Below are 116,558 nucleotides of genomic sequence, written 5' to 3' on the forward strand. Positions count from 1 at the left end.
AAGAAATGCTAACTAAATTAATATCCTTTTTAACTAATGTTTATGAACATGAATTATTTTCATATCATTAAATTAACACAGATTATTGATCATGGTAGGCTCAGGATAGAGTGAGTTGGAGAATGCTGGTCGGTGGCCTATGTTCCATTGGGAGTAACAGGTGTAAGTAAGTAAAATTGATCATGGTAGTTAAAATGATTTTAGACCATTGAAACTAAAGTTGTAGACCAGTGGATTCTAATACACTTTAGTTCTTGAAGTTTATCCAGCTGATATTAGTTCATGTTGTAAATCAATCTCAAATTGATTACAAATTTCTTATTAACCATTATGCAAAATTGATTTGATCAATAAGAAATAATGTACACTTGAACACTGAGTGTTATCCTGTGATTGGTTAATTTACTTTATCTATTTATACTAGTTAACCAAAGCACAAACCAATCAGTAGGTAGCATTTCTGATTAGCCTATTGAATTAAGTGGGAGTAAATCTCTATGCCTGTGGTCCTACTTGGGTTAATGCCGGTCTGAAGCCCGGATAAACGAGGAAGGTTGGGCTGAGGAAATAAGAAGACACAACTTTCCAGTGCTCGGAATAAGTGAGACGCATTGGATTCAGACTGGAGAGAAAACGTTATCTCCGGTAGAGGTGAAGTTGCACTTTGGTCATGAAAAAGCAAATGCCTCCCACACACAAGGAGTTCCACTGAAGCTGTTCAAAGAAACACTAAAAACACTAATAGGATGGGAATCTCATGGGTCTAGGATCATCAAAGCATTATTCGAAACAGAGAAAGAGGGAATTACAATGAATGTTGTCCAGTGTTATGCATCCACCAATGATAGAAATGAAGACGGTAAGGACCACTTTTAGAGAGGCTGCAATAGATCGTAGAGAGGTTCCTGGAAAAAGACTCGACTATCATCATCACAGGGGACCTAAACGCCAAAGTCGGAAATGGACAACACCGGATATGAAAATATCATGGGATGGCATGGACTGACTGAGAGAAAGTAACGAGAATGGTGAGAGGTTTTCAAATCTATGTGCATTTAAAAATTGGTTATAGGTGGCACAATATTTTCACACAAACGCATACACAAAGCTACATGACTCTCACTGGATCACACCATAAAGAACTGGATAGATCATATTTGCATCTATAGAAAATCCACAAGGTCAATGGAAGGCCCGAAAACCTGAAGATGAGCTGACATAGCTTCAAATCACCGTTTGAATGTTGCCAAGATGAAACTGAAGCTAAAAAACACTGGACATCTGGGGAAACAGCAATACAAAGGTTCAATACAGCCTTCCTTCGAGACACTGACAAACCTAACGAATTGAAAATAATTCTCAACAACAGGTTCCAAACCTTACAGGACCTACTGAAAGAAGAAACTACTATCTAGGACAATACGAAAGGAATGAAAAAAGCACTGACTTCATCATTCCAAGAAGCACTGGGTTGCAAGAAGCGTCATCATAAGGACTGGATCTCTATCGAAACCCTGGACAAGATTCAAGAAAAGAAAAACGGGAAGACAACAATTAACAAGACTCAAACAAGAGCAGAGAAAGTCAGGGTACAGGATACACAGAAGGAAACAAGCAAGTGAAGAAGAGCATTAGAGCCGATAGGCAGAACTATGCGGAAGACCTAGCAGTGGCAACGGAAAAGCCTCATGAGAAGGAAATATCAGACAACTATATGATTCAACGAAGATACTAGCAGGGAAATATAGTAAACCAGAGAGACTGATCAAGGACAAAGAAGTTAAGCCAACCACTGAAATTCAAGAACAGAGGAACAGATGGGCAGGACATTTTGAGGAACTCTTGAATAGACCAGCTCCATTGAATCTCCTGAACACCGAAGCAGCACCTACAGACCTTCCTGTAGATGTCACTTCACCAATGATCGATGAAATCAGGATGGCCATGTGACAAATCAGGAGTGGGGAAGCATAAGTAACTGACAATATACCAGCCGAAGCACTAGAGTCAGACACGGAAGCAACTGCAAACATGCTCCACGTAATGTTCAGGAAGATTTGGGAGGAGGAACTTTGTAGATGACCTAGCTCTCCTATTTTATGCACCGCAACACATCCAGTTGAAGGTAGCCTGTTCAGAAGTAGGCCTCAATCTACAAAACGGAAAAAGCGAGATCCTCAAATACAACACAGAGAAAACTAACCCAATCACACTTGATGGAGAAGATCTGGAAGATGTAGAACCTTTCACGTATCTGGGCAACATCGTTAATGATTAAGGAGGATCTGTTGTAGATGTGAAAGCAAGGATTGGCAAAGCAATGTCTGCATTTTTACAATTGAAGAACATATGGAACTCAAAACAACTATCAGCCAACACCAAAGTCAGCATCTTCGATGTGAACGTTAATGTATGGAGCTGAAACATGGAGAAGTGGCTGATCACCTCTAACTAAATTAAGATAAATATAAAAAATTGAATAAAATGTATATAAATTCACATGAATAAGTCACTTGTCTTTTTATAATTAGCCAGTTGCTAGCTGACATAAATAATAACGTAGCTTTCCTATTTGTTTTCAAATTATATCATGATCATCGGTTAAGTATTAAGGAGTCTAAAAAACACTATCTGTACTACTTATTTTGAAACTCTTCATCTTTATTTATGAAAAGCCACCTAAAATATACGTATCTGAGTCTATTGCTAACAAGATATATTGATTTTGAGTTCAATCTAAACATTAACGTTTTTATTCATTTATCCCTACAAATTAACCGTAAATAATTTGGACCATAATAGATTTCGATTAAGCGCTAACCAATAATAATCATCGCAGTAATAATAATAATAATAATAATAATAATAATAATAACCGATAATCAGCCTAAGTTGTGTTAAATCACTTTCCTCTGGTGGATAAAATCTATGAACGAAGTAAATGACCTATTTTCAGATTTCGTTTTCAGCATAATAATCTTGGAGTATCATCTTTTGCTTAATAAATTCGGGATTCTCATTGAGATTTCTTCACAGATTACAATGTTGGATAGGTATAGTAAAAATGGATACCTTAAGGAAATGTCAATAGTGTTCGTCATTTCAAATGATAACTCATTATAGGTATCCAAATGACCATATGAGTTCGAGTGAAGACACCTTATCAACATGGTATACTTTTCCTGTTTTCTTGTAATCTGGAAACGTTAATTAATGTAGCTTAAAATTTCTTGAATCAAGCTTTCAAGACCTATTGCTTGAGGTTGCGTAAAATTTACACCAGCTTTGGTTACCATTTTGAGGATCTTTTAACAGTGTTTGTGACGAGCGAATGATGTTTAAGAGAAACGCGGTTGAACTGCTCAATGGATTATTCACTTCCTCATCTTAACTATGACTTCAGAGTTAATCAGTTATCACATGATTTCTGAGAGGTAATATTAATAGTATTGTAAATCCCACTGAAAAGTATTCGTAAGTCCTTACCGAACATGAAATATCACTTTTAAACGATAAAACAAGCATAAATGTTCATGTTAAAGCGAATAAACAACATTTAGTTTAATATAGTATAGATGTTTCCGCAGTGTGGCTTAAACTGCCGATGAGAATCGCTTTTTGTAGAATTAGGAAATTTATACCGATTCTGTGTATTTAACAATTTCTGCATAAATAAAAGCTTTTTAATACGGAGTATAATTTAGTGAAAACCGTTCGGTTATATCAGGACCTTGATTTAGTTTTTAGTCCAACTGGTAGCCAAAATGTAATTAATCATAATTACTGAATTTTGAAATAATACGTAGCCGAAATGTATCTATCAACCACAATTATTTGTCAGATTATTGATTTTTATTGCACACATATAACTATCCACATAAGCACCAATATTGATCAACTTTTATGTGAGTGATTATCATATGATGCTGTATGATCATAGCATGCATCCAAGGAAATATGCATAAGGCTCTATTTTTAGTAAATAAAATGGAAACCAATCTTTGAAGTTATTAGTTCAAAGATCAATTCAAAATATGAAGATAGTTTTGGTTTTTGATTGGAATTAATTAGCTTGAAATTAGTTGACGAACAAGGTGCAGTTGGGGAATATTTTTCACTTGTTTGAAGTGTCACATCAATGCTTACTTATAACCTATAAAGAAACTTTCAAGTTTCTCAAATAGACTGACGTTAATCGACCATTTATTTTTAAATTCAATGTTTTTTTATTTCAATTGACTCACGATATATTAGTGATATTGTGGTGTATCCCAGCAAAAGAGCTTACTCAAGATATATCAATACGCAAGGTTATTAATAATATACCAAAAGAGTTAACAGTAAAATCCTAGGTGTCTGTCTATGAGTAAAACCAAAAGTTAATAAATTATAGTTAGAATACAAATGGTATATTAAACAACAAGGTAATAACAGCTGTTATGAAAGGAATGTTACTTGTAAACCGCTCTCTGAGATAACAACCACAAATGAGTTCACTTGATTAACGAAGATTCCTCTGCGCAAAATTGCACCAACGGCGTAATGAGAGAGACTGAATCCAATAGTATTATTTAATAATAATCCGGGCCAAAAATCCAACGTAGTGTAGGAAAGCCTAAAAGGACGTTATAACACTATTATAGTCTTCAAGCAAAGGCCGTGGCCAATAAAGCAGAAGAACAGACGGCGGAGATAGTATTTTATATTTCAACCAACGCGGTAGGATATTCGTATATAAGTATCCAAACAATTATAATCGTTTCCAAAAGATTCTAAGACTGGGCTCTGCGGGTTAAAGAGAGGTTAAGTGGGGTCGTTTTGTGCCAAATATGGACACTAAAAAGTCAGGGTATATACACGGTATTAAGTTTATAATAGTTTTAACACAAGTTATGGGATTTCATCAGGCTATCTAGGTATAGGATATTTGTGTCCGCGAAACATCTTGGTAGAATGCTTTCCTATCCAGGTAGGTAGATATCATGCTAGAACAATTTTAGCTGCTGTATTGTGGCCATAAATTAATTATATGGAATCTATGCCTGAGTCACACTTTGGTTTCTATAAAATGATCACATGTGCGCTTATTAATCTTCATCTTGACTAGAGAGCCTAATTTTTGTCACTTACTGGTTTTCCTTACGACTCTAGGTGAATGGATTTTCAAAATAATTTTCTAAGTCGTTTGATTAGTGTTTAATGATACATTTCCTGAAGTTACTTCAAAACAATACTTAGTAAATCGAAGTCACAGAGTTAGTGTGGTCCTATGTAGTGACCAAGGTTAAACGAAGTTTATATAAATATTTTCTTCATACTATATAACATACTAGCAATGTAGTAAATGGCTAGATACTGATCAAAAAGTCAGTAATGTAGAAGTAGAATACTTGTCATTATTATTATTAATCAAGATAAATGTTTTGCCATATACAATGAAGCGCTCACGATAATCTCATTATGATGATATCTATGAGATTAGTTTGTAAGTCTAAAGATCTGATATCTTATTCAACTAAATAGAATAAAATGAAAGTTTCCCTTATCTATTAATTTCTATTCGATGCAGGTTATATGTTATCTGTAGATAGCCAGTGATTGGATTAATAAAAGAATCATTCTTATTCTATTTAAACATTTTTGTTGATTATAACAATATCATGAGGATTGGATAAGTCTACTTATGCATAAGATATTGATGTTAGGTGTTTGTTTTTTTTTGAAAATGAAACGAATGAAATAATGGTTTTGATTCATTCAAATGCATGAAGGAAGACGGGAAAGAATGAAAATATGGGTACGAACGTCACTAGGACGAATTATTTTTAATGATTGGATATTGAATGCTTGATGTATATAGATTATGTAATAAGTTTGTGGTTTACCAAAGTATAATTAAAGAAACAAATAATATGTACTCGTTTAATTAGTATCTTAGTGAAATTGTAAAATTATTCCGGTTGTGTTTTAAATGAAATCAGTTCCAAACATCTACGAGCCTAACTGGAAGAAAAATTGGTTACTTCAAAGTCTTGCCTGCTCAATTTGTTTTTGAAATTATACCTATTTTTAATAAGATTACCCCCCCGCTTAGACTTTTTATACTGAAAGTTAAATGTATTGTTAAAAAATTGTTTTATGTTAACGTGAAATTTACAAATCAGGGTTTACAACAACAATGTTAAGCATCAGTTCAAGAGTATGTAAACATAATTTCATGTTAAATTCTAATCGAATAACTAATGCGTTCAGTAAATAAATTTAATTCTCGTATTATTATTAGTGGCTTTATTCAATGTTATACATTTTGGTACAATATAGAATTCTCAGCACAAAGTATTTCAACAAGTTTTCTTTTTCTTATTTCTTGATCGACCCTTGCGATAAATATTGACTGATCTCCAGTTAGATGTTATCAGTTCAGGAATAGACATCTGATTAATGTATACTCTTTTCGATGCATATTGCCAGCAACCATGATGTTATTCAACGAAATGTTGTACACTTTTGACAAACGCACCTGAATAGGTTACGCTAATAATAGGCAAAATGATATATTAAAACAAACAAGAAAACGGATGACATGTTGAAATATTCAGATGGCAGGAACAGGTAGCCGCCTTGGTTATATATATGTATATATTTAAATTAAAAATGAGCATCAAATAATTTAACATTAGCCATTAACCTGGATTTTTAAGCCTTAATTAAAATTTTAAAAAAAGAAAGTAAGAGTTTCATGGAAGATTTTCTTTTCTAGTAAAGGATGATAAATTATGCTATAAATGCAAATGGATAACAGCTGTTAAAATGCAGAATTGGTACTCCGAGTTCTTTTTAAATAGTCAATTCTCTTGCATTATTACCTAAGTGTAGTTTTTAAATTTTCTATTCATTACTACTATATATTTTAAGATCAATTATCTTAAAGTCTAATTCACTACACATTTCTTTAGACTGAAGTAGATATCTGTAGCTAATATTTTGTTGTAGTGTAGTTGAAAATTATATACAATTTAACTCAAATTACGTTGTTTATTAAAAACACTTAAATTGCAATTGACCTTTGATCATCATGTTTATTCCTTGTTCATATTTCTTCACGGAATTAATATTTTACATAAAGATCTCATCGCTGAACTTCGTGTTTTTGATTGATTTACATTTTAAAGAGACGAACATAGTACATTAACTCACTGATCTAATTAAAGTGAACATAGTTCACCAAATGAAATGTGTGTAACCCAAGTCCAGAATGCGCGTTCCTTCCTGTTTGGAACTTATAATCTAGATGTACTTGCATCCTAAAGTTCATATTCACTCCGTGACTTGAACGCAGTACTGTTCGCTTATCCACTTAGTTACTGAGTCCAGACATAAATATGAATGTTTGTTACTCTTTATATAGTAAACGTAAACCATCTGTATATTTTTACAAAATCAAATATTTATAAAATTCCGATCCCAAAGAACATTTAAGCCACAGAAAAGATCTCGAAATAATCCTGTAGAACTGTAAAATCTATTAATCAAACCAGCAATGGATGTACGTGTTATTTTCAACAAACATCATATCGATTTATTCGAATTTATCAAGTCAAGTCTTGATGCTGATAATTGTAACAATAATAGTTTTTCTACAGAGATTTAAAACCTGTCTTGGGATTCATTCACACAGTTACACTACAGATTTATCTATCACCAGTTTTCTATAAGTCGATTATAGTCTGCTTTAATTCTCAGAATAAGGTTTTTATGATAGTACCTAATTGAATAATTTCATGGTCTTATTTAAGGTGTGCGATAATATGTTATTCATTACTGTTAGTCAGTATTGAATACTAACTCTGCTTTCCTTCACTAATGTACGAAATTCAAAGAATTTAACATTTATTTAAATAATAAATATACACTCATGAGAATATGGATGATTTATTCTCATATTCCGAAGAACGTATTCAATTATGATAAACTAAAGTGTAAAGCACATGTAAAAAGTACTTCAGAAATGACCTGATTTTGCTAATACTTTATGGATAGAATATGAAACCAATGAACTATTCATCTAAAAATATTAGTAGTTTTTATAGTTATAATAGTGATATAAACATTTGTTGATTATTAATAATGGTTTTCTTGCAGGTGTAAACTGTTTATTGAAAATAAGTGCATATTAAGCAAGTGTTTGATAGCTCCAGGAGTTACAATACTCAAGAAATGAATAGTCAAATCGGAAACTTAATCAGTGACCACTTAAAACTCGACAACATAACTTATTCAGCTTCACAGTTTTCAAGTATGGTAGACGAATATTTGATTTAGACTTAGAATTAATAAACACAACATTTAGGCTTAATCTTATCATTAAGGACAAACTGTTTTCAATGAGTATCATGCATTTTTATGAAATTTAAACAAACCGTAAATACGTAATTATATTAATCACTATACTCTATTTGTTAGGAAAGTTTACAAAAGTTATTTAAGAATATTCCACCAAATGATGATTTACAATCACTTTCAAGGCATCTGACTGAGTCGATGAAACAAATAAGGTTAGTCTGTTTACTGCACTTATTTTTTTTTTAGAAATTCAGTATTAGAAGGGGTTTTGTGGAGATTGTAATAATTTCAGTAGTCGAGATTATGAGTTAATTGAAGCTAGACCACAATGGAAAACCTGGAAGCACTGGACGACCGTTTCGTCCTATTGTGGGACTCGCTGATGACAGTGGTGGATGTGTCGCCCAATCTCGTGGATTAGTTGAAATTCGACATTGACACTGTTGGATGCCGGCCAGCACATTGGTTTAGTGGTTAGGCGCTCGCGCGCGAAACTGATAGGTCCTGGATTCAAGTCCCGCGAGGTGCGGTCGTGGATGCGCACTTCCGAGGAGTCCCATAGTAGGACAAAGCGGCCGTTCGGTGCTTCCAAGTTTTCCATGGTGGTCTAGCTTCAATTGACTCATGATCTCAATCACTGGAATTCAGTATCCCAAAGATTTAGAGGATGTAATCTATTTTTATTTTGTTTAGTCACTTGAGATAACTTTACACATATATCCTTAAAAATGAGAACAATTAGTTCCAAATTATTTTTTCTGGTTAGTGTTTTTTAGTGAGTTAGTTTCTTACGTGATGAGGTCGCTAACCCCATGCCCAACCCTCCTCTTTTATCTGGGCTTTGGACCGGCAGTAGCCCCAGAAGGGATCCAGGCAGAGTTGAGAACAAATAGTGTTATTACCAATTTGTTTAAAATCAAGAAGAGTGGTTATTCTCACTCAAACATATGAGATGAAATTTTGGTGACTTAATTGGATTCAGTGGCAATCAGATACTGAGAGGTTATTCTTTATAATGAGGAGCTAATAAAGTTTCAAAAATCAGGTCTTGTCAGATGTTACGCTGTCAGCTGTAATCCATTTCATTATAACTTTTCATAGGCTTTCTTCTGTAGTGTTATGTTCCCTGAAGTGAATGATTTAATAGCTAACCTCTTATAGTTATTCAGGACAACAATGCCATCTAATTCATTACTAATCACTCTCTCTCACGATTAAGCTAACACTGTGTTTTAACTGCAGCACTTTAATACTGAGTAAAAATGACTAGTACAATTTATTTTATTTGTCTGACCAGAACCAAAGTGTAACTAAAAATCATTATAAGATTTGCCAGGATATCTAGATATTGATTAAGGTATCTATTATCAGAAAGGGGTTTTGTGGATATTATAGTAGTTTAATGGTTGAGTTCATGAGTCAATGGAAGCTAGCCCACCATGGAAAATTGGGAAGCACTAGACGACCGTCTCATCCTAGTGTGAGACCGATAGGTTTTGGGTTCGAATCCTGCGTGGAGAGATCGTGGATATGCACTACTGAGGGGTCCCACACTAGGACGAACCGGCCGTCCAGTGCTTCCAGGTTTTCCATGATGGTCTAGCTTCAATTGACTCGTGAAATCAACTATTAAATCAAAGTATCTATGTTTAGTCCCATTCTGAATACATGAATAAATGTACGTATGCACATGTGTTTATGTATTTTTCTTGTAAACTTCAAATTTTGTGATTCCTTAAATCACTTGACAAGTATATCTATATATTGCTATAGTGTCCTAATGCTTTTATATTCAGTATTTCGTTAATAAAATTGAATTGTTACAGGATACTTTTACTGATATACAAATATTACAAACAAAAATTAGATAACAATGTTCAATGAGAGCAAGAGTTTACAGAGAGTATACCTTGAATAGTTTAGTTCACAAAATGTACTTGTTCAAACTAGCTCCAACTAACTACGTCATCAATGTATTTCTAAATTCTACAAACTATGAAGTTAGGAATGATAGTAATTGCATAGGAGTAATATATCCTTATATTTAATAACTATAAATTTACCAGTTTAATCCTTCTATTTATTCACAGATTTCTTTGTAACCAATGGCTGGAAATAATGCGTCACTGCCTAGGTCTTCAGAGACAACGTATTTCATCACCACAAAATGCACACCAGTTAATTCGATACAGAGTATGTTTAAGATAAACATATCACTCATTTGACAAATCATTATATTTCTTGTATTGAAGCGAAGTGGACTTCATGGTAGTAGTAAATAAAAATAATATATTTGTAATATCCCAATGAGTAGAAAATTGGATTTTCTGACGTTTCGTGACTTAGTGTAAGTCACTTCTTCAGAGAATAAATAACCAAATTAAAATTAATCCAAGTTTAAATAGTACAACGGAACAATGCAAGAATAATATTTGATCAATCAAAAAACAGGTCTGAACAAGTTGATGTCATGCCATTTCTGTCATGGTGATTCACAAGTGGTATGTATGTAAATTTGTGTGTATGTATATGTGCATTGTTTAAGAATGAAAACTTGTGTGACCTTTATGGTAAGAAAGGATAGAGTTTAAATTTGTAATATGATAGTGTGAAATTGTAAATACGATCAGACTGAATGGCTAGGATAGATGGTCCAAGTAGGATGTATATTAAGACCTTCCTTTCTACTGAGAGAAGTAGGATTAAGCATTATATGGAACGCCTCAGCTACCCTCTTTTCTTTGTAGTTGGAAAAGCCTTTTTGCAATATTTTGATATTTTTAAAATCGGCAATAGCAGTTCATGCCATTTTCAACAACCACCAAATCGATTTTAAAAATATCAAAATATTGCAAAAAGGCTTTTCCAACTACAAAGAAAAGAGGGTAGCTGAGGCGTTCCATATAATGCTTAATCCTACTTCTCTCAGTAGAAAGGAAGGTCTTAATATACATCCTACTTGGACCATCTATCCTAGCCATTCAGTCTGATCGTATTTACAATTTCACACTATCATATTACAAATTTAAACTCTATCCTTTCTTACCATAAAGGTCACACAAGTTTTCATTCTTAAACAATGCACATATACATACACACAAATTTACATACATACCACTTGTGAATCACCATGACAGAAATGGCATGACATCAACTTGTTCAGACCTGTTTTTTGATTGATCAAATATTATTCTTGCATTGTTCCGTTGTACTATTTAAACTTGGATTAATTTTAATTTGGTTATTTATTCTCTGAAGAAGTGACTTACACTAAGTCACGAAACGTCAGAAAATCCAATTTTCTACTCATTGGGATATTACAAATATATTATTTTTATTTATAACAATCAACCCAATGCTCAATTTATTCGAAATTATCAAATCAAACCTTCATGGTAGTAGCTTGATTCATATTTGATAACTTAGTTATAAAAATTACACTAATTAATTCAGTAGTTTGATATTTCCAAGTTTAAACAGAATGTTTGTAATGAAGTATTAAGACAGATGAATATACCAAGTACCTTTTAGTATTGAACGATATCCAGTAGAAATTCATTTAAAAGAATCAAAATGTATTAAATGTTCATTGTATATTATAATGTGATAAAAGGAGACCAGATAACATAACTAGAAGACACGTAAACTAAACTCATTTTACACAACTTTTCACTAGTTACATTCAATCACTAAATTTACTTCATAAAATCTGTTGACTCATTTAAGTTATTGACCAGATCAGAAAGTTGATTGACAAAATCTGTTCAGCTTTCAAGACTAGATAACACTGACTTTTCACTAGATTATTCCAAAAGAACTACCGTATTTACCCCCATAAAAACTCACTGGAAACTAAACGATCTCCACGAATCTCTTACTTTGATGATAATTAAGTTCTGATTGGTGACTAGCTTCAAGGATTTTTAGTGTAAAACTGTAACTGAAATAGTTCATCTATGTTAGAAATGATCTCATTGTATCACGAAATCAATAAAGTTAGAAATGTTGACCCTTGTTTGTCAATTCAGAGGTATGTGGCTGCAATTTTCACCACAACGTCTAAAGTTACTGGGTTTGATCCACAGAGCAACTAGCCATTCCCACTATCACGAAGTCCTAAACTAAAAAGGAGCAACTTACCAATGTACTTTAGTCCTCATGCTCCTTCAACTAAAGTTATCTCGCGATGAAAACAAACTTCTATTGGTTATTCTTAAACTTAGATGTTTAAAGTTCCAAAAATTTGATAATCTCATAAAAATTGTTCATTGCTGTAAAATATGTTTTTCAGAGTCTGGACTATATGACAAAACGATATGGAACATTTACAAGTGTATCATCTACTAATCGAGCAAGTGATTATAACTCATTGGTTCACTCTGATAAACTTATTTTTAACTCATTCGGACAAAAATCGATAAGATTATCGAAGTTCAATTCAGCAAGGAATATCAACAAAATACCTTTTAAAAAAGAATATCCGGATACATTCCTTACAAATGACAAGAATAAAGAGTAAGTGTCAATGAAATAAATTTGGGCTTAAATGATATGTTTGTAAGTAGAAAAAGAAATCAGTAGGAATTTGTTAAATAATTGACTGATTTTCTGTACTGTAAATACTTCTCAAGTATTTTACTCATTACATTTAAACTATAAAAAATAGAGGGCAGAATTTATTGTTAAAAGACGGTGACAACTGCATTTTATCAGTTGATTAACTAATCGTTAAGCTGGCCTTTAATTAGAAGAAGTAGCTAACGCTTGGGATTCTGTTTGTACTTAACATTTTTTTTCAGCTGGATTACTTTATCACTACCAAAACGTTAGCATTAATTGGCCGATATCAATTGAACTGAACCTTTCTGCAATTTCAGAACTAACTGTAAATCAAATGGTGTATACTTGGACTAGTGAAAACAATTGTTTGAAGTTACAAGTTGGCAAAATATAGATGTGAAAGAACAGTGACATTAAGATGAACTATAGAGTAGTGAAGATTTTCAGCTCAAAATAATTTTCGTGGTGCTACGTCCTCTGTGCTGGATGGTTTGATAGTAAAGCTTTCATTGTATTTCTGAACAACATCAGCACAAACTTCAGGTAGAAGTGGGGTAATCTTGGTAATGATAACCTTAGTAAATACACATACGCATACGTTTTCAAATTCTACTTTTCAGTAGTACAAAATTATTACACTGTTGTTGCAAACAAAATATTCCTTTCACAGTTATGCTAAGTGTTTATTCGGTAGTTAAAGCGCCATTAATTGACAATTCACGGGTTAGAACCCTGATTCATTTACCCTGGTTTTTGGCAACCGGATAACTATCATTTACACCAAATGAATTTGCTACTAGACTATCATAATTAGCCATTATCGAGCACTTTTCATAGAATTATGCCCTTAAAATTTTTAATATAAGCATGAATGCTCACCGTGATAAGAAGTAACTTGACAGTTGATTCTTTTCCGTAGAATTTCTAGGATTCTGCTATAAAGTATTAAAATCGATTAAAAAATTAAGTGTAAGCTTTCTGGAGGACAACAAGTCATATTTATTCGGTGAGTACTGGAGGTAATATCTGACAGTTAAAAACGAAGTAGATGAAATATAGCTGTAAATTAATATTTTACACCAAAATCATGGTTAAGACATTTTTGAGCAAATTACATGATTATTATTTGTAATTTTTCGCACTTGACGAAAATAATAACGATGCATATAATTCATTTATAGACCATTTATTATAAGAAATGACAAATCTTCGGAAGCAATACTTATGAATGAAAACTTTACAGGATCATTAGGTACTAAAAACAATCAAAAAATGATGATGGAAAAACATTATTCAATTGTTAATGCAACAGATATTTTTCCAGTTGCATGTCCATTGTTACTTCGATCATGGTTGAATGAGATAAAACACTACAAATATTTTAAACATCTAAACAAACTTAGACAACTAGATGAGACTACATTGGAACACAGTGCTGAACTGAACTATGATGAAAATAAATCATTAGAAAAAGCTTTTATGAATGTTTTGATTAATCCATCAAAATTCGACAATCAGTTTTTGTCAACTTTAAGTATGATATCAAATAAAGGCTGTCGATGCAGTCGTCATATACCACCGACTATCACTGACTTAGAATTTGATATATTCTTGAGTAAATTGATACAATCATATCAGGCTGCAGTGATAATCGTTTACGATTCCAGGTAAGACATATTTTCTTAAAAAAGTATTTCAATGAAACTGATTCAATTTGTACCCGGTATTTACGTTATATATTTATAAAAATCAATGAAAAGTTATCAGATTGAATTAACCTTTAATTGTATTATTATCGTTAAAGCTTGACTTGTAAGCCGGCTCCCTAACTCCATGATGAACGAATGAGCCATGAACATAAATTACTCGTTTATTTTCGTATACTCCACTTAGACTAATGCCATTTGAGCGACAGCGGTAATGAAAAGCCAAACATTAATTTATTTTATGTATTCGTTTACTCAGAAACACATTAAGATGAGAGCTAGAGAGGATCGATGCGTCAATTCAATTTAACTAAGACGTGATCTAACATTTACAATTACCAAAGATATAAGCAAGTATATAGACACATCATACTATCAAACGTACATGCTCAAGATCATATACAAGAATGATAAAATGACTGAGAAGGTTAATATAACTCATTAGCCTAAAGGTAAGGGTAAATGATGTAGTCAACAATCTGATTAAATAAAATATTGAGATTACTAAGGTAACTAAATTGATTGAATCAATACCTAGAAGCTTAATCAGATAGAATTACTATTCAATTAATCGAAGATGAATATTTTACGAGAAATTTATAGTATTGTTTATGTGTAAAATATTCAACCTGACTAGTAGCTGCAGAATATGTTCTTGTCAATGAAGTTTTTAGCCTCATATTGACTGACCCAGTGATATCATCACCTTTGAATTTAAGCTGAATAAAAAACCTATTTTTATTTGTTGTAGTTTCTCTGGTTTTTTAATCTTCACATTCCTCATATTTCTCAATAAAGTCTTGTGAGTATCCGTTATTCTTTAATTATTCATTACTTCCTCTTCTAGTGTATTGATAGTACATATTCTTTCTGTTCTGTGAAATATTTAATTTGTTACAATAATAGACAAGATGAAAATAATTGATTTAGTATTTTAATATAATAAAACAGATTACTGGCTTTATTTACGTCTAGAGATGAAATTTATTGACAGACGATTTATTATTTGAGTAAATATTAATAAATTTGCATTTATAAAAATGAAATTTAACACATACAAGAATCCGTTTATTTATTTATTTTAACACATAGATATTGGTACAAAGAGGCACCAAATACATATGCGCCATACAGATCTCATTTGATATGTGTGAGGGCTGTGATACTGCCCGGGTGCCAAAACCGAAGCAGGTGGTTTTCTTAGGGGGCCACACCCAGAGCCTTCGACCTGAAGGTCTGATCCACAAGGCAGTGGGGCAACGTAAGGAGATGCAGTCCCATGGTAGCCGGTGACCAGCAGCTGGTTCATACGCCATTTGTTCCTTCAGGATACTGGAGCCCATGTGCGCTATTGGTTTGGGATCAGGGTTTCCTGAATCCCCTATGTGGACTCTCCATGTCCACCAACCCGGTTAAAGCGCCGGACAATAATCCGTGAAATAATAAAATAAATTTTGCTTTGATAAACCACAACAAAATAAATGAAAAGAGTTAGTATATTTAAAGTTATATTTTTCTTTGAATTGTTATGATACTATAAATATTACTATTTGTAATTATAATGATTTATTTACATTTAGGTTGCCAGATGGGATTCATATTGGTATATGTGATCTTCTTTGCCAGTTATATATAAAACAACAAAATACATTACCAACAAGTAGTCGTACTGTGAATGATAAGATTCATATTGTGACTGCAAGTGATCATTTCTCAGAAAAATTACACGATAAATGCAAAATTGCAGGAACTGGAGCATGTGCATCAATATCTACGAGAATGGCAGACTATCGATTCTTGATTTATGATATAGCGCAAAATATAAATAATAATGAAAATAATTCTCAGGAATGCCCATTATTACTAAAAAGATATAATGGACGACCGAAACCGGGTGACTGTTTAATTTTTATTCAGGGGAAACTATGTTTTATCGGGTCATCATTCACAGGCTATGAAGAGTTACCATGGTCAAAAGAACAGTTGGATAAAAAGGTGGCCCAGTGCAGAAACCAATTGACTAAACAAGGGTTTTCAATACCCACTGATTTTCAATTTGTTTAATAAGGAATTTTCTTGATAGTTTTGATTTCAATTAAATGATAATAAGACTTCTGAAAAATAGGTTTAATTGTAGTTTCATTCAATTTATAGACCATTAGAATTGTGAGACAGACATATCATCATGGAATAAGAGCACTACTACTAAAACAAATAGTACTGAATTTATATGAAGATAATCAGTGAAAAAAAGTCAATAATATGTACCTTCACTATTTTGGTGGAGTTTTGTTCTCTGAGCTGGATGGTTTGGACCAAACCATCCAGCTCAGAGAAACTACCAAAATCATCCACCTGAGCTACAAATCTTCTCCACCATCTCAACTTTCACTATACTGTAGTATTTCAACATCACGAGAAAAAGCTTGATAGGTAAGATCTAACATGTTGTGTACACAACATATTATTGGGAATCAGGTGTATTAATAATTTATTATGTAGGCTATATTCAATTAACTTGGAATATCATGTCAAGTAAACAATTTGTACTTTCCAATTTAATAATAACGCGGTATGCTTAAACAAACTATAAAAGCTACATGTTACACTGTTAAATTAAACTAGCATACCAATTCTTTGCAAATCTTCTGAAAAAGGAATAGATAATCTGAACATGACAACTTTTACAGTTTTAATGCAACCAGACAGGTTGATATTACCCCCTAATAGCATAATTATAAGTTGAATAATAACTGAAATAGGATAGTTAATAGTTTTGTATATATGGTGTTCAGTATTCAAAGAAGAAAAAATATGAATATTTCCAAATCACTGATGCTTTTTTCCGATAATATGTAATATATAACAGATACCAACAAACGGTTCAAGTACAGTATTTGTGGCACGTTAATGTTTGACCACTAGACACTGTACTACCCAAGATTTCAATCATCATCCTCATCATTACAATTATGTCAAATTGTCTTTTGCTACCAGCCCACTTTTGAGGATGATGTAAATTGTTATTGATTAATGTATTAATCTTGAAGTGTTATCTGAAATTTGACAAATTCAAAGCATGTATTAAATATTTTTAATTGTCCTAATCAATATGTTCATAAAACAAACACTTAGTATCATTTCGGTCTAAATGAGATACATCACATTTGTATACTTGAAATAAATTGGTTGATTAACACAAAAACAAGACGGGAAACGAATAGCATCGTCCAGTACTCATATGATGAAGTTGAATAGGAATACTGAAGGTAAGCATTTCCAAAAAACACCATAATTTGTACGTTAACTAAGAAAACAGCTCTTCTTTAGCTTTTCTATTCTTTTTCTTTAAATATTACAAAAAAAGGGAGTAACCATATGCATTAAATGAAAAGAATTATCAAAATTAAAATCGTATTTATAAAAAATAACGGTTAACTCGGGAAGTATGAAAGTGGGAATAAATAAAATTGAAAATCAAAAAATAATAAAACACTGGTGATAAAAAAAACCTTAAGTAGATGTTTTATCGTTTGGCCATGTTTTATAGTTTATTGATACAACATCACGTATATATGTTGGGTAAGTAGTTGCAAAAAAGTCAATAAGTGTGATGTTAATACCATCTGGTCCAGCTAACTGATCTGCTTTATTTAACCATTGTTGATAATACTTTCCAGCTATTTTAGCTAAACGATGAACTGAACTAAATGGATGCAGTAAAATGAATGATAAAGTTGGAGTAAGAATACCTTGGTGTACAGAGAAAATATTATCAGGTCTATGAAGATGTGGTCTGAAATGAAACAATCAGAAACGATAAAGGTAGCAGTTAGACATTTCCGTCGAAATTGAGTAAGGTATTTTAGAGCCGAAAAAACTAGCGAACAATATCTCCAACGTATAGCTGATAAACAGATTCATAGCTCTCATTGAATTTTATTTCTATTTTTTTATAGTCAATCTGATGATTCGCTTAACAGCTGTTTATGAATTTCGTGCACTGTACGCTCGGATACTAAATACAACATCAAGTCTGTTTGACAAGTGAAGTGAAACATTCAGTTTAGTATATTCAGATTCGCTTGAAAATGTCTGAAAAGATCCACAGAACCATTCGATATCAGTGGTAATTAGAGTATCCCGTTAATTAGAGTATTCATTAGTAAAAGTTAAATAACCAATCGTAGTATATTTTGGTTTAAGTTGTAGAATCTCAGAAACTTTTGACTAAAAACCACATATCTTCTTAATCTGTAGTAGACGAGAACACAGGCTGTGACTACTAAATGTATTTTAATGCAACATTACAGAATATCTTGGTAAAATCTGAGAACCATACAGTAAATACTTCATTTGAAAAATGTCAATCAGTTGTCACAGATTTCATAGTTCCTTCGTTTCCGTACCAACCACTCTGTGTTCTCGTTCTCTTCTCTTCGATCTTCTTAACCTTCTGCCGCCAGGCATTTCACTCTCGATTAGTGATACTTACTACTTATATATGTTGATATCAGTAGCAAACACCACAGATCTACTTTGATTTAAATGAACAGGTAGTGTAGTTCCTCCGATGCACATAACAGGCTTATTTTATAGACTGGTACTTGATGATCCTCTATGCTGATGTTTTTTTAACAAGCAACATTGCCAACTTTAACATTGATAGCTTAATATAGCATCTTAGTATCCCACATATGTGTTAATCCTAAGATATTTACGTTATCTTGTGTGACGGTATGTTCTCAAAATTTACCAACTTGCATAAAAAACAAAAACAAACTGCAAAAAATAAAGACAGTAATGTTTCTTATTGTCAGGTCGGGAAAACTACATAGTTTAGGATACATATAAAAAAGCCGATCTTAGTTCTAATTTTTTCGCGGTAGGAAACAAGAAAACAATGGATCTTCAATAGTTATTATTCATAGTAATCTCTCAAATAAGAGTAACAAAGAAAAATAAACCAATAAATCTGAACCTTATACAGACATCAGGACAAACAAGATATTTGTAAATAAAATAGAAAATTACAACAGCAGTAAAAGATGAATAAACCTTACTTAATATGGTTATTTAGGAATGAAATCATAGCTCGTGGACCAACAGTTTCCGGCCAAAATGATTTTATGCTACTAGAAGGCCAAAATTTTGGATGGATCTTCTCGGGGGATTCTCGATGACAGGATATAAATATGATTTGTTGCTTAGCACTCCAAAGTTCTTCTAATGTTGGAATATTTTTTTGATAAGGGAACATAACATTATCTAAAATCTGGAATAAATGAGTGGAAGAAAACACATTAAGGCAATAAGAAAATGAATGGTGGTAATGCAGTTTACTAAAGGATTACATATTTACACAGTGAGGCTTCAACCAAACCGTGTGAAAACCGAAGATTTCCACGTTCAAGTTAGTAAACCAGTGAGGCAAATTTCCAATATAAGACCGTAATCCTTGGCAATACCTTTAGTATATAAAGCCTGAAATTGTTGATTGCCAGAAGATTGCCCGTAATAAAAGTGTTTGACCTCTCAACATATGCCTGTTGCAAAGGTAACTATGACTCCAAATTATAGACTGACAATAGCAGTTAATTAAAGCTGATTTACGTTTGAGCACGAGAGTACTCAATATTTACATATTGTGCCAAAAAGAGAAACATGTTTACACAAATTGAACTCGACTATCCCCAATTTTATTTATCTCTCGGAAACACTTATACAAGACTCACACAAACAATATGACAAAAGTTAAATCATCAAGAAATCAATGCCCAACACAGTCAAAATTATCCCTGTGAGTTACAAATCTGACACTATTTCCTATAGATTTTTTGAAAGAAAGCGATTCAAAGTAAAATAACAAACTATAGACAGATAAATTCAATAAATTTAGAATTAAGTCATTGTTTAAATGGGAAGTTAACTACATGGAATAGAAACGGCAATGACTGAAATGAGAAATCAATTAAGTCGGTGGTGCACTACTATAAGTTTTCAAGTTCTTTTTCAGATTTATTATCCACATTGGCTGAGGTAGTAGTTATGTAAGTTATATTTACGATTATCTTGGTCGATTATTGTTCCATCAAAAAAGCAGTGAACTACCCATTTTTACAACAAAGTAAGTTTATAATCGATATCACATGCTTAGGATTCATAAACGCTGAAATCATAATCAGTAATTCATAAAGGGTTATGAGATTGGGTATGTGTTTGATAGATTATTGGACCGATATTCAACCTCCACCCAGACGCTGATAACGACACTTAACCTTACTCTGGAAGAGAGCTTAGCTTTCTGTTGAGCACCAAATAAGTATATCATTTTGTTGAATACTCGATATATAAAATTTTATGAGGATGAGAGGTTTTGTGGAAAGGTGATTAGTTAGTGCAACATACGTTATGAATGTGCTATCGGAAAAGGCTTTTGTTTTTATTTTTAATGTACAAACTGTTTAGTCAACTTTATACGGAAATAAATATGGTCCTACGACAAAAAGACGCAGTAATTATGACATTGTAAACAATCACTATTAAATCTACAAAATATGATGACCGGCAAAAATCAACTGGGTAGCTTTTATCTTACAACCAGATTTAATCTGTTTCATAAACTTTAGTACATAGTAGTGTGATATAATACGTGTACAACTGAATCGTTTTGGAAAAACAAGCATGTATTGCACGAAATTGTTATCCGATTCATGTTCAATATTTCGTAGTTTCATTGACAGTTGTATCGATGGGTGATCTGCTGGAAGTTTTGGCCAGTTGAAATTAATTTGCAACATAAAATAGTTGTGCGTACACGGTTTGATCGTGTAAGTTTATTTACTGATTAGTTCAAATTTATTTAACAACTTAGTAGAAGGGTTCGTGTTTGACCAATATGTTGTATATTACTCTGTTATACTACCAAACTACCTGTTCCTACCTTTAAAACAGTTGATTCAAAACAATATTCCTGTTCATCAGTTTCAAAATTATAAAAATGATTACAATCCACAATAAGAACTTCTCTCGGATTGGCTTTGAGGAAACCAAGAATGCTCTGAAGTTCTGTAGATAACAGGTTTGCGTACAGTCCGTGTGCTAAATAAAATTCAGATTCATCATTTTTACATTTATTCAAACATTTTTGTCGTGCACAAATACGAAAGTCAAAATATCGAATCCCAGCTTCCAGTTGATCGAATAAACTTAGTGACTGTGTCACACTCCAAGGATACAATATTCGGCTTAAAAATGGACGAGGTAAACATGTATCCAAACGGAAAATAGGACCATCAGGAGAAGGAGGACTACGTTGAGTAATCGAATACGTAAATGAATTATGACTACCTAAGAACACAAGATAACCGAGGCAATTTAAATTAAATAAACAGGAATCAATATGGGTGCTGGTACCAAAGAATACCAAAAAACACAATAAACCTCCATAAGGAAATGAAGTGTATTAAATCAAACTATAAACAATATGTTACTTTTAAAAAGCAATTTACTCTGAATTTTAATAGGATATTCTGTCCCTAGTCAGTTTTAATTAATTGTTTCAGCTAAACGGCAACTTCAAAATTATTCTAGAGTGCATGGTCCGTTACTCAAGTGCTGCTATGTTGTTGCCAAATGTTTCAATAATCTCCTTTCCATTTAACAAAATTGAAAAATATCCAACATTCAGGAATAAGTTATGTAAAGAAATTAATGGTACGGATATTGATTAATATCCGGGCAAAATAACATATAAACACGGCTGATTTCATTTGATGCAAAAATCTCAGTCAAAACAGTTAAATTTTGATACCTTGTGTAGACTAATTTATCTTTCACCTATTAATTCGGTCATTAACTTTTAACTGACCAGAAGAAATGGCATTTAAAGATAGTGTTTAGAAGGTAACTTTGTCACCCAGATCGAATGCTTTGTGAAGAAGTAGGTTATAATACTCTAGTCATACCCCTGTTTACACTAATCCTAACTTGCGTCTCAGTGGCCAACAAATTCATCATCCTAAACAGATCGATGTCACCAAATTGGTTGCAGCTTCTGTTGCAACTGAGTATCAAATCGAGCTAGGTTCGAGGCTAGCTACCGTCCCACTGAAAATTATAGATAAGCATCGGCCGCAATTGTATGACGCCATGAAAATGGCGAGTGAAGTCCCTTGCGGATTCGCAACACGTTCCACTTATTAGCACTGGGTTTTTTTAGGCTCTTTACAACTTATTGGAGCCCTACGGTCTACTCCGGTTGACCGAGTGTTTGACCACAAACGAAGACTGTTGCGTAATGAAATTGTGCAAAGCTTGTGTAAGGACCGAGAAGCCGGGTGGTCTAAGCATGCTAACAGGTTGGAGGTAGCCGCTGCATCTGGTAACTGCCGGAAGCTCTTTCAACTCATCCGACTCATTGACAGAAAGAAGTCTGGTGTGCGTGAAACAATCTGTGAAGATGACGGGATTCCAATCACTAACATCTACCGACGTTTTGGACGATGGGAAGAGCTTTTGAGGGACAGTTCAACTGGTCTGCTGCCAAAGTGACAGCGATCAGACTGTCCTGTACTCCTTGGCCTTGACGACTGATCCACCAAATGAGGCGTAAGTCCGCAAGGAACTCCAACTCTTGAAGCGCAACAATTGCCAGGCTCAGATGACTTACCTCCGGAGGTTTTTAAAGATCGTCCCACAAAATTCCTCGTCGTGCATTATTTGCCGACGCTGGGTCTGGTTGGAAAAAGCGGAGAGGTGGTCAGTGTATGGCATGGTGTCGTGGTATGAAAGAAAGCTGCAAAGGGCTGGCTTGTGTTGGTCCTTCACGACTCTCTGGTTGGGTTCTCAGAGATGGTGCAACACAGTGGCTAGAGACGTTATCAGATATGTACATAATAGAAGCCAGTGGCGATCCTGCCGTAAATTCGTTTTACTTTTTTCATAAAAGAGAGAATAAATTCTTTAACAGAAAGAAAGAACTGGGCATTCAAGCATCTAGCTAGTATCATAATATCTGTCAAACGCACATACTATAAAAGAACAGTTAACTGGTCGTAAAACCCATCCTCGACCGCATCTAGGCTGCAATCCGTCGAAACGTATGCGGAGATGATGAAGAGACATCGTCTCTTACACCGATTTCTTCTAACTGTAATGGAACTTTCTGATCTAACAGCACGTGTCCCACTGTTATTGGTAATCCAATCGATCAGTGCTGCCTCAGCTCTGACGCCTAGTGGACCACGAACGCCAGTAAAACCAGATGAAGATGCTATAGGGTCCCCGGACAAACGCACGTGAAACAAGCCTTTTAAAGCAACAGAAGGAGATTAGAATCGTAGTACTTCACTAGAGTCTTGAATACGTGTCTCAGATAGACAACAGACATAGATATTAAGACTTTCTGAAGACATAGCCAACACTATCTGTTGTCGGATCTGCATTAGTGTGCGAACATTTAAGGGAACCAGTTTGAATGGTATACATGGTTTCAGAAAGACGTTTTAGTGTTCGTATTCGGTGGTAGCATTCAACTTTCGGCCAGTCAGTGACTTGAGATCGTTTAGATAAGAAAGAGTTTCTATCATAGACAAATAAAATACGCGAAATGAGAATAAAGAGGAACAAATAAGTGACGCAGTATAAAAAAATAAAAGCGGATGTTGTCATATGATTGTGAATAAGATTTGTCTGAGTGAGCGTTGAAGCAAGAGAAATTTTTTTCAGTAGTAGTTATCACGTTTTTGTGACGGCCGTGATACTTTTCGGGCGCCCAAACCGAAATAGGTGATTTTCTCGGGGGAGCCACACCCCGAGACTTTGACCTAGAGGTCCAATCCACAAGGCAATGTGGCAACGTTAGAAGATTCAGTCCCATGGTATTCAGTGATCAACAATAGGTTCATACCCCACTTGTCGCCTTAGGATCTTGAAGCCCATGTGCACCACTGGTTTGGAACCAGTGTTTTCCAACTTCCCTAGGTGGATCTTCTGTATCCACCATCCCGGTCAAAGCGCTGGATATTCGCTTTTCGTCCTTTCGATGTCGTGAACAACACCCCCACCGCTAGAAGGCAGTGAGTAGGACTTCCCATGGTAGTAGTTGTATACATGTGGCCATTTGAGAGCGTTTCGAGGAGAGTGGACTCTCCTCACCCTCGTGCGTACCAGGGCTTTTGGGGGCAAAAACAGGATTGAAAGTGAACGTACATTAAATACAAAGGATCTAAAACGAACTTCTGTTAAGAAACTGATGGTAATGAGGTTGAGAGCGAATATCAAATCAGTTGCTTCGGATTTACGTTGTCCTTTACAAATTAAATGTTAAAACTGCTTTCAATAATTTTGTTTTTTTATAAGATTTTCTTTTACCTTGAGTTGGACAAGCCTTGATCCTCAGTTATTTGTACTAATTAACTTAGTACAGTTTGTAGAATTCATATATTAAAGATCAGTTTTATAATACTCTTAATTCTATGGCTGACCGTAATGTACACCGTGAGCTTACAATGAAAGGTAACTAAAACAACTAATTGAAAGTAGTTTATGACAATAATATCTTAGGGAACCTCCAGAATGTGTTAAAAAGTCATTTTCAAAACACACTGAACTACAGATAAATTAGTAAACTATTAAAATAAAAACCACACGCAAATTTACAAAATTGAGACCTAACTAAATGAAGATGAAATCTATGTACTCAATTGAGTGAAACTATAATTTGATAGTTTAGCGCATTTAATTTGAACCACTAAACCATAGGTTTGATCCCCATTACAACTTTGCATAAAAAGTCTAATACGAGAACCTCTACTTGATAATTAAGACTATATCATGAGAGAAGTGGAGGTTCATTTAGGTCACCTAACAGATCGCTATAATCCACTGATCAAGGTTGCTTTAAAGCATACTAGTAGTTCATATCACTTAAACAAATTTGGAAAATTTACTTGAAACACTGGGCTATGAGCCAATTATTATTTTTCGATTTTCACCCTGTTTCCATAAGACTAGTGTTTTTGGTACCTTATAAGAGAACAACTGAAAAGCCGGATTTCGAACCCGAAAAATCCATAATATTAGAAGCACTTTAAATACAAGTGACAATAATGCAGAACAATACAACAAAAGTTTAAAGCACTAATTAGCGTGGTAAGATACATCAACTTATAGATAGTCACTTGGACTTTTCTGTAAGTTATTAGAATAGGGTTCAATGACATGAGAAATCAATGTAAAATGTACAGATTGACAAACCTGGAATGCTTATCAGATTAAGGGCCTTCTGTGATATATGAGAGGGAAGGTCAGACATCCACGAACGTGGGTTAATCATCATTCACCTACATATGTGCAAATCACTATTAGTAACTAGTGATATCTTACCGTTTGTTGGTTGGTATTATATCAACATATATGTGCTCTGAAACGTGAAAATAATTACATTAAGAGAAGACAATAAGTTTTAGTTGGATAATCCAGTAGTGATCCTGAGGCATGAAAACTCAACATACTTGAAATCCTAGTGAATACTATCTTTTAGAGAAACATATTACACAAACAGGGATATAGTGCTTGCATAGTTTTAACTTCAAACCTTAGACATTGTGAGGAACATTTCCCTCAAACTGCCTCAGAAAGCCATATAAAAATGTTAAGCTAATAAAAACAGTCAAAAATAGTCACCGGCTTTACTGAGAACACTCACTAAAGAACATATCTCAACAAAACTTACACTGATCAAGCCAATAGAAGCAGTGCAACAATAGTAGAAAGATTTAGATTTTGCATTTAAAAGCACCATAACATAAGACAAACAACAAAGATAATACAAAAAGGCCAAAAACAACCAGGAGAGAGTTATTTGTGAGAAAAACAAGTCAACATTTAGATAGGAACAGTAGCAAAGTTTATTAAGCCACGGAAGACGGCATATGACACTTAGTATCTTTTGACCAGACACGAACTGCTACAATTTATCCAAGCCAATTAGCTCGTTTCAATTGCCGGATCATCTTATATTCATAAATTCTTGACAGTTCACCTTTCCAGTTGCTAACTCTTAAGTGTAAGTATATCTTGTGAGCTAAGTGAATCGTTGGTTGTTTTGTATATACTCTTTTCTAATTATCATTCATATTACTCTGTGCTCTCTCTCGCTGTATACAATGTAACTTCACGCTAGATTGAAGTCTACATAAATATATCACAGCCTCAATGTATAGTTTTATTTGAATGCTTCAGAACAAATGTGTGACGTCGCACTAAAATAACTTATGATTGGTCGGTTGTGTCTACTTGTTATATATTTCGTCTAAGGATAAAAATAAATAAACACCCATCTCCAGCTTTGTTCAATTAATTTTTGAAGAAAAAAAGATATTTTTTGTCTTTTTTCTGCTCTTAAAAGTATATAAGAACAAAATCTTTTATGTACATATAACATGACATTTATTAGTATACACTGACGTAGTCATGTCACTGTCGAACTCGGAGTTCGTATTTTAGGGTTAGCGATATCTGAGTATCGAGGAAATTCTGAAGAATTTTTTCCAAAGTAACACGATAATTAGTAGTCTTCCACAAAGTCTGGGGGAATATTACGAAAAACCCAAATATTCTCCAAACGTTATAGGGATTTTCGCAAATGGCTTGGAATTTCGCGGATAAACCTCAGACCAGCGAAAACTCTGGAGTATTTGTCGCACTTCCTAATAATTTTATATTGTAGCTTCCTCAAAATAGTGAAATCAAGTATTTAGACTCTTTAAATTATATATGATCGTATCATGCCCAGTCCAATTCGATTTTTAAGGCACGAGTGTAGGTTTCTTTATTATTTATGACAGAAGCATTTTGGTATAAAATGCCATAAAAAAAACCAATATCTCACCATACCTATTAAGCTTGTTCCAACGTTTCAAAAGAGTACCTGTTTATCATGTGCTTATTGGCTAACATGTGAAGCATTAAGGTCATTCAAAGTTCAACAAAAATAGCGAAACGCTTGGTACGTAGGATCGACGTCTAGGTAGTTGGACTGTAATTCTCGATACCTGGAGGTGTGGTTCTTGTTTTATTTCTCTCAGAAACTGAAGGACAGAATAAAAGTATTGATTGGTGGGTAGCTCTCACCGAAATACTCCGGCAGGAGTTTGCATATCTTACAGTCAAGACGCTCGTTAACCCCCCTCCGATAGAGAATTACCTGGCCAAATAGTAGAGTAACAGCATTGTCAGTTAGATGTCCTCTTGATGATTCTCAAATGAGATCTTGCTTTTGTGTGGATATGTTTTTACTTTCGATGTCCTGTTACAGGTCGGGGTTGAAGTGTATAAATTGTAGTAATCAAACTAAACATCAATCTGCGAGGAGAGAAAGATCCTCGCTGTTGACTCGATACTCAGAATAGACATAGATGACATAGACTCTAAGATGAAGATTACCGCATTTTTTCTATCTCTTATAGCGTTAAATATACCACCCACAAGCTAACGGATTGGTAGAACGCTTCCCATCAGCGACAAAAGTTTCACAGTTGACCGGCACCCTTCCACTCGTTTTGCTCGCAATTCGCACTGCAGCGAAAGTTGGCGTAGCTCAACCCGTCCTTGTACGTCGAAACTCACATGGATGACCACTCGAATGGGCATTCAAAAGACCCTTTAAAGTTCTTCAGCGCGAATCTAAGCACTATATAATCTGTAAGAACAGAGCTAACGATGGGATCAGCATCGATCGCATCAAATCAGCGTGCTTAGAAGGAATACTTAATCGGGTCAATTGTCCTTCGGTACAGTTGAAAGACACGACTCCTACACTTATGATACCTCATCCGATAGCCAACACTCACGATTATACTTCGGAAGTATCTAAAAATAGACCCGAAACAACGCGTTCTGGAGAAAGTAAGGGTTCTAGAACATTCAAACAATTATTGAACGTGAGACACTAATTAACATTTTGTTTCGTCTCGATTTTTCTTTGTATTATGTATGATGATCAGATCAATTTTAATATGCTTATATTTATGTACTCGTTCCGAAAAAACAAATTTCTTACTAATATGCTCCATGATATGTGTATATTTAGTTTTTTCTGCAAAATACCTACAAAAAACATTCTGTGGAAATCTATCTTAAGCTATAGCATTGGTATGAGTTTATTTTCCCTTTTTTGCCCGCATTGTGATTTTGCGCACGTGCGAATGTGATTCAACATGCATTTACATATTCTTTTTTTCTTTTCCAGGACGGCTGGGAAAGAAGAAAAAAGTACGATGAAGTTCACGACGAACCGAACTTTTCACTGTACATTTTTCTCTACTATTATATTGTACCACATGTCCTCTTATAGTGAGGAAAGACGACCAGACGCTGCTGAATAGTACAAGCTATCAGAAGAGTGTTTACCGACGACAAACTTGTTGGGTTTAAACTTCTGGCTGGTCACGTCTTAGGGTCATCATTACCCCACTAAGAGGGGAGTGATCTGTAGCGGTAAATAAATCCCCAAAGTCTATTGCCTATCAGATCTATCTTCGAACGTCCCCGCTTCTGGCTTTTAATTTCACTAGGTGGGCTCTACTCATAGTAGAAGGTGTAACGATCGAAGGGCCAGTATTCGGTTTGAACGCAGGACTGACGAACCAACATTTATTCGAACAGGCCGGGCTGCGTCCTTTTTTATAGCTTATAAAGCGCTTTTGAGACACTCGTATTAAATTATATCAAATTACAAATCCTGTGCACAATTTAAACGGTTGTGATTTAGAGAATATAACAAATTATATCAAAAATAAAAAATACTTCAAACGGTACAGCCTGTGCCATGCAGTCGAAATTTTGTCTAGCGCAAAGTAGCGCGCTAAACAATAAAAGAAACAGGTAATACCAAAGGGTTCGATACCTGAGAATCAATAAAAATATTCCCAACAAGATGGCATCAAATGTCCATCTGCAGGGATTCCAGTAATCCACCCAAGCAGACAGTGTATAGGTTAACAGTCACACATTGAATCACGCCGTGACCTTGAGCATAGTGAAACACGACATTACTGTCAATAGTCCAGCAACATGCAATGGAAACTTAGGTAACAAAATATATGTCCTTAATCAAAACCACATAGTAAAAGCTCGGCCGAGAAGAGCTGAAGAACATAAAGTGTGATCACAAGAGATCTGAACAAATGTTAAAATACACGACCGAGGGAACAAACGAGTAAATGATAGTACTGTCCAACAAAAATGCTGTGGAGGTATTTTTAACGTTCTCTTTCCGTTACAGAAGGTGTTACTGACAAACTCGAAATGCCTGTGGCATCTTCAGTGAGATTAATTATTAGAATAAATATGGTGAACATGGGGTGTGAAAGAGCGTGTAACTTTCTCACAGAACGTGATTAGACATGCAACATTGTGAACTGATATCCGTCAATTTGTAATAGGGACTCTAATCTGGGGTTAGTGCAAGTGAACGAATTTTTCTAGAACTCAAATATCCCTCCAGATAGGATTATGTATTTCCGTCTAGCGGAGGCGTTAATAAACCGAGTTATCATTGGTAGCAACGACCTAGGTGTTAAGCAGATGGGCTGATGTACTGCGCGTAAGTCCTCGGGGCAGTACGCTATCCAAACACTGTTAGCTTTGCCTATTAGCAATGTCAATCTACTTACTCATACTGCGGAGGTTTAGGGATTATTGGATGATTTACTAAGACACTTTTAGTACGAAACGTATATTCGATTGTACGTCATCCTGAAATGTGTACGTATAATTCAGCTTCCCATATGTTTTTCTGAGTATCTGTAAAAGTAAGGGAGTCATACATTTTACTTGTAACAGCACTAACCCGTACAACTATGTTGTCTTAGAGTCGTCAGCTGCAGGACATTGTTACAGAAGTAGATAGAAAAAAAAAGCTTAATTTGTGCGTAGACGTCCTAAGTACATATTATCTACAATTAACCGAATTATTACTTTCTTACACACCAGAGAACTTTTTTAATTCATCCAATGATAAGAACATTGTCTTCCGAAAGAAGTCGAATAGGTCGTCGAAATACTTTTCGAAGCATGTAACACAGTGTAATAACAAAACGACTAGAGAAAAATTATGCTAATGAAATATATTAACGTACATACTGCAAGCCATAGGTCAACAAGTCCGAAGTTCGATACAGAAAATTCCTTCAGCCGCATGACGGACAAAGACGCATGATACACGTAGTTATGTCATTCGTCGTTTAGTGAAACCTATAGATATCCTAAAGGTACACACACTAAGAAGTTGAGATAGCTTATAAATAAACTGCCGACCTGAAGTACTTTAAGAAGCGGCAATTTCAAATCCGAGCCAGATTTTATACCGTGCCAATCTGTGTCGATGATCGGGAGCTTACTGGACTTGTATAAAAGTGGTGTGACTTCCTAGTATCAAAGCAACTTAAATCCACGGGAGCACGAAAGTTTCAATCTTAAAACAATGCCCAGAGGACGTCAGTATACCTGTAGGTTACCTGTTCAGTCACCCTATAGAATCTCAGAAACGTATAGAAGAATGTAAACTTACCACTCTCTCCTCAAACTTATGATTATTTTATAAAGAAGACTAAATCTGCTTCAGGTAAGTCCCACTACCCCAATACTGTCGAACGTAATGGAAAGCCTGGCCAATGGCTAAATGAAAGAGATGATGAACAAAGGCATCCTATTTTAAGCTCAAAATAGGATTAGAAATTACAGGCAATCAAAATCCGTTATTCTCGTAGTGCAAATGGCTGAACGGCCTTCTGATACCAAAGGATATCGGCTAATGCAATTTTCCTCAAATTTTGAAAGTAGTTTAATACAGTACTGCAAGTATTACTTATAATAAGGGATCGGAAAATACATCATTCAGCCAATGTCTACCATGAATCCAGAATCACCTGGAAAACCTGATGTCATGCGCTGAAGTAGATACAATTCTTGACATTTGTAAGGTCTTGATATCAGGAGTTTTACAAAGCGCCATTTCAATACACTCCTCTTGCAGATTCTTAATAAGAATCTTCTACATGAAACTAGCTCATTCACCTGTATTTCGGCTAAAATTTAACTTGTCGCAATGCCATGTTATGAGCACCCAGCTCCTGTGGGAATAATGAACTTTTGTAGTTTGCGAATATTTGCTCAGAAATACCAACCACGGAAGGATTAAAAATAATTTCAAAACGCTTGAGGGGTGAAGCTAAAGCGAATTCTGCCCTTTACTTTATACAGAGACAGCTTGGTGCAGTTATCAGAGTTATTTTTGATACTCCTTAGAATGGACTTACAAAATCAACATGAAATGCATCATTGTAATCTAAAAGACAGTGAGATTTACCGTTAATATTGGTGCTGAAAACTAGACTGTGCATTTTCATTGCAACCATATTATTTAAAGTTTCAGAATATTTTTGCTTGTTCTAGTACTTCAAAACCAACAACACGACCTTGAATGTTTTTAAAAGTATATTTACCTACGCAACACGGCTGTGGTATTTCTTATGGGTTTGGAATGTTACACAGTGTTGGAATGTATAGGAGAAGGCTCTTTCGGACGTGTTTTCCGTGGAAGAAGAAAGGAGACTGGACAGGTTGGATTAAAACTCTAACAGTGAATGTGTGTATTCTTAAAGATTGTAGCTATGAAGTTTATACCGAAAGTTGGGAAGAGCGAAAACGCTCTTAAAAATCTCAAACTTGAGATTGAGATTATGCGATCAATGCATCACACCAACATAATAGAAATGCAAGACTCGTTTGAGACAGAAAGAGAGGTTAATTCCTAATATCATTCCCATTAATATACACTTTAGGTTGTTGCAATTACTGATTATGCCGAAGGAGATCTCTTTCAAATAATTGAAGATGATGGCCGACTTTCCGAAGAAACGGTAGTTTTATTGACACTTTCATATATACTTCTCAGGTTAGATCCGTGGCTTGTCAGTTGGTATCTGCACTTTATTACCTTCATGCCAACCGTATTTTGCATAGAGATATGAAGCCACAAAATATTTTACTGGGTCAAGATGGTGTTGTCAAGCTTTGTGACTTCGGGTTTGCGCGGGTCATGGGCTGGAATACTTTAGTCCTGACATCTATAAAGGTTCTTATATTTTTTTCGTTCGCTAATACTCATCTTTTGTAGGGAACTCCTCTATATATGGCGCCGGAGATTATTGAAGAAAAACCTTATGATCATACAGCTGACCTATGGTTAGTAGTTGAGTTTCTGAATTACACATATTAAGGGCATTGGGTTGCATATTATACGAACTGTTCGTTGGTACTCCTCCGTTTTACACGAACAGTATCTTTCAACTCGTCAAGATGATTACAAAAACTTCTATTCAATGGCCTACAGATATGTCTTCTGTTTTCAAGGATTTTTTGGCCAGGTTGTTGCAAAAAGATGTACGACAACGTTTGCAGTGGCCAGACCTTTTGGATCATCCATTTGTCTGCGATAAGATTGAAAGTAACGTAATGCAGGCTCATTTTTGTTGAACATGCATTTTTATTTTTATGAGAGTTTATCAACGAAACTCACTAGTTTGGGGTGTATAACTAATCTGTTCACATACGGTTGTAAAATCCACTTCTTAATCATACCGATAGTTTTCATATCCTAAATGGTTTTCTTTCTGGAGCCACTTACTCATTGAGACACATCTCAACCTGATTATTTGCGTCTTGTCAGCAAATACTTTGCAACATGGAGTCGTGGGTTTTAGGCATTATACAATCGTTTTCAAAAGGATCTAGCAGCTATAAAGTTTGTTGGGTTCTGCAATCACATTAATCGACATTTGTAAAATGTCGAAAGGAAAATCAACTAGATGCCTTTCTAGTCATTTTAAATGAAACATAGTTTCCTAATATGTATAAAATTTTATTCGCCGAATTGAAATCATCAAATAAAAACAATAAACAAACAGCATTCGTTCCAGTGTGTTGCAGTTTATCACCAGTGTACAACATATTCAGTTTATAAGTAAGCTCTCTTAATTCGGACATTTTTAACAATTTTATATTCACTATGGACGAATATGCACACGGTAAGAGAAGTATGTTGGTGAAATGCGTGTTTTGTGGATTGCTTTAGTGCATTCATAGGTTTATCCAAAGTTTTGAACTGATCATTCTTGTCGTTTTACAAATCCTCAAGCATATGATGTTGGTGCCTGTAATGTTCAAGTTTGAGTAGACATTTCCCAACCGTCTCAGTCAGTGATGATTTTTAGTCTTATTGACAGATTTATCTTATTAACCAAGCATTTTTCACTGAGGGTCTCCAACGTACCTAATTTGTATTTTGACGAAAACTATGATCAGTTGCTCACAAATTGCACTATGCTCTGGATTTTCAAAGTAATATTGGGCTTACTGCTACTCAATATACTCGTCATCTGATAGATAGGTGGATATGATATCTACTCTGTTATTAGATAAAGCTAATTCAAGTTGAATAAGAGTCTAATATTTGTACATTATATCGATGTAAGTTGATCACTTGACTCTTTCTTCAGCAATAACTTACATGTTTAATATTTATCCAGTCATTGCGTAGTTTATTATCCTTCAAAGTAATCACGCAAATTTTTGTGTCAGTTAGTCGTAAAAATGGTATCTTGGTCGTGTTTCTGAAAATAACACTTGATTAATGAATAATATCAAACTGGCATAGGTAGCCCACCTAATAAATCTAATGATTGTATCAAGTATTAAAATATTTACTTTTAAAATTTACATTTTTTATTTTTCTTGCAGTTTCTCCGGGTGTTCGTCTTCTTTCTAGTCCATTAACTCAGCCATTAACTCCAAGTCAGTTAGCAGAAAAAGAAAGACAAAGATTACTAATGCTGAGATCAAATAGTTCAAGAGTATTAAGACGAGCTGGTGGTGACCATTTTATCAAACTCAAGCAAGTAAAAGAAGAAGATAAAACTGACGACTCCCTAGACCGACGCCGTGGGAAGTCTGTTGTCAGAGAAGTACCAGAATCAGATAAAAAAGGGAACGTGTTTGATAAAAGACATTCAAAACATATTTCAGATAAACCCCCGTCTTCGAAATATGGTGATAAGGAAAAAGTGAAAAGACCCAGAACCCACACAAAGGCTGTTGAGGAGCAGGAGGAACTTGTTAAAAGACCTAATTCAGCAGACACTAACCTGGTAAGGGACATAAAAAATTGACTGTCTGCATTGTTTAATTTAATACAAAACACTAGGAAAATTTTTATGTAAACTCATGTTCCTTAATCCGAATGGCTTACCTATCAATATTTTGTCATTCTGGAATCTATTTCATCGATCAAGATACCAGACTTTTGACTCACTGAGGCTTTAGACTTTACGGTTCGCTCAGACCGTGGAGGCCTAGAAAACCACGTGGTGTTGTTATTGGTTTAACAATATTTATAGCCCATTGGAAAGTACATAAACTTGCACGTGTTAGTTTTGTTGCATTTCAGTTTCGTATTTTGTGAGGTGTAAAATATTAATTTTCATTTTTTCCGTACAAACAAAATACCTGTGTCTGATTAACGTGAAGTGAGATGATTTCCACTAAAACTTTGTTTTTGTGTCTCTATCAGTTTGTTTCTTCATTTCGAAACTTAATTGATCACCAAAATACTAACCAGCCGTCAATTGTTTTATGACCATTTGTACGATAAGATATTGATGAAGACAGTTATTATGGTTACAACACATGCAAAATAATAAACTGGTTAGTTCGATGCTTAAAAAATAGTTTAATAACCGGATAATGTAGGTAAAGTTAACAAGAAACAACTGCAAATACGTTTTTACACTTGGTAAGGAATTCGTTGTTTTCCTGAGGAAAAATCTGACTAAATTTATCAGTCAGTCAGTCAGCTACAACGTAGGACCAAGCACATATGTGCATCGGTCCAGGTTGCCATACCGCATCAGCACAACAAGATGAACACCGGATTCATAGCAGTGGTTAGGTCAAAGGTGATAATATATAAGAGAAAGATTGCATATAGAAATATAGTACAAGAAGAAAGAATTGGTTCGTAGAAAGAAAGATATGAAGTGATTTTATTCTCTTAGTTTAAGGGAAGACAAAGAGTGTATACACCGACGCCATTGTGATCGATTCTGAGCCATGTCACCAAGAGTCTCCAACCATTGGTTACGATAGTCACGCGGACCCCAACCAAGTAGTCTGCATCTACCAACATGGCTCAGACTAGAAGTTAGTGTCTTCAAGCACTGATGCCACGTTTTGGTTTGGCCGCCCCTAACTTTCTTCTAACCATCTCCAATACCGAATAGCATTGCACGTCGTGGTAATCGGTGTTCAGGCATACGTAACACGTGGCCCAACCATCTCAGTCGATGAAGATTCACAACCTCATCAACTGATTTACCATCATTTCCTAATACCCTGCGTCTAACCTCACTATTACTTACCCGGTGATACCAGCAGACGCCAGCAATATTTCTAAGGCATCTGTGGTCAAATACTAATAGCTTACGAGTGTCTCCTACTATCAATGGCCATGTTTCGCTGCCGTAAAGTGAAACAGAACGGACTGCCGCGCAGTATACTCGTCCTTTTATTGATAGACGGATATCTCGCCTTCGCCACAGGTGACGCAAGTTGGCAAAAGCCAAGCGAGCTTTTCGAATCCGTGCTGAGATTTCGTCAGACACCAACCCATTAGGGCTGATCAGACTTCCAAGATAAGTGAAGTTGTCGACTACTTCACTCCCTATCCTTAGTTCAGGTGTTGACGCAGACCAGTCCTGAAGCAACAACTTGCATTTAGAGGGAGAGAAGCGCATTCCAAACATTCTGGCATTGTTGCTTAGTGCTACCAAAAGACTCTGCATTTTGTCAGCGTCTTCACCAAACAGGACTATGTCATCTGCGTATTCTTAGTCGATAAGTGGACCTCCTGGATGGAGATCAATACCCGAGAACTCAGTCGATGAGAAAGTTATTTCCATCAGTAGATCTATGATGAAGTTAAACAAAAATGGAGAAAGTGGACAGCGTTGACGGACACCACTTGAGGTTGCAAAAGTGGATGACAGTTCGCCATAAGTTCTGACTCGACTAGTAGTGTTCGAGTAAAGAGCCTTTACAAGGTTTATGTACTTCTGGGGTACGCCTTTCAATGACAGACACTGCCACAGAATCTCGTGGTCTACCGAGTCAAATGCTGCTTTTAAGTCGAGAAAGACCAACATTGTCGGACGCCGATAAGTATGCCTGTGTTCTAGAATCTGACGAATGGTGAATATGTGGTAGATGCAGCCACGACCAGGTCTGAAGCCAGTTTGGTTCTCTCGTGTTTGCAGTTCACGAGTCTTAGTTAGGCGTTCGATAATTATCGAAGCTAGTATTTTAGATATAATATTAGTTAAACTAATCCCTCTGTGGTTGTCACAGGATGATTTTGACCCTTTCTTATATATTGGGACGATAAGTGATTGTGACCAGTTAGATGGGATAACGTCTAACTCCCAGATCTTAGCTAAAATATTAGTCAACCTAATCGCTAAAATTGGACCACCATCCTTAAAGACCTCTGGAGCCAGTCCATCTGGACCAGCTGCCCTTCCTCACTTCAGATTAACCATAGCCTTTTGAACTTCGGCAAGAGTTGGGGGACCTACTTCAATGTTCCATTCACACTGTCTGGGAATGGAGGGTAGTTGTAGAGTAGCTGAAGGCCAGTTGAACTGTTCTCTGAAATGTTCCGCCCATCGTTCTAAACGTCTGGACTGAGAGCAGATGAGAGTATCGTCTTTTTCCGAAATAATCTCACTTACACTTGACTTATTAATTCCAGTTTCTTTTTTTAGTCTGTAAAGCTGTCTTGTGTTCCCTATAGTCGCCGCCTTTTCCATCTCTTTTGCTTTCATTGCCCACCACTGCTCATGGTCGTTTCTTAAACTTTTTCTTAACCTAGATCTGATTTGTTGTCGCTCTTCGTCATGTTCGGAACCTGATGGGACGAGTTTGCGAGAATCCATCAGTGTGATAGACTTTGAAGAAATCCACTGGTTCTTTGTAACTCTGTGGTTTAAGTCGCTAATAGATGTCACTGCTGTTTCCACAGCCGCTTTTATGTCTTTCCAAGCAACATCTGGGTCAGCCTCGTTTTCAGAACTACCTAATTGTGAACTCAATTGTTCTTGGAACCTACTTTTGGTTTTCTCGTTACTCAACTCAGTTCTAATGGGTCTTTTAATGTGGCTTTTTGCGTCCAGTGAGGCGCAAGCAGATGCGTGCCCGTATTAGGGCGTGGTCGGAGTCCAAGCAGGTACTCCAGAATGAGCGAAAATCTTCTACAGACCTTCTCCAACGATGACTGATGGCAATATGGTCTATTTGAGTCCATCGTTGGTTTGGTGTAGGGGGTCGCCATGTTAGACGATGTCTATCCTTATGCTTAAAATTTGTGTTTGCTAAAAATAAGCGATTGTCTGAGCACATTGCAGCAGACGGTCACCATTATCTGTTCGCTGTGCCGGAATGCTAAAATATCCACCTAAATGCCTTTCTGTTTGGTTTAAGCTACCTATCTGAGCATTAAAGTCACCCTCTATAAGTACTATGTCTGAGCGTTTAGCTTTCTGAAGAAGTTCAGAAAGCTTTCTGTAAAATTCATCTTTCACATCATCTGAGCTGCAGTCAGTGGGAGCGCAGGCAGAAACGACGAAAAGGCAACGACGTGTGTCCCTATCCCTCCGAGTTCTTACGGAGGCGTTTAGCCGAACAGCACATAGACGACTGTTGACAGGGATCCACTCTAGCAGTGCTTGTTCCGCCCTCATGTTTAGTGCTATGCCTACACCTGCCAGTCCACGAGAACTGGCCATCGGGTCACCAGATACACGGAGGGTGTATCTCGTTGGCTCTCCGTTTTGCCGAGGTGAGGTCAAGTGAATGACCACACTGGAATCCTGTATGCGTGTTTCAGACACACAGCATACATCAATGGAAAGAGACTCTAGGGTTTTAGCCAAGGAAGCCTGCTGATCGATTTGACATAGGGTGTACGTTGAAGGTTCCAATGTGTAGTTTGGAGCGAGGTTTCAGTAGACCTGGGACAGAGTTTTGAGCACTAGAATCGTTGGCTATGGTGACACTTGAGGAGGAAGCCGAAAGAGGAAGTTTAGAGTTGAAAGTCGATGTAGGAGGAATAATAGGAATTGAAGAGGAAGGTTGATTATGAATACAGTGGTCTTGGGTGCTGTTAGAGGTATGAGGGCAGTTATCACTTCCCGGTTGCCCACACCGAGGAAGGGTTGTTCTGAAGGTACCTGAAAAGGAAATTGGATTAGAGGTGGTCTCAGTGACCTGAGAGCGTGACCGCAGTGCCCAAGGGACAACTGCTTGAGGCCGGTCGCGCACGGCTTTTTCGTGGAAGGTTTTTAGTGTGTTAGCTCGGTTCTTCAAAGGGCCTTACCGCCGGAGACGGAAATCCGTGGGATAAGGCGAGGTGTTCATTTTTAGGGTCGACCTTTTCTAACCCCACCCTTCCTCGTGGGAAGGCAGCATCGCTGCCATGCTGGTTGTCTGAAGGAAACACCTTACTGCTGTCACACCTCTGTACAGTCAGCAGTACGACTTCGCCTTCGGACCTTGGGTTTGTTGCTTTTAGTCTTACCACTCTTCAACCGACCTGTCTGACATGGTAGGACCTTGAGGAACGGTTGTTCCAGCCAGTATAGCTCGGTTGCTTCATCACGATAGGCAAGCCCGACCACCACGTCAAGGTAGCAACAACTTTATGCAAAATGTGCATCGAGTTTCTATTACCATACTAAGTTTGGTGTGAGCAAGTCAATATTGAGGTAGAAAATATTTTATGCACATTATGAAAATAGTCGAAGCTTAGCATAAAGATCTTCAGATTTCGAAGGTTTTGAGTAGACATTGATTTCGAGGACTGAGCATTTCGGTTGGGAATTAAAACATTTGATACCCGGAATTCAAACCCAAAAAATAGTTGAGTGTGGTTATGTAGTGTAAAATTCTGATGAACATTACTTGCAATAATCATGGTGGATTCTTTGATATTATTTATAAAGCGGAAAATTGTCATTAATCCCTCTCGATAAGTGTTGATGAAAGTAATAATCTACTACTGATTTTCAATAAGCTTGAAGTATTCCCCTTATATTTTTTTGATGAGTTCCAATTTTTATTAAAACCTAAGAATTTATAAGCTGATAAAAAATTTTACGTATCAGTTAGCACATATATTTCTGGTCAGGTAAGACATTTCCAATATATATTTAATTTTCGGTTTACAAGAATGCCTTTATCATTTATGGTCTATGGGTAATCCGAATAATTCAGAAATACTGCGTTGTTATTCAACAGATTTTAAACTGCTTCTCTATTAATTCCAGGAGTTTGCTCAACATATGCTAAAGAATTTTAAATCATTTTGTTAGCTATCTATCTATCCACTCGACTTCATAGAAATCAACAGATACATATTCACGTCAATCTTTTAAATCATATTGAACCAAGATTGCCATAAGTTATTTGCTGGTCAAGCATGGTAGCTTGGTATACATGGTCCTAACAGGCCATTAAACCATTTAGAATAATCATCTTAATTACTGATGAGCCATTTTAATATGGAATCATTTGCTCATTACCTTCATTTTTTCCGAATTCGGTTTTCACTTGGCTGTGTACCGGTGCATTGAGAGAATAACTAAGTCAATTAAATACGTTAATAATTTTTGTATTTTTATATATAATTATAATGCGTCAAGACTTCACTTACCAATCTTATGTAGCTTACTGCTTTTTCCAAATTGTTTCGTATTCAAAGGGCGGGAACGAATTGTCTACCCAAAGTTGTCCTGCCAGACGACCTCAAAGTTGTGATGCCTTAGAATCCAAAAAGGTATATTATATCTTCTCTTTGATATTTAATTATTCTTAAATTAGTGAATATATATAAATTTGTAAAATCTTGTAACTGCAGAACGTTAATGAGAAGTAACTCAAATATTGATTTGTCACTAAATTACAGTAAAATAACCATTCTGTGTACGGAAATATCTCAGTGCTTTAGGTGCTCAAATCGATCTGGTTTTTTGAATTATTTGAGCGATAATTCTACCTGATAATTATAGTCATTGTTTTTAGTTGATTGTTAACATCTGCGAATTCCTTTATATGTCGACTTTCTGATTATGAAATAATGACATGAAAATTAAGATACCCTATTGACCAATCAGTCTTCAATTATTTTGACAAATTATTTAAATACCAGTCATACAGAACGGACTAAAAATGTTTCTATACAATCGGCATTTGGTATGCAGCTGATTGACCCTTCTCTCTGTTAACAGTGCATAAATTAATGTATATATTCTGAGTAACTGATAAAGAAACTAGATTATTGGTACTACATGGCTATAAACGAAAAGGAACGTCTGCTGAAGGTCATTCGTACTCTTTTGTTTGAAATATTAGGTTTTGTGGAATGTCAGCCATACTCTTAGAACCTAAATATAAAGTAAATCAGTCACAATAATACCCTTAACTAATTTGTATTTGATTGAAAAAAATCGACTAAACTATTTTCGTCAGATAAAGAACAACTATGCATCCATAATGTTTGAAGTGATGTTATAATTCACTTTACAATTGTATCCCATCTTATTCACAAAAAATTACCAGAATAGTTCCTTATTTAAATCATATAACAGTGTAGACCTTTTTCAACTTAATTCATCATCATAAACTTGTGTTCATCAAGGAAATTTACTGGTAATCTTCGTTTTACTTACGAAGTATTAGAAAAATATGAAATATTTTGATTCCTTATAGTTGTCAGTGATGTTGTACTTGCAGATATATGAAGCTATGAGTCAGTATAACAATTTCAGCTATTTCACGGATTAGAATGTATTTGTAGTGATAATTGTTTTATTATTTGAGTATAGCAACGCTAACTTTTTATCATATATCGTGAACAAATCTAGAAATGACTAGTGAACATCCCATATGGGGTTCTAAGCGCATTAACTTATTTGGGTTTGACACTATAATAGACGTTTTAACGATCTTCATCCACCGATCAGTAGATTCTCGGTGTTTATTTGCGTGGAGTTTGCGGTAACATATATAACACGTACTCACTATTATTTTGTATAAATATTTAGAAAACCTCAGAATGGTCTCATCTTGAAGATATTCCTGTTGAGCCTCCAACTCCAAGAGAAAATCGAATATCTGCCGATTACGATCGCGAAAATGCAGTTCGAGAGTATCTGCAACTAAGTAGTCAGGCACTTTGTAACACAAATCCCAAACAACATTCTGCAGAAAAAGACGATCCATTGGTAAGTAGAAAATAAAGATTAAAAACCTATTTCGGTTACTATGACTACAAAGTATTCTGATATGCAGTATCGAATAATATTCTGCTCTCATATATTTGTTCAGACATAACACCGTAAGCAAGTCAGGGTTAGTACAGATTCTTGACTAGTCAGACTAAGGTAGGTAGGGCACTTTTCAACTTTGATTAACTGGTCAGACCATTACAAATAGTTGGATTAATGCATAGTTTCTGTTTTCAATCCATACTTTTTGTCATTCTACTTGATCTCCGACGGTCGCCTTATATTATATTTCTGTTAAAACTGATGATTGTTAGATTTCACCCAATAGATAAATGGTTTACACTTCAGAATTTTGTTAGACTAGTTTAGTGCGTAATTGACGATCAATCTAATTGAGAATAATCAAGATTCAAAATCTTCAGGTTCTCGCGGCATGTTGGACTGCTATGAATTTCACACAAATTTATCAACTGATAAACTCAAACGAAAGAACAATAAAATGTTCAGAATGACATGAATTTAGCTAGAGATAGCCTAAAGTTACAAATGGTAATGTGACTAGAAACAAAGGTTTATTATATCTCAGTCGGTGAATTTGATGTAGGATCCGAATATCGTAATACACATAAATGCGATACAAGATACGCTATCGAACTATTTTAAAATTGATTTTTATTTCTATGTTGAAAAAAAAACGCGTAAACAACTAATCATGTAAAGTATGTCAAAATTTTGTTTCTAATCAAATAACTCTACCTAACTTTAGGATGCGAAGCTGATGAGTGGCATCAAAATATAATGAAATCATTTTGTACCGGAAATCTTAGCATCGTGAAATTGATGATAGTACCAACACATTCTGTTATAGGTCGAGATTTTACGATCCAGTAATGACCTTCGGAATGTTGGAATAAACAAACAAAAAATCGGTTGTTAGATGAGATACACTGTACCCGAGTGTCGGCTGGTTACAAAAAAATATTATTAATTCAAATGCCTGAATAAACTGATATCAAATATAAATATTCTATCCAGAAGAATACTTTTTCTTTAGTGAAATTACGTACTTATAAATTGTTATGACTGGATGGGTGGCTGTTGGATTACATGTACTTCACTACGATCAGAACCACCACGCTGGACAATCGTAGTGTCGCGCTGCAGATCCATTAAACGTTGATATTCATTTGCAATATCATTGAAAGTCGGCATGGAGTCTTGGTTCAGTCTGCTAAGCAACCGTGTTCTGATGTCACTGAGCCTCTGCGATTGGAGACTGCAGATGAGCATAAGGGCTTTGAATTGATTTTAAATCAGCGACTTCAATCGGAAGCGTTCGCATTGGCGGTTGACGATACCCACATGCGTGAGAAAATCAGCATCTTCGTTCATAGTCAGCTTCAAACATCGATAGCGTGCGCTGAACAGTGAGTCTCCGAACCGCTGACTCAATGACTGAACTGCGTCCGAGAATGGGCGGTCATGTGAGTTTAGAGGCAGAAATAAGTTACAATATCTATCTAGTTCACTAGGACCCAGCTTCCGAAGCAGCAAGCGGACTTTCCAAGGGTTATCCTGTTTAGCGAAATCAAATTTGAATAGGTCTTCATAACCCCAAAACCATATATGAAATGTGATATTGTATTCAGGATCGTAATGAAACTAAGAGATATTGTAACTTATTTCTGCCTCTAAACTCACATGACCGCCCATTCTCGGACGCAGTTCAGTCATTGAGTCAGCGGTTCGGAGATAATTTCTCACTGTTCAGCGCACGCTATCGATGTTTGAAGCTGACTATGAACGAAGATGCTGATTTTCTCACGCATGTGGGTATCGTCAACCGCCAATGCGAACGCTTCCGATTGAAGTCGCTGATTTAAAATCAATTCAAAGCCCTTATGCTCATCTGCAGTCTCCAATCGCAGAGGTTCAGTGACATCAGAACACGGTTGCTTAGCAGACTGAACCAAGACCCCATGCCGACTTTCAATGATATTGCAAATGAATATCAACGTTTAATGGATCTGCAGCGCGACACTACGATTGTCCAGCGTGGTGGTTCTGATCGTAGTGAAGTGTATGTAATCCAACAACCACCCATTGTGGTTATTAAGAAGGCTAATGGCGCAACTCGAATATGTGCATATTTTTCAACAGGCCTTAAGAGAGCTCTCGAATAGCATCATCACCCACTATCAGTCCCTGTAGATTTGTTCACAATCCTAAATAGTGGAAAGTTCTTTGCAAAGCTGCATCTAGCTGATGCATATTTACAAGTGGAAGTGGCTGAAGAATCCAGAGGGCTACTTACTATCAATACTCATCGTGAATTGTTTTAGCGTAGTCGCCTACCGTCTGGAGTTAAGACTGCCCCATCTATTTTTCAGCAACTAATGGATACCATCCTATCGGGTATCCCGGGGGTTGCAACTGATCTCGATGACATCCTAATTCTTACCGCATCGTTAGAACAGCTACAAGAACTCACGACAGCTGTACTACAACGCGCCAATGATAACGGATTCCGGTTACACCCAAAAGAATGCCAGCTTTTCTTGAAGTCAGTAAAATATTTGGGATTCATCTTTGATGCTGCAGGTTGCAGATCAGACCCTAAAAACATTCGAGCCATAAAAGAAATCCCCACTCCTACAAATGTCTCCGCTCTCCGATCATTCCTGGGATTGGTCAGTTACTATTCGGCTTTCGTTCCTTCGATGCATACGCGCCCCGCTAAATTATTTTCTGAATAAGAATACTAGCTCGAACTGGACGAAAGAGTGTGAAGCTGCCTTTTGCAAGCTGAAAACAATCATTAGCTCTGGAGTATTATTGACACACTACAATCCATCCATGCCAATCATTGTAGCTGCAGACGCTTCAGCTTTTGGACTCGGTCCTGTCATCTCACACCAGTTCCCGGACGCAACAGGGAAAGCTATCATGCATGCATCTCGCACGTTAACTCCAGCAGAAAGGAAGTACAGCCAAATAGAGAAAGAGGCTCTCGCCTTTATGTTTGCAGTACGCCGTTTTCACAAATTCTTGTACGGTCGAAGATTTACTCTTCTCACTGATCACAGGCTTCTTCTCACAAGTTTCGGTTCGAAATCGGGTGTTCCAGCCCACTCTGCAAACCGTCTCCAGCGATGGGCTTTTATAATTTTGGCTTATGATTTTGACATTCGGTATCGGCGCACTCAACAGTTTGGTCAGGTAGACGCCTTGTCATGACTTATCAGAGATGCCGTTATTGCCTCCCTTATGACAGAAGACCACGCGCATTGTTACCTGACAACTAATCTTCGTGCCTTGTCAGTCTTAGCATCTGAGATACAAAATGACTCCAGGAACGACTCTATCATTAAGAGAACGATGAACTACGTCACCAATGTCTGGCCGTCAACTGGACTTGATGGTAACATCAGCAGCTTTACCACCGTCGGGATTCATTATGTGTCGTGAATGAATGCTTGATGCTTAGAGATAGAGTGGTGATTCCAGAGTCCCTGCAATCAAGGGTGCTAAAGTAGTTCCACACTGGCCATTCTGGTATAAAATGAATGAAATCCATTTCATTATTTTGTGACATCAACCACAATTTTTTCTGTTATAATACTTTATTTGTGTGCAAGTTAATTGCACCATAACCTTATTAAATTAGATTTTATGAATTCACTAATCATTTGTATTCACATTCTAAGAACAATAAAGAGATATCTCATTATCCGTTATCATAGTCCAACGAATTCCTATCGGACTATCTAAACGATTACTGATCAACCATGGTAGCTAAATAATGTTTGTTTTTCTCAATTAGAAATTTTCCAAGATGAATGTAATTTTTAGATTTATGGCAAAACATGGTAAGTACTTAATGTTTTGATTGCCATTGGATCATTTTTAAAATGATCAGAAAAAATGCAATTTTTCTTCAAAATTTCCAAAACGACTACAATGCTTATTCAATGAATCCCGATTTACTGTTTTAATTTAAAGTTTTAATCGTTTTTCAATTGTTTCCGGTAATGATATTCAATTTTTAAGTCACAGAATTTCATATTAATTTAACTTTTTCAGGTTGATAATACACCAAAAGATCAATCCGTAGAAAAAAATTATACAGAACATCTTCATTCAACGGTTAGAAAACAAAATTCGCTTGATACATTTGATTCAGTGTCAAAATCAGATCATTCAGTAAAATATACTGGTTGGTGGTTAAGAGCTAGTGCAGAAGCCTGGGAACGTTTAGCTGATGCGACAGATATTGAGTTTCCCCATCCACCTGGTTGTGAAACAGAAAATCCTCGATATTCTATAGAAATCAGACAACCGAAACGAAGAACAGCATTAAGTTTACTTTGTGACAGTGAATTTGGTCAACGGCTGTCATTGAGATTGGCATCGGCCTCAGTTATTGATGAAAGGGCTGCATGGGAGTCTATTAATTCATGGGCATCAGCTCTAGCTGAAAATCCTTCTCCGAAAGATTATATCCGTCCAGTTTCTGCTGGAACAGCTGTATCGAAAGAGTCATCAGGTGATGCAGTATCCGGACTCGAAGCAGCTGCTTATTTAAGGACTTTACTTCGCCTAGTCACAAATCTAATTACTGTCAAATGGTGAGTACAACGAAGCTTTTACTCTGTTTTCTTGAATCAAACTGTAAATATGATATCTATTATATTGATTCAAACTTCTCACCTTGCATTATGCTATGCCTTACTTTTTGTTGTGTAGAAGCTCTCATTTCGTCTTTTGACCATCCTATAAGCACGCATATAGTTTAAATACTTAAAGTTAAAACACAGAGAGATCTTATGAAACATTTTAGAGGTTTGGCCTTTAAATTATTCTTCAGTTTGTAACCATAATGATATAACCCTCCCCTGGAGACTAATCACACAGTGAATACAATTTAGGGCCCAGATTGTTGCAGAAAACAACCTTCAAGATTTTTAATCGAAGTGTCAAGTTATTTAAGAAGGAGTTTACGGAAGCCATTTCTTTTTTCAATTCTTTTCAATAAACATATGTTCTCTGTTTATATTTACCACAGACTTTTCAATTGGCTAAGTATAAACAATTCGTTTTGCATTGACATCGAATTCCCTTATGTGAAAATATCTTAGTTTGCTCTATGAAAACATCTCAAGAATAACTATGCTACATTAGAGGACTTTAGAAGATTCAATAGCCTCTCATGTCTAAGCTTTCACAGTAAATGTTTAGTACTTAATTATAATTGTCAAATTGTTGTTTGTAGTAAACTTAATTACCATGACTGTGCGACTCATTAGTCTGACTTTGTTATTGATCCGATAAGATTTGATGATCACAGTGACCCCGAAAAATAATTCCATGAATAAAATCTCTCAATATATTTACCTACTAGTAAATTGTCTATAATCTCAGATTGTCACTTCATTATTTATAATGTCCGAAGGTATGTTTGTCAACTTTCCCACATCACCCAATAAAAAATGAATTGATGTGTAATAATGATGCAACACTTGGTGATTTTTAAGTAAATCAAAAGGATAGTTTAATAGTTGTATTATAGTGTGATGAGAAGATGAAGATTATCAGAACTATGTGATATATTAACACAATACATTTCGAACAATCTGATTACACATATACTAGAAATGGAAGGTAAGAGGAGACTAGTCTAGTTGACCTTTTATTTTGATATATCAATGTTCTGAACAAGTATATGTGTGATCAAATTATTAGAAATGTATTACTTGAATATATCACATAATTCTGATAATCCTTATCTTATTATATTATCGAAATTTATCAAAGAGACTATTTGCTTTAAATTATATCATAACAACATATATACGTTCAACACAACATACTTACTATTTTGTAAGCAATGATGGATAGTAGCTAGCAGTGGAATCCAGGACGCGCGTTTCGTCCTATTTGGGACTCGTCAGCTGGATGTACCTGCACCTCAGAGTTGATATTCACTCTGGGATTCGAACCTAGTACCATTCGCTTCAAACGCCATCGCGTTATCCACTCAGCTACTGAGCCCTGATAGCCACTTGCTTGTGCAATGGGGTGAATTTGAATAGGACGAAACGCGCGTCCTGGATTCCACTGCTAGCCACATATGCCAATAAGAGACTGATCAATTGCAATCTTAAAAGCTTCAATGGGAAGATACAAGCCAAACAATACCAAGTGAATACTTACTATTTAACTATTTTCTATTTTTATGCTTTATTACGCATATAATATAAAACTTATAAAGAAACGAATTCATGACTATGAAGTTTACACATACATTTGTGTTAGTATATAGGTAGATGTATGAATAAATAAATCAGTATGATATAAAATGGTTATATCATGAGTTTAAAAATCAATAAATTTTTTTATCGATTTTTATATTCAATAAAAAATTATTAATAATCAATATACACTAAATAAATCATTTAAAATGTAACGCAAAAATAAAACAAAAAAATTCATTTATTCATACCATATTGAACACAAGATTTTGTTGTTTGTTTTGTTTAAAATGAGATATTTTATTTAAATATGCTAATACATCGGTATAATGTAAATTAACTCATATGTAGTACTTTAAAAAATGAACAGTAAGTAATGAACTTAAGTAACACATTGTTGGTATCAACAATAATATATAAGTATATTCTAGTGAAGATTAAATTACGGGTAACTTCTGAGAGCTATTAATGGACTTGTAAATATATTCTTATTCAGTAACTAGATTATGTATATCTCTATTCCTCTTATTATAAGCTTCATTTTGACCTATAGATTATTAATATACAACTTACTATTCTTGTATTATATTCAGTTTATTAGTTACAGTCTCTCACGTTCACAGTCACTTTTTGGCTTGATCTTGTATAAATGTTATTTCCCTATTTTATGGTGTGATGCGGTCTGTTTGGTTGGTATATAAAAAAGTATGTTTGAAATAAATGATTCGTATAGTGGAAGCTGTTATTGGCGTTCTGGACTCAGCTGGAAGGGCTAGGAGGATAAAGGACCAATAAAAACGCTAGGTTGCTCATACCGGTCGAACGTCATTGGTTTAGCACAATACCAAGATTGAATACGTCGTATTTCGATTGTCGAGTAGATCACGTGATAATTAGCCAGGCTTAAAGATACAAGATATTCAACTACCAATTTCTTAATCAGACAAGGTGTTCGTTTTGAATTCCACTGCTAACTACTACTCAAAATGTAATCATAATGCAAATACGAAACATTCATTCAGGTAGTCCATATATTAATGGAGACTAGTCTTAAGTTTAAAAACTGATAACTACGAAATGTTGGAGTTAAGAATAGGAAGCAAAACTCATTTGAATAATAAACGGGAGATTATCAGTTTTATCTCGAAGTATAAATGATAGAGTATCACTATAAGATATTGATTGGTTTTTGGATAGTTGTGTTTCTTACATAATCCTTGTAAACTGGCATTTTTTAGTTATCCTATCATTCTTTCCATTCTAGCACATTATTCAAAGTTTCTTGAAAACTTTTAGCCGTCTTCATATGTATGTAGTTATTTGAAACAGGTATTTTTGTTTTTCTAATGGTAGTATGAAAATTATTTATCGTTGTATTTCCTCTTTTTACGACCTAGCTACCCCTATTGCTTAGTATTCTTAGACGCCACTTCACTTGACAAGTCCCCATATCAGAACACAGTTGAACGTGAGCGTAATTATATTCCAAATAAAAATGTTTGGTGAAAGTAGGAATCACAATAAGAGAAACGTTAGTATATTTATAGTTTTTACATAAGTAAATTCTAAAGCCTTCTTCAAGTATTCACTAGCGCTGATTAGATAGGAAATAGCCAATCAGCGTGCCTTAACATAATCCTACACGGAACGTACTTTAATGCAATATGTATTCCGCTAATACTTATATTATTCGTGTCATTTTCATAGTTTATTAATGAAGTGTTCATCAGCTGCGGTGCATAAGTTTGATGTACATGATATACATTTTTAACATTTATGCAATTTGCTATTGAACGATGAAAGTGTTTAATTTTAAATCATTCATATTTAATACTGAATAGGTTTGCTTATTGAGATGGTGGATAAGATTTGTAGTTCAGGTGGATGATTTTGATGGAGTTTTGTTCTCTGAGCTGAATGGTTTGGTCGTGGAGCTTTCATCGTCCTTCTGAACGACATCATCAGCACAAACTTCTATCTGAAGTTTAGCTTGTTATTCTCATAAGTTGTATGTTTATCAACTTGTTCATAGTATCTAATTATTTTTTTGTAGAAAAAGAAATAATTCATCTAATCTGTTTTCTGTATTATATACCTTTTCATTTCAGCGATGTTTCGATTATTGTACGGTTTTGTGAAGTAACCGAGTTACCGGTGCAATTGATTAAATTAATGCAATCATTTCTAAATTTTACGAAATTACATGAGGTAAAACATTAATAACATATATTTTGTAGGATGAACTATGTATTACTGTTATTGTTATCATGACTATTATTATTATGAAGTGGAATTTTTATCAGGTGGTTTTGACTGAAAGAATAATTGAAGTGTAATAGACACGTGATTTGTATGAGTTGCATGCACTAAATAGTATGGTGTTATGCTGGTTATTCAGTGTCCATCAGCTTGAATTTTCAATGTGATATATTTTTTCTGTTTTAACTTGTTAGTTGAATGGGGACAGTCATTCACCAACTAGTTTCAATGTTGATTTCTCTGTGTTTTAACCACAGAACAGTGATTACGATCCAATCAGTCACTTATGATTTATTGCATAGACCAGTCCACGTGTTTTTATATGGTTACTTAGTAGGATCATTTACGGCTCTCACTGTTAATATTACCTACTGTAAGACACAACCTAATTAGTCTAGATTATTTATTTCATCATTCTATCCTTCCTTTCATTACTGGTTTCCACTGTTCAAACACATTCTTCCCGTAACCCGAATGATTTCATGGAGTGATGCCATATCTATATGCGAATATTTTCGTACTTGTTTCTCGTCACACATCTAGTGTGTTTGTGTGACAAGTAACTCAGACTATATAAAATCTTGCAGTTACAGTCCAGAATTTCTATCTATCTTATTCAACCATCCTTTAAATAAAAAAATACAGGTGGGAAAAATGACTATAACACATATTTCTTACATAGTCATCGGTTCCAGACAATACCTTATCCCGTATTCATCTGACTCGTTTAACTTTCATGTCTGTGTAGGTTAGATTCTTACCAATAAATATCTACTATGAAATAAAACTAGTTTCATAAATTGAAAAGACTGATGGCTTATTTTAAACCAGTAGTCATCCACCATCTTGAGCTGTAGACATTTGCATAGGAACTTTATACCCACTAATGTTAGTTAATCCATTTCGACAAATCACTGGAAGTTATTAAAAATTATGTTGTTCACTAGCAGTACTCTGCTCATTGTTAGTGTTTACTAGGGTTTCAACAGTCTTGCTCGCGTCACTCAAATCTATTTATTATGTTATTATCTATTGATAAACAAGGTTGTTTATCTGCTAAGTATTTATCAAGATGAGATAGAAGTTTGGATTTTCCAATAGAACCCTGTCCATCACTGAAACTGTCTCCAACCTCATATTTCTCATAATGCACTGGGATTCCATCGTTCTGACATTGATTGATTGATAATATTTTACTTTGTGAAATATTTTATGCATATTTATCGATCAACCGTTCACTTATTCTGTTTCTGTCGATTTTGTGAACGTGACACATGAACATGATTCATCGCCAAATAAAGGAAGCCGGGGATCTATTAAATCCTGTTATTTGTCTATCCGTTTCAATTTTATAAAGTCCACACCCTACAGTCGTATATAAGATATTATTGTTGATGTGTTAAACATTATTTTAAAGATCCAGGATAAATAGTGATGATGTTTTACATTTTTTCACTACAAAATTGTTCATCTTTCTTTTATCTCGTCTTTAAAATACAGTTAGTTTAAAACAAAAGTTCCTCAGTGATTGCTGAACTAGAATTTATTTGATTTTTTTCAAGATATATTGAACTAAATTAGGCAATAACTAGTATTAAAGAAGATTCGTAGGTCAAGCGGATGCTTTTGGTTGTATTGTTTTCTTCCAGATGTATGGTTTAATTGCAAAATTTTCGTTTTCATTCTGGACAACATTATCAGAGCCCACTTTACATGAAGTATGACACACGACAAACGATAGATGTAACTAGTAACACATTTGTTGGATTTATAGATAATCTTATATTGTCTGAATTTTCTTGCTTTATTTTAAATTAGAAAGTGTGGTATGAACAAATTCTCCTAGATATAATTATTGCAATGAACGCCTATTTTGTGAGTGAAATTGGTCAAAGACAAAATATTCCACATACGGTGTAAGTTGAAGTAAAAATGTGTTCTTTAAAAAAAGCTAAACTTGGTGATTTAGATCTTTTATTTAAGTCATTTTTTACTAGACTTTATCATAAACTGGGAAATCAGTGCAAATTAAAGTGCAATGGATAATTATTTTATTCTAGTCTTAAGGATTTCTCTGTACTATACACCTATCACTCCAGAGATCGAGTCCAGAACCTTTATATTTCTGAGTCTAGCTTCAGTCTGTTTACGATGTGCCTTGATTATCCCGCCCCACGCTATTCAAACCCAGGACTTATCGGTCTCGCGCACGAACGCTTAACCTCTAGACCACTGAGCTGGTCGGCATCAAATGGTGTTAATGTCTAACTTCAACTAATTCACGAAATTGCGCCACCATCCATCATTGTCTTTAGTGAGTTACTATCTCACAACAGATTCTGTTGAACTTCATTAGTCACGGCTTCTCACTGGAACCCCAGAAAATACCTCTTGAAGCCAGTCACTATTGAGCACATGATGATTATTATCAGAAAGGAGTTTTGTCGAGATGGCAGTGATTTAATAGTTGAATTCATGAGTCGTTTCAAGCTAGACCGACATGGAAAACCTTGGTGGGAATCCCGTATGCAGGATCGTGGATGCACATTGCAGAGGAGTCCTATACTAAGACGAAACGGTCGTCCAGTGCTTCCAGGTGTTCCTTGATGTTCTAGCTTCAATTGACTCATGAATTCAACTATTAAATTACTAAAATCTCCACAATAACCTCTTCTTAATTTATTCCTTTACAGGTGTTAGTAGTTCAGATTGTTTGCATACATCGAATATAATTCTGAAATCCACAACATTTCGCTTTGGATACAGCTTCTCTATTATATTTCTAAAATGTAAACGGCTTTAAGTCGCCTCAACAGCGGTATTTTTTTTAGAAAAATCATATGGTCCTTACATTAATCGATCCAAAACACACTGATCTAGAGTAGATAGTTAATTTTGTGAAATAAATAAGAAACTAGTCAAAAATTGTAAACAAAGTATTTTGTTCATGAAGAAGTGTATTTGATTTTGTAAATTTCTTTAAAAAAGGATACACGCACTAGTACATACACACATATGTACATTACTAGACTTTCATTATAAGTACGTTAACATAGTATTTAAATCTTATGTCTAAAATTTTATTGATCCGTCTTAACCGCGCTATACATTAAGATAATCACACTAACAGTTTAACAAGGTTTATTATTGATTGATTTACCGTCCTAGTCAAAAACTTATCGCAAATCTTTATGTTGACAACATTCTCATTATCAGTGTTATAAGAATTTATGCTGAATAATTTCATGATGGTTAATCCTGAAGTTGAGTGCAACATAGTGATTGATCAACTAGTAGTAACCAGATCTATGTATCATATCTCAGTCCTGAATTATGCCATACGCGTCATGAGTAATTCAATTGTATTGACTTTACTTATGTTCGAATCTTGTCTTGTGAGGTCTCAAATATGCCTTGATAACGAGTGCCAGCAGGCCTAAAGACTGGACCCAGTGTTTCTTTCCAATGGTTTTCAAAAAGCGTTTTCGTAAAAGATCATTTTTATAAGTATTACCTTGCACATTGTTTACCACAATAATAAAATTTCTCTTTACTGATTTGTATTAATTGATCTAAGACGTTGGTCTTAAGCTTTCTACTCTTAGATGTCTGTTATCAGTGCTTAAATAGATTTCAGAACAGCGTTAAACTACCCAACTTATTAATGTCAACGCATTTTCGATCATCAGAGTGTGATTAGAGGCCAAGACCAAACATTGAAAATTTTGGTGCAACATCTTGCTACCAATCTGATTTTCAACAGATGAATGTAAGGTTAACGTTCACATTAATTTTCACATTTTTTTGTGCATAAACACATCGAATATTCGTAAACTGTTTCAATTTAATTTATTTTAGTCTTTCCTGTTTCACTGGTTTCTATCAATGACTTATTACCATTACTAATATTATTATTAATAATTTGTAAATTGTTTGATTGTTTATAGCTTACAAAGTTACACAGAACATGCCCTTTGTTTTATTGAGCTTGTACCGAGGTTAGTGAATCAAGATTGTGACAAAGAATTACACTTACGTGATCAAACTCTACTAGTGAGTTATTATTGTTGATTGGACGAATGATAATTTATTTTTCTTGTGTCAAGAAAAGGGCGAAACCATATTTTTTATGTGTACTGTTTTGATTCGTTGTCAATCAGTCTTAATGTATGCTTTGAATGATTTAGCAATTATTTTTCTAGCTAACTTCAACAGTATAATTTGACGTTGTATATAATTTTTCTTGAACAAAACATTTTATGCATTATTGTGACGAAAGTCTTAGGAATATTGATTATTTTTAGTTATTCAACTTTGTCTGCAAGGTGAAAATAACCCACCACAGTTAAAGCGATTCGTGCATTGTCTTTTACAGGTTTATGTAATTTTCTTTGATTTGTCTACTTTTTATCTATGACGGCCATTAGATACTATATCGTCTATTGGGTTCAAGCTGGATTTAACTTAACGCTATAACTGACTTACTAATCTGTACCCTGATCCACTTATCTGAAATGACACAGAAACTAAGTAATTGATTAATTGTGAATGTTTATTTAAAATTTGTGATTTTAGACAAATTTTCATCCTGTTCATCTTATTTCACTGTATTGATGACAAAAAAGCTTAAGCTAATGTACCGTTGTTATATCAAGCTCTATTTTAAATGCAGTCAGGAAAACTGGTCAGACTGTTAGACTATTCTTGGAAGCTTAATTTTATAGCTCTAAGAATAAATAGTATCGTTTCCATTATTGAAAGTTTATGATTATGTTAAATTCTTGTAAAATATTTCTATTATATCTTTTACCATTTATTTAGTGTATTCGTTATTTAATTGAACGTATGGTTGAAAGGCCATCTGCAGTTGTTGAGGAATTTTTCAGTGAATTAAAGAAACATCATCTTCAAACTATAAAAACACTAGTATTGATGCCATCCGTCAGTCGGTATAGTATAGTTGGTAAGTTTACTCATTGGTTTGTGTACATTTCAGTCAGTCGTTCAGTCACCCAGTCACGTAAAATGTAGTACATATGTCTATCACTTCAAGTTTCCATACCATATTAGCACATAAATATCAGAGTAGTATGAGTATTAACAGTATTAGTTGTAGTACAAAGGAATAGGTGTAAAAGATGTGATTCTAGAGAAAAAATAAATATTTATGGAATAAATTTTTCTTGAGGCAGTTAAGAAGTTCAAGAGGACAAAAAGTAAAACATCTCTCGGATTCCAACCATTTATTTCAATTATCGATTTGACCTCAACCAAGTGTTTTACGCCCAACTATACGGCTCATCTCAGCAGTCAATAACGTCATTTACTGATATTTTGTATCCATTTACATGTAATTAAATAATTGTAAATATATTGTGAGACAGAACATTTACTTTCAAATAGACAATACTATGGCAATTGAGACAATGGTCACGAAGTCCAGCGGTCAACGAAAATGATATCAAGTTTGTCTAGTACTTATTTCTGATCAAACCCTACCGATCACGTTTCATTATGGTAACTAGTCTAAGTTACTCGATATTACATGAACTATGCTTTGTTATTAGGTGTGTTAATGATTACTAATTAGTGTATATATCTGAGTCCTGAGGGAAGTCGGTTTTTGTTCGAAAAGCTAGTGATAACGTCACTGACTGTTACACCAAGTGATTGTGATCCGAATCACACAAATAATATCCATTCTTTTTAGATTGCAGATACTGCTTACTGATGAGTTCCATCTAGCACAAAACGTAGATTCCCAGCCACCAAACACCACTAAGAGATTGTCATTGATTTGTAACTAATCTCTATGAAACCACATAGACAAGTAATAATCTTAGGCTTTGTAATGGTAAGCTTTGAAATAGATTTCTTAAAGTTCTAATTATTTCTAAAATAAACCAAGTCAGAGTTATTGAACTGATTGATGGTCACATAACTGTACATCATGAACCTCACTTCTATAAGTCATTTGGTGTTAGATACCATGTATATTTTGAATAAAAGTACGATTTGTTTTTAATCTAAAATATGATTCAAGTGAATATACTGATACGTTCATGGTAGGAAACGCTTCAGTGAATAATAAATCATCAGAAGGGGTTTTTTGGAGATTTTAGGAATTTCACTGATTGAAATCACTGAAGACAATTGTGTACAATGGCGCAACTTCGTGGATTGGTTGAAGTTAGACATTAACACCGTTGGATGTCGGCTCAGTGGTCTAGTTGGTTAAGCACCTGGCGCGAGACTGATAGATCCTGGGTTCGAATCTCGCGGGGTGCGGGATCGTGGACGCTCACTGTTGAGAAGTTACATACTAAGACGAAACGGCTCGCCAGTGCTTCCAGGTTTTCCATGGTGGTCTAGCTTCAATTGACTCAATTAATAATAAATCACTATCAATATTATCACCTTCAATGATAAAAATGTCTTAAATGTATTTCATACAACTGGAAACATAATTATCTAAGATATTTTTATTTACAGATATGTAATATCATGTTAATTTCATGTAAATTAACAAAAAAGACAGTTTTAACGTCTTTTAATGTATATCTTACATAATTGTTCTACAATTAACAAGAACCAGTTTAAATTACAAGCCTTCATTCAATGTGATCAAGTCAACAATAGATCATCAAAATTAAGCTCTAACATCGTATAAAATGAATAATTGTATATGCCTAATTGAATGATATATACATCAATCAAAACAAATTATAGTGAACATTTTATTAAACAATGAAATTAAAGCCACGACATTGTTCTGTACAATATTCGTTACTCATAAACATACATGCATTCTATCAATTTCACAATCTAAATGTTTTTTTTCTGTAATATGTACTTGCATTTTGTATAGATATGTTGAAATAGTGTTAATCAATTCAATAAAATTTTAATAAATCACTTCATAGAATGAATAACAGTAATTTCAGTTTAACACAGTCAATTGTATCAAAACAAATTTCTTTAACCATTAAATAAGTTTCTGAATAGGACAACAAATATTTTGTAATTCTTAAGTTGTAAAAAAAGCATTGACTATTAGGATCTCAATCATTATGAGAAGAAAATGTGGTCGATTTAAAAGAATTGATTATTGTTACCTATTGGTTTGAAATGGGTACAGCTCATCGTTGTAAATTAATAGTTGTTATCAATGATTAGTTTGTCTGAATTGTTTTCTATCCCTAGTATATTAGTTAATAAACCTCTGAAAATTATACTAATGTTAAAATAAGATATTACTAAAGTTGGAGAGTGAGCTAGGAGTGAAATCCAGAATGTGCGATTTATTTTATTTATATGATTCATCAACTGGATGTACACACTGAGACTAAAACTCAATACCGTTCTCCTTAAATGAAAACGTGTTATCTTAATAGGACGTAACGTATGTCCTTGAACCTACTGTTAGTCACTGTCTAAATTTTATCATAATTTGTAACTAAATGAAAATATCAAGGCGACCCTATCAGGGTGGATATATACCAATACAGACTGATCATTTACAGTCCTGAGTTATAAACGAGTAAATATCAGCCTTTACAAGATAAACTTCGATGCTTTTCTCAAATTTTATTTGTCTTAGATGCTGATGTTAATCGCTTAGACGATATTCGTGAACACGCTATGGCAGCATTGACTGCTTTCACATGTCCTCTGTCCACGGTGTTTATATCGAACAAACATTTCAAGGATAATAGTAACAATTCTGTTGGGGGGACAAAACCAGGGAATTACTCTATTCGAACACATGATGTGAGTTCCTTTTTTATTTATTTCCTGTTTATGTATTGCAGCTAAGTTGGAAATGCTTCTATATGTTCACCTATGAGATATGCGAAATACATTGTTACTTTTTATAGTCGTTTAGTAATTGATAATAATCAATTTGCCATAAAGATTTCATCAAAATTTATATAAATATCTTTGTTTTTTATGCAAATGTCTTTTCATGACGTAATTTCGAGTCTTAATTAACTAGCATTAATATATCTGAACCATTTCAACTCGAAACAGTGATTACTGAATGTTAGTGTGCTAGTCATAAGACTTGGAAATCCTTGTGACCAAACCCTATATGAAGTTCAATGTGGATAATGTTGATTTATTTTAAAACAGCATATAAACTGTCTAATGATTTATTATGCCAAGTTAGAAAAGAAAGCATTCCATTTATGATCGTAATAATTATCTATTTCCTACTCTACGGAAATCGAACATTCACTGTTTCTAATGTTTTTCTCTTTTTCATAAAACACAGTTATGTCACTATACAGCATTATGTAGGAAGTTTAATGAATTACGGAAACAATTTTATTCAGTTTAATAATTTGTTTGTTTTTATTTCCAACGACTTAGTTATTTTTTACAGATTAAAAATCATCGTGTAATCAAATAAATGAAAATCTCCTAGCTATACTTAGGGACTTATAGTTTAAATTCTCAGCATTAATTACTTATCAATCGAGCTATGTTGGCTGGGAAATATGTTCCTTTAAATCCTATCATGCCAGGCAGGTTGTGTGGAGAACGGTTAAGTCAAGGCAGAAAATTAAAGTCTGAGGATGAATTCCTACTGCTGACCGTAGAGGGGTATAACGGCAGTAAGCTGTTTTCCTAAGACAACCAGCATCTGCAGAGATGCTCCCTTTTCATAACGGAGGAAGGTTGTCAGAAAAGGTTGGCTCTGAAAATATTACATTTCACCTTACCATAGGGATTTCCATCTCCGATGTATATATGTACCTGGTTCTACTTTGTGACCTAAAGTAATGTACACTGTATTTTTTTATTAATCACTTTATTTTCAGTAACCGAAGTTGTAATATAAAGAACGTATTGTCAATATATAGATCGGATCTTGAGATGCCTGATCGTTTGAGGCTGATAACTAATACACAGATGTGTAAATATAGTGATTCAGGTTTATATTGTAGCTGTAAATTTATTTGTTTGTCAACTAATGTCAATGAATATGATTGTGTGAGATTCTATCAAATTGGATGTTATTCAATCACCTTTTCAGATTTCAAGGTATATTTCGGTTGCAAAGGTTATTCTCATGAATTCCTCAAAAGATGGAGAATGCCTATACTCTATTTAGTTTACCAAACAGGTCTTCTTTATTCTGTCTCACTTACTTCTGCCCCTATTTTAATTTTTGTATCCGTGATTTATGGTGAATAATGAATCAGGTGTGAGAGACCTTATTATGTTTCAGAAAATTCTAATTTACCTCTATTTGAATATAAGTACCTGCGTTCCATATTGTTAGTTATTTTCCGATCATTCAAATGATGACATTTTATGTCAAACTGACGTAACGAAATTTACCGTAACGATATTATTGCTTCTAAATAAGTTGTATGCCTACTATTCTTTTATTTAGTAGTATAATTTCACGTTATGAAATTTTGTTAGTCAATATTGGTTGAATATGAAATTATTTTTTTGTGCTTGAAATTGCATCATTTTACATATGTTTTAATAGAAAACGTTTATATAGGGAAGTTTTATGAATTCTTATATTTTTCCCATGGGAAAAGTGAAATTTATTAAACTATAATTAGTAGATTTTAAAATAACACTGACCAATTATTAAACATTATGTTGGGCTGATATATAAATATCGTTCTCACTGTTTTTGTGCAACTAATTACCGATCACAGTCAAATTTTGTGCTCAGGATTGTGCACTTTAAGCTATAAATTGTTATTACTTTGGGGAATTTTCAGAAAGTTAAACATGCCAGTTCGAAAGAATCGGTTTACGCGGATAGATAGCTTTCATATTGCTTTTATGTCTTTATTGTCTCTGTAATACCATACTTTGTTGACGTTGCTTACAAAAAGACAGGAAGCCGACCGTAAACATACGAAGTCAGTTCGCAAACTTTGATGCAGATAGACGTAAATAAAGTTTAATTTCTCATGCTTTCCAGTAATTAATGGTTAAAGTTATTTTTACAATTTTCAGGTAGCACGATTTTCATTATCTTCTCAGATCAAGTACATCAAGTGATAACATTATATTTTACCAATTCTCCTGTTAGTGTTTGCCTTGTTCATCCATATAAGTTGATAGTTTGCGCATAACATCTAAGATAATTCATTTATCAAGAATTCATCATTTCATATGTTATATTTATATACCATTCGAAATATTTCGTCCGTGTTTTGGTGTTGACGGATCTATTTTTTTTTCAAAACTCAGCTCGTGTTTGGAGTGCTTCATACTTTTTAATGTCTTTTGAATCAATCTTCCATTTTCTGTTTTGAGGTTTACGGATGTAAATTAGTGCATATTTTCACAGAATTCTACGTCTTGTTTCTACAATCCTCACGAACATCTAACTGGTCAACATTTATTTCTCATAATAAATGTTTCTGTAATTAGCATACCATCGGTTTAGTTTAAATCCATTTTCTATAGAGTCAGTAGAGTCGTGAGTTCTTTTTATATATTATGAAAATGGTAACAGAATAACTACTGATTTACAACCATGATCTGTTCGATATAAAAGAAGATATGATGCAAAAAAACTTACTTAAACATGCAGGATTCATGAATTATTTTAACTAATTATTCCTGACAAGCATGAAACGCAAAATACATGCAAAGTACAATATTAAGGTTGACATAATTTCAAAGAACATTATTATTGACGGGATAGATGGTGTCGTAATCCTTAACCTTATAAAAATATTGTTTTATCATTCTTGGAGAAAAACGGCCATTTATTATAAAAGTTTCATAGAATACACTAAGAAATTAATATAACTGTAAAAACCATTTACATTTTATGATGATATATGACTTATATTTTTCCATAGAAAGGATACTTAGTTTAATTGAGTCTCATTGATAGTATTACTCAATGAATTATACAAAATAATTGAATTTAATCCAATATGAATAAATAGCATAGAGTATTAATGGCATGATATAAATAATCAATATCCAATTATATATATATAGTCATAAGAATCTAGTGTTGTATAGTCTGAAATTATGTTAAAATATATGTTTATTGATTTGGTATTGTTTGGCTTGTATCTTCCCATTGAGGTTTAAGACTGCAATTGATCAGTCTGACGCGATGGCGTTTGAAGCGAATGGTACTGGTTTCGAGTCCCAGAGTGAACATCAACTCTGAGATGCAGGCACATCCAGCTGACGAGTCCCAAACAGGACGAAACGCGCGTCCTGGATTCCACTGCTAGCCACTATCCATCATTACTTACAAAAATATATGTTTATTGCTTTATCAATTATATTAACTTTCTAATTCAATTCAATTCTCTATTAAAAATGATTTAATCCAATGAAATAAATCACTCATTTATAACTATAAATTATGTAATTCTTATCAAATTCTTAACATTATTTGATCTAAATTAAGTTTTCCTTTTTCGGTAATTACCGTAATTAATTAATTGTCTTTTATTTTCATAGTAATATATTGTATTATTTTATGGGTATTATTCTAATTTATGATAATAAATTACTTACATTTATATGATTTGTATTTGTGCTTATATGTATATATGTGTATGTGTGCGTGTGCGTGCAGGTATGGAAATAGTGTAATTATTGTGTAACACGTTAAATGCAATCCGACAATAGCAAACCGAAAGCTGTAAATAACTTAACCAACTAAAATAATAATAATAATAATAATGAATGTCAATGTAATTAATTCACATATGAATTAAAAAGGTATGATACACAATTTATCCCTGGAACTCAAGCAATCAAAGTTATTTGTTTATTGAACTATAATTTGGATCATAAAAGATTTCCAATTAATAGTTCACTGTTTATGAAGAAAAAAAAGAAAGTAAAGCTTCATTATATGTGTTAATATATACAATATATTTTTTTAAAGTGGTACTTTCTAACGTTCTATATTGTATCATATTTGATTGTGTAGTGATAAATTTAATGTAGTTGTATAACTAAATTAAGAAAATAAAGTGTTAATGTGTTGTAAAATATCTTATAGAGGTTATTTTATATAGTTTCTTGTATAGAGCTACATTCCGAACTGACTCCTGAGGGGATAACCATTGAAAACAAATGAGGTCAGGTCAATTCTTTCTTCTCAGTTTGGAATTTGTTCAATATAAACATGCATAGTTTATCAAAAGATCGAGTTAAGGACTTTTAAGTTTTGTAGCGATTACTAATGAAACATATGTTTAAATCTATCTTGTTTAGGGGGTTTATTCATCTGACATCAATTTGTTACCTACAATATCTGTTTTCTGTTTATCCAACTAACTTATTAAAAAGAATTCCATTTTTGCACTAATGCAAGTAAATACTTGAAAAATGAGGAGTGATTATTTTATATTGTTTTAAGCATTTATCATTGTCGGTCTTACCACATAAAATATTGTAGAGTTCCAATATTTATTTTGATTCGTGTTGTATTTTTGTTTAGACATTTCAGAATCATTACTGTTATTATCATTAGTAATGTGTTCCAGGATGACTGTAAAGAAATCTGTTGATTTCACTTTAGGACACAAATTCTACTGTTAAATATTTAGAATCGATGGAGTAAATATGAAATATGTACATAGAAGGATCAGGTTAACGGTTGAAGTTGATTTACTAGTCTTTTTTGAAAATATATTTACAATACAGTCATGAGCTTTCATAGAATTTATTTTTATCAGTTTCTTAATGTGACAGATTTACATGTTTTGTAAAGGGCATTGTTTTATGTTCATCTTTGGTTTACTGATGAGAACTGAAATAATCTTAATACTTTCAATAATGCCTATATCCCTAAATGTTTTCTCAGATTATTATTACTATTGTGTATTGTAATCCTATCTCTTTTTTATTTAAGATTACTACAAGAATCATTTGCCTTGTAAACTTTAAATTTCTCTTCTGATCAAACCAGTTTGTTTGATAGATCGACTTGTCAGTTTACGGGATTTATGGAGATTATAGTATTTTCAAAGTTGAAATCACGAGTCAATCTAAGTTAGATCATCATTGACAACCTGGAAGTACTGAACTGTCGTTTCGTCTTAGTATGGGACTCCCTAGCAGTGCGCATCCACGATCTAGTACTTCCAGATTTTCAATGTTGGTCTAGCTCAGAATAACTCGTGAGTTCAACTTTGAAAAGATCACTTTGTTACAACGTTTATGTGCGTGACACCTATTGCAAAATCGTCATTATCCAGTTTTACTACAATAATGCCTTAATGTGATAACATTTGAGATCTGGTTTATTTTGTTATCATTTCCTTTTGTATTATTTCAGTATTGTTTGTTTAGACTAAGCATATATATATAATCATGATTTATAAGATTATGCCACTAATAATCGTCAACGTTTGTAAATCGTTTAGGACAACAAACAAATACTTCTTACTTTACGCATAGACCATATTATAACTAACATTGATATTTTCAGGTATTCATAGTATTATTCTGATGAGTACAATTTATCTGTTCAATTAAGAGTTTTAGAATTTGACCAGATTGCACGGAATAATAAGAAATTTATATTATTTTACAATAACCATAATTTGTGCTTAATTCAGCTTCTTAAGCGGAATTCAAAAACATGGTTAATTTTGAAGCCTGATTGATTTGTTACGTTAGTTCTTTTATTTATTATATTTTTCAAGTTTATTTTCTGTTTTTCAGATTGCTATGTACATCGCAAACCAACTTTGTCAACCGGAATTGGAAACTCATTTACGTGTGTATATTTCCTATCTATGGGTTAGCCGTCTGTGTATGCACACAGCAAAAGTGAGTTTCCATTTTATTTGAGAATTGAGTTCATATTAGACTGTGTATTCATATTTAATCAAGATGAAAACCTAACTGTTTGTTGAATCGTAATATGTTAGTCAGTCATCATCAACGTAGAGCTTGACAAAAATGTTCAAGTTGTTAAAACACATTACCATGATGAGAGGAAATCAAGAGAGTGAATTGCAAAAGAGTTCTAAATATCATAATAGCAATGATAATTAGGACGACTAAACATTTTGAATGTAGTTTGAAACGACAGAATGGAAAGGTATGCAAGAAGGAATATTATGATTCCAAAGAAACAGGAAGATAATGTGTAATTACATCTGGGTCATAGTGAATAAATTTAAACCATTTCATTTTAAGTTATTCTGCAAATCCCAATTAGCTGTAGCCATAAAGCTGAATGCACAGAAATCTGCTTTGTTTGCTGATTCGTAATTCACTTACTGTTTAGAAACGTACAACTATGTTTTCGGAAATTTTTGGTTAATTCAAGATAATTAAGAAATGCAATTTACATTTTCATGTATATTAACAGAATTAAGATATGTAATGGTTTACGAAATTGAATTATTGAGGTATATAAATTATTAAGATGAAAATATTGAATAACTTGTCGTCGTATTTGCGACTCGTCAGCTGGATGTGCCTGAATCTCAGAGTTGATGTTCACGCTGGGACTCGAACCCAGTACCATTTGTATCAGACGCCATCGCGTTATCCACTCAGCTACTGAGACCTGATAACCACTTGCTTGTGCAATGGGGTGAATTTCAATTCACTTGGTATTGTTTGGCTTGTATCTTCGAGTCCTAGAGTGAAAATCAACTCTCTGAGATGCAGGTACATCCAGCTGACGAGTCCCAAATAGGACGAAACGCGCGTCCTAGAGTCCACTGCTAGCCACTATCCATCATTGTTTACAAAAAGCTTGTGAATTAAGGCAATGTCGAGGCATACTCACAGTATGCACATATGCCAATAACAGATTGATCAATTGCAGTCTTAAAAACCTCGATGGGAAGATACAAGCCAAACAATACCAAGTGTATTGAATAACTTGCCAACATTCATTTTGTAATGAATAAATATTATGTATGACTGAAATTCAAAACGTTCTCATGAATGTCTTAAAAATAACATTATAACTACCTATTGATCAAAAAATCTATTGATTATTGATTAATATGAGTAACTTATAATAATACAAGTTTAGCTGAAACGTTATTGAAACCTTAGTTGGACAGTAGTAGTATTTTAATTCTAAGGGGAAATAACGGTTATATTCTTGCCTTATTTCTCAGGGCTTTTTAGTCTACAAGATTCAGATTCAGGATTTCATTTTTACTGACAATTAGTTCAGTTAGTGATAATTCTACATTGAATATTCATCATATTTGACAAGTAGTATCTCTAATTTTTATTTGATATCTTTAAGTTAAGAATAATCGGGTTTTTTCTCAAATGAAAAAGAAAAAAGAGAAACAGAATTTTTATAGTTAAGTGAAAGAAAACTCTTCATTTACTAGTCCGACGTCTATTGATTTTTGTCATTTTCACCAAATTCTTATGTGGTACTTTAAACTATCTATCATTCGTTAAACGTAAATGTATTTGGGTGTTTGTTTCAAAACATAACATCTGTTATATTATGTCATTATTAATAATTCTTTTCGATCTTATCAAACTTATATGGAAGATCTTTAAGTGTTACTATTATAAATTCTAAGTTCTATCAAATTCTCTCTCTCTGTGTGTGTTTTTGAGTGCGTAGGCATGTTGGTTAAGGTTTTACCATCAGTTATTCAGATAATTAGTTCTATTCACTAAATGTCTTTTCTTTTTTACAATCTCGATGAATTTAACCTGTGCCATTTCCATTCACCTCTTATTGTTATTTAACTCTTAATTCTTGGTTAAATAATTTTTTTCTTTTTTCGTCTCTCATTTTACTTTTAATACATACAGTAGTGTAGAAATTACTTACTTACTTACTTACACCTGTTACTCCTCGTGAAGGAGCATAGGTCGCTCACCAGCATTCTCCATCCAACCCTGTCCTGGGCAATCCTTTCCAGCTCCTTCCAGTTGTAATTCATCCTTTTCATATCTGCTTCTATTATCCGACGTAATGTGTTCTTTGGCCTTCCTCTTTTCCGCTTCCCTTCAGGATTCCAAGTTAGAGCTTGCCTCGTGATGCAGTTTGACGATTTGCGTAATGTATGTCCTATCCATTTCCATCGTCTTTTCCTAATTTCCTCTTCAGCTGGAAGTTGGTTTGTTCTCTCCCACACAAGGCTATTGCTGATGGTATCCGGCCAATGGATGTTGAGTATCTTGCGTAGACAGCTATTTATAAATACTTGTACTTTCTTGATTGTGGTTGTTGTAGTTCTCCAAGTTTCAGCTCCATACAGTAGAACTGCCTTGACGTTCGTATTGAAGATTCTCACTTTGATATTGGTTGAAAGTTGTTTTGAGTTCCATATGTTCTTCAATTGTAGGAATGCGGCCCTTGCTTTGCCAATCCTCGCCTTTACGTCTGCATCTGAACCTCCATGTCTATCGACGATGCTTCCCAGATATGTGAAGGATTCTACATCTTCCAGAGTTTCGCCATCAAGGGTGATTGGATTGCTGTTCTCCGCTTTGAATTTGAGGACCTTGGTTTTCCCTTTGTGTATGCTGAGGCCTACTGATGCAGAGACTGCTGCTACATTGGCTGTCTTTATCTGAATCTGTTCACGTGTACGTGATAGGAGGGCTAGGTCATCTGCGAAGTCCAGATCGTCTAATTGGTTCTGAGCTGTCCATTGTATTCCGTGTGTTCCTTCAGATGTCGAGGTCTTCATAATCCAGTCGACCACGAGAAGAAAGAGGAAGGGAGAGAGTAAACAGCCTTGTCTGACTCCGGTCCTTACTTGGAATGCATCTGTCAGCTGTCGTCCATGCACTACTTTGCACTGTAGTCCGTCGTATGAGTTCCGGATAATATTGACAATCTTCTCAGGAACTCCGTAGTGTCGAAGAAGTTTCCATAATGTCCTCCTATCTACACTGTCGAATGCCTTTTCATAATCAATGAAGTTGATGTATGGTGACGAGTTCCACTCAACTGATTGTTCGACGATGATCCGTAGTGTCGCAATTTGGTCTGTGCACGACCGATCCTTTCGGAATCCAGCTTGTGGATCTCGAAGTTGGGCATCTACTGCATCCTTCATCCGGTTCAGCAACACCCTGTTGAAGACTTTCCCTGGTATTGACAGTAGTGTAATGCCTCTGTAGTTTTCACATTTGCTCAGATCTCCTTTCTTTGGAATCTTGATGAGGTGTCCTTCTTTCCAGTCCATTGGCACTTGTTCCTCCTCCCAAATCTTTTTGAATAGAGGGTAAAGCATGCTTGTGGTTCTAACGTTCCATGTACCTATAAAAATTTTTGCTCTGGTTGTTAGAAGGGGCATCGGCCTCGTGGCTTCCGAAGGAACTCGGCTTTCACCATGAAGCGTCATAATTCTTCTAAATGAAGACCTTCTAACTCTCAGGGCAGAGTTAAAATGGTTTGAATTATTTTTTCTGGTAAGCGTTTTTTTAGCGAGTTAGTTTTCTACGGGATGGGGACGCTAACCCCATGCCCAACCCTCCTCCTTTACCCGGGCTTGGGACCGGCAGTAACTCTAGAAGAGCTACAGGCGGAGTTAGTAGTGTAGAAATATCAGACTGAAAAAAATGCAGCTAAGCGAATTTTAGTTGTCATTGTAGATATTGTTAAAAAGTATTGTGTATCTTTTGAAGTGAATGAAAAATTGTAAATTTTACTCTACTAATTTCGATAGAATTCAGAATGATAGTGATGATAATGACAATGGGGATAATAATGACGTCGTTGTTAACACTAATTTTTTATTATTTCTAATTTGCTAAAATATTTTTTGGCAGTATTTACATATTAATAAATGTTAGCAAACTATTTCAAGTATATAACTTGCTTTTTTTCCTTCAGTCTAAGTTAGACATTCAAATGAATTTGTTATAGTGGTTAAACTACAGCATATATTCTATCCAGATTGTTGTGTTGTATGTTTATTTTTGAATAGTAATCCACTTGACTATTGATACTAATCATCAAAAGTAGAATTTCTTACTTTTGTCAATATTCATGAAGGATGGTGTAAAAGAACATAGTAAAATTGTTTATCTAATTACAACTAAACTATATAGAAGTATTTTTTTATCAGTATTGGGATTTGTGGAGATCGTAGTATTTTTTACAATTGATTTCACGAGTTGATCTAAGTTAGACCACCATTGAAAAACTGAAAGCATTGAACGGCCGTTCCATTCTAGATTGATTTGTGAATTTAGCTCTTAAAATACTATAATCTTCACAAATCCTTATATTGATGATAATCACGTGCTTACTAGTGAATAGCTTCAAGATAGCTTTCCTGGAGTTATACTGAGAAGTCATGATCAGTGAAGTTCAATCTTTGTCGAGTGGACACAGCTGTCCACCTCAAACAATGAATGAAGGGTTTTAGAAGGTCATGGGTCGATTGGTGTTAGAAATTAACACCGTTAGATGTGGTCTCTATGGTCTATATGTTAAGCCTTCGTACGTGAGACAGAGTGTCCTGGGTTCCAGTAGTGCATGCAGGATCGTGGATGCGCACCACTGGGGAGTCCCACACTAAGACGAAACGGCCGCTCAGTGCTTCTGAGTTTCAGCTGTGGTCTAGCTTGATCGGCTCGTGAATTCAACTGTGTAAGTATATTTAAATGAATTTTTAGTGTAGACCATCAGAGTAAGGCCAGTCCTTGACGTCATCTAATTAGACTGGTCACTTACCAGTATGAACGCCAAACATTTTGTTGTATAGTATTCACTACTTTTGGGAGTATAGTGAGTAGGATAATTTAATGAATTGAACTTAATTTTATCCAGTTTATTAGCAGATTCTGTTACTACATAGCTATTCACATAGTGTAATTGGGGGAAAATATGTAACAACTATTCTTATTATCTAAAACAATAATGCAGAATCCATTTCCTTCAAATTATGAGCTCACTTCTTTCATATTCTTACAATTAATTCAGTGTGTTTTAGGAACAACTAATGTGATTCCAGGTAACCGAATTCTTCATAATGATAGGATGACCAACTTTTTGTAATAAAATATTATGTGGGGCGAGGACGAAAGTTCCGTGTTTTAACCAAAAATGAGGTTATTGGTATGAATCCTACGTCTCTTCACATTGATCACATACATACGATATTATCGACTGTTTTACAAGAAGTTAAAATATTTTTTACAACAAAATATTTAGATGAGAAACTTAACTACTGAATATATTTTAAGTAGCCATGTAAATATTTTGTAAAACGTTTTTTCATGTGACAAATTATTTTGACACTTAAATGAATAATGTTAAAATCTCTCTGTGTGTGTGTGTTCCGTAAAAGTAAATCAAACTAATTATATTTGTTGTGAATGGCATTTAAGATTTGGAAATCCACACAACATCAACATTAACTGAACAGTACCCATTTCAGGATTTCGGTGCATTGGGGAGCAAATTAAAAAATTCATCAACTGACACATGCTAAGAATAAAATCAAAGAATTTAAAGTTTCCGTGAAGCCGTTACGTTTAAAAGTAAAGTTCAGTGGTACCACTGTTGGTGAAGTTGTATCATATTGTATATTTGGAAGCTCTAAAGCAGATGTCTTATGGAATTTCCGGGTACATCTTATTTTTCATCTGTTTCATCTTGATAGCTAGAAATAAAGCAAGATTATCTTAAATCATATCCTTCATGTACCATAGCAAGTTTGCACACATATACTTATAAAATTCATGTCAATAGTATATCATTAGTATTTCAAACTTTATAATTATGTTCTAAATATTATTTCTAAACTATTAGAAGTGGATATTTTTGTTGTATGGCGCTTTTAAACAATATGTATAATCCAAAAAGTATTACACATAAACAATATATTAATTTCTAAACAGTTGTTGACAGAAATCTTGGAACGATAAAGTATATATTAATAAGTTTATGAAAGTGAAATATTTAGGAGAAATATACATCATTGTATTATGTGAAAATAGCTTAATTGAATTCTTTTTAATAGATAGTCATTAATATTGTTCATTTTCCCCAAATAAATGGTTTAGAGTGAATACATGTTTGTGTACTTAGTTTTTAGTTTTAACTGAGTTACTAGGAACTCTGCCTGGAGTCCCTCCGGGGGCTACTGCCGGTCCCAAGCCCGGATAAAGGAGGAGGGTTGGGCATGGGGTTAGCGTCCCCATCCCGTAGAAAACTAACTCGCTAAAAAAACGCTAACTAGAAAAAATTATTCAAACCTTTTAAACTCTGCCCTGGGAGTCAGAAGGTCTTCATTTAGAAGAATTATGACGCCTCATGATGAAAGCCGAATTCCTTCGGAAGTTACGAGGCCGATGCCCCTTCTGACAACCAGAGCGACCATTTATTTAGGTACATGGAATGTTCGTACAATGTGGGACACCGAAAGAGCCTTCCAAATTGCTGCAGAAATGAGAAGATACAACCTAGAGGTACTTGGGATCAGTGAAACACATTGGACACAAGTTGGACAACAACGACTAACTACAGGAGAGCTCCTGTTATACTCCGGCCATGAAGAAGAAAATGCACCACATACACATGGAGTTGCATTGATGCTGTTCAAACAAGCGCAAAATGCACTCATAGGATGGGAATCTCATGGACCAAGGATCATCAAAGCCTCGTTTAAAACAAAGAAAGAGGGCATTTCAATGAACATCATCCAATGCTATGCGCCTACCAACGACTACAATGAAGACGCTAAAGATCAATTCTACAATAGACTGCAGTCAATCGTCGAAAAGTGCCCAACAAAGGACCTGACTATTCTGATGGGAGATTTCAACGCCAAGGTTGGAACGGACAACACTGGATATGAAGACATCATGGGACGACACGGACTGGGAGAAAGAAACGAAAATGGTGAGAGGTTTGCAAATCTATGTGCCTTCAATAAGCTGGTCATAGGCGGCACCATATTCCCACATAAACGCATACACAAAACCACATGGACTTCACCGGATCACTCTACACAAAACCAAATCGACCATATTTGCATCAAGAAAACGTTCAGGAGGACTGTAGAGGACGTGAGAACCAAGAGAGGAGCTGATATAGCATCTGATCATCACTTACTGGTCGCCAAGATGAAATTGAAACTCAAGAAGCACTGGACAACGGGGCGGACAATATCACAAAAGTTCAATACGGCCTTTCTCCAGGATACTAACAAACTCAGTGAATTCAAGATAGACCTCAGCAACAAGTTCCAGGCCTTTCATGATCTACTCAATGGAAAACGAACTACTGTGGAGAGCAACTGGAAGGGGATCAAAGAGGCAATCACTTCAACATGTCATGAGGTCCTGGGTCACAAGAAGCACCACCACAAGGAATGGATCACTGTTGATACACTGGATAAGATTCAAGAAAGAAGGAACAAGAAGGCAGCGATCAATACCAGCCGAACAAGAGCAGAAAAAGCCAAGGCACAAGCTGAATACACGGAAATAAACAAACAAGTGAAGAGGAGCATCAGAACCGACAAACGTAAATATGTGGAAGATTTAGCAACGACGGCGGAAAAGGCTGCAAGAGAAGGAAACATGAGACAATTGTATGACACGACAAAGAAACTCTCTGGAAATCGCCGCAAACCAGAACGACCAGTGAAAAGCAAGGAAGGCAAGGTAATCACCAACATTGAAGAGCAAAAAAACAGGTTAGTAGAACACTTCAAAGAACTCTTGAATCGACCAGCTCCATTGAACCCACCCAACATCGAAGCAGCACCCACGGACCTCCGAACCGATGTTGGCCCACCAACAATTGAAGAAATCAGCATGGTCAGCAGACAAATCAAGAGTGGCAAAGCAGCAGGACCAGACAACATTCCAGCAGAGGCATTGAAAGCAGATGTAGCGGTAACTGCAAGGATACTCCACATTCTCTTCAATAAGATTTGAGATTAGGAACAAGTACCAACAGATTGGAAAGAAGGACGTCTGGTCAAAATACCTAAGACAGGCGATCTCAGCAAGTGTGATAACTACAGGAGCATCACTCTTCCCTCAATACCGGGAAAAGTCTTCAACAGGGTATTGTTAAACAGGATGAAGGACTGCGTAGACGCCCAACTTCGTGAGCAACAGGCAGGATTCCGTAAGGATAGATCGTGTACAGACCAAATCGCAACTCTACGGATCATTGTGGAACAATCAATTGAATGGAATTCATCACTCTACATCAACTTCATTGACTACGAAAAGGCATTTGATAGCGTGGACAGACCAACACTATGGAAACTTCTTCGACACTACGGCGTGCCTCAGAAGATAGTCAATATCATACAGAACTCATATGATGGATTACATTGCAAAATCGTGCATGGAGGACAGTTGACAAAGTCGTTCAAAGTGAAGACCGGTGTTAGGCAAGGTTGCTTACTCTCACCCTTTCTCTTTCTCCTGGTGATCGACTGGATCATGAAGACGTCAACGTCTGAAGGGAAGCGCGGGATACAATGGACATCTAAGATGCAGTTGGATGATCTAGACTTCGCAGACGATCTGGCCCTTCTATCTCAAACGCAACAACAGATACAGGAGAAGACGAACAGTGTAGCAGCAGCCTCAGCAGCAATAGGTCTCAATATACACAAAGGGAAAAGCAGGATTCTCCGATACAACACAGAATGCACTAATCCAATCACAATTGACGGAGAAGATTTGGAAGATGTAAAAACCTTTACGTATTTGGGCAGCATCATTGATGAACAGGGTGGATCTGATGCAGATGTGAAGGCGCGGATCGGCAAAGCAAGAGCAGCATATTTACAACTGAGGAACATCTGGAACTCAAAGCAACTCTCAACCAACACCAAGGTCAGGATTTTCAATACAAATGTCAAGACAGTTCTACTGTATGGGGCAGAAACCTGGAGAACTACAAAAGCCACCATCCAGAAAATACAGGTGTTTATCAACAATTGTCTACGCAAAATACTTCAGATCCATTGGCCGGACACTATTAGCAACAACGTACTGTGGGAGAGAACAAACCAGATCCCAGTGGAGGAAGAAATCAGGAAGAAGCGCTGGAAGTGGATAGGACACACATTGAGGAAAGCACCCAACTGCGTCACAAGACAAGCCCTCACATGGAATCCTGAAGGTCAAAGGAAAAGAGGAAGACCAAAGAACACATTACGCCGAGAAATGGAGATAGACATGAGAAGAATGAACAAGAATTGGATGGAATTAGAAAAGAAGGCCCAGGACAGAGTGGGTTGGAGAATGCTGGTCAGCGGCCTATGCTCCATTGGGAGTAACAGGCGTAAGTAAGTAAGTAAGAGTTACTAGGACTAGTCTTACCACTGGTTTGTTATAAAAATGGAAGAAGTAGGATTCGAAATTATAATCTATTCATTGAATGTTATGTCCTTTCACTAATAAACTAGCTCTTCGTTGTTGATCTAAGCAAAATTTTTAAAATTATGTTCTAATACACCTTATTTGTTGTAGACACATGTTTAATTAGTTACTACAGTGGGTTTGTGAAGGTTGTTGAATTTTATGGTTTACATCATGAACTGATCTTAATTAAACAACCAAAAAGAGCACTAGACATCAAGTTCGTTGTGAATGGGTTCTTAATTAAGATTAGTCAGTTATTTAAACCATGGAATTCAGTAATCTCCACAAATCATGTGTTCACTTGTGACTACTTTTGACAGGTAATTATCAGAGTTCTAATGAGAAGCTGTGACTGAGGGAGTTCGACCATGAAAATTGATGAACTTAATAATCATTATACTCAATAACCAAATCTATATGATCAACTCATTGAAAGCAGGCAAATATTAGATTGTTCATTGACTTACATTGTGAAAGGGGAAGTTCCAGAACATCGGACTAGTTATTAGAAATCAAAAAGTTAACAAACATTAAATAATTATTTACGGGAGTAACTGGGATCAGATTAATAATAACAATGAAAGATATGACTTGAAATCAATCAATTATGCATTTTTTAAAAATGACAATGATGTAATCAGTTGAAATAACTCTATTAGAATCTTCGCTATATCATGATGTACATATTCATCTTTAATCACCTCCGTATATATATATATGTCAATATCTGTAATGAAATGGTATAGGTTGTAAGCAACTGATGAGGACCTAACGATATGAAATAAAATGAATTCATATTATCCTGCATCAATTTTTGTTTTGCTCTCTTTAAGACAATAAATGTATGTTAAAGTAAATTCTCTCCTTGTATTTTAGGTTTTTTATGATTGCGTACAGGCTGATACTTTATTTGCTCACTATTGTATGAAAAAGTTTCCGGTATATTTGGGAGCCTTGCTAGACTTGTTACGAGGGAGTGTGAGTAATTATTATTAATGTCATTGTTCTATTCATTCATTAACCACAAAAGTAGTTGCGTTTGGTCGTGTTATATGTTTAGAGAAGATCGATCTTGTAGATGTTAGACTTAATTCCTGATCGTCATTTGAATTCCATCAACAGTTTTCCCTATTGACGGTTAAAATCAATATCGTGGATTATTTGAAGTTAGACATTAACACCTTTGGATAGCGTCTCAGTGGTTTATAGTCTAGGCGTTCGCACGTGACCCGAAAGATCCTTGCTTCCATTTCCTCGTGCGACATCGTGGGTGTGCTACTGAGGGGTAGTAAACTATGACGAAACTGCAGTACCGTGCTCTCAGACTTTCAGTGGTGATACAACATTGATCAGTTAATAATTTCAATGAAAACTAAACGCGTTGTACATGATAGAGCGATTTCGAAAACTTACAAGTTGTTATTGGCATTTAATCTGTAACCCTGAAACTGAGTTTGTTGTTAATTGGGACTCATCAATAAAGCCTAGTTCCAGTCTTGACAGAGCTGACGCTCTATAATGAATTCAGATCACGGTAACCAACATCATTGTTATATCTGGAGATTAGATTTCTGCTATACAGCGTACTACTTGAGCATTCGAACGCTAGAACCCTCCAAGTCGCAAGTGAGAAATCAGGAGACGAGTGAGAAGGAATGTTGTTCAAAACAGTGTCATATATGGTACAAAACTCTCAAATATTTATAATTATTAGTAAAAACGAAATCCTCATTACAGTCATCCAATCCACATACAGTGGTTTTGAGCATTTGTCAAATAGGGGAACTACACGTTGAGATTCTTGAATGTTCTTCAAAAAGATGATTGGGTGGAATATCTTCGTTTTTTCTGAGCTTCTTAGAGCTTCTTTGAGTTTATCTGAGGGCCGTACTCACAATCATGCTTGTCTAGACCTTAATGTTGACCGAATTTTGTCGGTCAATAGCAATACGGCTTGAATGCATAGGCCAAGTAACTGTTGGTATAACTTACCATACCTCAAATTGCGACTTCGAAAGGGAATCAAATTGTACGTAAACGGATTAGTAAAGTTGATATCAATAATACAAGAGTTTCCAAGGAGCTTAAACTGTCTACAAGAATAAGAACAGAGTATGAAATGTATGGTAAAGCTCAACTTCGTGTTTTTGATGAAGACGACAGGATAATTAATGTTTATCACTCTAATTAATTTTGAATGCTATAACTCCTCAATCTTAAACTGTTTATTACTAAAACGCACATGCCTAAATGAGAAAGCCAGCTCTTTTGCGTTTAACAAGTAATACATCTTCGTTTGAGGACTTCAAGTTTTACTTCATCATTATTCGTTTAAGTAATCATTCTAACCTGACATTCCAAAAAGAAATTTATATTTTAAGCCTTAGAGATGGATCAATAGTAAGAATGGTTTAAAAATGCCATTGAAACTCTTAATTTGCTCTCGAATTTGGAAAAAAAGAACTATGGTAATAGCATCATTTTGTTGTGTTCTGGATTTATAGAATTCTCTGTTATCATTACATGTTTATCATTTGGTAGTATTAAGTATTTTTGTAATTTACTGTGAATTGATATAATTTTCTTTATTTCAATAGTAATATCTTTAGATATGTATTGTTGAAATCCAATTTATAGGTTTCAGTATCAAAATCTGATCGTGTAACATTAGTTGAATTAGTGATGCATTCATTAACTGCATTTATTATTCAATTGGGTCATGTACCAGAAATGTAAGTTTTGTATTCATCTTTATTTTCTGTAGAGGTTTTACATATTTGGATAGTATTATTTCAATAACCGGTCAATACTAGGAGTATTGGTTTCTTTCATAATGTTCATGTTCGTTAAAATATACTTGAAATAAACTAACTACTATCATTTTCGTCAAAATAATTTCGATCATGTACTGAAATCATACTAAAGATTAGTAACACTTGATTGTCACCGATTAGATAGTTGTTCCGGCCTAGTTGGACATTATTTACTTGTGTTCATTCATAATCCCGCTTAGAAATTGAGCTCATAAACTTATGATCTTGTCAGAAGTATGATATTATGAAACTACTGAGTCAGAAATAAGTTGTTCGCATTTTATCAACATCTATTCACTTATTTATTTATGACTAGGTTAACTCTACACATTATAGTTTCTCACTCAATCTTAGACAACTCTATCTGAAAATTGATCCACTGTTGATTAGTTGGTTATAATTTCGTTAGCTAGTTTTTGACCATTCATACAATTAAAAGATAATGTTGTAGTATTATGCAAAAGCCTTCAAGGACGTATACTAAGGTTTATTGAAGCCTTGGCTACACGGAAATTGAAACCCCCATTTATGTGTTCAAAAACAATTTGTCCTTACACTTAACCTACCCTAGTAATACTGATTTATTATCCAGAGTGGTAATCACATTTATTTTTGTGTACTTTGATATTTTTTTTCCTTTGTTATGACTTACCCTTAACCTGTCTAGTTGACATTTTAATTTTCATGTATAATATGTTCTTAACAAGTATATGTATGATCAGGTTGTTCGAAATGTATTGCGCAAAAACATCATATAATTCTGATAAACTTCGTCTTCTCATTGCATTATCGAAATTCAAAGACAATATTTCACATAATATGATTCGCATCCATAAAATTTATAACTTTAAAAATGATTACGTTTATGAATACATAGTATGGAAGTTGCACCGGGAATTCTTTTTTTTTAGATAGTTAAGATGATTAGTTTCCTTCTAGACAGCATATGTTCTGGGAAAACAATTGAATGTTTTTGACATTTGAATGTATTAGAGATATAGCAACGACTATATTTTTTATCAAGTGACTTTCACATGAAATGTTACTATATTGATATATATGAAGTTTGAGATAAAATACAATTCATGAATGATATTTCTGGTCGTACAATAACATTATATATATTAGAAATATTTTTTTATAACAACAGTTTAACATTTTCATTTAGTAAGTTGATTTTAGTAAATAGTTCAGGCACTAATAACGTTTTATTTTGCGTAGTTTTATCATTGGTTGATATGTTGTTCGTTTAAATGCTAATATTTTGCAAATCTTTGAGTTGATAAATGTAACGTGATCATTTCTGATGGTTTAAGGGTTAAAATATGAATGTAGTTATCTAATAATAAGATGATCCCAATAAAATTTGAAGGAGAAACGTCTTGCCAAATTGTTTCATTCCATATTTCTAAGAATTCATTTGACTAATAAGGTTAAAAATAAAATGAAATATTACAAGTACGTTCTAGAAGGCGTTGCCATTTTTGCCTATTTTATGTAAAATAGTAGCTAGACTACTTCTTTGGGGATCTCGAAATGGGATCATACTGTCTAGAAACTATGGCCCAATGTTATATATATGTAGTGAACGGAACACGGGTGGGGACAATCGAATGTATTTGACACAAAATTACAGGACTTGTTAATAAAATCTAACAATCATAAAGTAAATGCTTAATTTTCAAAATGTCCATCAATTGTCTCAAAATGACTCAGACTTCATTGTTCCTGCATTTTCATACAAATTGAGTTCTGTTTCGATTCTTTACTTTTCGATCCTCTTGTCTTTCTGCTGCCAGACATTCTGTTCACGACTAATATCATATACTACTTATGTCAATATAAGTAGCACGTTTCATTATTATGGAAAACAGGTCATTAATGAATTGGATGTTTTTCTGAATCCTATATTGACTCTCTTATAAAAAGTCAAACATATTATTTGGAATTATGACTAGCTATTTAATAATAGAATGTATTTTCCTTTATTGAAAGCCAGTTATATAATCTTAATTCTCTTCAATTGACCTTAGTACCTGAGTACGTTCATGCACTAAGGTGTGAACGATAACATTTGCTTCAAGTTTAGTTGTAATAATCAGCTTTCAAACCTGTTAATCACTACATGAAATTACAGTATCTCTATATTTTATTCATCAAAATATTACCTAATTCATTTAATTCAGTAGTAGTATTTGCTCTCTCCTTTAGAATATTGCAGAACAAAGCACAATTTTGTAAAATGCTTGTTGAATCACATCTTCCAAGTCATGCAGTAAGTCTACTATATAGTCATTAAAATCTATGCTTATATGTTCAGTTAGAAGTTTGTTTTATTCATAGTCTATCTTGTAGTCATATAGTATTGTATAAACTAGAAAATAGTAATTTATTGAATAGTTAAAACTGTCAACATGATAAAGTTTTGACATAAACAAATAACAGTATTAATCATAGTAACACTTACTAACAGTTCAACGCTGAATTTAATCGACCATTTAAAGAATTAACTAAAAATCGGTTTGACTTTTTCATATATGCCTAATGAAGCTAGGTAGTTCGAAATAGAATATTTCTTGTTTCGGAAGAAAGAAACATTTTAAATATCCCTAATATATTATTCGAGTTATATTTTAAAGTTGATTATTGTTCTATGTCTTCCTGCTCATGTTTCTTCATGATTTATTGGTTTCAATGCTGTTATATACTGGGGAGGACGTTAAAAGTTGTCAGTGTGGTCAGTGATTAGTTTTTCGTAGTTTGTTTTTAACTTTACATCATATTTAATATTATTTCTCTTTCTTCGCTTCTCATGAAAGTCATTTATTTCCGTGTGCTAATACAAATGTTTAGAAACTTGGATGGATAGATATTTCTTGAAGGTTATAAGTCACCGCTGATAACTGACTAACTGTTATCAAGTTGTATATCAAAATAAATTATACTGTAGCAAGTGTGAATAGTATCCGATACAAATATTTTACTAATGAATTAAAATAATGACTTACATAATACATTATTTATACTCAACTATCTTTGTTTCCAATTCTTATCTTTTTGGATAACTAATTACTGAACAATTATATATATTACTCAGTCCAATAAATATACTAACGGTGATTATCAAAATTGATTTTAGAAATTCACAAATAAGCTTCTTCAGTGTACTCTCTATTTGTCCCAATATTTTTATCATATACAATTTTTGATAGTTCAAACTATCGTCATTTTATGGAACAATGAGAAAACAGAGTTGATCTAAAAACCGTGGTATATATTAGCACTTAACATTTCGAACAATCTGATCACACATTTTATGTGTAAATAAATCAAGGTTAATTAAATAAAAGTTCGGGTGAAAAAAGTGATTTTACATTTTTGTATTGGTTATTTGAATTTTCCCATTGATGTTTAAGTCTGTATTTGATCAGTTTCTTGTTAGTATATGAATTAAACCTCATTCCATAGCATAAGATAGTGGCTATTTCGAATGAGTATCTAAGCGGATAAAGCAATAGAGTTTGAAGCGAATAGTATTGGGTTCGAGTCATGGAGCGTGCATAAACTCTGAGATGCAGGCACATCCGGCTGATGAGTTCCAGGTAGGCGAAAACGCGCGTCCTGGATTCCAATGTTAGCCACTATCCACTATCTATCTCTGCTTACGGGGTAATAAGTGTCAATAAAGGAGGGGAAATTAACATAGTATAGGAAAAATAAGTAGTTGCAACATTACCCTAGACCATAAAGTGGTTTAAAGACTACCAGGGCGAATTCAATGATTCGACAAATTGTTTCTGCACACATAAAGAAGGGTGTTTGAATTCGTCAATTGCTATGGCTTCTATAAACCTACGAATTCATCGTTTTTAAAGCTTTACTGATGTCTGTTCTAAACGTCACTTCAATTATGTGCTTTGCATATCGACCAACATAATTTACTACTTCCGTTGTTTATCGGAGCATTATAAAATACTATGACATTTTCAGAATAACTAAGTCTTCTCTTTATTCTATTTAAATTTATAAAAGCGACTAATTGCTTCCAATCTTTGTTGAATAAAATAATTTTAGGTTTTCATCATATACATGAATTTATTCACGCCTAATTTTTTTTGAAATAGGCTGCTTCAGCTCTACTTTTATCTCAAATCTATGAACTACAAGAGTACAATATTCCAGCTAAACCAAATGATATAGTTCAAGCAATGTCATTAATTCTGGTTTCTCCAATAGCTCAAAGTCAATCTGCACGTAGTCGATTACTAGCTGCTTTAAACGAATCTACACCAAGAAGTGCAATCAATTTAAAAGAGAATATAAATGATTCACATAGTGAATTAGATCTATCAATGACTTTCGGTTTACCACAAATTTTATGGCCAGGTAATCATGGTTGGCTTGATGGTTTATTTAATTTAGCTCAAATTATCTCTACACAGGTTAGCTTATTTTCTCATATAATTTAATGAATAATTCCTATATTTCTTTCTGTTTAATGTTTGTTTTACATTTAAATGTGATAATTTGATGTTTCTATAGATTTCTTAATTAAGTAAATTAGCATAAGGAATACAGTGGTAGGTGTAAACTATACAAACGACCAAGGAATTTCCAAATGACAGCTGGTATCTTTAATCCAATAGGATGATTCAAGGACATCTACATAGTTTTCTTCTACCCATAAAATTTTACAGTTCAGACTTCGATAAATGTTTTAATTAATGATTTTGATTCCTTTTTCAATTACCGCTTTTGCAAGTGAATTCTATTTATATTTTGCATATTGGTTATTGAAAATATTCAATTTCATACTACTGTTGATTGAATTCTACTGATCGAATTGTTTGAATTAGATGAAAATCGTTTAGGTATTATTGTTCAATAATTTATAGTCAACTGGTTAAATTTAGCTTAATGACAAGTACATTGACAGCATCAATTTTCATTTGAGATGCGAATTTTTAAAAAATTATACTTGAAAAATTAATCTACTGACTGTACTATTCTAAATGACATACTCATAATATGTATTCACAACTACAATCAGAAAGTTGAATTGGACGTATTTAACTATATGCATTCAGTTAAGTAAAATGCTTTTGCTTGAATATAAACTTTTTAAAAATAAAAGTTGTGAGTACTTTGAAGTTATTGCATTTATGAACGATATGTATCTGTCAATTGATGGGTAATTTTAACTTCTCTCTATCAATGGTGATTACGGACTACCGTAGAAACTCAGTAAAACAGTTATTCTCATTATAGTAACATAATTATTGTTAATGACCAGTTTGAAACTTCCACCAACTCCAATTAGAATTAAGTAAATACGGAATCAAAGAATATTACTTACTTACTTACGCCTGTTACTCCCAATGGAGCATAGGCCGCTGACCAGCATTCTCCAACCCACTCTGTCCTGGGCCTTCTTTTCTAATTCCATCCAATTCTTGTTCATTCTTCTCATGTCTATCTCCATTTCTCGGCGTAATGTGTTCTTTGGTCTTCCTCTTTTCCTTTGACCTTCAGGATTCCATGTGAGGGCTTGTCTTGTGACGCAGTTGGGTGCTTTCCTCAATGTGTGTCCTATCCACTTCCAGCGCTTCTTCCTGATTTCTTCCTCCACTGGGATCTGGTTTGTTCTCTCCCACAGTACGTTGTTGCTAATAGTGTCCGGCCAATGGATCTGAAGTATTTTGCGTAGACAATTGTTGATAAACACCTGTATTTTCTGGATGGTGGCTTTTGTAGTTCTCCAGGTTTCTGCCCCATACAGTAGAACTGTCTTGACATTTGTATTGAAAATCCTGACCTTGGTGTTGGTTGAGAGTTGCTTTGAGTTCCAGATGTTCCTCAGTTGTAAATATGCTGCTCTTGCTTTGCCGATCCGCGCCTTCACATCTGCATCAGATCCACCCTGTTCATCAATGATGCTGCCCAAATACGTAAAGGTTTTTACATCTTCCAAATCTTCTCCGTCAATTGTGATTGGATTAGTGCATTCTGTGTTGTATCGGAGAATCCTGCTTTTCCCTTTGTGTATATTGAGACCTATTGCTGCTGAGGCTGCTGCTACACTGTTCGTCTTCTCCTGTATCTGTTGTTGCGTTTGAGATAGAAGGGCCAGATCGTCTGCGAAGTCTAGATCATCCAACTGCATCTTAGATGTCCATTGTATCCCGCGCTTCCTTCAGACGTTGACGTCTTCATGATCCAGTCGATCACCAGGAGAAAGAGAAAGGGTGAGAGTAAGCAACCTTGCCTAACACCGGTCTTCACTTTGAACGACTTTGTCAACTGTCCTCCATGCACGATTTTGCAATGTAATCCATCATATGAGTTCTGTATGATATTGACTATCTTCTGAGGCACGCCGTAGTGTCGAAGAAGTTTCCATAGTGTTGGTCTGTCCACGCTATCAAATGCCTTTTCGTAGTCAATGAAGTTGATGTAGAGTGATGAATTCCATTCAATTGATTGTTCCACAATGATCCGTAGAGTTGCGATTTGGTCTGTACACGATCTATCCTTACGGAATCCTGCCTGTTGCTCACGAAGTTGGGCGTCTACGCAGTCCTTCATCCTGTTTAACAATACCCTGTTGAAGACTTTTCCCGGTATTGAGAGAAGAGTGATGCCCCTGTAGTTATCACACTTGCTGAGGTCGCCTTTCTTCGGTATTTTGATCAGAAGTCCTTCTTTCCAGTCTGTTGGTACTTTTTCCTCATCCCAAATCTTCCGGAAAAGAGTGTGGAGTATCCTTGTAGTTGCCGCTACGTCTGCTTTTAGTGCCTCTGCTGGAATGTTGTCCGGTCCTGCTGCTTTGCCACTCTTGATTTGTCTGATGGCCATATATATATATATATATATATATATATATATATATATATATATATATATATATGCATGTATGTTCATTTGTTAGATTATATTTTCATTGTATGAAGTCGAAGGCAATATCGTAATATTATTTTGTTCAAATTTTATATTCTAAAGTTTGACGGCTACGTTATTTGGCATAGTATTAACTAAATAATAATGTTTTCCCATAACATCAGTTTCTCTTTAGGTAAAAGATACTTTCTTAACTGATGATACAGTGTCAGTTTAAAAAGAGACCGTATGAAAGAATATTTTTGCAATTCTTTAGGAATAGATCACATATAATAAACAGTAATTGATATTCATTATATGTGAAAATTATGTTTGAAATAATCTCAGCGATTGAAATTCAAATAATTCCGCCGTTTCGTCTAGCTAACTTGTCTGGACTTCTTCAGGGTAATAATCAAAATCATCAAAGCAATAAATAGCTTTTAACAGTCAAAACTATACCGTTTTAAACCAATCATATTCGGATGTTGGTTTTGTAAAATAGGATAATATGAGTCAGTTTACACAGTAATCATGTGAAAAGTTCACGACGTGGAAATAATTAACTGAAAATGAATTGTCTGTATGTATTAGTAAGATTAAGTTACTAATTATTGATACTCGGTGTTAATATGTTATATATGAAGGGATAAATAAATAAATAACTGAAAGTGAAAGTTCAAGGTTGAAAAAATTGTTTCTGAATCATCGATGTACATGTCAATTTGAGAATCATCAAATACATGCATGTGAAATAAACAGGTTGAATAAATAAAGGGTCCAAATTACTTGTCAATGAATATTTGCCAGGTAGTCACCTGTTCAGGCTGTTCTTATTACGCTGAGGAAGCCCAGACAAGTTAGCTGGACGAAACGTTGGAATTATTTGAATTTCAATCGCCGAGATTATTTCAAATATAAGTTTCACATACGATGACTTCTCTATTTAACTCCTGTCAAACTATTCATTCTAATCTTGACGAATATTCGTTACAAAAGTAACTGTATTTAATATAATTGCAAATTTCCTGAATTTCTTGATTAATACTAATTTATATTTTTTTGATTGAGATCATTAACCGATTGATGTTAGATCACCATTGAAAACCTGGAAGCACTGGACGGCCGTATCTTCCTATTGTGGGACTCAGTGGTTCAGTAGGTTAAGCGTTCGCGTGCGAGACTGAAGGCCCTGGGTTCGAATCTAGCGAGCGGGATCGTGGATGCGCACTGCTGAGGGGTCCCAAAATAGGACGAAACGGCCATCCAGTGCTTCCAGGTTTTTAATGGTGGTCTAACATCAATCGGTTCATGATCGCAATCCAAAACTTAACAGTCTCCACAACCACTATACTGATGACTAGTTTATATGACTAATACAATAAAATGAAAGTATTCACAATACTCCAAAATCATTTAAATGTTAGATTTAATGAAGAAAATTAAATCATTCTTCTTCAGACATGCATAAATTATAAATTTTTATTTAATTGATTGTGTGTTATATTACTTATTTATGATATTTTATAGGCAGGAAACACAATTTGGCAGTCATTTCTGGAATTTCGTATATCTGAAAGAATTTGGCAATGTTTAGAACAAATATTTGATCTGCATAAATCAACTAATTCATCGTCGGATTCTGATCACGCTATTGATCTGGTCATGTTATCACCTAGAGGAATTTTATCAGCTTTGAATTTGGCTGCTACAATTTTCAGCAAGGTATAGTTTAACTGATTAATCTTATAAACGCTTTCTACTCAAACACTACCGGCAGAATCAGAGCTTTTAGCAAACTGTCATCAAAATTGATAACCTATATATTTTCCAATCTTACTAAACTGTTTCGTTCACATTCTTTTAGAGATAATGATCTGGTCGTTCAAATTTACAAGAACTAACCTCTTACAAGAAAATTACACTTGTAGACTTAGAATGCAAATATGGTGTAGTTATGTTTGATGAATGAGCTGATAAATTCAGAGTTCTCTGGCCATTCCCGACCGTTGTTGCTACCTTGACGTGGTGGTTGTGTGTGACCGACCTCAAGCAGTTGTCCCTTGGGCACTGCGGTCACGCTCCCAGGTCACTAAGACCACCTCTAATCCAATTTCCTTTTCAGGTACCTCCTCCTCTCTGGCCATCTTGAGCAACAATGAAACTATGTTTTGATATTTTTCTTTCTTTAAGTAGAAAATGTTTCCTTAAGAATAGTACGCACCGACGCCTGAATCCGGTATAGAGAATGATGTTGAGAACATCGACCATTTTACTCATTTTGAAAGTTTTATTAGTCCTGGTAGATTCTTGTCTCATAAAATTACATCACGGATGCAAAAAACCCAGTAAACTTTTGTCAACTCGTGTTATTTCAATACACGATGCTTTCTGGTATAAAAGTTAATCAAAACAGAAGTAGAAAAAGCGAAAACAAGATGTGATAACAGTTTATAAAGTCATTAATTTTGAACTGTACCGTATTTAAGTCGATGCGATTATCGTAATTAATGATTAAGAACGTCTGGTGATGCGATCTAGATGTACCACATGTGTTTATATAGAATAATAAACTTTACGTATTAAACCGTTTTAGCATGTTTTTTTAAAAGATAATCCAATACCTACTGTTTATATCTATGTATATGAGCTTTATGTCTAAGCAAAAGAATTTTCCTAAGGAAAAATGCTAAATGAATAACGTTTTACCCTTGTAAAATAGATCTATCATAAATAGATTTGTTAAATTAATTTATTCTTTTCTTTAGGACATTTAATCATGTATTTTCCTTCTTTCCATTGTTTTTATAAATGAAGAAAAGTGTTATATATATTCTTTTGTATCTAATGATTGATGTCATGTTCGATTATATGTATGATGTCATAGTAAAAACAAAAAAAACATTTTATGAATAAATATGACTGTCGTTTTATTTTTCCTATTCATTTATTTATGTATGTCAATGAATCTTATCGGTATAATTAATAAAATGATCGGATAACGTTTTTTTAAAATAGTTGGATACATGTATTCAAGTGTATATATTTGTCTCTAGATGGAGATAACTTCAATGGTGTATCAAAGAAATCTATGTTCAAATACAAGTGGTTACATATATACATAGATATGTTTAGTAAATTGAATATCACAGCTTAGACGTTGAATTAGATGACGTCATGAGCTATTATTATTATTATTATTATTTTACTTAAATCTTTTTCTATCTATTGAGAACTTAGCCCATTTTACCAAATAACCACTTCTTAATTAATATATTTTTGATTGATATCATGAATCGATCAATGTTAGACCACCATTGAAAACCTGGGAGCACTGGATGGTTGTTTCGTCTTACTATGGGACTCTTCATCAGTGCGCATTCACGATCTCACTCATGGGGTTCGAATCCAATCTCTTCATCTACTGTTTTAATCCTTAGGGTGTGTTTGTTACGGGAGAGCTGATTTTTGAAATTCATTAGATATTTTGTTGTTATATGCTGTTGTGAGTTTTGGCACTTTTTCAATATTTGTTTTACAAACTGAACTCATCAGTATATTTTAGTATTTACGTAGGGTCTTTATCGTAGAAGACGTTGATTTCACCTTTATCCATATTGCAATTTTACCATATCATAATTGAAAATATTGTTGTAGTTTTTATCACTATGTTTATTTTACTATCATTAATGTGAATCTCTCACACAGTTCCAACTTTTATTGTTTACTTATATTCAGAAGCCAAAATTGTGCATTGAAACGTTATTATGTAATCAAAGTCAAATGTTATCTGTTTTAAAGCATTTTTTTACAACAAAATGCATTGAAGAAATACGTCAAAGGTGAGTTTTTTTTTCAAGATTTTGGATCCAATGCAATTCATTATTATTAAAAACCGTATTGCTAACATTTTTAAGGGTCAACGAAAAAGTCATTTTATGTTCACACTATACACTAGATATCGCAAATTGTTTATGTTGGGCGGTTATCCGAATTCGGTACATACATGTATGCTCCGTATGCGCTACCCCGACCATGTCCCTGAGTCAGAAAACCAGTTATAAGTGTGAAGGTTTTGTTGACTAACCATGATCAAGAAACATTCATAAACCTTTCCGGTAATATATACTTCAAAAAATTAAGCCATATTTCCAGCCACAAGCGTACGGTAGTCTCTCTCAGATAATTCAGCCAAATCTTAACTAGTAGCATGCACCTGTTTGTATCTCTCACTTATCATCTGGCTTTGAGCTGAAATTTCTGACTTATCTAGCTTATCAATGTTTTCAGTACAGATTCTTGTTAGAAAACATGTTTTATGATTTCAAGTCTACACGTACATGAAACCCAGATATAGAGCTTGCGTAGTACGGTAATATTAATAACTCAGGTTGTAACTGTTTATAACACAGAAGTTTGCAAAGTGGTTTTAATAGCCCATTTAACGATTTAAGATACTCAACCACAAAATCGTTTATTTTATAGTTTTTGATATCTGAAATTTAAACTGAAAAAAGTGATTGTTGATAGTGATGAAGACGTTATTTACAAATTATCACGTTGAATTCATTCATTCATTCAGCGATTAATACACCGAAACAATTAAATGATTATTTCATTTACTAAACTTCATTGAAAACGTATTTATGCAGCTAAATTTTTATTTAGTTTTGTTTAAACGCTTTTTTATTATTTTCATTCATTTTCGTCTGGTTCTCTTGAATCCAGGACGTGCTGTTCGCCCTAATTGGAACTTTTCGGCTGAATTTACCTGCATCCCAGAGTTGATGTTCACTTCAGGACTCAAACCCAGTAGCGTTCGCTTCAAACATCATCTTGTTATCCACTTTGCTACCTGCTTGTGCAATTGAGTGAAGTTTTAATTCATTTTTAGATTGGTTGTTTGAATTTTACTGCTATTCACCATCTATCTCTGCTTATAATACTTGTGACTCAAGGCAACATCGAGGCAGTCCGCACAAAGTGCACATATACAAATAAGAAACTGATAAATTGCAGTCTTAAACATCAATAAGAAGACTCAAACAACCAATACAAAAATAAATTAAAACTTCACTCCATTGCACAATCTAGTAGATATCTGGACTCAGTAGCTAAGTGAATAGTGAGATGGCGTTTTAAGCGAACGGTACTGAGTTTGAGTCCCGGCGTAAACATCAACTCCGGGATGCAGATATATCCAGCCGAGTTCTGTTGACAAAATATCATTTCCAAAATGTTGTGAATGGGATTGAAGTTAAACATGTAAATCATTAGTTATCAATTCAATTGTCAATTAGTTAAGTGTTCACCTTGATGAAATCTAAAATTCCTAATATCTATCTTCAATGTTATCATGGTCGCGCACTGCTGAATACTAGTTCCATACTAAGGATGAAAAAATGTAATCAGCATTCTCTTTTTTTTTATTAGTTTTTTTGTTAATGATGTTGAATATTTATATAAAGTCTGTTATCTTAAATATGCTGTTTTATCGCTGGAATATAGTTCATATGAATTCTTATCACAAACTTAGAAACTGCTATGTCAAATGACGAGACAATTTCCGATAAGTTATTCCAGCGTTATTTCTTAATATATGCTAGGTAGTCAAATTTGATACCTTAACTAAAACGTATATTTAGTTTCTGATTGATATTATTGATTGAATGACTTGTCTTGAATACTTTTTTCCTGTATTAAAACATCTAACTTCATGAAATCTTAAAAGTTTCAGTTCTTTGTGATTGTATCATTCTTTTGATTTTATGAATAAAGACTAATATCTTATGCGTAAATTAAAACACTATCTTACTACTCATAGTGTTTAACGCTCTAGATATAAATCATTTCTATGCTCAATTGTTGTTTAGCTTGGTTAGAGTCGCTTATTTTCTCTATTTGAATAGTTGTAGTGTAGTGTTGAAATCAACCGAAAATAATGTCTATACATTTTGATTCAAATTTAATTTACTACGAATAATGGTAGGCGGTCACCTTAACTTTTAAGTTAAACTTCAATTTAATACATTGAAATATTTCATAAAATTGTTGTTATTTTTTGCTTCCATGACACTTGGACATTGTAAAACTTTCATGAGAGGCTTTGATTACATCCTCATTCATATTCATTGCTAATTTTTATATATTAATCAGTCCTTATAAAAGTTAGTTAAAGCCTAAAAAAGTTTACTACTGTTCCTATGTTAATAAATAACGTGGTTTAATTTCGAGATTACCAAATTTTTAACAATAAACATAAAATTTCAGTTCAATGTTTCTTTTTTCCCAATTTCATTTCTTCAGTACCATAACGAAATTCGTTGTAATTTCTTTTTATTTCTCTTTCTCTATTCTAATCGTTATTATCTAGTTTCTTGTTAATTAACATAATTCAAATTTATACAAGATTAGTAAATTCTGTTTGTTTCTTTGTCAAAGTAAAATAGATGTATAGTGTGAATGAGTTCACAAGGTCAAATAGTCGAATACTTTCTTCTAAATATAATTGAAGTTTGTAATTTACAGATTACTGATTTTTAATTTTATTCCGGATTAAGGAGAAAAAATCACTTTTGTAATATATTTCACTTCTTGTATCGTTTCTCAAATTAAGAGATGGTTATTTTATTATTATTATTTAAACACGTAACCATTGGTACAAGGAGGCACCAAATCGATATGCGCCACATAAATCATTCGATTTGTGTTGTTTGCGAACACTCATACGATTTACTTTCAAGGTGTATATATATATATATATATACTGGTTGATTTGGAAGCATGATTATTGAACTATATAAATATAAAATCGATGTATCATGACATGTCAATTGTTTATAAGAACGTCATGCGTCAAAAAGGAGATTTGAGATAAGTTTAATGAAGTAACAACAATCTAATAACTTATATTTGATATCAGAATGCGATTTGTGGATATTATAGTGATTTCAATGGTTGAGATCATGAGTCATTTGAAGCTAGACCACCATGGAAAGCCTGGAAGCACTCGACGTTCATTTCATCCTTTTGCAGGACTCCTCATCAGTGTATGTCCACGAACTCGTTTCACGAGATTCGAACCCAGAACGCATCAGTCTCGTACGCGACCGCTTAACCACTAGACCATTGATCTGGCCGACATTCCATGATGTTAATGCTTAACTCCAAACGGCCGTCCAGTGCTTCCAGTTTTTCCATTGTGGTCTAGCTTCAACTAACTTATGATCTAAACCACTGAAATTACTATAATATCCACAAAACCCCTTCTGATATTAATCAACATATACTCACTAGTGAGTGGCTTCATGAGGTATATCTTGGAGTTCTAGTGAGAAGTAGTGACCAGTGGAGTTCAACCGGGTCAGTTGTGAGGTTGTAACTCACTGATGACAATGGTTGTTGTGTCGCTTAATTTCGTGGATTGGTTGAAGTTAGAAATTAACATGATTGGATGTCTGTCAGCTCAGTGGTCTAGTGGTTAAGCGCTTGCGTGCGAAACTGATAAGTCCTGGGTTGAAATTTCGCGAAGCGGAGTCGTGGGTGCGCACTTCTGAGGAGTCCCACAATAGAACGAAACGGCTGTTCAGTGCTTCCAGGTTTCCCATGTTGGTCTAGCTTCAACTGACTCATGATCTCGACCATTGATATTACTTATATTTGTTGATAAACCTAATGTTATAAATGGAATTAGAGAACATAAGATAAGTATTGAGTAAATATTTACTTGTTTTTTTTAAACATACAATATAATTTACTTATTTAGTTATTTGTATAAAACTCAATTTTTTGCTAAAATTACTTATGGATTTAATCAATGAGAAACAAATTACACATTTAATTTTACTTAATTTAAGTAATTAGTTTTATATAAAACTGATTGAATAATTTCATAAACAAACTAAAAAGATTCTCAGTGATTGATATTGCTGATGTTATTATCAATTAATGAATATTCAGAAGAATAAATTTTTGTCAAAGGTTATTCCTTTTTGTATTGACTGTTTAGTTTATGCATATAAAGATATTTCATTAGGTATATGTACCAACTGTACAATAATTTTTGTATGAGTAGACTTATGTACATATGCTACTAAAAATACTGAAATTACAAATGGAAAATAGAATAGTATATGAGCATGAAAATCAGTTTAATATTTAAAAAGTAACTTTACACCGTTCGTAAATAAGATAGGGCGTTCTTTAAATGAATTATTGTTTTTGATTAAACTATTAGAGTAAAGAAATTTGATGTTAAAGTTGAATTGGTGTTATGTTTTGTTACTTAATTTTAATTCAGTAGAACTATATATGTTATAAAGTTCATATCACTTATTCATTTTCTGGGTAGAACTATTTTGTAACTGCACTGTACTTACTTCCACCTGTTATCCTACATGGAGGAGCATAGGCTTCCCATAAGCATTCTCCATTGAATTCTATCCTGAGCAATCCTTTCCAGTTGCTATTCTTTGATTTTATTGTGTGCTTCCATTCCTCGACGCATTGTATTTTTTGACCTTTCTCTTTCCCGTTTCGCTTCAGGATTCCAACTTGATGCTCGTTTTGTGATGCAGTTTGATGATTTCCGTAATGTATTTCCTATCCACTTCCATCGTCTTTTCCTAATTAGCATTATAATTAGAAGCTGGTTTGTTCTTTTCCACAATACGCCGTAACTACAATGTACTCCAGTCATTTATTTTTTTATAAAGCGATCCCCATTAGAGAATTGTTAATAACCATGGGATTCGGAACAGGTGTTTGATCATAGTTTGTAACTTTGTAGCTATGATCAAAGTGATTGAATATAAAAATGTGGTCTATCTCATTTCGTTCAATGCTTTTAAATAGTATTGTATTCGTCACGTAACATGAACGTTTTGTGCGTGGATTCGCGTGATTAGTGAACTATCACTATATACAGAATACGCAAAATAATTGAAATACATGACTTTTCACTGGTTTTTGGTTTTTACTAGTTTTATGATGTTTTGTTCTCTCAGTAGGATGATCTAACTGTGAAATCTTCATCGTCTTTGTCGACAAAATCATTAAAATACAATAAAATAATAGATGAGTAACTGAAACTTTTTTCCAATCAATTAGTAGCTTGTTCTGTTATCATAGAATTTCATCAGTTATTGTCTGTAGGTTTTTGCAAGTTGTTTGCATGTTTGGTTAAATTCTTTTCATCTCTAGTCTGATCTCTAACATTGGAGTTGCTTATCCTCTTCTTCACTGCTTAATAGGTTGAATTGTTTTCGACATATCTATTGATTTATGTGTGATCAAAGTCTTGGGAACCCAAAATGTCTTGGTTTTTCTTTATGTCTTCTCCGTTCAATATTTAGAAGTTTCCTCAACCGACCTTATTTTCATAGTTGTTCGCAAATATTGATGTAATTAAAGCTATGCCATGTTCCTTAACCGCGAACTGTTGTTCAGGTAGACGGAGCTAGCATCTACCTTATCATACTTAACGCTTCTCATAATTGCTGCAATTTATCTCGTGAATGACTTTCAGTTGGTTTTCATTTGTGCTTATTTCCTTTGTCTTGGACACTATTGATTGCAAAGATTTTATGAATTTATGTTCTACACATATTCTTAGCAGCTTCAATAAACTTTTTGTAATTTCAGAAATGTTTCAGAAGGCGAAACATCTTCAAAATTCTAATTTTGAACTAAAAATATTTTCCTGTCTTCTATCTGTTTAACAACGATTATTAATTTATGATAAAATCTTACCCATTATACAAAAGCATTACAAAAATAAAAGTAGGACTTAGTAGCAAAATATTACATTTTGTTTTAATCCTGTTATTAGTTTCATCTCAACTTCTTTACAGAAAAAAAGACGTCGATTTCTATATTTTTGATAAGTTTTACACCTTAAGTGCCTAATAGAGTAACTAAAGCGTTTTTTCTTGAAAAAAGGAGAAGATAGACAAACCTCTATGTTTTCGGTACTTTGGGTTGCTTATTACGTTTTTCTTCTAATCTATTTTTCCTCTTTATGAAGATAATTGTAGTAAATTAATCAAAGCTTCTATATTATCTTACTGTGTTTTATAGAATTCAAAGTATTCAGTTTTGTTTAGAATTAAAAAAAACAATAGGGAAGAAAGAAAAAGATGAAAACAATAAAATTTAATCATACTGGCCTACTATTCACATTCAGTGTGTTTGTCCGAAAGAAAATCTATATTAGATATTATAACTATAATTGTCCTTTTTATTTTCATATCGGTGTAAAACTTTACTACTGGCTAAGATATTGAAAACTGTGCTAATGGGCTAATTTTTTTCAACCCGTTATGTCTACTTCTTTTTTTGTTTGCATTAGGGTATATTTGGACAATAAAAAAATGGAATTTTTTTCGTTATTGATTTATCAAGATAATTTTTAAAGAAGCTTAAAATGAATTATGCATAAATACTTTCAAGTCACTGATATAGAATGAAATTTTTCTCTTAGAATAGAGTTTTAACACAAATTATAGTAATGGGCATTCTATATTTAAAAGTAATCATACTTGAAAAGAATGCACTCTGTAGATATTCAAAGATTCATCTTCTAATGCTTCAGTTGAAAAGACTACATTTTTAGATGTTCTAACATTACTCTTAGACAGTATTCCATATGGATTAACATCATTTTCGTGTAGTTTTTAAACCCAATGGAAATTAGGAAACTATTCTATGTAATATGAAACTTCTTAGTTTTGTCATCAATGAAACTAAATAATTGTTGCTATATGTCATTACACTGATAAGAGTTAGGAATGTTAACAGTTCAATTCAGTTTCAGTGTTTCAATTTTTTAAAAAACATCATTAAGGCTAAATGTCTCACGGTAAAACCGTTACAACCATCAACTTTAATATTATTGTTACTGGACTAGTTTCAATGTAAATGCAAATTGTTTTTTTTTTAATAAACAAATTCACAATCTCATCAACCGATTAATCTTATCGATATTCATGCATACGTGGATACATTAATAGGAAAGAGTAATCATAGAAATACACATAAATTGGCGGTAGAAACGAAGAAATTTTGATTATTTTGTAAAATTACATTGTAATTGCTAATTCCTCTCTATTATCAAATATATGATTCAAACGAGTGACGAAATAATTTTCATAGTATATAATATGGATATAAATTAGGTTCATACGAAAATCCAACACGTTCTTATTATTTCAATTCAGTTTCTACTCACAATAAACTGATTTTGGTAATGTTGATTGTTATTATTCTTTAGTTTTCATGTGTCCAGTATAATGTTTGTATGGCATAGTTACATTTTTCACTGGTAACATATTTCCAACAAATCCATTATAAAACTGATGTTCAATACTCAGTGGATTTTATCTATTGAATTTTTCTTGTTTTAATCAACATTTAATTTACGATTTTGTGGTCAGTTGGTTATTCTTCAAAAATGTAATAATTCTTTGAGTACAAGTATTAGTACATGTACATTTAATGTATCAACAAAGTCCAGATGGAATATATATTTATTTAAAGGGAACACATGTTTTTTGTGAAATATATACATTTAGCTTTCAATCTTCCATTTGCATATATTGTGTTCTGTAGTTCAAACTGGTTGTAGACTTTCTTCCATACCTTCTCTTCTGGTCTCACAAGTATTTTGAACTCATCATATTCTTGGCTTCCTGAAACTCCTGCTTTCAACGGTCAGCTGCAGCAACTCCTAGGTAATATTCCACTGCATACTACTTATGAGCAATCTCGTGAGTAGTATCCACTACACTAGTACTTCAAAAGAAAATGTCAGTAGAAAACATCGTTTCATCAAAATATTGTTATCTGTTTAGGTTTACTTTGAAAATGACACTATATATGGTGTTCAAGTGAATATGTAATATTTTTATAAATCAGACTGTAAAAATATTTTTTAAATCATATTATTCTTTAACACTAATGCCATTTTCAATAACTTAAATTTTATTTCTAGCATACGGTTAATGTTCGATTTAACATTTTATTCATTTAAATGTCATAGTAGTATAAATCATTATTCTTTTTCATTCCGAACTTGAAAATTATAAAAACAATTGACAATTGTGTTATCTTATGTTGATTCTGTTGAACATAATGAGTCAATGATGTTTCTACATGAGATCGAGCACTAAACGTTCAGATGTAATTTACGTCATATAAGACATTCAAATGAATTGATTAACTAATGTTTCACTCTTAATTTCATTAATTTACAACTCCCATTTCATTGAAAATTTGACAATAGTATCTTAATATTCTCTAATGCTTGCTGGTTCTCATCGTTTTCCCAATAAGAGTAGTTATTTTCTTGTATTATTCTTGAAATAATCCACCATTGCTTGAGGTGGACAACTGTCTCACGCTGGGTTTTGTCGAACTATAATCATCATAGTTTCTAACAAGAACTCAAGGAACATCATTTTGAAGCTAGTCACTCGTGAGCACATTATAAGTATCAGTATAAGGTTTAGTGAAGTTTGTAGAATTTTCATTGTCCAAACCACAGGCTGATCTTATTTAGATCAGCATCGAATAAAACCTCGGAAGCTTCTGTCTTGCACACGAACGCCAAACCTTTAAATTAGAAAGCCAAAGTTCGACATCTTAATGTCATCCATTCTCTATGGTACTGAGTTTAATTCATGGATGCTCACTGTTTGACAGTCTGATGCTAGGACTAATTCTTCCACTTTTTAAATAATGGTTTAACTAAGATCAATCTGCGACTTGAACTATGAAGATTCTACATCCTCTGCAAAACCTTATATTGATATTTCGGAACGTATTTATCATTGAAATAATATTAGCCTAATAATAAAATTACTTTTATTCTCACCGTCATACTAGTGCAGCTGAACCTAAAGTGTATTATTATTTTGGAAGATGGATTTAGGTTATTAGGAATATCTTGATATGAAAATATAGTTGCTATAATGATTAAAGGATTGATTCGGTAAAATAGGGGTTTAAATGGGATTTAAAATGCAAATTACTCAGTCAAACAACATATTATTTCTAAGTGTAAAATGAAAGGCTTAACGTTACTAATGAAGCTTTCAATCAAATTCATCGATCACCATTTCCATCAAGAATTTGCCTTTATTGTAGACAGCATTCAAAAGATTGCTTAAGTATCTTCTAAATCATCAGTGTTTTACATAATCAATAATTTTTAAATAATATCCGTCTATCCATTATTTTTTTCTTTTGTTATAGTTCATGGGCGGCATTACATCCAACCGATTTAGTATTAGATATACTTAGTTCTTGTGCTCATTTATTATATTTTCCGTATAAAAATGCTGAAGAAGAGTATCAAATTTCATTGACTAAGTAAGTAGTATACTTAACCTGTTATGTTGCCTTATAATTCTGTTTATTCTATAACTAAATTTATCGTTTCTTTCAATTCATTTTTGCATTGTTTGTTTGAATCTCCCCATTACTGTTTAGGACTGCAATTGACCAGCCTCTGAGTTTGAGTCCCATACTGAACGTCGGTCCTGTGATGCATGCGTATCTAACTGACGAGTCCCGAATAGGACGAAACGCGCATCTTAGATCCCAGTGCTAGCCAACATCCATCTTTAATGATCATTTACTTTCTTTTATCATATATAGTATACCTACAGTTAATCATTTAAATACTTGAATGAAAGGTTTCGCTTACTAACTAAAAGTACCATTTGTACGTTAAACATTAAAAATAATGAATTCAATATTGAAAATAGGTGTATTAGTGATTGTTATTAGTGTTAAAAAATATTTTCTGAATGTTTGATTTTTCAGCGAAATTAGTACAAAATCGTAATCCATCTGATACTATCACAGTGATCTATGATTAATTTATGAAAATTTCTAATATTCCTTAATCATGTTATCAATACCATCTTTTAATGATTTCTTAACGTTTTAATGATAATTATACGAAAACTCAAAATTGTCTATTATTTAATCCATCAGTAATGTCATTGTTTAATTAAAGAAACAAAAGAAGCGATTTTTGCATAGAGTTTTGTTTTTATGTAGAACTTGAATTATCGATAATTAGATTTCATGTAATTATCTCTCGCGATTTATCCTTAACAACATACAATAAATTTGTTGATTACCATTCTCAAGCCAAGGAAATATCATACAATGCTCTTTCATTTTGTATAAAAATACCTATAAACACCAGATAGCTGTTTCGTCCTAGTTCTAAGTGTCTTCTTCTTGTTTTTTATATCGACTATGTTTCAATACAATTTTTTAATATTTTTTTGTTTTATTTTTTTTATTTACTGATTATTACGTAATACAGGGTTTATATAGAAAACCATATGTTAACTCATTTTATTCATTCATTATGTCATATCTATAATTTAACAAATTCACATACCTCATATAAGAAAAACTCAAATAATACCTATTTAAATAACATTATTATCAATAATAAATGTAAAAATATAATTACATTAAAATCATTAGACAATGATCCTGTATTACTTGCACATACTCAATCTATCCTAATGATTGCATTTAAACTATGCTGTAATCCAATTAGTTTACATGGTACAGAAAATTCTGATGATATATCAAATCTATATGGTCTATATGAAACACTTAGTGAAGAAGAAGGATTAGTTTATCAAAAAACTTTGGGTAAACAATTGATTAATTTACTATTTGGATCCGATTTGGATGATTATGAACCGGAAGTAAAAGCGGTAGGTTTATGAATTAATTATTTTGTTCACTGTTTTATAAATTAATAGTTGATTTCCTGTCATCGAGGTGATGAAGTAACTTAGACAACTGTTCAAAAGCTACGATATACTGGATAATCTTTTCGTCATAGCATGAGACTACTTAGCAGTACACATCCACCACCCCACAGACGATATAATTTATAGCTTTGTGTTGAAGATGATTATGCAAATATGATCAAGGTGTTCTAGTGTGGTGTACACTACTTATGCGAACAGATATAAGTAGTGGAATGCTTATCAGTAGAAGAGTGAATGAAGAGAGCAGAAATTCAGACGGAGAGCAATCAAAATATCAACATAATTAGAAGAATGATGAGGTATATAAAGGACATCTCAAGAAAAATGTTCATAAGGTGTTTTCAATGTTGGATTTTTATATTTTACAAAGTCATTATGTAATTTTGCATAAGTATAATAAATTAGTCTTCCCCAACAATTCTTAGTTCACTACACTAGGGTCAACTTATGATTCTGTATTCTGTGATTCCGAACTATAAGCTATAGAACTATATTTCATCATTTCTAAACGATTCTAATGAGACAGCCTTACTTATTGCTGAGTTGTATTGTTTCCATCTCTGTTTTACTGCTATGATTATTGATTTCTAATCTTATTAGTAATTTATTCAGTGATATTGTCTTCTTATTTTCATCATCGTTAGAATTAATCGACTATTGTTAATATTTGTAATTAATATTATTCAATTTAATCAGTCTGTTTCCGACGTTTGATTACGTCATGAACTCAGTTACTCTGATTTTTCATTTACTATTCTGATATTTATATGACTCGCAATTAATCATGATTTTATATAATCATAGCACCAAATTACTTTAATGTATTTAAAATGTAGAACGTCGTTACATTTCTGTACACAGAGTTCCTTCTTTTTTCGTTTTAACAAAATCGATATTTTCAGGAAAGTATGTATTGCTGTTATAATGATCAGCATTATATGAAAAAAGTAGCTGTAAAAAACTGATATCTGTTTGATCTATCGCAACGTCCTAGTTGAGATCATAGAAATCATAGAACTTAGCAGTTTAAATGCTTATATATATATATATATATATATATATATATATATATATATATATATATATATATATATATATATATATATATATATATATATATATATATATCATCATATTTCCAATCTGTATCTTGCATTTTTACCGTATCCTTGCGTACTCAGGTACAAATTGGCAATCTCAATGTTTTCTGTTAACTAAGTTTATTAATTTTTTTTAGTCATTCAGGTCAAATTAACTTTTGAATAATAGTAGTTAACACTTGACTGATTTACAATTAATTATATTCGTAAAATTAAAATTATTTATTTATTTATTTATTTCAACATATGAATATTGGTACAAGAGGGCACCAAATATATATGCGCCACATCATATTTGTGTGTGTGTGAGTGGGCTCTGATATTGCCCAGGTGCCCAGACCGGACCTGGTGGTTTACTCGGGGAGCCACACTCCAAGCCTTTGACCTGAAGGTCTGACCCACAAGGCAGTGAAGCATCGTGAGGAAATGCAGTCCCATGGTAGCTGGTGACCGACGATTGGTTCACACGCCATTTGTTCCCACAGGATAGTGGAGCCCATGTGCACCATTGGTTTGGGATAAGGTTAAAGCGCCGGACACTCGCTTTTCGTCCTCTCATTTTCGTAAACAACTCCCCGCCACGAGAAGGAAGTGAGTAGGACTTCTATGGCAGAGGCTGTATACGCGTGGCCGTGTGAGAGCATTTCGAGAGGGAAGGAGGGCCCACCTCACTCTCGGCCATACCAGGGCATTTGGGGGCCCACAGTTATATAATATACCCTTATAGGCCAGGGTAATTTTACATTGGTTTTCAAGAGAACCAGACACCATCCGGACTTTCACGTGACAACCCAAACAGTACGGCTCAACCCCGTTTAACAGGAGAACCAGACACCGTATAGGCTTTAACGTTACAATCCGAATAGTACAGATTAATCCTGTGGCGCAACCACACAGGTACCAAGCACCCTGGTGGACCAATATAATCATAATAATTATAATTACAATTATAATAAAAGGATGATCCAAGGATATTTTTCCATCTAAATTAAAAATTTATTACTATTGTAATTTGATTTTCATATAACGGATATTTCCCATAAGTAGTAGTTCTTGATTGTATCCTATGTGTATTCCTTCATTTTGTTTTCTAATCAAACTGACTATTCTCCTCATTTTTTTCCCGTATATGTCTGAAATATTTATGATAAAACAGTTGTTTCATTCGTTAATTTTTCTTCTCTAACAATCATGATCATCTGAAAAATATTTAATAATAGTTATATGGTAGACAACTTTACATACTACGCTTATTTAATAATTAACATGTAGGCTGTTTCTTGGTAGACTATTAAATGGTCAAATCTTTTTAAGCTGTCAAGCTCGGAAAAGAGAGAATGTGTGAAAGAAGAAAAAATCAGTATCAATAATTGTTATCTTAATGTTGAATAATTGCATATTCCCTTTCGGATGCTTGATGATATAATCAGTCTGGTTTAATTATAGAAGATTCGAGCTTTTGGTTAGATTGATCGACTGTTATCCATTTGCATTTGCCAGTAGTTTGTTACTTCATTGAAAAAAAAGAACACCATGTGACTGACATTTACATATTACATAAGTTTTCAGGTAATTTTTCTACTTGAATATATTGATAAAACGATAGTTGATAGAAACATTTTATAATGTTCTGATATTCGAACGACCGTTTTTTTTATTATGTGTCATAATAGAATTAAAGGTTGCAAAAGATTGAAAATGAAGGACTTACATTAAATGGTTTTTTGTATGTATATTTCCCAAAACACATAATCTCGTTGTTATTTGTAATGCTTTGAATTTGAAATCCTTTATTCTTCACGTGTTTCCGGAATGTCAAAGGATTTCTGTATTACATTCACTCTATCATTTTGTTTACAGTCGTTATTTTCAATAGTCTTTCTTTCAATCATACAATTTTCTGATATAAGCTATTCTAGATACTCATATAAATATATTTTTACTCGCGATCTATGTAAAAAAAGGTAGGTGAATGAACCAAATAAAACACAGTTGATACATTTTCTCAAGTATCATTTGTTTATCATAGAGTTGTACCATTATAAATTATAATTAAAGGTTGAGCATAAAAAGCAGATTACATTGATTTGATAGTGTTCAAAAATATTTCCATTTATTTTTCACGGATAAAAGTTCTTTACATGTGAAAAAGAAAAATCGTTTAAAACAATAATAATTATTATTATTATTGTAATAAGACGAAGGAAATCATTATTTGACAGTTTGTAATCTATATTTCACATAAATAAATTGAATAGTTTCTAAACTTTCTTCTATTCCTTCAACTTGTATTCTAATTAATCTTTGAGTAATCAATGTTGGATTTTTATATTTTACAAAGTCATTATGTAATTTTGCATAAGTATAATAAATCAGTCTTCCCCAACAAGTCTTAGTTTACTACACTTGGGTTAACTTATAACTCTGTATCCCTATCCATGATTGCCTACAAAAAGCTTGTGAATTAAGGCAATATCGAGGCATACGCACAGTTTGCACATATGCCGACTGATCATTTGCAGTCTTAAACCTCAATGGGAAGATACAAGCTAAATAATATCTTCGAGTAATCGTTTTTAATTAAGTTTCTCCAACCTTTTTTTCTTTTAAAATAAAGAGAAGTGTTTTTCTTAAGCTTAGGATAAAAACAAACATTTGTCGTTGGTATCTTACTCAAAAATATACCAATTAGAATGAAGTAAATGCCCCTGTCTAATTTAGAAATTCATAAGTATATAAATGGATGTGGAAATAATTTCTGTCTAATTGATTATTTTGCTTTTGCACAGAAATAAGTTAAGAAATAACTATCTATCACGTTATACTTCTTTCGTTGTTAAATATTCGGTTTATCACATGGAACCGCAATATGAAAGAAAACTATATCGTTCTACCATGTGTTTGTTCATTGCTGTTCCCTAATAAGAGTCAAAGAGATGAATTAAATTCAGTGAATTGAAATGTAATCTGACGTAGATCATCAAAGAAGCTACTGGCTATTTTACTGTAGTTTTCTTTTACATTATTTGTCACATGTCATAACTAACATTATTGGTCAAATTTATCAATTAATCATATCTATTATAAGTGTACTTTCAGAGTTTGATCTCATTCTGAACGTTCTTGATTTAGAATCTATTGGCTAAATTCCATGTTATGTTTTAAATGACATTTTGCAAAAAAATACCTTTCTCAAATATCGAATGGACTATGCAAAATGAAATTTATCAACATTAGGTATAGTATTTCACAGAACTGAATTATATCAGAATATGTAAGAATTTTCCTTGATTAATAAACTATTGGCTTAGAGTTTAAAATATTGTCAAGTGTAAGATGAATGGTAGGAATCCAGAACTGATGATACTAGTCTGTAATTTTAAAGAATTCATTTATTCATATAGCTAATATGAACTAGCTATTCTAGAATATGATCCTATAACCTCTAACATGTTTCTTCTATTAACAGGTGACTGACGATATTTAATAATTCGTGATAATATCATTTCGTGATCACTAACTGACATACTAAAGTTAGCCACTTGACAACATAATGTTCAAGTTAGAAAAAAAATACTTAGTTTTAAAGTTCTTGAATAATTTCTCAAAGTATTCAGAAAATATAGAATGAATAGTTAAAGTATAATCCAGTAAAATTTCATTTTCTATTCATTTCTAATCATCGAAAAATAACCATGATAATGATGTGATCTAAGGTGTACATAACTGTTTACCATATTAAAAATACCAAAAACATATTCCTTTTCTAATTACATTTAGATATAGTTAAATGTCAACTATTTTTTCTTACCAATATATGGAAAAGAACCTCAGAGTTAATATGAAAGTATATCAAAAAAATTAATAGATGGTAATATTGCAAAAGTTAATTATTAACAATTATTAACTTCACTGGTTGAAATCATGAGTCAATTAAAGCTAGTCCAGCATGAAAAACCTGGAAGCACTGAACGGCCGTTTCGTCTTAGTATGGTACTCCTCAGCAGTTCACATCCACGATCTCGCAACCCGCGAGATTCGAACACAGGACCTATCAGTCTCGCGCCAGGCGCTTAACCAACTAAACCACTGAGCCGGCATCCAACGGTGTTAATGTCTAACTTCAACCATGGTGGTCTAGCTTCAATTGACCTATGATTTCAACCAGTGAAATTTCTAAAAATCTCCACAAACCCCTTCTGATAATTATTAACTTATTTGTAAAATACAAAAAAATGTTTAACAAAATTCACATTAGCCTATGTATGTACTTACATTATGTATTTTTGGATGATATACTCTGATATCAATATTTTAATACTATTTGATATAGTCATGTATATATGAATAAAGAATCTTTTGAAATTACAGACTAGTATCATCAGTTCTGGATTCCTACCATTCATCTTACACTTGACAATATTTTAAACTCTAAGCCAATAGTTTATTAATCAAGGAAAATTCTTACATATTCTGATATAATTCAGTTCTGTGAAATACTATACCTAATGTTGATAAATTTCATTTTGCATAGTCCATTCGATATTTGAGAAAGGTATTTCTTTTTGCAAAATGTCATTTAAAACATAACATGGAATTTAGCCAATAGATTCTAAATCAAGAACGTTCAGAATGAGATCAAACTCTGAAAGTACACTCATACTAGATATGATTAATTGATAAATTTGACCAATAATGCTAGTTAGGACACGTGACAGTAGAGATAATATAGTGAAAACATAACGGAAGAATGTATAGTCTTATTCTCTTTCATCAAATACTCGAAGTTTATCTTAAATTTTATGTAGACCTTGCTGATGAATATAAAACGACACAAAACTATGCTTCGGTAGCTTGATAACCTTTTCGCGTTTCTTGAATGTTTATAGCTTGTGGTGCAAACGTGTTATGTATCTGTATGATCATTTTGAACCGTCTGAGACGAAAGTTTTCCTTATGTTTTTGCCTGGATTTGTTTTTTTAGTATGTCCATTATCTCTATCCACTAAAAAATTCAATATATGGGGTCTATTAAAATCTTATGTTCAATGTTGTATAGCTTATGTTTCATACATTCAAACGATATAATATAGCAGGATAACTCTGTTGAGTTTAAATTATACTTATACATTTCTATTATTATTATTATTATTATTACTATTATTATTATTTTGTATTTCTAATACTGTAGACACACGAATTGATTCAATGGTGTTTCAAATCGCCTATTAAAGAAATTAAATGGAATGCATGTGCTTTATTATCACAATTTCTAGCGTTTCGTATATTAGAATTGTCTGATAGAAAAAGTGATAATCATTCAATTAAAATGGATCAAATGAAAATTGTAGAAGATGAACGTACAGCTGGAAATTTAGTTTGGTCACTATTAACACCTGTTGATCAACCTGGTAATAATAATTATGATTTTCATATTAAGTATTGATCATAATTAACAGTATAAGGTTATGGGAATTGTTGGGTTTTAATTGGGATCGTTAAACGATCAATGTTAGACCAACATAAAAACACTGAGTCACTAGACGGTTGTTTCGTCCCAGTATGGACTTCCTAGGAGAAGTCGCGACCAACAAAATTGAGCTATGTCCAGTGTGTAGCATTTACCCACCAAAGATGCTAGAAGATAGTCGCACAATTTCGTGAAGTGATTGAAGTTACATATTAAAACTGTAGGTTTGGATCAGCTGTCCTGGGTTCCAGTCTTGCGTCCTGATTTGTAGATGCACACTGCCAAGGAGCTCATATTGGGACTAAATGGCCGTCCAATACTCCCAGGTTTTAAGTGATGGTCTAACAAATATCAGTTAATGATCTCAAAATCGTAGTTAAATTGATCTTTATGTTAAAAATTTTACGGATCGCAGTACCATTGCCCATGTTGCGTATATATATATATATATTCGGTTTTATTCTTGTGTGTACATCAGTTACGAAGAATTGTCATCGGAACACTTGAAAGGGAACCTTTGTGTGATATTTTCTTAAAATATTTTGATCTTTTGAAGAAATATCAGTAATCAGTTTGGAATGAAAGGAATAAATTCACTGTTATATAATCGATTTATGGCATTATTTTCCTGATTTTTTGACGATGGTGCAAACGTTCTCATGTTAATTGACATTAAAACATCAAAGCAGACTGTAATTAATGTTTCCAAACTGTTATTCTTGAGAAAAACGGTTATGTATGAGTATATAAGTAGCGTAAAATCTTTTATAAACCAGTCCATTTGGAAACTTGAATTCATTGGAAGAATCTGTGTTGTGTCAAACAAATATGATTTTCTACTATAAGTCAGTGTATATTTTGCAATTTCTAGTTATTCCAAAAACGTTTTAGCGTAAAGTATTGTCAGATGATTTAGGTATTAGCCTTAACCAGAGAGTATTTGATTGCTATTTCGTCTATGCATGTGGCCCCTCAGCAGTGTAGATCCATGACCACACCGAGGACCAAACCCAAGACTCGGTTCCCTGTTTAAACGCTTAACCTCTAGATCGCTGATTTGGCTTCCATTGGTGTTCGTATTTAATTTGAATAGATTCGTCATATCATGCGATCTTTTGGTATGATGGATAACTATTTTACATCTAGTATGGTTGTACACTGAATGAAGGTGCTATCCAGTGTTTAGAGGCTTTTATTTGTGTTTAGCTAAGATCAGTTAGTGATTCTCCAATCTACACAAACCCGCTTGTACCAAAAATGGTTCTGATGTTGACAAATCATTTTAAATATGTGCTGAGAAAATTGACATACATTTACATAAACATTTTTTCAAGAATGTTGTATGGTACATGATTCCATCACGTGCAGGGAAGTATTTTACACTATTCGACTATTATCTCACAATTAGAAACATTTATAAACAGATCTTCTTGAAATCATTGTCATTTCTACTGAGGGCCTCAATTTTCTAATTATCTAAAAGTCAAATTGACCATGTCGTCTTACTATATCATTTATAGTTTAATTAAACAATTAAATAATCTAGAAAAGCATTCTCTAAAACAATGAATGATCGATTTAGTCTGAGGATTTGATTTTGAAATATGATGTACTCTCACTATTTAATATTGTACCCATCTGTTAACATTATCGATAAAAATAACTTAGATACGTGTTATAGATTTGCAAGATTAATTTTTTGATAGACTGGGAAAAGATCAGCACTGTTAGATGAAAGAAGTTGATCAAGTTATCATTTGTTAAAGTACGATATGCAAACTCCCTAACTGGGGCCTGTAAGAATAATGTCACGGTCGAGTTGATGTATTCAGTATGTACATTAATTTATAGTCTGGACATAACATTATAACATAATTATTCGATAAATAACTTTTTCTTACACGGTTTAACCTGCTACACTGTGGACATATGTGTTAGTTATATCAAAGTTCTTTTTTGGTTTATTCGACGTGTAGTCATTTTATTACTTGCCTATCGGTAAATACAAAGCAAACATATAATTAGTGTATCGTTCGCCCCCAAATGCCCTGGTATGGCCGAGAGTGAGGTGGGCCCTCCTTCCCTCTCGAAATGCTCTCACACGGCCACGCGTATACAGCCTCTGCCATAGAAGTCCTACTCACTTCCTTCTCGTGGCGGGGGAGTTGTTTACGAAAATGAGAGGACGAAAAGCGAGTGTCCGGCGCTTTAACCTTATCCCAAACCAATGGTGCACATGGGCTCCACTATCCTGTGGGAACAAATGGCGTGTGAACCAATCGTCGGTCACCAGCTACCACGGGACTGCATTTCCTCACGATGCTTCACTGCCTTATGGATCAGACCTTTAGGTCAAAGGCTCGGGATGTTGCCTCCTAAGGAAACCACTCGCTTCGGTCTGGGCAGTATCCCAGCTCTCACTCAAATCGAATGGTTTATGTGGCGCATATCTATTTGGTGCCCTCTCGTATCAATATTTATGTGTTTGTAGTGTTAGTCATTAGTTTTAGCCCTCCACAAAATGTTCAAATAATAATGGTAATAGTGTATCATTCACTTGTTATGACCTCTGCCGTTGTTTTTTCGTATTTTTAAATTGCTTTTCTACATTTTTTTCTAGCTGTACAAACTCCTCAGAACTTAATCAACTTTATTGAAGATTCTCATGTTACATTAATTGTACACGGTTTAATTTTACTTAATAATTTAATGCTATGTATGTATAGTGAATCAAATATGTGTGAAATTCTACCACATTTTACAAATGAATTACAATGTCATCAAATTTGTCGTTTACAATTCACTTCTACTAATAGTCCAATATTAAAACGTAAACATTTATCAACAACATCGTCATCTTCATTAATATCATCATCAAGAACACGTTCAATTTTAGACGTGAAATATTTAACATGGTACTTTGATAAACCATTGAATATATGTATTAAACATTTACAACATAATTGTTCAGTGATTCGTCAATATGCATTATTAATTATTGGTAATGTATTATTTTTATCTAACGAATTATGTATGAACATTGTGTCTGCTTTGCCAAGAATTGTTTCACTATTAACTGAAGATAGTTCATCTCGTGTTCGAACAAATGCTGCTAGTAAGATTTGTTTTTAAAAGTTAAAATTAATGACTTTTTAAAATATTTTTTGGTTACATGATTAAAATAGGGTACCTTGTAATATTTGTAGTTTGTTTATTAATACAGTGTAAATGTTACACTCTAGATGTATATCTTATATATTAGTATGTACGATTACTGTATATATATACATAACTGTCTTATCAGACAGAAAATAGCTATTCATTTAGTCTATTAACGGATAATATGAAATAAGATGTTTACTGTAAATAGATTCACGAATGTTTAACACGTCAATAAATGAATCCGGATTAGTCTATCAAGCCAATTTCCAGATGAATTAAACGATAAATGTACTTAAAGTGTAGAAAGTTATTGTAATCTTATTGCTTCAGAAATCAGCTTACATAATTTTTATTCTGTGTAACTTACATTTGGTAGCCTGCTTGCAGGCCCCTAAATGTCCTAGTGCGGCCGAGGGTGGGGAGAGTCCGCTCTTTCTCTCGAAATGCTGTCATCCTACTCACTACCTTCTCGCGGCGGGGGGTTTGCTTACGAAATCGACAGGATGAAAAGCGAATGTCTGGCTCTTTAACCGGGTTGGTGAACACGGAGCATCCACCTTTGAGAGTTGGGAAACCCTGATTCAAAACCAATGGTGCACATGTACTCCAGGATCCTGAAGGAACAAATGGTGTATGAACCAATTGTTTATCACCGACTACCATGGGACCGCATCTCCTGACGTTGCTCCACTGCCTTGTGGATCAGACTTTTAGGTAGAAGGCTCCGGGTGTTGCCCCCTAATGAAACCATCTGCTATAGTTTGGGCACCCGAGCAATATCCCAGCCTCTACACATATCAATGGTAAATACTACTGACCTCATTGTTATTGAGTGGCGCATATGTATTTGGTTCCCCCCTTGTGTTTAAATAAATAAGTAAATAAGTGGAATGCTTGAATATTTAAGTTACCTGTTCCTACCATCTGTTTTTCGTTTGTTCTAACATATTATTATATCAAATAATCGCATAACGTATTCAGGTGCGTTTATAACATGTTTAGGATCTTTTGCTTTACAAGTTACAAAAAAGACATTCAGAGACATCGTGATGACTGAAATTATGCATTGAAAAAGAATCAACATTATTCAGGTGTGGATTCTTGGACTGCTAACAAGTAACTGGTGAACACTCATTATTTATCGTCAGGATCGATCAAGAAATAAGAAAAAGAGAACGTTTTTAAACACTATTTGCTGAGAATTCTATATTGTATCAAAATATTGTATAAAGCCATTAATAATAATAATAATAATAAAATGTGTTCGATGTTCATATTTATGTATATGTAATGAGTAGAATAAAGTATACAATTTTTCTACTGCGCATTTTGATTGCTTATTTATTTATTAGTAAACGGAATACATCTTTCTTATTTATTTATGTTAATTCAAAAGTTCATTACATGTCAGAGTGTAAAACGTTGTAATGTCCAATCAATAGAAGTTAGTAATTTCGAAGTTTCTATGTTATTTTAGTATTTCATAATGAAATCATAAAATGTATGTTTTTCAAAGAGAAATAGAGTGGTAGTCAAAATTTCTCCCCTGGTGATTGTACTATAACAAGAGAAAAAATTCCGTATTGATCATTTAATAATTTATGAATGAGCCTATCCACATAGTCTACAAATGAATGTCATTAGTAAGAAATAGTTTATATTTCTAAAGTGTTAAACTAAAATTCCATTGCATACTAAATCATCAGATTTTCTATTTTATTTGTCTTTGTTTTCCTATTCTTAATAAACTCCGATTTTTATAGTGTACAATATCGATCTGTTTATAGAAATTTATTATTAATACAAACAATTAAGTCACCAGTGAATTCAATAAGCATTTTATTTATTCTCTTTTTAGCTTGTCTTGGGAATATGTGTTATTACATAGATCAATTGTACGATTCAGTATGTAAACATAAAGTTCTCCACGCGTAAGTTCACAGTTTTCGTCATAATAGTTGTAAAAGAAATAGTGTCATACAGCTGTTATAAATAATTTTGAGACACTTCTTCAAAGCCTATCGAATTGAAATCTACCTTTTTGACTTCTGAATAAGAATTCACTGGTCATCAATCATTTTTCCTGAGATAATGTATCGTTTGTCAGGCAACTTTACTTGTCACTGTTTTTCATTAAAATTGATTTCAGAGCTAGTCACTTGAGTGTATCGATTTTCTAATGTCCAGTGTGCTTGTTTGAAATCATAAATCGGTCGATGTTAGACCACTACTGAAAACCTGGGAGCACTATACGGCTGTTTCGTCCTAGAATGGTACTCTTCAGCGGTACATATCCGCGATCCCGCATACAGGATTCGAATTCATGATCTTCGGTCTCACATGCGAACGCTCAACCTCTAAACCTTTACGCTAGCATACAATGATTTTAATGTGTAACTTCAAACAATACATGAAATTTCGCGAGCATCTTCTTTTTTTTCAGTATATGATAGTGCTTCAATGTTTTCAATGTTAGTCTAACATTGATCGATTCATAATCTCAATCTTATACTGATGATTTCTCGTATTTGTTTACTCGAACTATTCAATGAAGTTAATTTAATTTATAATGTCCTTTCTTATTTTTTTTTTTATTAATTCTACCTAAACATCAATTATTTGTATTTAATTATATAATTAAAATTCATTTAGACAAAACAATTGTGTTTAAATAAAGAAAATTCAATGATTTACAAAGTTTTTGATCACTTTTTTTCTTTTAATAAATAAATGAATCAATAAATTGATTTTTCGATTGATTGATGTTGGTAACTCTTTAACAAGAAAAAACAAAACAATAAACAAATATCAGATGGGTTTTTGTGGAGATTGTAGTAATTTCAATGGTTAAGATCATGAGTCAGTTGAAGCTAGAACACCATGGAGAACCTGGAAGCACTGGACGGCCGTTTCGTCCTATTGTGAGGCTCCTCAGCAGTGCGCATCCACGACCTCACTCCCTGCGAGGTCTTCCGATCTTTATTTTTTTCTGTTCATATGTAAAGTAATATATCTTACAGTAGAACTGAAAATGTACTATGTGATCGGTTCATTAAGGTTATATATTTCACTTGCATACATACATACTCACATAGAGTAGACGAACAAAACTAATATATGGTAAGACGCTTTTTTAAAATGTATATAGTTCCTCTAGAAGTTTATTCATAGTTTTATGTTAATCGTAGTACTGAACTATCACCTTATGTGAAGTTTGTCTATTCAATGTTATCGTTGTTTCTTACATGTTCAGACATTGACACCCTTGATTAACTGTAGGGTATAAGTACATATCTGTTGTTCTTTGAATTTAAAAAAAAATAAAGGAAAGAAATCGACTCGCATTTAATTTAATTTTTTTTAAAAACATATAGATTCCATTTATCCCTGTAATATGTAATATTGATAATGGAAATAGTTATCATCACGGACTGACATCAATTGGGAAACTATAGAAAACCATGCAACATTGAATAACTTTTCTATCTTAGATTAGAAGTTCTCAGTAGTGTACTTTCATATAAACCAATACAGTATTGAGGCCCTAGTAATACTGGTCCTATGATGAGGACAATATTTTTCGCCAACTGAGTTATGATCTAATGTTTCCAGTCTACGTTTCGATTCAATGATCAGTTAACGCCCCATGTGGGCATTATGATTGAGCTTTACTAATCATGATTTTGTCCTAACACATAGATAAACATCTGAAAACGACGAAATGTATTTGTTTTGATACCCAGATATTGATAATTATCAATCCATCAAGTTTAATGAGACATACAGGCTACGTGCAGTAAACAATGCTCTCAGTCATGCATAAACTAGATATTGAAGTAGATCGACCATAGATAAACATTTCGCATTTAGAGAGTATTGAGTGCATCTAAAAATATCATTTCAGTACTAATTAAATCGTTCAGATAACTTTGTTTGTTTTCCTACACCTAATTGTTCCATGTTCCCTAATATATCTATCTGGTTCTTTCCATGCTGATATCTTCTCTCCGATTGTTTGCTACATAGAATTGTAGCTAAGTAAACTTTTGGAATACTTTACTTAAATTGACCTGATATATTAGTCAACCTTCTTCCATTCAAGATCTGTCATAAAATATTGGATTGTCATGCAAATGTTACATTTCATAGTTTTTCTTCTTTTCGTTTTACACTTTATCTTACTAAATATCATGAGATGACTCTGTTTATCTAGCCTCCCACTGTTTATCCAACAGCGTTTTTTTAAAATTTATTAAAATTAGATTATTGCCAGTTATTTTCTACTTAACTAAGTTACTACAAATGTTTGTTTTCCTTTGAAACTTACAAACACACATGCCTACTGAAGTCGCATTCACCTTACAACATAAGATTTGAAATCCTTAAAAATAATATGTTTGTATAGTATCACAATGAGTAGAAAAAAAATTCTACTTTTAAATTTTCTGATGTTTGGTGACTTAATGTAAGCCTTTTTCTTCAGAGAATAAAATCCTGAAGAATTCTCTTACATAAAGTCACGAAACGTCAGAAAATCTAAAACCTTAATATTCTTACTCACTGTCATATTACAGATATATTATTTTGATTAATAACAATCTATCTGATGCTCAATTTATTTGAAATCATCAAATCATACCTTGGTAATGATACTTATAAAATTAAAATGTGTTCATTATTGTTGAAATAGTAAGATGTGTTTGTTTTAAATAGTTTAGTTCGATCACAATTGATTGATCACTGGGTGGTGATCAATGTCATGCGTGTCTAGTCCTTATTAGTGCAGTTCGAATGCTATCGATCATGTTGCAATGTGGCCACCAGTCTAGGTGACTCGACACCGCGGGCACTATATACTGAGATTAGATGGTGGTTGGAGGTATTCGACAGTTCCCTCATGATTACAAGTACACCTTGCTGACGAGTGTCAAGTAGCACGAAACCCGAGTCCATGGTTTCCTGTTGACTACCTCCAACCACCATCTAAATCTCAGTTTAGTTCGATTTCTGATTGTCATTTCTTCAGAAAACGCAGTAGTTTAATAATTAATTTATTGTTATTTAAAAACCCTCATATTAAATGACATAGATATATAAACAAAGAATATTCTTTTCAATTAATTCTCTTCAGATTCTACAATTCTATATCCAAATAAATAATCGAAAACGGTGGCTATGTTTAGAGCAAAGTACATCGTTTAAAGTTATAGCATTTGAATTTACGATTACAAAATACAATAAAATGGTTAATATTGGGATAAATAATATGAAATGCTAACTTGAATAAGTTTACATGTTGAATGAAATCATCAGATTGATGATTAGAATAAATATAGGTCCGATAGAGTGAGAAAAATAACAGTACAATTGCAAATTCTATGAAATGTTTACTGGATGACGATAATGTGTAAAACATTTAAGGAATTTGTAAGAAATAATAAATTGGGATAAATGCGAAGTAAATGAATAATGTATTTGAGAGAATAATAATGATGTTAAACCAATAATAATAATAAATTGTTTTTGTGTTTACTCAACATTTGACAATTTTTATCTGATAAACCCTTTCTTCCAGGCTTCTTGAGACTGGATGTCTAGATGGCGATCGAAGAGTGCAAGAAGCGGCATTAGCTGCATTACGAGCTCTTTGTATTTCAAATCATCGTATACGTAAAGTAAGTTCTTTTCATCATTATTACGTATGTTCATCATGATATCACAACTCTTTTTTTTCTAATGCAACCTTAGCTCTTGATACCGTGAAATAAAAGATATATTCCACTTTAGAAACAATTCTTGAATTAATTAATTATAAGATAATAACTAGTTTCTCAATATTTGGCCCCAGATATTGTCCAACATACACTGGTTAACCTTGAAATTCAGACACTAAACTACAAGAATTAACATATAACGATCCACTATATATAATGTTTCAGTGTGATTAAGGACTTAACACAAAGCCTAAACATTGATTTCATGTTAAAATATTTATACAGATTGTAATTTTTGTTACTCAATCTTGTCACATATTACTCACTGCTCAAACTATTCATATCCCTGAGTGATATGGGTTCAAATCTATCTTAGAAAGCACCCACTTTTTCAAGACTATTGATGAAAGTCTAGATGTATATTGGATTCTTAACTATCTATGAAGAGCACTCAGCCATTTAATACTCGATATTTGCGTATATTCATAAATAACAGAAGTCCTTTTGTTTTTGATAACAAATTTTTTAACTCTTATTGCTAGTTATGTTAAGAAGAGCTACTTCGGGCTTTATTTTGCTAGATAACTAATATATATATCGTTGTGTAGAAGAAACTTTACAAATTTGATGTCTTATTACTTAAAAACCATTTACATCATTTTATTAATGGTTTGTTTTAACTGATTGCTTTAAATCATTTATTAAACACACGTACTTACTAGGTACATTGTTTGTGTTACAAGCTTATCGGTAGTTCATAAACTGAAGTTCAAATTTATAAGCCAGATAGTTCAACATCAATAAACTACCACCTACTATAACTTTGTTTCATGTTGAATAATCACATGTTATGAAACTATATCTTTCTTTTTCATAGTCGTTAGTTCAATGAAAATCCCTAATTTGCAGACTTAATTTTAATAAATAACTTATTTTGTGAATGATTAAAATGATCATAGATTCAAGACGTTTATTTAATCTACATCAATTAACTGTTGTTTCATTCTTGACGTGTTGACATAATAAAAGTATTAAACTTTTAGGAAATATCCAAGTGTATGTTTCTTTTTTAGGTTTTCAATAGAATTCCTATGACATCACGAGGCACCAAATTTAACTGTTTATACTTTATATCTATTTTCTTTTATTATTATTTTTATAGGATTTATCCATTATGAATACAGTGAAAAAGTTGAATGATATGCAAATCACTTTAAAACGTATCAGTACAAATCGTTCAGGACGTAAATCAAGCGCTAGAAGTCGTATGTCAATCATTCAACTTGGTTTAATTGATTATGATGTAATTTCTCAGCATGTAACAGCTATATGTGATTTATTGTGTATAAAACAAGAAAACAAATGATTTGAAAAAAAAACTGAGAACAAATAAAAATAAATAATAATAGTATTATGTTGTACAGTTATAATCAGTTAATTACAAATCAGTTTTCTTTGGATCGATTAATGAATTATACGATTTAATTGATATCAACAATAGGATTGTTTCATTTATGCATCTCTGTCACATACTTCCTCTCCCTAACCTAACCCTCTACAGAAGTTCTGTGATGTTTTCGCTATCTGCTATAACCGCTAATAATTGTAATATAATATTAACAATAGTACTCTCAACATGTACAGTTTTCGCTTCTGTTAATTGTTTCTTTTTAATCGTTCTATTTATTTAAATATTTTGGGAAGAAAGCATCATATTTTGTATGCGGCAATGTTTTGTTTTGTTTAAAAAAAAACAGTATTCAGGTATTCATTCTTTTCATATATTTTCTAATATACGATACATATCTTTGTGTATGTGACATTCGACAAATATAAATGCATACAAACAGCAATTTCGGATATATACCTGAAGTGGTTGCATTCGAAATGTTTATCTGTTTGTGAGTATTGGTGACACATGTTATTTTATTTGTTCTGTTTATCCGATGCAGTTGTTGACCAAAATTATAAATGATGATGGTGATGATGAATCATTCATTTATTCAATGATTTACTTTTAAAAACATGTTTCTCATTTATTTTGGATTTATCTCTTTTTTTTGTTACAATGGTTTTTGTTTCGAAGGCAATATAAAAAAATCATAATTTGTAGTTGAAGCCTCATGTCCTTATTACAGTGTTTGACTTTTACAATCATTAAATAGTCACTGTGATGTCTCAATATCATCGAGAAGACCGTAAATGTGGTTTTGTTTCAATGTGCTATTGAAACAGTTGTTTGTTTCATCAGTATCTTAATGGATTTTCAGGGGGTCTGTAGTAATGGTGTTAAACAACATAATGTCGAATAAACACGAACTTGATTCTTCTAATTGTGTTCCTCAATGTTCTTACTAGAACTTACGATGATGAACTGTGACTATGTTATTAAGTAACTGTCTAAGTGTATCGTAGATTGATTGAAATTGAGAAGGTAAAGCATCGATTTCGAATAATATCTGAAAGTACTGGTTTTGACCTCGTGTTGAATTGTGATCACGCACCACCAGGAAGAACGGATCCACTAATCTTCCCTTAGTTTCGAATGTTTCTGGAGGCAGAAATCATCTTAAAACTTTGCGAATTATCGTACAGAGCCCTTTAGCAATGTAATCAGATGGTAGATAATAGGTTTTAAAAACAAAATGAGTAGTCTGCCGGTACTGAATTGATAAGGAAGACTGAAAGGCGAAGCAACCAGACTATTCAATTCATGTCTTTTACACACAGTATCTAGTCAGCACTGATTTCTGTTGTAAATATAAATGACCAAGTAAAAT

At 33.5% G+C, this 116,558-nt stretch overlaps 3 protein-coding genes across 5 annotated transcripts; 2 read left to right on the plus strand and 1 right to left on the minus strand.

The window, feature by feature from the left end:
• Positions 1–4,392: 4,392 nt before the first annotated feature.
• PLCXD3_1 (PI-PLC X domain-containing protein 3) lies at positions 4,393–27,596 on the minus strand. Of its 3 annotated transcripts, XM_051213116.1 has the most exons (7): positions 27,510–27,596; positions 25,998–26,034; positions 25,869–25,954; positions 21,553–21,959; positions 19,673–19,884; positions 16,184–18,405; positions 4,393–4,615 (listed from the first exon to the last, which is right to left on the minus strand). In XM_051213116.1, exons 3-6 carry the CDS (start codon positions 25,948–25,950, stop codon positions 18,123–18,125), a joined length of 984 nt encoding a protein of 327 aa, XP_051069060.1. In that variant the 5' UTR covers positions 25,951–25,954; positions 25,998–26,034; positions 27,510–27,596; the 3' UTR covers positions 4,393–4,615; positions 16,184–18,122. The 3 variants fall into 3 exon arrangements, with proteins under 3 accessions (XP_051069060.1, XP_051069061.1, XP_051069062.1); XM_051213117.1 differs by lacking the exon at positions 16,184–18,405; XM_051213118.1 differs by lacking the exons at positions 4,393–4,615; positions 16,184–18,405 and adding an exon at positions 6,119–6,534.
• Positions 11,775–15,456, plus strand: MS3_00005094 (uncharacterized protein). The gene is made up of 2 exons (XM_051213119.1): positions 11,775–12,858; positions 14,085–15,456. Exons 1-2 carry the CDS (start codon positions 12,647–12,649, stop codon positions 14,572–14,574), a joined length of 702 nt encoding a protein of 233 aa, XP_051069063.1. The 5' UTR covers positions 11,775–12,646; the 3' UTR covers positions 14,575–15,456.
• Positions 27,597–32,098: 4,502 nt separating the features above from the next.
• On the plus strand, positions 32,099–116,313 carry STK36 (Serine/threonine-protein kinase 36). Its single transcript, XM_051213120.1, has 29 exons — positions 32,099–32,236; positions 32,279–32,419; positions 32,459–32,536; positions 32,572–32,751; positions 32,794–32,861; positions 32,897–33,123; positions 34,416–34,822; positions 40,486–40,560; positions 41,828–42,007; positions 46,094–46,638; positions 50,370–50,469; positions 52,339–52,436; positions 54,468–54,573; positions 55,342–55,483; positions 58,121–58,290; positions 64,210–64,317; positions 74,716–74,817; positions 76,477–76,571; positions 78,864–78,927; positions 80,777–81,094; positions 85,059–85,253; positions 87,267–87,370; positions 96,780–96,896; positions 97,867–98,272; positions 104,624–104,843; positions 107,523–108,017; positions 109,923–109,995; positions 113,640–113,739; positions 114,941–116,313. Exons 1-29 carry the CDS (start codon positions 32,147–32,149, stop codon positions 115,142–115,144), a joined length of 5,208 nt encoding a protein of 1,735 aa, XP_051069064.1. The 5' UTR covers positions 32,099–32,146; the 3' UTR covers positions 115,145–116,313.
• Positions 116,314–116,558: the final 245 nt, after the last annotated feature.

The sequence above is a fragment of the Schistosoma haematobium genome, chromosome 3, assembly GCF_000699445.3.
Source record: "Schistosoma haematobium chromosome 3, whole genome shotgun sequence".
Classification (NCBI taxonomy): Eukaryota; Metazoa; Platyhelminthes; class Trematoda; order Strigeidida; family Schistosomatidae; genus Schistosoma; species Schistosoma haematobium.

Bases quoted from the DNA above. Each gene is read 5' to 3' on its own strand.
- PLCXD3_1 (XM_051213116.1), bottom strand. From the start codon at position 25,950: ATGATGATTAACCCACGTTCGTGGATGTCTGACCTTCCCTCTCATATA. The intron at 19,885-21,552 runs GTAGGAACAGGT...CATTTATTCCAG, and splicing joins TTGAATCAACTGTTTTAAAG to ATTTTAGATAATGTTATGTT. The intron at 18,406-19,672 runs GTAAGGTTTATT...GTTTCATTTCAG, and splicing joins TTCCTAAATAACCATATTAA to ACCACATCTTCATAGACCTG.
- STK36 (XM_051213120.1), top strand. From the start codon at position 32,147: ATGGGTTTGGAATGTTACACAGTGTTGGAATGTATAGGAGAAGGCTCT. The intron at 81,095-85,058 runs GTTAGCTTATTT...GATATTTTATAG, and splicing joins CTCAAATTATCTCTACACAG to GCAGGAAACACAATTTGGCA. The intron at 96,897-97,866 runs GTAAGTAGTATA...TACGTAATACAG, and splicing joins TATCAAATTTCATTGACTAA to GGTTTATATAGAAAACCATA.
- MS3_00005094 (XM_051213119.1), top strand. From the start codon at position 12,647: ATGACAAAACGATATGGAACATTTACAAGTGTATCATCTACTAATCGA. The intron at 12,859-14,084 runs GTAAGTGTCAAT...ATTCATTTATAG, and splicing joins ACAAATGACAAGAATAAAGA to ACCATTTATTATAAGAAATG.